Source organism: Cydia amplana, chromosome 2 (genome assembly GCF_948474715.1).
Source record: "Cydia amplana chromosome 2, ilCydAmpl1.1, whole genome shotgun sequence".
NCBI classification, from domain to species: Eukaryota; Metazoa; Arthropoda; class Insecta; order Lepidoptera; family Tortricidae; genus Cydia; species Cydia amplana.
In genome coordinates, this window is record NC_086070.1 from 22,127,834 (window position 1) to 22,230,765 (window position 102,932).

At 39.8% G+C, this 102,932-nt stretch overlaps 6 protein-coding genes across 7 annotated transcripts; 5 read left to right on the forward strand and 1 right to left on the reverse strand.

The window, feature by feature from the left end:
- The first annotated feature begins 697 nt into the window (after positions 1-697).
- LOC134661340 (trichohyalin-like) lies at positions 698-19,666 on the forward strand. Its single transcript, XM_063517379.1, has 9 exons — positions 698-754; positions 1,369-1,463; positions 1,815-2,006; positions 2,915-3,065; positions 4,131-4,314; positions 4,933-5,111; positions 12,931-13,107; positions 17,292-17,435; positions 19,575-19,666. The coding sequence occupies exons 1-9, from the start codon at positions 698-700 to the stop codon at positions 19,650-19,652; spliced, it is 1,257 nt and encodes a 418-aa protein (XP_063373449.1). The 3' UTR covers positions 19,653-19,666.
- A 1,299-nt stretch (positions 19,667-20,965) lies between these two features.
- Positions 20,966-42,000, forward strand: LOC134661349 (uncharacterized). The gene is made up of 16 exons (XM_063517391.1): positions 20,966-21,314; positions 21,982-22,119; positions 23,984-24,108; positions 24,437-24,638; positions 24,732-24,851; positions 25,407-25,570; positions 25,948-26,040; positions 27,305-27,411; positions 30,291-30,408; positions 32,280-32,389; positions 32,954-33,107; positions 36,369-36,481; positions 37,844-37,956; positions 38,311-38,406; positions 38,864-39,034; positions 41,667-42,000. The coding sequence occupies exons 1-16, from the start codon at positions 21,210-21,212 to the stop codon at positions 41,952-41,954; spliced, it is 2,217 nt and encodes a 738-aa protein (XP_063373461.1). The 5' UTR covers positions 20,966-21,209; the 3' UTR covers positions 41,955-42,000.
- Positions 42,001-45,604: 3,604 nt separating this feature from the next.
- LOC134661360 (calponin homology domain-containing protein DDB_G0272472-like) lies at positions 45,605-57,152 on the forward strand. Its single transcript, XM_063517401.1, has 11 exons — positions 45,605-45,726; positions 46,114-46,265; positions 46,809-46,889; positions 47,558-47,722; positions 48,242-48,404; positions 49,522-49,702; positions 49,892-50,079; positions 50,458-50,622; positions 51,052-51,264; positions 54,639-54,730; positions 57,023-57,152. The coding sequence occupies exons 1-11, from the start codon at positions 45,658-45,660 to the stop codon at positions 57,150-57,152; spliced, it is 1,599 nt and encodes a 532-aa protein (XP_063373471.1). The 5' UTR covers positions 45,605-45,657.
- Positions 57,153-61,161: 4,009 nt separating this feature from the next.
- LOC134661369 (hybrid signal transduction histidine kinase B-like) lies at positions 61,162-62,114 on the forward strand. The gene has a single exon (XM_063517413.1). The coding sequence runs from the start codon at positions 61,332-61,334 to the stop codon at positions 62,112-62,114; it is 783 nt and encodes a 260-aa protein (XP_063373483.1). The 5' UTR covers positions 61,162-61,331.
- A 1,129-nt stretch (positions 62,115-63,243) lies between these two features.
- On the reverse strand, positions 63,244-64,698 carry LOC134660795 (adenine phosphoribosyltransferase). The gene is made up of 3 exons (XM_063516593.1): positions 64,387-64,698; positions 63,916-64,153; positions 63,244-63,546 (listed from the first exon to the last, which is right to left on the reverse strand). The coding sequence occupies exons 1-3, from the start codon at positions 64,473-64,475 to the stop codon at positions 63,322-63,324; spliced, it is 552 nt and encodes a 183-aa protein (XP_063372663.1). The 5' UTR covers positions 64,476-64,698; the 3' UTR covers positions 63,244-63,321.
- A 4,572-nt stretch (positions 64,699-69,270) lies between these two features.
- LOC134660821 (trichohyalin-like) lies at positions 69,271-101,749 on the forward strand. 2 transcript variants are annotated; one of them, XM_063516647.1, is made up of 10 exons: positions 69,271-69,480; positions 71,832-71,975; positions 92,666-92,839; positions 93,592-93,782; positions 94,425-94,509; positions 96,037-96,133; positions 98,346-98,443; positions 99,538-99,632; positions 100,267-100,369; positions 100,998-101,749. In XM_063516647.1, the coding sequence occupies exons 1-10, from the start codon at positions 69,385-69,387 to the stop codon at positions 101,709-101,711; spliced, it is 1,797 nt and encodes a 598-aa protein (XP_063372717.1). In that variant the 5' UTR covers positions 69,271-69,384; the 3' UTR covers positions 101,712-101,749. The 2 variants fall into 2 exon arrangements, 1 of the variants encoding a protein (XP_063372717.1); XR_010097903.1 differs by lacking the exons at positions 69,271-69,480; positions 71,832-71,975; positions 92,666-92,839; ... (4 more) ...; positions 100,267-100,369; positions 100,998-101,749 and adding an exon at positions 93,009-93,139 and having other exon boundaries at positions 93,592-93,726.
- The last annotated feature ends 1,183 nt before the right edge of the window (positions 101,750-102,932 follow it).

Consider the following 102,932-nt stretch of genomic DNA (forward strand, 5'->3'; position numbering starts at 1 on the left):
CATATCGATTATAGCCTCCCTTAACTTTATTTCCTTTTTTTATTAGTACTGTACTAGTTAATAGGTCTTTGTTCACTATGCGCTCGCTTGGTTAATATATTTGTTGTGTTTTGCTCACGTAATAACTCAGAGTAGGTACATACAGGGTGTATTCTGAGTACTGATTAGCCGTTGGAAAGTTTCCAAAATTGCAGAAATTTCCACATGGAACAATTTCGGCAAGTTCTCATAATTGAGTATAGGGACATTAGGGACAGGGACCGAAATTTTCCATTTCCAAAATGCAATTTTTCTTTATTTTCTGTGAATTTTTTCGGTTTTTTTCTAGATATTTTCAATTTTTTTGGAAATTATCCGCAACTTGCATATCTTGCAGAGCCTTTAGGTACTTAATCAGAGCTCCGGACAAAACTTTGTACACGGAGCACTTATGAGATCCCTTCGGTCTTGCAAATCGGTTAAGTAATAATGCGTTTTCCTCATAGACTGTTTCACGTAGATAGCTAAAGTTTGGAACAGTTATAGCAACCCCTACCATTAACACTGTAAAAAAACAAAACTTACATTTTTACCAATGTACTCCAAAAAACAATATCCCCACGCCAACGGCCGCCAAGCAACAGTTGGATCGATGACAGTTCCTAATTACTCAGTATATACTCGGGTGGATCGCTCTGTCGCCTCGCCAGTCAGCATTATGGCTGACATCACCAAGCAATCGGTTTATTTCGGGCATCCTTCTCGGTTTTGGAAGGTACGTGATTAATTGATCCTTTCGCTTGCTGACCTTACTAAATAATGTCTGAAAGTTTGTAATTGGAAAAAAAGATGGCACTTGCTTCGTGTAAGTACCTACGTACAATACACGGCGCATTGCATTTTCCTCTTTTGTTCGTGAAGTATTTATTGTCCAGGAAAAGTGCATATGTGACCTAGGGCATGTGCTAAGCTAAGGTATACATGCGGCGGCGACAGAGTTTACCTATTATAAGTACTTATGTACACTGACACAATACCTATTTTAATAAATACAACTATTTAAACCTATTTGTCGTCGTTGTTGTCGCTAATAATTCAGATAGGTCCAATCCTCTAGACTAAGCATAGTAACACTACCCCCTATGCCACTCATACGGTAGTTTTACTCCATCTTCAAGTCAATCCCGTGCCGTGATTGGTCCGTGTCTTTGAACGGACCAATCACGGCACGGGATTCGCTCACCTCGTCCCCCCGCACCCCCGTATTTTTGGCAGCATCGGTTTCATGAAATAATTGCTCTAAACTCAGTCTAGAGATCACAACGTTTTAAATTCGATATTTATGTACTTACTCGTACATAATTATTTTAAATTTGTCACATTTTTTAGCAAAGGCGAAGGCTCGAAGCAGAGCCCACAATCAACGTGGAGGAAATAAAGACACTGGGTGACATCGTCGACTATGATAAAGTTCATTTGCAAAAGTAAGTTCCAATTTGTTTTGCCCGACCTCAACAAAGCAGTTTGTGTATTTACAGGGGATACTGACCGGACACATTCACATTAGCATTCTCGTTACTGTTAAATTTACAGCCACAACATTTGTACCTAACTACCTATGTATAAGTATTACGCTACTCAACGCATCTTAGTACTCGTGCCCACCTAGTATTAAGGTAGGTACGAGTACTCAGTAGTAGTTCTAGTTTTCTATCAGCTATAATTCCGTTGTGCTCTGCCTATTCTCTACCAACTTCTACTGTTTCCAGAGCGATAGTAAACAGGACAAGCGAAAAAGTACAAGCTCTATTAGACACAGAAGAAATTAACCTCTGACACAGACAACACAAACTCAAGCATCTTCTAGAAAAAGAAGAAGAAACATTAAGAAGAGAACTGGAAGCAAAACAGGCGCAGCAAGAATGTGGTTATTGTAAGGAGAGGCTAAATAAACTGAAGAATTATGAGGAAGAGATTGAAAGAGAGAAGATAAGAGAATGCTTGAAGGCCTTGGAGAGGGAGAAAATGTAAGTTGATTCGTTATTTAACTCATTATCATCATCTGAGGCATTACAGCCACGGGTGGGCTTTAGCCTGGTCAAGCAAGTCTCTCCAGTCCGATCTATTTGTGGCCTTCCTTCTCCAACTTTTCACTCCTAAGGTCCTGATGTCCTGGTATGCGCCGTCCAACCATCTGAGTTTGGTCTTGCCTTTACCTCTGCGGCCCTCCGGTCGGCCTTCTAGAAGGCGTTATTTAACTGGTAGGTAATAAATGTTGTGCCAATAGATCTCAAGTTTTAAGAAGAGTCTAGTGGAGCCCATTGAAAAAAAAAGGTGGTTGTGTCGACGACCTCTTCTTAAGATATCTTAGCATGCCTTGCCCAACTTTTCACTGCTAAGGTCCTGATGTCCTGGTATACGCCGTCCAACCATCTGAGCTTGGGCTTGCCTTTACGTCTGCGGCCCTCCGGTCGGCCTTCTAGAAGGCGTTATTTAACTGGTAGGTAATACATGTTGTGCCAATAGATCTCTAGTTTTAAGAAGAGGCTAGTGGAGCCCATTGAAAAAAAAACAGGTGGTTGTGTCGACGACCTCTTCTTAATAACGGCTGATCGGTGATCACGTGGTGCTTTCCATAGAAAACGAAGCACCGGAAGCTCCGGCCCGGCCCAGGGTCCGATCTAGCTGAGTCATCCTTAATGTATTACGTATATAATTTTTAATATGTTAACCGTGTTTGAATTTAAACGTCTGTACGGCTTAGCCACGACATTGAGCGACTCGCGACGGCGGCAGCGATAACCATAGGTTGGAGGGAGACACAGCGATCGGACCTTTCGTTCCCACCTATGGTTGTCGCTGCCGCCGTCGCCAGTCGCGTAAAGTCGTGGCAGTCGTTTACCTCTAACTATTTACTTAACTACTACTGTTTCAGTGCCAAAGGAATGCAGTGCACGAAGGCCGACGAATATCATCTCAGAGCGCAACAGAAGGCGCAGATGGAGGAAAAAGTACACATGGAGATAGAACAAGCTGACATTGATAGGATGTGGCATCAGGTGTTATTAGATGACGTCAGAAGAAAGGTATTTATAACACTACGATGACTAGTGGTTCTGTGAGCTGTAAACGTCGTGATAAGCTTAAAATAAATAAAAAATACCTATGAACTTCGTCAAGACTATCATATCATAGCGCACAATCGTCTTAAATGCCGGCGTTTACTGGCGCTTAAGTCTTTTATGACAATTTCTGCCATAATCGAACTTAATCTGTGAGACATGCTAAAAACACGTGAGTTTATAAAACCGTAAAATTGTTTAAATTCTTTAATTTTGTGCTTTTTCCAAAAAATGAAATGTTTGAAAAATTCTATCTAACTACCTAACGGTCACAAAATTTCACGAGAATCAGCTCAGAAATGCGACATGCAGAGGAGAACTTCTGGACATACGAAAGCATTTTTGCCCAAGCTAAAACGAGGACCTTTGCTAACGCTCAGTCAAAAAGAGGGTTAACAACTCATCGGTTTATTTATACTTTTTTTGCGAAAATTGTCGATCGCAACTTGCTTTATCTTTTTTGATTAGGTAAGTAACTCAAAGTGATGTGTGCAGGGTGCACCAAAGAGTAAAGTGCCTATATGGGATACACTCAAGCCGCTCGCATACGTTTGCATTTGTTTAACATGAACACCGCATGCCTCAGTGCGTTTTTACATTGTCGGGTCCGATTTAGAATGTTGGCAACCACAAAGAAATAAACATTTAATTAAAAATCGGCTTTATTTATTTATTTATTCATTAAGTTTTGAATTATTCGCGGTACAATACAAAAGGTAATCACGGTTCATATCCCCGTCAATATAAGTCTATTTATTCATTGTTTTAAAATTTTTGATCAAAAGATAGACAACCAAAAAAGAAGGACTTGATGCCATACGGCACTCTCTAGCAGTCGCTTTTTTCCACGGATCATCCGACAACCGACCGAATCGGACAGTTTGAAAACGCTCTCACTCTGCTACACTGGCTGGCCTTACACTTACATACATAAGTAGTCAAAATTCGCAACGAAACTCAGAACCTGGATTCTGTTGCTTTGTCTCACACATGTCTTAAATAGCAATCCACGAAGTATTATTTCTTTAGGAACAGTATGAAAAGTACCAAGAGCACAGAAGGCAGCAAGAGATGCGCGAACGCCGGCTGGCCTACGACGAGCAGATCGCTAGCGCCAGCAGAAAGAGACGGGAGATGCTGAGCGAGGAGAGGGAGCGAGAGAACAGGAGGCTCGAACGAATGAGGAAGAAGATGGAACAGGACCATTACGAAGGTAAGTTCACTTTATGTATATCACTCCAGCTAGTAAGGCTGTTTTCACAGTGTGCATTGGATGCAGATCACCCACGCCGCTCCGGTGTGCGCGCAGGACAACTCTATGTACATGTGTAGGTACATAGCGCTGCCTCGCTCTCACATCGGAGCGGAGCGTGTGGCTTCGGATTATCACCCGAGTGGTAGTCGCCAGTGCAAACATTCGAACTTTGTGCAACATTGCGGCAACAAAAATTGAAGGCGATTGATATATTTTAAGTTTAACCTGGTTTAACTTAAACCTCTGGCCCTGACAACAATAGCTAATATAAAACGCCTCGCCTGGTATTCGAGATAGATGACTAATTTAGTAACTTTAACATCATATCAAACCTAGAAATCCATAAAGTGCACACACACCTTCAATAGTGAGTTTAGAACCCCTTTGCTGGCCTGCCATTCTGACCTCAACCGATAAACATAAGGTGCCCGGATCATTCAATCGTATGGGTTTTTACCTACGACGATGAGTATCGAGTATTTGTAACTGATGTATATTTTCAAAGAGAACCAAGAATGCCTCTAAAATAACCTTACGTAAGATAATCCACCTTTTAAAACTTCAAACGCGTTTCAGCTTTAAAACGCAAGAAAGAACAACAGATGAAAAATAGAATTAACTTCATAGAGGGCCATGAAATGAAGTTACTGGGGCTCGCTTCAGAGAAGTCGCGGGCGAGGCAAATGGACGATAATGCCATAAGGAGAGCCCTCCTGGAAACCGAGCGGGAGACAAGGAGAAAGAGGGATCAGATGGTATTATTATATATATCACGTTTCATTATAAAGTTTTTTCAGGGTTCAATAGTCATAAATTTATCTTAAGGCGCGGAGCAGGGTGAAGTTACGGGTACCGAAATAAGAAGCGGTAAAGTAAACATCGTACTTATTTATAGGTATGTACAAATATCTACGTAACTTCGATCAACGTACGTACCTACGTAGCATGCGTAAGTAGTTGTAATAATATACTATGACAAGCCAGCAAATATGTATGTAGAATAAGGCGGAAATTTGTAAAAATTTAATTTCCCATAGAAATTTTGAATTTCATGCCTTTTTCTACTGAAAAAGCTGGCTTCCCAGAATATATTTCGGGGAATATGTGAGTACTTTTTGTTTCTATAAAAAATAATCAAACTGCCTGGCGGTATTGAGTGTGATTGACCTCCTCGAGTCCTTACTGCAATATGGCATTTCAAAATGAAGCAACTCTTAGTTTAATATTTTTATATTATAGCAATTTTAATTTTATATGGACTTATTGTCTGAAATATAGCTGATCAACCAAATCTTGTCAGTAAATAATTTTTAAGAAAAAAAAACCGACTTCTATGCGGCCCGGTGAAAGATTATTGTAGATGGTGCGCTATGTAGAAAAGGAAGCATTTCGTTTCTGTAAGGCTCGCAGTTCTAAACTAACCTAACCCACTTTTGTTCGGTTCTGTGAGGATAGCAGTTCAAACCTAACCTAACCCACTTAACGGCGCATGCGGTGCGGTGTACGGGGGTTTGAGCGGGAGGGGTTTGGCCTCATCATACTTTATACCTACATTTTATGGTAATTATGGTAATCATAGTGGTTTATTTAGTTTAGGTATCATAGTGGTTTTCCGGGTCAAGGTCCGGGTCTGTGTCCGAGTCCGGGTCCGAGTCCGGGTCTAGTCCAGGTCCGAGTCCGAGTCCAGGTCCGGGTCCGGGTCCGAACCGGATCCGGGTACGAGTCCGGATCTGGATCCGAGTCCGGGTCCCAGTCCAAGTCAAAGTCGAAATTCGAAATCACCAAACATGTAACTATGCGTCGTTGAAGAGTTCTGTTCTGATCATCATCAGCAGTTCCAGTTCATCAAATGCGACAGTTTTTAATGTTAATGTATTATTTTATGATGAAAATACAGAAAATTCTATACGTGTGCCTTTAAGATTTGAGGAGTTCCCTCGATTTCTCATGGATCCCATGTTCAGAACTTGAGCTTGACATAAATATGGCTTAAAAACCTAACTTGCTTAACAAACATAACCAGTCCGGTGCGCGCACTCGTTAAGTTCGCACATGTGCAGCAACAATATTGCTTCTTAATTCTTACTCATAGTTTTCCAGTGATTCTCAAACTTGTAGTTACTCAAGTCTTTTCTGCCTAATTACACAATGCAGTGTGGTATTTGCAACAGCCAAATTAGCGAAGGTGCTCGATGTGCAACGTGTAAAAAAGACGTAGGGCTCTGCTGTGCTAAATTGGCAGAAACCAGTTTTAAAAAGATTAGATCTGAACGCAGATCCACCTGGAAGTGTGATTTATGTACAAGAGATGTTTCTCCGGGCCCCGCAAAGCCGGCGGATTTGGACACCGTAATGGCTACACTGCGAGATATCCAGAAGCAGCTTATTGGCCTGCCTACACTAATACGGGATGTTGCAGAGATGAAGACGGAATTGTCTGAAGTGAGTGAATCGTGTAGATTTAACAGTGCAAAGCTCGATGAATACTCCTCTCGTCTAACAGAAGTGGAGCGATTAGTTCCCGAATTGGATTCATTACAGGGGAAAGTACTCGCCCAGGCTAATGAAATAATGTTTCTTAAGGGTGAACTTGCCAGCAGTGACCAAAAGCAGCGGTTAAATAACATTGAAATCAAAGGAGTCCCAACTACGAAGAACGAAAACTTGTTTACAATACTGGAAAATGTCAGTAATGCAGTCGGATATCCAGTGGACGGGAATAAAATAAATCACATTGCTCGAGTTCCGATTCACAATTCTAAAGAGAAACTGATTATCGTGAGCTTCATTAACCGTTACGTAAAGGAAGACTTTGTAGCCTCAGCGCGATTGAAGAAATCACTATCCGCTGGAGAAATTGGTTTCCCGGGCAGCGAGCAGAGAGTGTTTATTAATGACCACCTGACTCCGGAAAATAAGAGACTTTTGACACTAACTAAAAGTACGCTCAAGCAAAAAGGTTACTTATATATTTGGGTGAAGCACTGCAAAATTCATGCCCGGAAAGATGATAATTCAAGAGTAATTGTAATAAACAATGAGCGTGATTTAAACAAATTGCATTAGTTTGGTACATATACAATAATTCGTGCTCAATTGTAATGTACTTTGTGCTTTTGTCAATATTGTCTAATATTTGCACTAAGCAACAAATCCAAGGTTTGAATATCGCTGGCCGGACCACCCAGGCAGCTGCCTTTTGTTTAGCGCCCGGGCTTATCGCTACCTATGCAACTAGTTGTCTTGTACTTTGTAAACACTTATTAACCCATATTTATCTCTTTTTTTCGCACTCGCTGATTGATGTCAGCTGTTACTTGCTCTTTCGCACTCATTATAATATTTCTATGCTTCGTTATGGATCATACTTATGTAGTTATTTGTCATGCGGCATTAAGTTATTGTTATTTTTACGCCTATTTACACTTGTTTGTATATTGGATGAAGTGAAATTGTATATGATTAAATTCTGCTCGGTTTTTGATATATTTTCTTATTATAACGGATTATAGTAGGAAGACTAATTATCCTAGTATTTATTACCAAAATGTACGGGGGCTGCGCTCTAAAACCCTGACATTCTATCGTAACCTTAGTCTAGCTACCTATGATATCATTTTGCTGACTGAGACGTGGTTGGTGGATGGCATTCAAGACTCGGAGTTATTTGATAACCGGTACGTCGTATGGCGTCGCGATCGCGATCTGTCTGTAACCGGACAAACCCGCGGGGGCGGCGTCATTATTGCTACTCGTAGGGAACTAACGGTAACCCCGCAACCATCCCATCACTCTACAGCTGAGGATCTATGGCTCGTTTTGGAACTCAAGGACGGTAACAGTAGACCGATTAAAGTTCACCTATGCGTATTATACTTATGTAAACAAGGTCAAGGGTATACTTTTTCTCAGCAGCTGGAAAATTTCTTAAATAAATTAAATTACATAGTTTTAAATAATCCTACAGATAAAATTTTAGTGGTTGGTGACTTTAATATGAGCAACATTATGTGGACAGCCCAAAGTGACATATTGATTCCATCTAATTACATAAGTAGTGACGAGTGTAACTTGGTCGACGAGTTATTCACGCACGGTCTCTGCCAATATAATGGAATTCTAAATATTTACGGTAAGTTATTGGATCTCGTGTTGTCAAACGACATTGTTTGTGTGAGTGAGTGTTTGAATGCATTGGTGCCTATCGATCCTTATCATAAAGCGCTAATTATACATATTAAGTACCTATCTATCGACTATATGAAGCCGTCACCTGTATTAAAGTATTTTTATAACCGGGGGGACTACGCAGCTATAAATAATGAACTATTAACTATTAATTGGGAAAAAGAATTTTCTAAGCGTACACTCGACGGTTCCCTCGACTTCTTCTACGAGACTTATAAAAATATAAGGAATAAATTTATACCTTGCCGTAAAATTTCTGCTGACACGTACCCAGCTTGGTTTTCGTTGCCACTAAAAAAAGCTATTAAAGAAAAACATAAATACTTTCGTAAATATAAAATCTATAAAAATATATCCGACTTAACTTCTTTTAACTTGTTAAAAAATAGGGTACGGCGTCTTGAGCAGGAATGCTTCGATTCGTACATTAACCGGATGGAAAACAACATAGCTAAAAATCCTAAGCAATTCTGGTCGTTTATTAAGTCGCGGACCGGCACTCATGGTATACCCAGTACTCTAAAATATGGCGATAAGTTGGTAAATACTGGTACTGACATATGTAATGCGTTTTCGGATTATTTTCTAGCCAGTTTCTCTGCATCGAGTGGTAGAAATCCAGATGCCATTTCCAGTCAATCTGACGATCCCTCTACCGGGTTGTTTAGCATCGAAGTAAAGCCGGATGAGCTAATTAACATTTTGTTAAAGCTTGATCCTTCTAAGTCTGCTGGTCCTGATGATTTACCTGCCCAGTTCCTAATCAATTGCGCTACTAGTTTGGTGATACCCATTACACTTCTATTTCGACGCTCCTTTTCGGAATGCACTGTACCATCACTATGGAAACGCGCCTATATTACTCCAGTCCACAAAAAGGGACCTAAAACAGAAATAATAAATTATCGGCCTATTTCAAAATTATGTATTTTGTCCAAAGTTATGGAAAAATTAGTTTTTAATCAAGTTTACAATGCTTTTAAGAACTCATTTAGCCCAAACCAGCATGGCTTCCTTCAACGCCGATCCACAGTATCCAATCTTATTATGTTAAATGATTATGTGACTCAGGCGATGGATAGCGGGTACCAGGTAGACGTAATTTATACGGATTATAGTAAGGCATTTGATAGAATCGATCACGCAATATTATTATCGAAGTTGAGTAGCATGGGTATCAGTGGGGACCTGCTCAGGTGGTTTAAATCCTATATAGACAATAGATCTCAGGCTGTTGTCGTGAACAACTACATATCTGGCTGGGTAACAGTGCCAAGTGGTGTCCCGCAGGGATCTTTACTGGGACCATTGTTATTTAACATATTTGTAAACGACATAGACAAATGTATCGTTCACTCTGACTTACTATGTTTTGCCGACGATATGAAAATCTTCCGAAGATTAAAGTCTGTTGAAGACTCTCGTCTGATCCAATCTGATCTCACGCGGCTGGATGAATATTGTCAAGTAAACAAGTTAGATCTGAATCCATCTAAATGTTATTCAATCACGTTCTCACGTCAACGTAAACTGATTTCTACCACTTATATGATTAAGGGCCAACTCTTGAATAAAATTAATTCTACTAGGGATTTGGGTGTTATACATGATACTAAACTTCTGTTTGATATACATATCGATAGCATTATAAGAAATGCCTTGAAAACCTTAGGGTTTATTCTTCGTAACTCTGTTTATTTTACTCAAGCAAAGACGCTTAAAATTCTGTACTGCTCATTAGTCAGGAGTAGACTTGAATACGCGTCTCAAATTTGGAATCCATGTTATGCCACTTATATTGATAGGATTGAAAGAATCCAGAAAAAATTCCTGAAACACCTAAGCTTTAAGCTGAAGCAGCCCTATGCCTCCTCTAATTACCTAAACATATGCAGGAAGCACCATCTTATTCCACTAAATAAACGGCGAGAGATTGCCGACATTGCCTATATCCTAAGCATCACCAGTGGGTGTATTGATTGCCCTGAACTGCTATTTAAACTTTCATTTAATACGCCCGCCCGATCTAAACGTTACGCTCCCCCCATTTCGCTCAAACGCACTTCATCCAATTACAGACAAAATAGTTTTTTGTGTCGTGCTAGTCGAAATTTAAATATTCTATCCAGAAATTTGGACATTGATGTATTTAATTGTTCCATTCCTTCGGTGAAGCGAAAATTAGCGAATCTATTTTTTAATCCACTTTGATCCCGATTGTTTTGTTTTCATAAGTAATAAGTTTGCGATTTGTCCGAGTGCTTAAGTATTTACGTGCCCTGTATTTTTACTGTCAGTATTGTTAACAGTTCTATATCCTTGATAATGATAAGTTCTGAGTTGCATACAATTATTATTGTTCTTTTGGAAAATATTGTTTTTTTCTTTTTTTTGAAATGTATAATACGTGATAGCATTGTGTGAAATTGCGCGCAAAGTTTGATATATTGTTTATTCCATTTCTATCTGTGAGTACCTGTAATTGGCTTTGTATTGTTACCTAAATCTGTATAATGTTTTTGTAGCTGTTGGTACTCCTGAAAAATAAAAATAAAAATAAATAAAAAATAACGAAAAGAAAAAATCGCCAAACGCGAGCTATGCGTCGTTAAAGAGTTTCGTTCTGGTCATCATCAGCAGTTACACTTCCTCAAATGTTACTTTTTAAATGTATATGCTTGATTTGTTGATTAAAACACAACAATCACTATACAGGGTGTCCCAGGAAGTAGTGATATACTGAAGCTGGGAGGTAGAGGACCTAGAGGGCTATCTGAATCACCCCCATGTATGTTCCGCGATTTTTCGTATTTTCGGAGTTATGATTTTTTTTAATTTTTCACCTATCGCCGAGTACGATGAGATTTTTATTTATGGTGACGTGAATTATTGCGGTAGATGCTTGATTTTTTTTGTGTGCTAAGCTGATAGATAGGCCAATTCAGTATGGTAATACTATCGTTAGATCTCTGAATGGACTTAAAAAAAAATTTAATGCCAAGAAAGATAAAATTACCCAGTATGTTTTATTTTTCTAAGCGCCCTTGAAGTTGTGAACATACTGGGTAATTTTATCTTTCTTGGCATTAATTTTTTTTAATTCCATTCAAAGATCTAACGATAGTAAATGTTACCATACTGAATTGGCCTATCTATCAGCGTAGCACACAAAAAAAAATCAAGCATCTACCGCAATAATTCACGTCACCATAAATAAAAATCTCATCGTACTCGGCGATAGGTGAAAAATTAAAAAAAATCATAACTCCGAAAATACGAAAAATCGCGGAACATACATGGGGGTGATTCAGATAGCCCTCTAGGTCCTCTACCTCCCAGCTTCAGTATATCACTACTTCTTGGGACACCCTGTATGTATGCCTTTAAGATTTGAGGAGTTCCCTCGATTCCTTATGGATCTCATCATCAGAACTCGAGCTTGACAGAAATGTGGCTTAAAAACTAAACTTGCTTAACAAACATAACGAAGAGGACAAATCGCCAAACGTGAACTATGGGTCGTTGAAGAGTTCTGTTCTGATATCATCAGCAGTTCCACTTCATCAAATGCGACAGTTTTTAATAAAAATGATTGATTTTCTGATGAAAATACAAAAATCTCTATACGCACACCTTTAAGATTTGAGGAGTTCCCTCGATTCCTCATGGATCCCATCATCAGAACTCGAGCTTGACAAAAATGTGACTTAAAAACTTAACTTGCTTAACAAACATAACGAAGAGGACAAATCGCCAAACGTGAACTATGCGTCGTTGAAGAGTTCTGTTCTGATCATCATCAGCAGTTCCACTTCATCAAATGTCACGTTTCTGAATGTATATGCTTGATTTGTTGATAAAAACACAAAAATCACTATATGTATACCTTTAAGATTTGAGGAGTTCCCTCGATTCCTCATGGATCCCATCATCAGAACTGGGTTTTGACAAAAACGGGATCAATCTGTATGCATATACATACAATCAAAAAAAGAATTTTCAAAATCGGTCCAGTAATGACGGAGATATGGAGTAACAAACATAAAAAAAAATAAAAAAAATAAAATAAAACATACAACCGAATTGATAACCTCCTCCTTTTAAATTTGGAAGTCGGTTAAAAAAGGCGCGAAATTCAAATTTTCTATGAAACACAGACACGTCATTGTCATTGCTTACGCATGAAACACAGACATGTCATTGTCATCGCTTCTATGCTATGAAACGATATCCCTTCGCGCCTACATTTTTCAAATTTGCCGCTTTTTTCTACTGTCAAGATCTGGTTGACCAAGTATAAAGTGTTTTTTTTTTTTAATTTAAAACTTCAATGGCTGGCAAATTAAGACCCCTTGTATCAAAGTCTTCTACTTATTTTATTTCTAGACGCAACTACAAATAGAAAAGCAACAGTTCATGGCCTACCACAACCGCGAGAGGAGGATGGCGCAGGCGTTAGAGCAGGACAGGGATAACGTCATCGACCAGTGGATGAGAGAGAAAGAGAATAACGCAGATGAGGGAATGAGACAAGCGGAAGAAGAAAAACGGACGCAGAAACAGGTAACTATACTTGGTCAAGCAGTGGCGTAACTAGGGGGGTGCTGGGGGGGGCACGTGCCCCGGGCGCCGTCCAAGGGGGGGCGCCAAAATGGGCAAAAGACCTCCCATAGAAAATGGACCAGCCAAAATGTAGGAAACAGTCAAATTTTTTTTTCGCGACTCATGGGTTGGTCTCATAGTAAAAATTGCTCAGCATAATCCCAAAACCTCCCTGGCAACGGAAATGCAGCTATTTTTTAGCCATCCTGTGGCCTGTATACAGGATGGTCCAAACCTTGACGTCCAAAAATTTTTTTTAGAATCCTCGTCGTTGGTTATCTGCAGAATATACCCCATGTATGTTAGCCGATTTTTCGTAGTTTTCGAGTTTAACTTTTAACTTTTGTTAAGAAATTCCGGGGTGAAGCTTTGCGTTGCTTTTATGCCTTCTAATAATTGTTCGTGGTACCTATTTGCACTGATAACATGAAATAGCGATGGGGAAGTGACCCCATAAAATAATAGTAGAAATAACAAGAGGATTTTTGTAATGAATTACTAATTTGGAAGCTTTCCACCTCAGTTCCTTTGACCGGCGACTCTGACAAATTATGACTATTAAGTATCACTTTTTGACCTTTTAAAAAAACGTAGGGTCTAGCAGTTTCTAAAATAACCAAAAGTCCTTGAAATCGCTTGTATTTTTTATTTATTTAGGTAAGGGCAACATCTAAGCTTGACATGCTTGAACGTAAAAGTTTGTCTTTTTTTCCCAACTCAGCCAAGTGAGGATGCTGATTTGTTTTATCAACTGCGCCGTTTGTGAAGGATTATGTTACAAAAAGAAATATTCAAAAAAGTTCAATAGTTTTTTTTAATAAATAATTGCTTCTCCCCGGAATTTCTCAACAAAAGTTAAAAGTAATAAAAATAAAAATCATAATTCGAAAACTACGAAAAGTCGGCTAACATACATATTCTGATAGCCCACAGCGTGAGGAATCTTAAAAAATTTTTTTGGACGGCATGGTTTGGACCAACCTGTATAACACATGCCGTGCCAACATCGCTCGTTCTGTGATACTAGAATGCCGTGAAAAACCTGTGTCAGGTATTGAGAGCATTCTATCCAGAGTTTCGGTGTGGGATCGGGAGAATTTAGTCCAATTCAATCCCACCAAGGCTCAATTTTACGTGTTTACCGCTAAGAAAACCTCATTTTTCAAGGCACAAGTGGCACAACCCTTCCCATGTCAGAGAGTATTGGGAGCCTCGGTGTTGACATCTCCATCAGTGACGTCCAATAATTTCGTAGCCACCTTGCTGGGTAGGCTGCGCTCGTATCCAAAAAACTCGGTGTGCTCAATAAAGGGAGGCGATACTTTACTCTGGGGCAGACAGATCCATAGGCGTACCCACGGTGGGGCAAGGTGGGGCAGTTGTCCCACCCTGGTATCTGACCATAAGCTAAGAATCTCTGTTTTAACCGTACCCTGTTACAACGTCCCAAGCCTCCCCTACTTCTGCCCCACCCGTTAAAAAATGCTGCGTATTTACGACCACGGACAGATCCCATATAATGAGTACCTTCGTCACCTTTGGGAAGGAGCACCTAGATGCCACCTTGGTCCCTTCAAATCAGTCCAAAGGCGCGCTATGAATAGTCTACGATCCCAAACTTACAAGCGATATTGAATCTTCAAGTCTAAGGAGATCTCCAAAAAAGAAGTGTATAAGTTTTAAAATGGTCGGCAACGCGCATGTAACGCCCCTGGAGTGTTGACGTCCATAGGATGCGGTGACCGCTTACCATCAGGTGAGTCGTAAGCTTGTTAGCCACCGATGGACTAAAAAAAACACATGTCTAAATCAAAAGTAAACTTATAATAAGTAAAAAGTAACCCTTTCGTTCATTTCGTTTGGGGGAGGGGGGGGGGGCGCAAATTTGGTGCCTGCCCCGGGCGCCGTATCCTCTAGCTACGCCACTGTGGTCAAGCAGATCTGGACAGTAGAAAAAGGGGGCAAATTTGAAAAATGTAGGCGCTAAGGGATATCGTCCCATAGAAAATTGGAATTTCGCGCCTTTTTTTACTGTCAAGATTTGATACTTGCCATACCGCGAAAAACGAAATTCGAAATGTTTTTATCTGCCTCTCTATTGATCAAATAGGTATGCTAGAGCAATAGAGAGGTAGGCAGTAGCGTAACTAGGGGGGGGGCTGGGGGGGGCACGTGCCCCGGGCGCCGTCCAAGGGGGGGGGGGGGGGGCGCCAAAATGGGCAAAAGACCTCCCATAGAAAATGGACCAGCCAAAATATAGGAAACAGTCAAATTTTTTTTTCGCGACAGGGGTTGGTCTCATAGTAAAAATTGCTCAGTATAATCCCAAAACCTCCCTGGCAACGGAAATGCAGTTATTTTTTAGCCACCCTGTATATAGGGTGGTCCAAACCTTGACGTCCTAAAATTTTTTTAGAATCCTAGTCGTTGGTTATCAGAATATACCCCATGTATGTTAGCCGATTTTTCGTAGTTTTCCAGTTTAACTTTTAACTTTTGTTAAGAAATTCCGGGGTGAAGCTTTGCGTTGCTTTTATGCCTTCTAATAATTGTTCGTGGTATTTGCACTGATGACATGAAATAGCGACGGGGAAGTGACCCCATAAAATAATAGTAGAAATAACAAAAGAGGATTTTAGTAATGAATTACTAATTTGGAAGCTTTCCACCTCAGTTCCTTTGACCGGCGACTCTAACAAATTATGACTATTAAGTATCACTTTTTTGACCTTTTAAAAAAACGTAGGGTCTAGCAGTTTCTAAAATAACCAAAAGTCCTTGAAATCGCTTGTATTTTTTTTATTTATTTAGGTAAGGGCAACATTTAGGCTTGACATGCTTGAACGTAAAAGTTTGTCTTTTTTTCCCAACTCAACCAAGTGAGGATGCTGATTTTTTTTAGCAACTGCGCCGTTTGTGAAGGATTATGTTACAAAAAGAAATATTCAAAAAAGTTCTATACTTTTTTTAATAAATAATTGCTTCACCCCGGAATTTCTCAACAAAAGTTAAAAGTAATAAAAATAAAAATCATAATTCGAAAAATACGAAAAGTCGGCTAACATACATATTCTGATAGCCCACAGCGTGAAGAATTTAAAAAAAAATTTTTGGACGGCAAGGTTTGGACCAACCTGTATAACACATGCCGTGCCAACATCGCTCGTTGTGATAGGTACTAGAATGCCGTGAAAAACCTGTGTCAGGTATTGAGAGCATACTATCCAGAGTTTCGGTGTGGGATCGGGAGAATTTAGTCCAATTCAATCCCATCAAGGCTCAATTTTGCGCGTTTACCACTAAGAAAACCTCATTTTCAAGGCACAAGTGGCACAACCCTTCCCATGTCAGGGAGTATTGGGAGCCTCGGTGTTGACATCTCCATCAGTGACGTCCAATAATTTCGTAGCCACCTTGCTGGGTAGGCTGCGCTCGTATCCAAGAAACTCGGTGTGCTCAATAAAGGGAGGCGATACTTTACTCTGGGGCAGACAGATCCATAGGCGTACCCACGGTGGAGCAAGGTGGGGCAGTTGTCCCACCCTGGTCTCTGACCATAAGCTAAGAATCTCTGTTTCAACCGTACCCTGTTACAACGTCCCCACTTCTGCCCCACCCCTTAAAAAATGCTGCGTACGACCATGGACAGATCCCATATAATGAGTTGTCACCTTTGGGCAGGAGCACCTAGATGCCACCTTGGTCCCTTCAAATCAGTCCAAAAGGCCGCTATGAATAGTCTACGATCTCAAACTTACAAGCGATATTGAATCGTCAAGTCTAAGGAGATCTCCAAAAAAGAAGTGTATAAGTTTTAAAATGGTCGGCAACGCGCATGTAACGCCCCTGGAGTGTAGACGTCCATAGGATTAGGTGACCGCTTACCATCAGGTGAGTCGTAAGCTTGTTAGCCACCGATGGACTAAAAAAACACTTATTTGTCTAAATCAAAAGTAAACTTTAATAAGTAAAAAGTAACCCTTTCGTTAGTTCATTTCGTTTCGGGGGGGGGGGGGCGCAAATTTGGTGCCTGCCCCGGGCGCCATATCATCTAGCTACGCCACTGGAGGTAGGTAACGTTTTTCGGTTTTTCTCACTCGCAGGATATACAGTCTTACTTACTTGAACCTGTGTCTATTTCCTAGAAACTAGGTGAAGAATACAGGGCACACATAGCTAAGAGATATCACGAGTTGGAAAGAGAACGATGCGAAAGGGACATCAAGATGCAAGCCGTGAGGAACGAGGCAGTGAGAGATCTACAGAACAAATTGGATAGTGCCAACCAGGTAAGTAGGGTCATTACCCTAGTTTTCGTCCACGCTATAGTTTTCGTCCACTTGACGGATTAGCAAATAATGTAAAGTGTCATTCAATAGAACTTGCTAACTATGTAAACAAAAGTTACTAGTAAATTGACATTTAGTGTCAATTTTAGTATGGCGGTTTGTTTACATAGTTAGCAAGTTCTATTGAATGACATTTTATTTCATTTTTAATTTGCTTCTTGCGAAATATCACTTTTATGTAGGTAGATAGATATATGTATTGTTTAGACATTAAGGATTACAATAAGTCCAAATTTGTGCAGCAATGTAGGTTCATATTCAAAGTTCGTCAAGTGGACGAAAACTAGAGCTGGACGAAAACTAGCGCATTCACCCTATAGTCTGACAAGACAGTTTTGACAGTAGAATTTTTCAAATTTGCCGCCTTTTTCTACTGTCAAGATCTGGTTGACCAAGTATAACAAAAATTCCGAGTTTTATTTTAGAGGACAAATGGCAAACTCGAACTTGAGCTTTCGATATACCGGTCCAGAGGGGCTACCGGGAAAACCAAAATTCGCAAATTGCGGGGATCCTTCTCTTTTACTCCAAAGAAGGCGTAATAAGAGTGACAGAGAAAAATGCCCGCAATTTGCGAACTTCGATTTTCGCGGTTATAGCCCAGGTGCTCTAAACTATAAAGTCCGTCAACCAAATCTTGTCAGTAGTAAAAGGCGGCAAATTTGAAAAATCGCGGGTTAGCAACACTGTGTTCGAATAATTCCAAAATGCGTGTCATCTGTGTTTTATCTGTGGAATGTGGATCGTGAACGACAGCCGTCACCTTATTTGTTTTCATTTGGTTTTCATTCTGAATCGTTTCTGTTTCAAGAGATATTTCTGCTGTCACCATTAAATACCAATACATTAAATAAGAATAAGCAAAGCTAAGGGACCTACAATGTACAATCATGCTCGTTGAAGGTAAACATTACTAAAAATTGAGGTTATGACAAGTACATACTGGAAGAACTCTTTCGAACTTTTAAGATTATGTTCAGTTTTTTGTTTTAGGGTTAAAAGGCATAAATAAAATTAAAACGTATGCCTAAATCTATCCAACAAGACCATAATATGTGTCCTGGAAACCGTCCATAGGCCCACATGTCTAATATTTTCAGCAATCAGTTGTGACTATTTGCAAAGATGCAATAGAATACTACAGAGTATTATGCTTGGTTGAAGTGACCCGGTAACATTGGTAACTTCATTATATTTTTTCAATTTATAACCTGAATTATAGTGTAAGCTAAAGTGACCCTTATCTTATTTAACTTTAAATTAAATAAACGCCCAAATATCAGTTGTTTTATTTTTAATATGTAATCCTATTGTACAATATATACCAATCAAAAAATTACACAGGTATGTCATATTCATCGAGAATAGTACACTAATTTACATTAACTAGTGGCATATTATATTGTAAATAACAAATATATGCACTATCTAAATGCATTTTGATATGATTTTATTTTAGTAAACTTAGAAGACATAGATAGGGAACAAAGAGAATATAAGCACTACGAAAGGGAGTTGTTTTTGATATCTTCAAATTTGTTCATCATTTTGATTAACATTGTTTTAACATCGCTTTTAAATTGTCCGTCCGTTTCAAATTTTTTCAATAAACCGCGAGTGACAATTTGAATTGACGTACGCAGGGCGCGCTCAGCGGAAAAAAAAATCTTTTGGTTCGATGTACATTGCTTCTTTTCTTAGCGCAATACTGCTCTTTGAGTGTTGCCCTACTTTAGTTTGCTTTACATTGCTACTGACAAGATTTGGTTGACGGACTATATAAAGGAAACCATAATGGCTCCTCTACACGATGGGCCAACGCCGGCCACTCCAAGGGACGCATTTATGCGTTAGAGGGAGGAAGTGATATTGCTATCTCATTCTACCGCATGGCTGCGTCCCTCGGAGTGGCCGGCGTTGGCCCATCGTGTAGAGAAGCCATAATACATAGGATAAACCCATTCGCAAAATGGCTCGACTTTTACACTAGGACTAGGAGTATTCTATCAAAGCTCGTTCAAATTCTGAATTTGCTATATTCGGGACTCTAGCTATTTTTATTTTATTTCTCATTTACAGGTGCTGAAACGGCAGCTAGAATATCGACAAAACCTAGCCACACAAATAAGGGATACACAGAAAGTTAAGGCACGTTGATATTGTTTTATTTAGTTGATTTTAGGTTACTTGCCACAAAGTAGGTAACTAATTATTTTGTGATACTAATTGCAGTTAACAGAGTGTATCCAAGAAGCAAGGAAGTTACAACCTTTTACTAAGAAGGCAGCTATGTTCAAGCAGGCGATGGAGCGCGTCGACACAGACCCAAAGCGACAGAGGTGAGACTACCCACAAACCCCACATTCCACAACCAAAGCTAGTGGCAAGAATCGCACAAAAAGATTTTCTTTTTAAATTACAATTTTGCTTTGTCTTGCAGCACGAATCCTGTTCACCCATTCAGAAGAATTATGAAGTCTGAAAAAATCAAGACCCTACCTTCAATATAAAATATATACTTGGTCAACCAGATCTTGACAGTAGAAAAAGGCGGCAAATATGAAAAATGTAGGCGCGAAGGGATATCGTCCCATAGAAAATTAGAATTTCGCGCCTTTTTTTACTGACAAGATTTGGTTGACCAGCTATACTTGGTCAACCAGACCTTGACAGTAGAAAAAGGCGGCAAATTTGAAAAAAGTAGGCGCGATGGGATATCGTCCCATAAAAAATTTGAATTTCGCGCCTTTTTTTACTGACAAGATTTGGTTGACCAGCATAAATGGAATAGGATATTATAGTGTGTCAAAGGTGTGTTTGATTTCAAACATAGACAGAGAGAATCATACTATCTTTGTCTTACACTAGTACTAGCACCCAAAAGAAAAGGATGAGTATAGTTTTTTTTGTTCCTATTTACTGACAAGATTTGGTTGACCCAGTATATCTACCAAGAATACGTTTTTGGCAAAAATTACATTTTTGGTACAAGCTTTTATCGCTGACTGTACTTTTCTTTCCACAGACAAATAATACTCATGAAAAACTGTCGGCTTCCGGTCAATTGCTCAATGTGTAGGCACCTTTATATGTAGCCTGTGATTATTAGTGCCCCAAGACACGAGCGCTTTTTCAACGCGCGTTTAAAAAGCGCTTGAATCTGTCTGCACGCTAAATTCAATTTAACGACCAATCCAATTTAAAAAGTGCCAACGCCATCGTGTGAATAAATACACATGTATCCATTTGTGTCATTCAAACGCTTTTTTAACGCGCGTTGGAAAAGCACACGTGCGTATGGTGCCTTAATATTTATATTGTGAAAAGTAAAATATAGAACTTATTGGAAAATAAAGTTTCGTTTTATTATTTCGTCGTGCTGAAATATCCTACATTCATATTTAAACATTTCCCATTCAAATATTTGAATGGTTTTACAATTTGCTCGAACAGTTCCGGCGTACCACTTGTCAAAAAAAAAGTTTACGAAACTTATTTTTCTTTGAGGGCCGAAGTTTAAAAAGTGATAATATGAAATGTTTTCACACATCGTAGGGTTATATCACAAAAGTTTGAATTACTTTTATTAAGTAGGGTATTTTACCGGTAAGTAAAGCACTATTACATCATCCTAGCTGAATGGTTACACGCACGTGCTTTGTGCCGGCAAGTTGCTGAGAAAACTCGCGAAACTTCTTCCAGGGGTTTGGGCTGATGATGGAGAATAAATCGCACTATTCTACGAGCCAGTTGGAACTTTGCTCGTACAGGCAGTTGCAGAAACTTGCTAAATCCATGAAACTGCCGTCCAACGTGAAAGTGAGTATTTTTATTATTTTCAATAACTGTGTGAAAAATGTTTCTTTTCATATATTTTTCTCTCTCGAGTAATGAAAAGTAACTGTAATAAATCAAAATCTAGTATGTTACTAACAGTTATAATATGATTGTGGCTATATAAATGTAACCAAAGACTTATAAAATGTATTCTTTTATTAAATTTCTGTTTGGCTGGCTGTTTTTAATTTGTATTTTAATATTATACAGCCGTATTTTATTTATTTTATGTTGTAGGAGTAGATTGGGTTATATCACATGTATGGATGATAATTACTATGACTGTTATTATTTGTCTGTAACTTTCAACAGATTTCACTATTGATATTACATGCACTCCTACTACCCACCTAAATTGCATAATATTACATAACTAAAAAATACTTGAAAATACATTCTCATGGCCATTATTCATAAGTCTGCCAAATCTAAGAATCTGTTGGTTTATTCAACATTTTTGTATTTGTATTTGCTAGAAAGAGACAAAGTTTTACAGCGGTTTACAAAATTTTATGGATAAGGTGCTTAGTAGGTATCTAGCACAAGTTATCTATATACCCATAAAGTATGCAAATAAATTAAAATTCATCCTATTTTTTCAATTTACTATATTCATTCTGAAAAATATAGTTTGTATATCTATTTACAGAAAGTGCATCTAGTGGAAATGATAAATGCTAAGAGGTGTTCCCCGGAGTCAGAGGTGCAGCGGATCATCCGCCGAGTGAAGAACGAGCGGAAATACCTCACAAAAGTCAAGAAGAGCAGCCGGCAGACTGTAATAACTGTAATATTGTTTCTTTAATTTTTTAGGCTGGCAACTCATTTGGTTGTTAAAACATGTTTTAAAAAAAAAGAACAATCAAATAAGTTGTCAGGGTTCCAGTTATTTGTAGATGTGCATTGAGACTTTTACATATTTTTCCATACTTGAAATTGACAAAATGTATGTATATAGTGAAACATAAAATAGAAATTAAATAAGAGCTTAGCTATAATGTCCCACTGCTGGGCAAAGGCCCCACTTATTCCACAAATGAAATCAAATAGAACAAAAAAAAAACCCATACTATAGGTGAACCAGGATCTATTGAGGGTGCGCCATGTTACGGAAATTTGTTGGTACTAATTTCTAGCAATGGCAACAATTTTAATAATAGACAACATCTACCCTCTATGAGAGTTGTCAATATTGACAATGTAAACATTGCTTTGTCTAGTTTCGTGTGAATTATTATTAGACTGCAATAATCATGCCGAAAGTTTTAGATTTTACAAAGAAAAAAGTTGAAAAAAGTGAATAAGTATAGTTATTTATTGGAAAAAAAAACGTGCGGGAGAGAAATTTCTTCCATTAGAAAACATAACGAAATTAGCATCTGAATTGACGGGTAAGTTTCAAACTTATAGACAAATGTCACTATAGTCAAGTCGTCACGATTTGGTTGATGTCTTAATGACTGAAGAATATTTAGATCCCGATTTTGAGTATAATGTTGAGAACGAGTCAAATTCCTTGATGACTGAAGAATATTTAGATCCCGATTTCAACCATGCTGAATAGAACATATTTGGTACGTTAAATAATTTTATTTGTAAAATTATCTATATAAATTCTTACTTATAACTCTTGAGTTACTTATTGACTTTACGCTATTCATTTTATCTAAATCGAGTCAGCCATTAAAGCGTAAAAACCGAAGAAATATCCAATCATCAAACTTCGCACTTATTAAAGTTGTCGGAATAAAACAAAAATCATCTGCCAATTTCCATTGTCCCCACTATACAAATTGTTGCTATATAAAATTCAAAACGAGCGCCCTCTTGACAATACTCCCAAAGTTCTGGTTTACCTATAAATTGTTGCCATGTTTAAGCATTTTACGTCAAAAATATGACAGTTAGGTAGAAAGTGGCGCCCTCAATAATTTCTACAATTTCTTGTCAGCCTGTAATTGATGCCCTTTTATTTACTGCCATATCTTGCCACTTTTGGTACCGCAGTAGGTACAGGTTTTGTCTTTAAACAATTTTTTCAAAATATTCGCTGTAAGGCAGGCCCACACAGAACGAGCCGCCTCGCGAGGACATTGCCGCCCGAAGCAGTTTCGACGGTCAATCAATCATGAATCTTAATATATACCTAATTAAAATAACAAATTGAAACACTTAAAAACAAATAAGTAGCCTGATATTTCTTAAAAAACATTTTATATTTTATTGATTGGTTCTCCTTTTTTTATTTAAACTAGATAAGATTTTTAGTTGCATGATTGTTGTTGACAGCGCCATCTATGGAAGTATCAGGCATAGAAACATTTGGTACAGATGTTGGTTGGCATAGGTTTAGTGGTAACTGGATTTTCCAATATTAGCATTTGACATTGCATGATGTTTTTGTTTAGGTACAATGCCAGACAGCCCCATCTTCTTCAGTTTTAAAATTTCAGGTTACAATGATAACATTTTTCTTTAGTTTATGTATTTTTAAATAGCATTGTCTATGAATATATTGCTTTTAACCACGGTATGTGGGAGCAGTAATAGAATTTGAAATATGATAGGCTGAGCTTACACTACTTGGGAGTCTTGGGACCATTGTTGTCTTAATTAAATAAATAAATTTACATATAGCTCTTGAATTCCAGATAGACTCATCAAGCAGCGAGTCATTATCTCCCGCAATAAGTGACACACCGAAACGCCCACCATGCATGCTGCGGTGCTCGGAGCTACGCCACCAGATGATGCGGTGTCAGAACAGCGTAGTCAGGTAAGTCCAGGTAGCAGGGAATCAGTGTCTCCCACCGTACGCGATGCGATACAATCGCCGGTCATGCTGCGGTGCTCGGAGCTACGCCACCAGACGATGCGGTCTCAGAACAGCATAGTCTTTACCGTTTAAACAACTTGCGGTACTATAGAACGAAGTAGGTACTTCAAGTACAGTTGCCATCAGATTTTTCGGAGCGGCCAAGGTGCTCACAATTTATTTAACACGCCTCTATTGTCAAGGCGTTAAGAGTGCGTGTACAGATTTTGTGTGCTTGCCCGCTCCGATATATTATGTACCAACTGATTCACCATAGCTATACTTACAGCACCTCACACCCCGCAAGCGACCGCGTCCTCCGCAGCTGCAACGTTAAACTCAAGCCCTTCATGAACAAGTTCGTTGAAGTGAACCAGCGCCACGCCGACATGGTCGACCAAGCCACGCAAATGAACGTGCGGGTCATTAACAAGTTCAAACCCAACATACTGTCCAATAAGGAGAGACAGATTGTGCCGGTTACACAGATTGTAAGTTTTTTTAATTAAAATTTTGGCATACAACAAAAAGGGAATGTCTTGTGACTAGGATTTGGTTTTGCACAGGGCATTTCAGGAGTGAAGTCAATCAATGACATAGACGTGGTCGACCGAGCCACGCAGATGAACCTACGCGTCATAAAGAAGTACAAACCCAACATACTGTCGAGTAAGGAGAGACAGATTGTGCCGGTTACACAGATAGTGTTTTCCTTTTTTATCATGAGAATAAGGGAATTTTAAGTTAAATGTCAACCAATGTAACATCATGCAAACGTAAATATAGATATGGCCGACCAAGCCACCCAAATGAACATTCGGGTCATTTAGAAATACAAGCCTAACTAACTAACTAACCTAACTGTCTTCAAATAAGGAGAGGCAGAATGGTATTTTTTTTTTTAATTTTTGCGTATAGTCTGTACGGAAAGAGAAGAGTCGTGGAATGTAAGGGAGCCCACACATTTCACGACTCTTCTCTTTCCGCACAGACTCTAGCATAGCCTTCTAAGGCCCGGCCATACAAACGAAATATCCAAAATTTGCCACTGAAATTTGAACCTGAATTGTAGGCAATAGAGTTGATTTTGCGTTGATTGAAAATTGAACGAAACAAAGCAAAAGCTACTGTTCCAATTGAACATGGTTTAAATTACATCAAACTGAATAGGTACTATAGGTAGCACCGTGGGCCTTAGGAGGATATCTAGATCTCGAGACTAGGATCAACTTCAATTTCATAAGTTATTTGTTCTCCAGGGCTCAACACAAATCCTCGTAAAGCGTCAGAGGCTGCTGAGCGGTATCTACCCCATCGCCAAGGAGCTGGTGCCCGTGGGGGGAGTGGGCGTCCGCAACAGCGAGGGCAAGATGTCCGCGCTCGCCGCCTTCATACACAAGCCGCAGAATGATAGCCGTGCCAGGTAACCACAGCGTAACCTTCAAACACAAGCCGCCGGTAGATAGCTATACCAGGTAAGGGAGCGTTCAAGTATTACGTAACGAATTTGGGGGTGGGGGGGGGGGGGTCTTGTAAAACGTTACGATGCGTTACAGGGGTGGGAGGGGGGGTTTGAACTACGCGTTTTATAACCCATCAGAACTTTTCGCCACTTTACGGTACTTTACACCACATAATTGTGGCTTTTAGGTAAAAAAATGGTCACTTGGTGGTTACGTAACGTTTTACTGGGGGGGGGGGGGGTACAGAAAAACGTTACCGCGCGTTACATGGGGGGAGGGGGGGTCAAAAATTTCCGAAAATTGCGTTACGTAATACTTGAACGCTTCCTAACTACAGCGTAACTGGGGAGAGTGGGCGTTGGCGGAGCGATGGCAAGATGTCCACGCCAACCACCTTCAGACACAAGCCGCCGGTAGATAGCTATACCAGGTAACTACAGCGTAACAGGGGAGAGTGGGCGTTGGCGGGGCGATGGCAAGATGTCCACACCAACCACCTTCAAACACAAGCCGCCGGTAGATAGCTATACCAGGTAAACACGGCATAACAGGGGAGAGTGGGCGTTGGCGGGGCGATGGCAAGATGTCCACACCAACCACCTTCAAACACAAGCCGCCGGTAGATAGCTATACCAGGTAAACACAGCATAACAGGGGAGAGTGGGCGTTGGCGGGGCGATGGCAAGATGTCCACACCAACCACCTTCAAACACAAGCCGCCGGTAGATAGCTATACCAGGTAAACACGGCATAACAGGGGAGAGTGGGCGTTGGCGGGGCGATGGCAAGATGTCCACACCAACCACCTTCAAACACAAGCCGCCGGTAGATAGCTATACCAGGTAACTACAGCGTAACAGGGGAGAGTGGGCGTTGGCGGAGCGATGGCAAGATGTCCACACCAACCACCTTCAAACACAAGCCGCCGGTAGATAGCTATACCAGGTAACTACAGCGTAACAGGGGAGTGTGGGCGTTGGTGGCACTATGGGCAAGATGGTCTTCATACACAAGCTATCTTCTCGGACACTACCGAGTAACCTCACGTCAGGTAGATTTTAGTCTACATACCTAAATTATAATTATCACCAGAAATTAGGAGTGTCTTTAACGTGCCTTAAGGCATTAAGTCCACCATTTGTTCTTATTTTTATATTGTGCAAAAAACCGGATAAGCGTGAGTCGGACTCGCCCACCTAGGGTTCCATACAAATTAACTTATTTTGTTTTTATTTTTGACAAATTTATAGTTTTCAGATTTTCCTTTTATTTGTAGTGTAAGACGATATTACTTGCCAATTTTTACAGTTCTAGGTCGGGACGGGACCCTATAAGTTTTGATTCTTTTGAGAATGTCGAAATTCAATTCAATTTTTTTTTAAAGACAACATTGGCCCATAATGGCCAATATACGTAAATATAGTAAATGTACGTTTTTTCGATTTAAACGACCCTATCTTTTTTTAAAGAAGTTTTATTTTTTCTCAGCTTCAAGGGACTCTAGACCTAAGTATATGGATTTAATTTCAACTCGAGCGTGGAGGTACGCCTTTCCCATATAAATGGTCTTGACAGACAGACGGACGGACGGACAACAAAATGATCCTATAAGGGTTCCGTTTTTTCCTTTTGAGGTACGGAACCCTAAAAATGGAAAAGTTTTAAATGTGGATTGTTGTATTGTGTTGTTCTAGCACGCGCAGTAACAGCATCCTGAAGCGCAACATCGAGCTGACGCTGCAGGACATCATCAACGGAGACGTAGAACAAGATACCAGCCTCAAATACCCTAACACCAGTGGTAACTTATCTTACCTTCCATTTTGTATAGAACCTAGAACACACTTCAGAGGCGTTTTTAGGGTTCCGTAGCCAAATACCCTAACACCAGTGGTAACTTATCTTACCTTCCATTTTGTATAGAACCTAGAACACACTTCAGAGGCGTTTTTAGGGTTCCGTAGCCAAATACCCTAACACCAGTGGTAACTTATCTTACCTTCCATTTTGTATAGAACCTAGAACACACTTCAGAGGCGTTTTTAGGGTTCCGTAGCCAAATGGCAAAAAACGGAACCCTTATAGATTCGTCATGTCTGTCTGTCTGTCCGTCTGTCCGTCTGTCTGTCCGTCCGTATGTCACAGCCACTTTTCTCCGAAACTATAAGAACTATACTGTTGAAACTTGGTAAGTAGATGTATTCTGTGAACCGCATTAAGAATTTCACACAAAAATAGAAAAAAAACAATAAATTTTTGGGGTTCCCCATACTTCGAACTGAAACTCAAAAAAATTTTTTTCATCAAACCCATAGGTGTGGGGTATATAGATAGGTAGGATAGGGCTATGGATAGGTCTTCAAAAATGATATTGAGGTTTCTAATATCATTTTTTTCTAAACTGAATAGTTTGTGCGAGAGACACTTCCAAAGTGGTAAAATGTGTGTCCCCCCCCTGTAACTTCTAAAATAAGAGAATGATAAAACTAAAAAAAATATATGATGTACATTACCATGTAAACTTCCACCGAAAATTGGTTTGAACGAGATCTAGTAAGTAGTTTTTTTTTATACGCCATAAATCGCCTAAATACGGAATCCTTCATGGGCGAGTCCGACTCGCACTTGGCCGCTTTTTTCGGACAGCTATATGGCTGATGCTACAGGACATCAATGGGAACGTAGAACAAGCTATCGGCCTCAAGTCCTCAACTAATGACTACCCTAACACCAATGGTAACTTATCTTACCTTCCATTTTGTCTAGAACCTAGAACAGCTAGAACACACTTCAGGGGCGCTTTTTCGAAAGGGTCTGAAGGAACGTACGCGTTGGTTGAACTGCCACTTTGTGGCTTGAATTGGAAACTTAAACTTGAAATATATATGTGTATACTTGGCACCAGGGATGTTACAGAGCTCCGTTTCCGTTAAGTCGGAACTTCCGTTTGGTATTACACATCCGTTTCTGTTCCGGTTCCGTTACTTTTGAAACGGAAGTTATATCGGATGTCAATGATTAGCGCGGCAGCGGGACATGAGCGGTGTACATCAAAAACAATAGTTATTTGTACAACAAGAGATCAAAGTTTGATATTTCTTCGAGTGCTTATTTTGAGTCCCGTGCAAGCGAAAGATTCTATAGTATTTAGAATCTTGAGCGTAGTAAGGGACTCAAAAGCGCACGAGATGTAAATAACTTTGATCTCGTGTAGTTCATAAAACTTTTCACCTCAGCAGTAAGAACATTTAGACAACCCGAAAAATGTAGGTAATCCTTCTTCATCACTTACCTATTTAGTCATGTTTCTTAAGATATACTAACAATTAAGTATAATTACCACAATCAAACACAAAAACAAACAAACAAACGTAGTAAATTTCAGTAAAATAGGTAATATATGAAAACAACGACCATCAATTGATTGACATTTGAATCGGCAACTTTTTTTTTTTGTAAAAAAAAAACATTGTAAGATACGGTCCGAATTACGGATACTTACTATTTGTAAACTATTGTAGAGATTCTTAAAAGTATAATTATTTATTTTACGTGATATACTGTGTATTTTTTGAGTTCATTATTTTAATCGTACAATAAATTACGTAAAATATAGTGTTTTTATCAGTTTTTATCAAATCTGAAACTTTATTTTCATTAATTACATATTAAGAATTCATACTTGTATGTGTTTTGGAACGATGCGTTCTGACGGTTTTCGGGGGTCTATTATAAACCGTCAATATACCGTTGAATGTCGTTTGAAATTTTTTTGTCTCTTTCTTTTTGCTAACGACGTGAAAGGGACAGAGATAATAAAATCCAAGTATTTCGAACTTGTATTAGACCCCGCATGTTGAAATGACATTTGAATATTAAGGTCGCTTGAATGTCATTTTGTCTCACTCAGTGAGCAAAATGCGATTTTGCTCACTGTTTTTAAGTAGCAAAGTACCCTTGTTCGAGCTGCTGAGGTGAAAACAGGTTTATACCAGTCATTCGCTCATAGCCCCGCTTGCCACGTGCTGCAGTAATTAGATGTTCGGGTATATCCGTGTTTTTGAATTTAAAGTACCTATTCGTATGTGTTGTGTTGTGTAATGTATACCTACTGATAGTACTGACTCAGGCTCCGGTTCTGGTTCCGGTTCCGTTTTCGGTTCCGATTCCGTTTCTGGTTCCGATAAACTAAATTTAAAACATCTGGTTCCGCTTTCGGTTCCGATAAAACCACATCCGTCACATCCCTGCTTTGCACCAATACACATGGAGGTTCCATGCTGCCCCATTTAGTTCACACACGCTCCCTTGCCCTCCTGCAAGTACCATAGAGAAAAAAATACATAGAGTGCTCACTTCATACATCAGTTTTAGTACCAAAAAGACTATTAGCATCTAGCATCGAGTAGCGGAACTATCAGTACTGCTACTTGACAATAGATGTCGCCACCGACCGGAAAGTCTTATGCTGTTGAGATAAGACTTTCCGGTCAGTGCTACATCTATTGTCAAGTAGCAGCACTGATAGTTCCGCTACTCGATGCTAGATGTAGACACTGAAATTAATAGTCTGAACTGATGTATGGAGTGAGCACTCTATGTATTTTTTTCTCTATGCTCGTACACACCCCTATATAGTTACTACTAAATAGTCTAATTATTTGCTACATTTATTTGTAGTAGTGGAAGATGTGCCGGACTTCACAGAAGTGACCCCGGACAGTACAAGCTCCGTGTACTACCACAAGAAAATTCGCGCAGAGCAAGTTAGAGAGCGGCGAAGCACTCTAAATACCAGGTTAGTATGCCCATGTACAGTCACGCTCCGTGATTGTTACGCCATTTAGGGTTCTAGCTAAATTGGACATTCCATAGCGTAAGTATGGAACAACCAATTTAGCTAGGACCCTAAATGGCGTAACAATCCCGTGTGGTGACTGTACAGTGAGCTGCGAAATTGCATGGAGAAATTTTGAATTAATTCATTGATAAAGTCGCCATGCAATTTTGCGGCTGATGGTACTTTCCCGGTTCTTCAGTTTCTCCATACCGTAATACACCGTAATACACCGTTTACACTTTACCTTACCCTGACGGGCAAGGTAGTGAGCAGGGATGTTGCGAATATCCGCATCCGCATCCGCAACCGCGGAACTTCCGCATTATTTTCAACATCCGCATCTGCAAAATCGATGCGGAGCTTATGCGGATGCGGATGTCGAACAAGTCGGTACAGGAACGTCTTAGCGGCGGCGTAAGTGCTAGGTAATTTCGTCATTACCTATAACGAAATCGTCTAGATCCAGAAAAGTCGACTAAGTTACTGTTTATCAAATATAACGCACCTATATTCTTGCTGAAATACTAAACGTTTCGTTTTTTTTTATTAAAAACATACTAAAAATGTAATATTTGACGTTTTCTAAGCACCTAATCTTGACATCCGCATCCGCATCCGCGGATGTGAGCCTTTAAATATCCGCATCCGCATCCGCGGATGTCAAAAAAATCTGCATCCGCAACATCTCTGGTAGTGAGTATGGCTGGGAATAGGAACATAATGTAAACTCCTGCTTATTCCGCGAGAATTTGCAGTCAAAAGTACAGTAACATCGAGAGAGATCATGCCATGAGTTCCAAGTCATATTGGAAATTCACCAGTAACGATGCGCTACCCCATACATAATTACATACTAAATGTGACGTTACGCGGGCAAAGGTACCTTATGGCGGTTGGCGCTTACGTCGCGTAGCGCCACATTAGCCTCCTAAGGCCCAAGTTCCTACCTATAGTACCTACCTATTCAGTTCGATGTAATTTAAACCATGTTCATTTGGAACAGAGTCGCTTTTGCTTTGTTTCGTTCAACGCGAAATCAACTCTATTTCCTACAATTTTGGTTCAAAATTCAGTGGCAAATTTTGGATGTTTCGTTTGTACGGCTGGGCCTTAGGAGGTTAGTATTGGAGCGTCGTTAATAACAGCGTAAGGCCCTTCTCTCACGAGGCTACTCTCAAGCGATTTGTGTTTTGTACGCGTATCCTACGCGTCGCTTGTGAGTACCCGCCATATTTATTTCCTACTTTTCGCACGACGACGAGGCGCGTCGACGACGCGTTTGATATCAGTCGCACGCTACTGTCTTGCTGGTCGCACGCGACTCGAGTCGTATACGCGTTGTATACTCAAGATGGCGGCGGAACAAGTTTTTAATATAAATTTCATTCAAGAGGTGGAAAATAACCATGTTTATATAATTATAAGCTGCCTGATTATGTAAGAAAAGTTGTGACAGAAAAGGCGTGGCTTGAGATTGGAAAAAAAATCAATTTGACAGGTCAGGAATTCTATTTTTATTTCAATTAAATGTATACACAATAATTGGACGAATAAAGAATTGAGAATAGAGAAGAAGATTGTCTTCATCGCTGGAGTCACTAGACATTGTCGTACGAATGTTGTTCCGCAAATGATACAAAATAGTCTCATTTGCGTAGCACCGTGTGCGGAAACGAGTAGCATACCAGTAGGCGATCATGGTTTGCATCTCAGTCGCGTAGCTTTTGAATAGTCTCGTGAGAGAAGGGCCTAAGCGTCGACCGCCATAAGGTACTTTACCCGTCACAAATATTTTATTTGTATAATTAATGTTTTTTTTTTTTTCACAGATGTGAACTGCCGCGCATCAACGAGGCATTCGGCCAGTTCCGAGGCAACCACATCCGGCATGACGTCACGCAGCCGCTGTACGTGCAGGTCAGCGAGGAGTCCGAGCGGAGTGAGTGCTTCTTGTTGAGTTGATACAAGTTACCTCGCGAGGCATTTGGCCAGTTCCGAGGCAACCGTATCCTGCATGACGTCACTCAGTCACTGTAGGTGCATGTCAGCGAAGAGTCCGAGCGGAGTGAGTGCTTCCTGTTGAGTTTATGTCAGTTGCCTCGCGAGGCATTCCGCCAACTGCGAGGCAACTACATCCGACACGACGTCACGCAGCCGCTGTACGTGCAGGTCAGCTTAGAACCGGAGCACAGTGAGTGCTTCTTGATGAAGATGTTTGTAACACAAATCAGAAAATAAAAGTAGTAACAATTGGCTTTTAAGCAATAAGTTAGACTGATGATTACTAGTGAAGTGATATGACTATACAAACTTTGAACTATATAACACTGGACACTGTGTGACATAGGCTCATCAGCTCAATAGCTGCTCGCCTATAATTATATAATAATATCGATGTGGTTCGTCCAATCTGAACAATTGCGTTGTTTCACACTATTCAGAGCACCATGTTTTCCAAAATGTTATGAAATGTACTTAAATACATATTTTATTATTTTCACAGTACTGAACTACCCCCAATTCACCAAACGCAACACAAATCTTCTGGAAACAGTGTACAACTTCAAGAGCCACTTGTTGACCAACCAGCCACTTCTACAACTAGCCACCACCACCAACACCAAATGCGTGTACTCCACACCCACAGTGGCCACCGCGTATGTATAGTCATTTACATTAAAACTAGTTTTAAAAACAGGGTTCGAATTTATCCAGATAATTATAGTCTTTGATAAGTATCCGATAAATATCGGATAATTATCCCAGATATGGATGGTGCTATATTTATTTTCTTTGAATTCTTTGATAGTAAAAATTAATTAATTGGGCGTTTTTTATATTTTAGGCTTTAAATTATAGGTTATTATCAAATCGATAATTATCAGGCATAAAAATCACGATAATTATCAAGATAACTCTCATTGATAATTATCCTTTCGAACCCTTATTAAAAACGGGGTAAATATATTTATTTGCTTTTGTGAGTTCCCAATATTTAGGCACATTTTGCACATGCCATCTTCTCGGAGTAACTGACATGCTACCACTTTGCTTAATCAGGGAGGAGTAAATTAATAGGGTTCACACGGATATAAACGCATGTGCAGTCACGACGCCTCTTGCGAGGCATGTCTGCACAGACAGCTGCTTTCCGCGGCATTTGCCTCGCGAGGCTTGTTCTCTTTATACAGTCAGCAGCAAGCTAAGCGGGCGAGGTGTTCAAAAAGATCTTGACGCGACGCACGTCAAGGTAATTTTGAACACCTCGCCCGCTTAGCAACTATTGCTGTTGACTATACCTGAACTACGTTGAAACTACATAGGTTACTGAACTGAATTACGCTGGTATTAATTTTCTTCTCCCTCTATCTAGCTTAGTTTCATCCTATTTGTTGTTATTTAATAATTTGTGTTACTACTGGATTTGCAGTTTGCACCAGATATATCAGATATATCGGAGCGGCCGAGGAGGTGTTCACAATATCTGAACACGCACTCTAACGCCTTGACAATAGATGCGTGTTCAGATATTTGTGAGTGCCTTGGTCGCTCCGATATATCTGATGGCGACTGTACATACATTTTTAAACTGCAATAGTTTTGCTGGCATTGCAAGGGCTCTTTTCTTGCTTACTAATTATAATTGCACTGAATGGTCACCACATGCTGAACTTCTAACATTTTGAACGCCTTCAACACTAAGTAAGCAGACGTTTCTAGAGTTAGGTCAAGATAACTCTGCAGCGATTTTGATGGCACAGACTGTGCAAGCGTTATTTTAACACATTAATTGCCACCCAGCCAAACAAGACCACCGCGCCAGGCCGCAAAAAATCTTCATATATAGCTGTAGTACCACGATCCCGACTATCGGGTCGTCCGGCCTGGGAACGAAATCATAAAATACTTACCCGATAGTTGGGTTTTCGGCACTGAATGTGTTAAACGTGTTAAACGCCAAACTTCTATGAAATTATGAAAAAAGAGTTAATTTAGCCTGACTACCTAGCAGTAGGTACTAGTAGCAAGTACAACAACTACTCGTACCCTTGAAACTGGCATGACACTTGCTTGTATGGCGTTCAAAAGGTTACGCAACTTTTCACCTTATTCCCTGTGTGCTATGGGTTGTGTTCGCTTGTGGTCTTGCATGTCGGCTTGCAGGGCACCTCAGAAGCCTGCCACAGCATACACGGACCCATACATGGCATGTAAGTAACGCTTATCTTGCACTGAGGGCCTACCACGAAAATCTAAATTTTGTTACATGCCATGATGCCATACCACAGACAAGACATCCTCTAGACTGAGCATAGTAACGCTACCCCCTCTGCCACGTATACGGTAGTTTTACTCCATCTTCGAGTCAAGCGAATCCCGTGCCGTGATTGGTCCGTGTCTTTGAACGGACCAATCACGGCACGGGATTCGCTCACCTCGTCCCCCCGCACCCCCGTATTTTTGGCAGCATCGGTTTCATGAAATAATTGCTCTAAACTCAGTCTAGAGGATTCCTAGTCTATGTGCCATACAGAGGCATACTTCCATATTCGTGCGCTAGAGAGGCATATAACGAAATTTAGGTTTATCGCGGTAGGCCCTCTGTTTAGTCTGTTTTATAATAAAATGGTGGACTGCTTGAGTTTTTATTTCTTACTGCTCTCTTTTTATTGTCACTATTCTCTTAAAAGGTAAAAGCGCCGTAGAAAGTAAGATAACGCAGAGTATAAGTTTGTAGCTTTCTAATAGACCCCGAAGGCTAATCCTATTGTCTATTGTTAAGAAAAACCGCTCGTGCCACGTGCCACAACCACCTGCATAAAAAATCGGTACTTCGGTTACTGAGTGCCGGCGAGTCGGACGCTACAGAACCAGTCTAAAATGTGTCATCGAGATGCGTAACAAAGGCGCGTTATCGGAGAGCGCACCTACACTGGTTTTTTGAGCGTTGGACTAGCCCGCGCTCAGGTGCCAAATAGAATAATTAGGACCCTTTTTTGCAGGTAAGTAGCATATGCGGTTTTACTGAACTATAGACAATAGGATAAGCCTTCGGGGTCTACTAGAAAGCTACAAACTATACGTCGCTATGTGATGCCATTTTAACACTTTAAACTCTCGCGTTTTGTACACATATTTAATTACACAAACGGGTCTACGGGTCTGGGTCTGGGTTGGCTGGTGCAACCCAGCTGAAACGTCGGAATTTAAGGCAAAAACAATGAAACTATTACGCGGTAAACCCGTTTGTGTAATTAAATATGATGCCATTTTATTTTTATTCTAAAAATATTTTATTTGACTATTTTAGGATAAACTCAACTAATACCCTCGTTTCGCCTAAACGACCGATTCCATTTCTAACCAATCATTCATGTATTCTTGTTTCATTTTGAATTTGTTTTTTGTTTTTGTGCCTGCTGTAATACCTAATTTTTCACTTAGCACTTAATTCCTAAGATTTTATTTCTAGTTACCTACATACAATAAGAATAATATTATGTAATAGATACTCTACATATTGTAGTACTCGACTGACATGTAATTTTATATTATTATTAATTATGATTATTAATACATTGTTTCTTGTTTGCTGTTTTCGTTAAATATTAGGTAAACTAACTTTTTAGGTTTCTAATGTTTCTATAAACGTACGGTACTTTAATACGGTCGGTCCTTACGGTCATACACTGACAATCCAACCTCTAGACTGAGCTTATGCTGCCATAAATACGGGGGTGCGGGGGGACGAGGTGAGCGAATCCCGTGCCGTGATTGGTCCGTTCAAAGACACGGACCAATCACGGCACGGGATTGACTCGAAGATGGAGTAACGCTACCGTATGTGTGGCAGAGGGGGTAGCGCGACTATGCTATGTCTAGAGGTTGGATTGTCTTAAGTTTTATTCTAATTTAAGTAAAATGTGTGTAGCGTACGAACGAGACCAGTACTACGGCAACATGGATAACTCGCGATTGAACGACTGCCTGAGGTTCGTCGAGCACGATTACGACTTCCGGTGCTACGAAGGTTAGTACTTATTATTTGTTCTTTTAGGTATCAGTAAACGTCCGGCCTGGGGGTCCCAGATACCGCTGGTGTAACCAAGCCCTAAAAGACCTGGCCGCCTTCGGAGTACCCACAGACAATCCAACCTCTAGACATAGCATAGTCGCGCTACCCCCTCTGCCACACATACGGTAGCGTTACTCCATCTTCGAGTCAATCCCGTGCCGTGATTGGTCCGTGTCTTTGAACGGACCAATCACGACACGGGATTCGCTCACCTCGTCCCCCCGCACCCCCGTATTTTTGGCAGCATCGGTTTCATGAAAGAATTGGCCTAAGCTCAGTCTAGAGGTTGGATTGTCAGTGGGAGTACCCAACCGGCGTGAAGTGGCGCAGAATAGGGCTCTTGGTATTATTTAAAACAATAAACAAGGTATTTTTTCTATTATTGTTTAATTTTTAAGTCGTTTTATTTTAATGTTAGTTAAGTTTTAATTTGTTTAGTTTATAGATAGTTTTAATGTTTTCCAAGTATAAATAAAAGTGAGATATGCAACTACAATTCACGAGGCTCTTATATAGGATAAAACATATTTCTTATCACAGATTCAGAAAACAGGTGCTCAGAATATAGGTACATTAAAAGGAAAATATAACTGAATTCCACCCACGATTCGCTCACGAATCATTTGACTGAGAAACCCACTTAGCTAGCCAGCTAAGGCCTGGGCACACCGGGTGCGTGCACGTTGACGTGCGTGTTGTGATATACAGAATCTGATGAGAGACGGCACACTGCTTGCGTGACGTGTGCGTGCGCGGCTCTTAACATTTTAGCGCTTGCGCACGTGCACGTCAACGCAAAGTTAGCCGGTCTCTGGCCTTTAAACGTACGAGTATGTGTATGTTAAATAAAGATAAGATAAGATAAAAGATAGTTTATTCAAGTAGGCATAATTACAATGCGCTTATGAACGTCAAATAAAGCTAGGTAGACCGGCTCCAACCCTACACCTCTGCCCCGAGAAGATTTAAATCCCCCCTCAATTGGAGGAGGGTATCCCAATATGGGACCGGCAACAAACTTGGCGGGACACATCTTTTAAAAAAAAATCTTATAATTAACATGCATTACGAGAAAATAAGGAAAAAGAAATACAATTTAAATTACTATAGAATTCATGCAATTATACACATAAGGTGTAATAGCAATTTGATTTAGAAAATATACATATGTACATGGAATCATACAAATTCGTAGCTCTTTCAGAAAACATATCAAATTCTTACAAAAGGAAAAGAAAATAAAGTTATTAAAAGAAATGTACTTTAAACGTACGAGTATATGTATGTTACATTTTCAACATCAACAGTGTTTTACAGACCCGAACAGATCGAGTTCGTCCATTGGAACAGTGCAGTCTCAGGATCTAGGCGCCAACGTCACCATTTCTGACATGGTCGAAGACGCCTTGGAACTCATCAGCCAAGATGGAGTGAGTACTATTTAAGGGGTCCATATTGGGTCGCATAATAATTGATTGTCCTAATGTAATGTTACGCATAAAACTCATTTCGCATAATTGTTATTGTGCTGAAACTATTAACTTTTCTGAAAAATTATAAAAGAAACCTAACCTAACCTACCCTGTTCTACACAACCTACGCAAAATATTTTCGAAAATACTTTCTGTTTCAGCTGGAGAAAAATTATGCGAAGAGTTTCATGCGTAACATTACATTATGACAATCAATTATTTTGCGACGAGATACGACCCCCTATTTAAGCGAGCCGACTTTTATGATAAACAACTTTTTATTTTTAATGATAAAGATTTTGTTATGACCAGGACTACATGGAGCGTATGGGTATGGACGTCAGAATGCAGTGCGTTCTGTGCAACTGGGCTGGACCCAAAATCATACTCGAATACCACATTAGAAAGGTAAGAATTATTAATGTGTATATTTCTGTCTCCTTCCTTGGTCCTTTCTCTTTACGTGGTCAATTTTGTATACATTACCTGAGCTGAAAGCACAGAATAGATAATAGTAAACAAATATCAGTTTTGTTAGACAGTGTGAATTCTGGCACGAATGGAATGAACGAAACTTTTTATGAGTGACGACTGTATCAGTATACAGTCAGTGCCATCATTTTATTGGTTAATGTGATACACACATAGACATTTCATTCACTCATTCATTCCATTCGTGCCAGCTCTTGTGAATCGACATGTAACCGATGACACGTTTAGTTTCCCGTTCGCTGGACTGTGCCTTTAACGGGTTATTCCTATCTGTCCTCGGCTCATATTTATTTTGGCGGTGGTCAAGTGGGACGAGGACAAGTGGGAATACGCCGGAAATACAGACTATAATTTAATTCTGTATCTTTTTCAGGAGCATTCCAATGACATAGACAAGCAAGAGAAGCGGGAGTGGAACATCACGTACTCGCTGGGCAGCGTGCACCAGCAGCTGTGGAAGTCTCGGGTTATAGAGCACGAGTCCGCGCTGTACGTGCTCAGCGTCAAGTGCGAGCCGCCGGGGTGCTTGCTGGCCACGTTGGCGGTGAGTTGTCTGTGATGGCACTCGTGCTATATGCAGGAGAAGCGGGAGTGGAACATCACGTACTCGCTGGGCAGCGTGCACCAGCAGCTGTGGAAGTCTCGGGTTATAGAGCACGAGTCCGCGCTGTACGTGCTCAGCGTCAAGTGCGAGCCGCCGGGGTGCTTGCTGGCCACGTTGGCGGTGAGTTGTCTGTGATGGCACTCGTGCTATATGCAGGAGAAGCGGGAGTGGAACATCACGTACTCGCTGGGCAGCGTGCACCAGCAGCTGTGGAAGTCTCGGGTTATAGAGCACGAGTCCGCGCTGTACGTGCTCAGCGTCAAGTGCGAGCCGCCGGGGTGCTTGCTGGCCACGTTGGCGGTGAGTTGTCTGTGATGGCACTCGTGCTATATGCAGGAGAAGCGGGAGTGGAACATCACGTACTCGCTGGGCAGCGTGCACCAGCAGCTGTGGAAGTCTCGGGTTATAGAGCACGAGTCCGCGCTGTACGTGCTCAGCGTCAAGTGCGAGCCGCCGGGGTGCTTGCTGGCCACGTTGGCGGTGAGTTGTCTGTGATGGCACTCGTGCTATATGCAGGAGAAGCGGGAGTGGAACATCACGTACTCGCTGGGCAGCGTGCACCAGCAGCTGTGGAAGTCTCGGGTTATAGAGCACGAGTCCGCGCTGTACGTGCTCAGCGTCAAGTGCGAGCCGCCGGGGTGCTTGCTGGCCACGTTGGCGGTGAGTTGTCTGTGATGGCACTCGTGCTATATGCAGGAGAAGCGGGAGTGGAACATCACGTACTCGCTGGGCAGCGTGCACCAGCAGCTGTGGAAGTCTCGGGTTATAGAGCACGAGTCCGCGCTGTACGTGCTCAGCGTCAAGTGCGAGCCGCCGGGGTGCTTGCTGGCCACGTTGGCGGTGAGTTGTCTGTGATGGCACTCGTGCTATATGCAGGAGAAGCGGGAGTGGAACATCACGTACTCGCTGGGCAGCGTGCACCAGCAGCTGTGGAAGTCTCGGGTTATAGAGCACGAGTCCGCGCTGTACGTGCTCAGCGTCAAGTGCGAGCCGCCGGGGTGCTTGCTGGCCACGTTGGCGGTGAGTTGTCTGTGATGGCACTCGTGCTATATGCAGGAGAAGCGGGAGTGGAACATCACGTACTCGCTGGGCAGCGTGCACCAGCAGCTGTGGAAGTCTCGGGTTATAGAGCACGAGTCCGCGCTGTACGTGCTCAGCGTCAAGTGCGAGCCGCCGGGGTGCTTGCTGGCCACGTTGGCGGTGAGTTGTCTGTGATGGCACTCGTGCTATATGCAGGAGAAGCGGGAGTGGAACATCACGTACTCGCTGGGCAGCGTGCACCAGCAGCTGTGGAAGTCTCGGGTTATAGAGCACGAGTCCGCGCTGTACGTGCTCAGCGTCAAGTGCGAGCCGCCGGGGTGCTTGCTGGCCACGTTGGCGGTGAGTTGTCTGTGATGGCACTCGTGCTATATGCAGGAGAAGCGGGAGTGGAACATCACGTACTCGCTGGGCAGCGTGCACCAGCAGCTGTGGAAGTCTCGGGTTATAGAGCACGAGTCCGCGCTGTACGTGCTCAGCGTCAAGTGCGAGCCGCCGGGGTGCTTGCTGGCCACGTTGGCGGTGAGTTGTCTGTATAGAAACACTAGCGCCTGCCTGCGACTTCGTCTGCGTTGAACTAGTATTTCCATAAACCACTTCCATAGATTTACTATACTGAAGATACATTTGTATCTTCATACCGAATGCATTAAATATATTTAACTGTTTAAGCGTACAGACGTAACAGACAAACAAATAGAACTAGAGACTGACAGCCAGACTGATAGACAAATAGATAGGACAGGCAGACAGGGAGACTTGACGTTTATAATGTTATTAACCCTTAAATGCGTGATTTTTTCTTTTTGCCCGAAATTAATATATGTGTTACGTAATTGTTTGCTGATTATGGGAAAAATGGTAAAAAAATTATAACATCGATTTTCACTGCGAAATCAGTGTTTGAAGTTGCATAGGCTAAATCATATTTATGTAAATATATAATTTTCAGTAAAAGATATATGATAAATCCTACTATCATCAGAAAGGTACACTATTTGTGATATACCTATGATAGAGTTTTTAAATATAAAATAATTACAAAACCCAAAAAAACATCCAATAATATCACATACTAAAAATCATCAAATTCTGGATTTTTTCAAATTTTCTGACATTTTGTCTTAAAACGAATGTAATTTTTATAAATTAAAATATTGCGTAAATTTATATAAAAAATCGGAAAGCGGATTAGTTTTTCTTATGATATCACTCTTAATATCATTATAAATAGTCCCAATTTTTAATAAATCTGTAATTCTTTGTAATGTACGCTGCATCGTACACCATGCATTTAAGGGTTAACAGACAGAGAGAGACTGACATTTATGTGTCAAACGACATCGACAGGCAAATCGAGTGTATAATTATGTCGCTCGGAATTATGACATCAGTCATGCGGTTTTACTTCTCTTAGCGTTTTACAACCTAAAAGACTTGAATGCATTTTGGCACCCTAGACCTGAGAAATAATTAAGTATATGTATGGTAGACGCGTCTCAATAAATTCCTTAATTTCGCATGTTTTTTACAGACCCTCACAACAGACCCAGAGCATACCACAGGCAGCATAACAGTCTTCAACACGGTAACTGGCGAGCCCCACACGTGGATCGGTGAAATACAAGAGCTGCCCCCCGGCTTGCCTTACGACAACCAACCTGGCTTACAGCTAGATTTAGCGAGCCTAGACTTGATGCCTAACAGTGCCAACTTGAAGTTGATGAATGGGGAATTGGTCCTGCAATCTCCGAGCAAGGTGGTGTTTGGACAGATAGAGTTGAATGATATACATATTATTCTTTTTGTTAAGATATCTTAACAAACATGTTAAACGATATGGTTCTTTATCGGTAGAATTTGAACCTAGTGTTGTAGAAATGCTTGGTTTTCTTTTGTTTTTAAAGTATATAAAGAAACTTTTGATTTATTTGATTTCGAATTTTGGGAAATATTCAACCTGGCTTACAAATAGATTTAGCGAGCCTTGACTTGATACCAAATAGTGCCAACTTGAAATTGATGAATGGGGAATTGGTCTTGCATTCTCGGACTAAAGTGCTATTTGGGCGGATAGAGTTGAACGATATACATATTATTATTTTTTTCAAGATATCTTGGTCCATAAACCTCGTTACGCTATGATATTAAATACTGCCATTTTTCAGTAGAATTTGAACCTATTTAGTTGTGAAAATATTTGGATTTGTTTTGTTTTAAATTATATAAAGGTTTTTTTTTGCTTTGAAGCCCGTTAGGATATACATAGTATATTATCCTAGTTACCTGGCTTACAACTAGATCTGGCAACTAGAACTTGCAATCTCCGACCAAGGTGGTATTTGGACAGATAAGAGTTGAATGAGATACATATGCATATAATACTGTGTTTGTTACGATATCGTAACATGAATGCTATTTTGTTACAAAATATGGCGTGTGATTAGCATGGTAGGTTTTATTTTGTGTTTAAGTTGTGTGATAAAACAATGTTGAATTTTGTTACGAAATTTCATGCGGTTTGGCGATAAATAGGTAGTTTATGCTGGAGGAAGATAAAATAACTTCGCATGTGCCTTAAATATGTTAAACCAAATTCTACAAAAATGTTCCTATGTTGAATGTATTTGCAGTGGTGCCATATTAGTAAAGGTTGTAAGGGTCAGAACACACTACGATTAATTTCTTGTGGTTTCAGTCTTGCGTGCGCTTATGAGTTATGACTTATGAAGCATGCCATATGTTACAATTTTTGCAAGAAATTGTCAAGAAATTAATCGCAGTTTGTTCTAAGCCTAAGACTTGTAAGCTTTTAGATAGGTACGTTTATCAGTATAATAAATAAAAGCATTTATATAGTACGCCTTAAAAAGGTTTAAACCTTGTACTCTTTTACAACTTATAGCTCTTTATTGTAAATCATGACAGTTTTGTGATACTTAGGGTAAAGTCACCTACTTATCGTTTTCATATAGGTTACTTTAAGTTTATTAATTATTAAGGTAAGGCAGATTATCAATCGTGTTGATTTTTATAGGTCTGTATATTTTGTTTGATTTGGAGTTTTTTTTTGTTGATTAGTTTTGTAACTGTGTGTGTTTTGATTTAAGTCAAGCCAAAAAACATGTCAAAACTTGCTTTTGATTTGCGTTAAGAATCAGTTACATATAACTGATTATTAGTAAACAAATTCAGATTAATACACCATAGTGTATTAATCTCATTTTGTTTACTAATATTTATTTTACAATGATAGCATAACATTAACTAATTTTAATATCATTCTTCTTGCGTACTTTAAGGGCCGATACAGACGGACTGCAATTTGTATGGGAACTGCAAGCCGACTGCACGCCAACTGCAACGTCGACGTGCAGTTCGAGTACAGGTTGCAGTCCGTCTGTATCGGCCCTAAGTGTTATAGGTATCGACTCCTATACAAATCTGTTCTAATTTATAGGTAGACTCCGGTATTACAGTTACAAAATAAGGAATGCCACTATGACTTAAATTTTGTAAATGATTTTGTCCTATACAGTTGCAACTATGACTAAGTTGTTCGAAGAGCTTGAACACAAAACATTTTCTATTCGCATGTTTCATTTCATAATTCAGTATTAAAAACTACACCCTTTACCGCATACGAAGCCATATATGGCGGATATGATATTGAACTCTATTGAGAGCTATTAGAGTTCAAATTTAAACAAATATTTTTTATTACATGCAGTAAAGGTTTAAATCATTTATAAATGTACTGCTGGCTTGGTTATATTGGGTTACCTTATAACATAACTAGTTGAGTTCGCGACTATGCCCGTGTGGGATCAGTTGTTTCCCTTCGCTCCTCCAGGAAAAGATTTCCATAAATAAATTAGGTAGATGTGGAGTCTAGATCCATCACAAAGACCTAACATTTCTACATGCCAGTTTCCACAAAAATAGTTCAGCCTGAGACGGTAAAAAACAGCAGAGGCCCTACCGTGAAAAACTAAATTAGAGTCTGGCTAATGAAAGTTGAGCCTGAGATGTGTTTAAAACTTTTTATATGGCAACTTTTTTTCCTATCAAATAAGCTGTCAGTTTCAAGCTGTCATTTAATTTCATAGTAATTTTATTGCCAGGTGCGGTTTTTATTGAAATTCCCGCGTTATCTCAGGCTCAACTTTGATTAGCCAGACTCTACAAACTCCTTTATCTGGATCTCGAATATGCAAGAGCGATAGAGAGGCAGATAAAGTTAGACCAAGCTAAGTTGGCAGCGATTTTGATAGCCCAGACGGTGCAAGTGTTATTTAAACGTCGTAATTTTATAGAATTTTGACATTTAAAATAACGCACAGCCTGGGCTATCAAAATCGCTACCATCTTAGCTTGGTCTAACGTTTTTCGATGTTGGCGGTAGGTAGGCCCTCTGATTTCCTTATTATAATAATTATTACTAAAGTTAGTAGTCGTCATGATCATTCGTAAACTTTATTATTGTAAACGGGGGAAATCTATTATGGTCACGTACAAGTGGTAATTTTGCAAGACAGTTCTAGTTCCTTAAGTTTTATGTTGATTTTTGTTTCTGATCTCAATTGTTATTTTATAAAAAGTTGATTAAAGAGATGAGGCTTTAAATAGTGTTTAATTTTGTTAATAATTATCAAATTATTAAACGTCTATCTTGCACGGCGCGCCATTGTGAACCTTGTCGGGATGCACGAAGGTTGATAATGCGCTGTAACCGCGCGCCTCAGTTGACGCGCCGCCAATGACGGTCAAAGGGTTAATTTTATGTATATTATAACCTACCCTTACCTATGTATACCAGATTAATCCATAGTTGCGTACAGCCCAAAGAGTATAAATGTACAGCCTGACCAGGAATATATGATCACGCGCCATGTTGCGGAATTTCACTGGAACAAAGTTTTTCATACTATGCTAAATAACAGCGCCCTCTTGACAATGATCACATATTACTGATCAGGCTTTATATACAGGATGCTTCCTGTAACAGGAGCAATAAATTAAACTGTAGGCTGTACTCCTCAAACTGACCAACATTTGTTCAGCAACTTTTGAAAATAACTCGTGTTTTGATTTTTATTACACTTTAAAGTTTATTCTAAGACGCAATGTATTGCAAATTTTGTTATGTTTAAAGCGTGACAAGCAACGTCAAACACACTAATGTCAGCGTACATTGAAGGCAATATTTATTTTGTATGAAAAAGAGGAAGTCTAAAGGATTTATAATTTTTAAGTTGCTGAACATATGTTGGTCAGTTTGAGGAGTACAGCCTTTAGTTTAATTTATTGCTCCTGTTACAGGAAGCACCCTGTATATAGCAAAACTGAAACGAATGAAGCAGCAGGAGGCCAACTTTAACAAAAAGGCCCACCATAAAAATTGGTTGTAACAAATACTGGCTATAATTGTCAAAATAAACGATAGTTGTCACATAAGTCATGTCATGATTCATGTCTTATGTCAATTTGTAGTGTATACACGAATCACAAGATAATAATTTACTATGGAATCACGGCGGGAAAAAGTCCCACTGGATGGGCCTGGGCCCCACGGCGCGCCTGAATGTTATTACGTAAGTTATATGGCTCCTATACACGATGGGCCATCAATGCCATCATACTGGCGCAATAACATGGGCTAGCGTGCAGAATGGGCAGTGGTGTCGGATGGCTTATGGCGATGGAATGGCCACGGTGTCGGTTTTTCATCCGCACATAGGTACGAGGCAGTGTTTGATCTCAAGACCTACCGTTTTCGAAACCTTTTAGGTACCTACCGCTCAGCTACCAGCACTTTTTATCTGGCCTAAAAACAACTATGTAAATAAATATCCTTGTTTAAGTTGTTTAGAGAAAACTCTTCGCATTGCTTTGCATAGAAATCACGCCTTCCTTTGTGAACGAGGTACCTAAATGTGCCTATTAACTTGAATTGAAACTGATTTTGAAATGATATACAGACGTCCCGCGTGCTAGACTCGACGTTCCGATATGCGAAGTTCGTGCGAAAGCTGAGGGCTCAGGAGGAAGAGGAACGCAAGGGCAGAGAGAACAAGCTTAAGGAGTTCAAAGACAAGCAGTACAGCGATTTCTTCATCAGCTGTGATCGCAAGCAAGTCTATTGGCGTTATTCTTTTCACATATTTGTTACGCATTTACGTATATTTGTTAGAAAAAGACAAAATTGAAGGTTCACTCTTAGCAACTGCATGGCTAGCGAATCGTGTCACTAGCAATTTTTTTTTTAAATCTTTAATTTGTCTTTAGAAAAAGGCAGCAGATTTGAAAAATGTAGGCGCCAAGGTTCGGTCTCCCAAAGCAGGTAGAGTCTGTGCGGAAAGATGGCGTCCAATATATTCCACGACTCTTCTCTTTCCGCACACTCTAAGTTGGAATTTCGTGTTTTTTTTCTTTAGATAAATTGTTTTAATGAAGGGAGTGTAACTTGAGGTGCCATTATAATTCGTAGGTACTAAATTCATTACCAATTTACCAGTTAGGGTTTTCTTAACCTCCACTTCGTGACACGACTCGATGGCCAAAATCTATTGTAGCTCCATCTACTTCAGCTGTTCAAATGGCGGCTAAAATATTTTGCATTACTTTAAGTGTATTATAAGTATTATGACCAATTTTAAATTAATATTTTAATTAGGTCTCTACTTAACAATGTGGTTCGCCGTGTTGAGTTATGCATGGAATCCTACGAGGCTGATCTGGCAAAGAAAAGACAAAGGTGACTAAACCTACCTACTCATTTTATAATCATTTTATTGTTTCGCTTCGCACGGGTTAACAAATTACACATAAACCTTCCTCTTGAATCTATTTAAAAAAAACCGCGTCAAAATCTGTTGCGTAGTTTTAAACATCTAAGCATAGATAGGGACAGACAGACAGCGGGAAGCGGCTTTGTTTTATACTATGTGATGTATCGAAGTATATTTCGAAACTGCATGTTAACGTTTTTATAGAACAATATTTTTTCTCAAGACTATATTACGAAAGGGAAATTGGGGACCGATCTTTCGGTCCGTAGCCAGTGGCGGATTAGCCCTAAGGCCCACTAGGCCCGGGCCTACGTAAGCCCTCCTCGAGTAGAGCGACCAGATATTAAATGGGGCATTATCTATTAAAAGGGACCTTATTGTAGATGGCGCTTACGCCGCACAACGTCGCGCGGCATTGTATTTATATCGGAGCATTGTTAATAATGGCGTAAGCGCCATCGACAATAAGGTCCCTGTTCATAGATAACGTCACAACGGCAGTCTAATAATGTCTATATGATGGGTGCTGGGAAAGGGGTGACTAGTAGGTACTAGGTACTAAAGACCCTGTCGCCTAATAGGGCTTGCTGCAACTAGCCTCATTAGCTGTTTATCTTCCATGACCACCATCAAGTCTAAAAGAGCTGTACGCCCGCGAAGAGGAAGAAAACATCCGCAAGTTCGTGGCGCAAGTGCAGGCGGGAAGAGAAGCAGCGTGGCAGGCGAAGAAAGAGCGATTAGCGTATCTCATCGAGAAGCGGAAGAAGGAACATCAGGAGAAGTTCAAGGACACGCCTTTGTAAGTCACCTTTAAATATATGTATAACTATATATAGCTTTTGCCCGCGACTTCGTATGCGTGGAATAGTTCCAGCAGGGAGCGTACGGTGAGCGCCTTGATAAAATCGAATAGCAATAATTTTGAGCTCAAATATATGCTTAATTGCTTACACCAAAATTAACAGGCAAATCGTTAATTTTCTCATATCCACCCTCTTTAGGGATCACTTCCGACATAAAAACTATCCTATGTCCTTTCCCGGGACTCAAACATCTCTATGCCAAATTTAAACTAAATCCGTTCAGCGGTTTAAGCGTGAAGACCGCTCCACCGCTTATATACTTGTACCTACTTAAGTAACTATAGCACCTCTGTACATACATATATATACATTCTCGTAATAAGTGTCTAAGCATTTCTGTACTACTCTGTTATTGCCCTACCTACCTACATTACATATCATCATCGATCTAAATTTTAGATGATGCAACAAGTCTCACATAACCTAAGTACTTAATTACTCTAAACTTTCCGTAGATCTAAATGTGCCCACGTGATGCATTGCATCGTAAAACTTAGAGCGATGGAAGCTCAGGACTTCCAGTTGTACCAGATGAAGGAAAATGCGGCGAAACGCGAGGCCGAGAAAGAACTTGACAAGATGTGGTACAACGTCGCTATGAAGGAGGCCGATGCTTTGGTACGCACTACCCTGTAACTTAACTTGACTCGTGATGCCTTGTGGGAGTACAGTCAGCAGCAGAAGTTGCTAAGCGGGCGAGGTGTTCAAAATGATCTTGACGCGACGTTATTGACGTTATTGTTAAGAGAATAAGAGCGTGTCAAGGTCATTTTGAACACCTCGCCCGCTTAGCAACTTCTGCTGCTGACTGTACCCTGTCCGTGCAATCAGCTAGGGAAGCCCAGGTCATCCGGCTGTACCAGATGACAGAGAAGGCAGCGCGGCGCGAGGCCGAGAAGGAGGCCGACGCTTTGGTTAGCTTAGCACCCGTGGTTAGCACATTCCCTGTGTTAACATTATTTTACAGTACAGTCACCACATGGGATTCTTACGCCATAGGATAGGGATAGGGTCCTAGCTAAATTGGTTGTTCCATACTTACGCTATGGAATGTCCAATGTACAGTGACTGTACAGTACAAGCCTAAGACGTTGGAAGAGCCTAATATAATTATCTGTTCGAGTGGATAACCTGCAGGCCAAAAAATAACACGCCCAGCAGAAGAGCGCGCAGGATCTCTGGAGATAAAACAATGTAAGTATGAAGGTTGATGGTCGATACTATTAGCATCAAAAAGTCCAACAGCTAAAGTAGATGGCGGTGTTACATACGTTGCTGTATACGTTTTGTGGTAAGATTATTAAGAAATTCTGCTTCACAACATGTAGTTATTTATTAATTTATCGTATGGCATTAAAGTTACTGGATTTAATTTAAATATTATCCTAGAGATTGATGTTTGCACTCTTCAGATACTCGATGGCCCTTTCAACATGTAGTTACCAGATAATTAACAGAGGGCCTACCGCAAAAATCTAAATTCGCAAATTCCGGGGATCTTTCTCTTTTACTCCAATGAAGTCGTAATTTAGAGTGACAGAGAAAGATGCCCGCAATTTGCGAACTTCTATTTTCGCGGTTATACCCCAGGGCTTACAGCGTCATCTCTTTCTGCGTACCTACTCTATTAGGTACTCTCTACACAACGGTTATCGCTTACCATTACCATCAGGCAATTCGTCCGCTCGTTTGCCTCATAACTTTCATAAAAGAAACATTAATGAATGGTTTACAGGCAGCTCGCATGGAATACGAAGCCATACAGCGCGCGCGCCGTGACATGGACTGCCACCGTTACTCCATGTTCCAGATAGAACAGAATAAAATCAAACAGGCACAGGAAAAGGAGAGGCTTAAGCAGGAGACCCTGTACTTCAGGGGGCTGTGGGACAAGGCTATTAAGGACGAGGAGGAAGGTACGACTGGGCGTTTTTTGTAGCTTACAACTTTCAACCCTGAGGGGAAACTAATAAAGCTGATTTTAAATAGGCTTTGTTAAGGGAGTGGACTTGACTGGACCTCTATATCAAGTTTTATTATGTCTGTCGGTCTACCATTTTTTTAGCGAAGGTGTCGTGCTATATAGGAATTATTCTCGATTTCAGCGGAACGCCGTCGCGCAGAAGCGCGTCATAAGACCGGCCACGACCGCGCAGTAGCCCTCGAAGAGCGAAAACTGACCCTGGAGAAACAAGCCCATGAACAGCAGATCATACAGGACGCGTGGGCGACCTTGGGAGAACAGGGAATGGCGCAAGAAAAAGCTAAAGCGGAGCTTAGGAAACGCAAGGAGGTAACAACAGAATATAGTGTGTCAAAGGTCTGTTCGATTTCAAACATAGACAGAGAGAATCATACTATCTTTGTCTAACACTAGTACTAGAACCTAAAAGAAAAGGATAAGTATAGTTTTTTTTGTTCCTATTTACTGACAAGATTTGGTTGACCCAGTATATATACCTACATTATCACCATTAAACTTCATGCTGTTGACGCAAAAATGTCTGAGCTACACAACTGAGCCTATCGACTTGTATGGGAGTCTATCAGCCTGACGATGCTGCATCTTCCAGTCCTAGTTGCTAGACAAAAACAAAGAATGAACTAAGCTACTTAATGGCAGAATATAAACTTAATCTTCAAGACAATACATTATATCTCTCTTCTACAGCGTGAACAAGTCGAATGCAACCGCAAGATGATCGAGCTCCGTGAAGACTTGCGCGCCTCCGAATCAGCCAACGAGGACTTCATACGCGACGTGGCGGCGCAGTACCAGAAGGTGACCGACGAGAGGCGCTGCCAGTACCTCAGCTGGTCGCAGAAGACCAACAGAGTGAGTTCATGATTACTCTAGGTACTATAGTATTCTAAGTAGCTCAACGAAAGCCTCTGCCTCCTGCTCTCGAGAAAGTTGAAGTAAGTATAGCAGTGACCAGTAAGTAAGTAGAGAGAGTTAGTCTTTAGGATAACGAATAAGTACCTAAGTACTTACATTAAATAATAACCGCAATATAAATTAGTCCGCCATCCTCCTCCTCCAAAACAGTCTGCCGATTTTTGATTTTTGTAACGTACAAAAGGTAAACGTACATATAGCGATGTCAGATTTGAGATAAACGTCAGCCCATACAAAAGTTGCACAATTGAGCAAAGTTTTCGGCAGAGGGGTAAGCTCTTAAAGCTGACTCCGGTTATCAAATGCTCTTAGGTGTGAATGTGTTCGACAAAATGCCCTAATAAGTATCGCCAATTTGTCCGACAGGAAGTGCGCAAAGCCATGATAGACCAGATCCACGACCGCAAGGAAGCTAAAGAAGAATTGAAGAAGAAACTCCTGGAACAAGACGAGTACCACCGCCAGCTGTTCAACCAGCTGTCGCAACTCGCGGCACACAAGGACCTCACTGACGCTCAGCAGAGGAAGAAGCATCAAGAAAATCTGTTGAAGCAGATCGAGTACAATAAACTTCTCAAGGTAAACCTCTATTTATGTGAACTTATCGAGCAAGAGAGGACCCGCAGAAGAAACTCCTGGAACAAGACGAGTACCACCGCCAGCTGTTCAACCAGCTGTCGCAACTCGCGGCGCACAAGGACCTCACTGACGCTCAGCAGAGGAAGAAGCATCAAGAAAATCTGTTGAAGCAGATCGAGTACAATAAACTTCTCAAGGTAAACCTCTATTTATGTGAACTTATCGAGCAAGAGAGGACCCGCAGAAGAAACTCCTGGAACAAGACGAGTACCACCGCCAGCTGTTCAACCAGCTGTCGCAACTCGCGGCGCACAAGGACCTCACTGACGCTCAGCAGAGGAAGAAGCATCAAGAAAATCTGTTGAAGCAGATCGAGTACAATAAACTTCTCAAGGTAAACCTCTATTTACGTGAACTTATAAGGCAAGAGAAGACCCGCAGAAGAAACTCCTGGAATAAGACGAGTACCACCGCCAGCTGTTCAACCAGCTGTCGCAACTCGCGGCACACAAGGACCTCACTGACGCTCAGCAGAGGAAGAAGCATCAAGAAAATTTGTTAAAGCAGATCGAGTACAATAAACTTCTCAAGGTAAACCTCTATTTACGTGAACTTATAAGGCAAGAGAGGACCCGCAGAAGAAACTCCTGGAACAAGACGAGTACCACCGCCAGCTGTTCAACCAGCTGTCGCAACTCGCGGCGCACAAGGACCTCACTGACGCTCAGCAGAGGAAGAAGCATCAAGAAAATCTGTTGAAGCAGATCGAGTACAATAAACTTCTCAAGGTAAACCTCTATTTACGTGAACTTATAAGGCAAGAGAAGACCCGCAGAAGAAACTCCTGGAATAAGACGAGTACCACCGCCAGCTGTTCAACCAGCTGTCGCAACTCGCGGCACACAAGGACCTCACTGACGCTCAGCAGAGGAAGAAGCATCAAGAAAATTTGTTAAAGCAGATCGAGTACAATAAACTTCTCAAGGTAAACCTCTATTTACGTGAACTTATAAGGCAAGAGAGGACCCGCAGAAGAAACTCCTGGAACAAGACGAGTACCACCGCCAGCTGTTCAACCAGCTGTCGCAACTCGCGGCACACAAGGACCTCACTGACGCTCAGCAGAGGAAGAAGCATCAAGAAAATTTGTTAAAGCAGATCGAGTACAATAAACTTCTCAAGGTAAACCTCTATTTACGTGAACTTATAAGGCAAGAGAGGACCCGCAGAAGAAACTCCTGGAACAAGACAAGTACCAACGTCAGCTGTTCAACCAGCTGTCGCAACTCGCGGCACACAAGGACCTCACTGACGCTCAGCAGAGGAAGAAGCATCAAGAAAATCTGTTGAAGCAGATCGAGTACAATAAACTTCTCAAGGTAAACCTCTATTTATGTGAACTTATCGAGCAAGAGAGGACCCGCAGAAGAAACTCCTGGAACAAGACGAGTACCACCGCCAGCTGTTCAACCAGCTGTCGCAACTCGCGGCGCACAAGGACCTCACTGACGCTCAGCAGAGGAAGAAGCATCAAGAAAATCTGTTGAAGCAGATCGAGTACAATAAACTTCTCAAGGTAAACCTCTATTTATGTGAACTTATCGAGCAAGAGAGGACCCGCAGAAGAAACTCCTGGAACAAGACGAGTACCACCGCCAGCTGTTCAACCAGCTGTCGCAACTCGCGGCGCACAAGGACCTCACTGACGCTCAGCAGAGGAAGAAGCATCAAGAAAATCTGTTGAAGCAGATCGAGTACAATAAACTTCTCAAGGTAAACCTCTATTTATGTGAACTTATAAGGCAAGAGAGGACCCGCAGGAGAAACTCCTGGAACAAGACAAGTACCAACGTCAGCTGTTCAACCAGCTGTCGCAACTCGCGGCACACAAGGACCTCACTGACGCTCAGCAGAGGAAGAAACATCAAGAAAATCTGTTGAAGCAGATCGAGTACAATAAACTTCTCAAGGTAAACCTCTATTTATGTGAACTTATAAGGCAAGAGAGGACCCGCAGAAGAAACTCCTGGAACAAGACGAGTACCACCGCCAGCTGTTCAACCAGCTGTCGCAACTCGCGGCACACAAGGACCTCACTGACGCTCAGCAGAGGAAGAAGCATCAAGAAAATTTGTTGAAGCAGATCGAGTACAATAAACTTCTCAAGGTAAACCTCTATTTACGTGAACTTATAAGGCAAGAGAGGACCCGCAGAAGAAACTCCTGGAACAAGACGAGTACCACCGCCAGCTGTTCAACCAGCTGTCGCAACTCGCGGCACACAAGGACCTCACTGACGCTCAGCAGAGGAAGAAACATCAAGAAAATCTGTTGAAGCAGATCGAGTACAATAAACTTCTCAAGGTAATGTCAAGAACCAGCTGTTGTTCAGTTGATAAAAATGGCAGTGCACAAGGGCTTTATGCTATGGGTCTCTTGTCTGGATGACGATGACGTATATCAGGGGCCTCGTTATCTACAAACGTTCACGCGGGCCACCATCGGTTTTATTTTTGCGCTGGAAAAATCTGTAAGATTAGGTGGGTGTGGGCTTCCGAGTTAGCTGTCCGCGGGCCGGATTGAAACGCCTCGCGGGCCGGGGTTTGGAGACCCCTGACGTATATGAATATGTATAGGTACTTAATTACCGCTTAGGCACAGCGTCACGTTATTAGCTAGGAAAACCGCAATTTGTTTTTGTAAAATGGTACGACACGACAACGTAACGCAAAGGCCGGGATATTATTTAACACTTAGGTAGAATAAGATAAGGTACTGTTGTACCTTACGTACGAGCATTTAACTGTTATTACGATTTCGGCGTTCCGGCGCGGCTTTCGCTGGTCGTGGTAGCAGAAAATTCATTACTACATGTTATAAAAAAAAGTTCCCCGCCGCGTCTGTCTGTTTGTATGTTCGCGATAAACTCGAAAACTACGGAATGAATTTTCCTGCAGTTTTCACTTATCAATAGAGTGATTCTTGAGGAAGGTTTAGCAATAAAATTTGTTAAGGTTGTTATGTTGTCGTTTTGATTCCGGGGATAGAACCTCGGCCCTTCAACTTACAAGTCGAGCCCGCGTGCCACTGGACCATCATGACACATGGCTTAACGGCCGTAAATAGGTGACCAGTTACAGCGCCTATGAACCATTGTACCTTATTGCTCAGACAGAAGGTCTATTGTTGATTAACATGATTAATCTTAAGCTGGCTTAACAACATAACAAGGTTTTGTGTAACCCGTGCGAAGACGGGGCGGGTCGCTAGTTTAGCGATAGATCCAGTAGTAAGATACCATTTTTAATAAATTGGCATATGCTTGTAAGTAGGTAGATATATTTAATTGTTAATAGTATAATACCAACTTTCAGGAGCGAGCTTTGCAAGAGGAGCAAGAACAGTTAAAGAAATGTCAGCGCGCGACCGAGGAGTACAATGAGGAAATTAGAAACATGCTGTGCCGGTCAGTGATTATCCGTCAACCTTATTGCGAAGACTGGCCGGAAACAGTGATGTCCTTATTGCGATTCTGTTTAGGACCTAAACTGAATTGCTAAAGGACGGAGCTATATAAGTCGCATAGCTCCGTCCTTAGCGATTCAGTTTAGGTCCTAAACAGAATCGCAATAAGGACATCATGGTAAGGCCCCTGGACCGACGGTTAGCGTTGACGTCGCTCGACTGTAGCTATATCAATGAAAATGTATGAGGATGTAGGTATAGTTTGTAGCTTTCTAGTAGATTGTTCAGTAAAACCGCACGTGCTACTTACGTGCAAAAAAGGGTCCTAATTATTCTATTTAGCACCTGAGCGCGGACTAGTCCAACGCTCAAAAAACCAGTGTAGGTGCGCTCTCCGATAACGCGCCTTTGATACGCATCTCGATGACACATTTTAGACTGGTTCTGTAGCGTTCGACTCGCCGGCACTCAGTAACCGAAGTACCGATTTTTTATGCAGGTGGTTGTGGCACGTGGCACGAGCGGTTTTTCTTAACAATAGACATTGATATAGTATAAAGAACTGGATACCCAATCAGCCGCCAAAAATGGCCCCACAAAAGTGATGTCAAAACAGATCATGCATTACTTTTTCGTTTAGTCTTGTTTGAAACGCTCAAATGTGAAGTTGTCAACAATTACGAAATGTGCCGTTAAAATATGTAAAAATAACAATGATAAAACAAGGAAAAAGGATGGAATGTATTTCTTTCGGTTAGTTCTTTGGATAGCATTACATAATTTATGTAATCTGGTGGTAATTTTATGGTTTTGAATAAATTAATTTGTTAGTACCAAAGAAGGGATGTTAAGGAACAAAAATCTAATGAGTCGATGTGAGGTCAATATTTTTTTATATTTTTATATGGAATTCATAAGAAATAATATTATGTTTAAATTCAAGATTTCCAAGAAAACCTATGCGACGTGCAAAGTGGACTGCTATTTAATTATAGCAAGAGATAGGGGTGATGCAGTTTTAAACAAGGCAAAACGGCACTTGTGTGTTCGGCCCATTTCCCTGTTTCCGACATATACACCACCAATAAGGGCTTATATCGACTAACTGTAAATGCCAAACCTGTCGGAACACAGTGACAACCACAGGATTTTTTTTATAAAGTATAGGTAGACTTTATAAAAAAAATCCAATCAGTATCTAAATGTCCCCGTGCACCCGCGCTATGAGTAAATGTAGATCTTAAATACACAGTTATTTAATAAGTAGAATTTATTTCAAGGAAATTAGTATTTAAAGACGTATACTTACGAATTAAAAATTTAATTTGTTTGAATTTGAACCACGAATTAATTTTATTTGAGCTCCCGATTAAATTAAATTTGTTTTATTTATTACTTCAATTGGTTTTCCTGTACAGTAATACATATTAAAGTGTACCAAAGTGACTCCATTCGTTCATTATTCTCGTTTGACGTAAATACGTTACGTTTAGTGCCATCGGACTAAAATTTTTAACAGTGTTGGTATTTATGTTTGCAAATTTGACACTTAATGCTTACGACATTAAGCTCTTTTCTGTACGAAACATTTATCTTGACTCAAAATTTACGTAAGCGTTTTTATCATCAATGCAAATGGTGCGAAACGTCATTGGGATCCACATTTCTTGACGTTTTTGTTCTGCTTTGTGTGTCTATTTCTTTTATATTAAGTCAGTGACAATAGACAATAGGATTAGCCTTCGGGGTCTATTAGAAAGCTACAAACTATACTTACAGTGCAGCGCTGACATACTGCTAAGCGCGTATGGCTACGTCGCACGTACGCCGGCCGTCGGTCGACCGACGCGCGTTTTGATTTAGGTATACATGCGTTCAGTGTGACGCTGATCGAAGCAATGGACCGATCCTATGATCGGTCCATCGCTTCGATCATCGCTCATCGATCATCGCTTGGTTCTATAACCAGCGTACGTAAGCGCGTACCGCGTGCAACGTACGGTACGCGCCGATCGTGGGTCGAGTATGACCACCGGTCGAGCACTGTTTCCTAGCCTTTATAGCGTTAGGTATTTTATCACAAACATCTGTCAAATTTACAAAACCTTTGATCACCGTTTGTCTCCAACATTTGAGTTTGTTAGTAAGAGACAACACTTAGCAAAGGTTTGATATGTAGGTGCCTACGCGTCCCGGATGTCTAAACACTAAAATTACCGTTCTATTGGCCAATCTACTACTCAATCTGCCCATTTAAGTGTCAAACCGTTGCTTACGTGACATTGTTTTCCAGGCCGTTCTTTAGCGATATGCAGCACCCGTTCCTGAGACAGATGGCGGGCGGGGGCGGGCTGAAGATGCGAGAAAAGTGCCCCTGCTCCAAACCGGACTATTGCGCTGTTCCGGATAAAAAGCCCAACTAACCCTTTGAACGCCATGTTTATCGTGCGCGGCGCGTCTTCCTGATAGTCGATTTAGACTCTCGCGCGAGCCACGAGACGAGCCGCGAGCCGAGCCACGAGACGCGAGTGTAAGCGGTGGGCTCGCGGCTCGTCTCGTGGCTCGCAAGCTCGTCGAGCTAATATAATTTAAACACTAACGGCACGGCATAAGGTTTATAACCGAATGACAAGCCGAACGCGAGATTTGGAACTAATCGTGCAGTCTAACGCAACTAGTTGCGTTCAATCGCGCGCGTGATGCGAACTCATCAACCAATGGCGTTGTAGCGGTGTCACACCGCTGTACTGGCCCCATTCATGCACCATTCTTATTGCCCGTGGCTAGTCCTGAGATATACGTAATGATTGTCGTGATGCACGATGATATTGGGCTGTAGCCGTGCGCGTCAGTTGACGTCTTTGGCGGTCAAAGGGTTAAGGAAGGCCTGAGATACACTTGTAAGTTTTACTTAAGGGACAAAGCTATTCGTCAGAAAGAAATAACGATATTCATCTCTCATTCTGTAGTATAGCTGTGTATACTTACGTAAGTAAAATTTACAAGTGTATCTTGCGCCGAAGAGTTGTGTGTGTCTATACAGGGTGGCCCATTTAGATCGGTCAGTATGGGAAAATCTGAAACTATAAGACATACGACGATCTCTTCTTAGGAACCATGTCATCGATTTTAATAACAAGAAAAACTGCATTCATACATTAAAAAAAAATGTGTACTCAGCTCGGGAATCGAACCCGGACGTTTTGAAAAAAAATATCTAAAATTATTTCTATTTAGATATCGATTGTGTAGGTCTTAAGCAGTAAATGTTACTATGAAACATGATGTCTGAAATGAATAAAATACATTGTATTCATATCCTTTAATTTATTTTAGTATGTTTTCGAAATGGCCACCATTTTTTTCAATACATTTTACATAAAAAAAAATTTAATGTATGAATGCAGTTTTTCTTGTTACTAAAATCGATGACATGGTTCCTAAGAAGAGATCGTCGTATGTCTTATAGTTTCAGATTTTCCCATACTGACCGATCTAAATGGGCCACCCTGTATAGACGCCACGATAAGACACATGATTGAATGGTCTGAATACTCTGAATGTCACTCGTGGCTCGTGGCTAACGACTAGTAAAAGTGAAAATCTGTCCAATATTTGATCAAATATGCATTGCGTCTCACCTTCATGTGAGACGCAAATATACAAATTTGGTCAAATATTGGACAGGTGGAATACCACCTTAAAGCCTCTTTTGTATGTTGTCATCCTACTAAAGTATGTTAATATGATTTATTTAAAGCGTTTTTGTCTACATGTATGCAAGAGGGGCTTTAGCTTAGTATTTGACTGTCCTTATTGTCTTTGATATGTGATTAATTTTTATAAAAAAATATTAGAAACAATATAATAATTTCTGCTCAATAGGTAAAAAATATAAATTAAATGCTCATTCGGAAAACATTATAATCAGTTTTTATTTAATGGACGGTTCAGCATAGAATATTAATTTTAAAATCGATATTTTTTCCGAAATCATTAATTAAGTCCGCCATTTGTACTTAATATATTTTTACTGTGCAATAAAGTTTAAATAGGTAGGACCTAATTATGTTTCACTGAACATACCTACAAGGGGATCAATTCGGTAGGTAGTCCCCTCTGTCATTGAATTTCGTTAGATTACTCCTACGATACTCCTTACTCCAAAATAAATTTAAACGCGCTTTACGCGCTAAGTATTTAAATGTGACGGTCCACGGATAAAGGTACTTACCTTATGGCGGATGGCGCAACTTACGTCGCATAGCACCGGAATAGTATTGGATCGTCGTTGATAATGGCGTAAGCGCCAACCGGCATAACGTAGCTTTACCCGTAGAAGTCGTAGAACATCACAAAAGTCTTTAACCTGACAAACCATTGTCATGGATTCATGGCCACAATACAACCTCACAAGTTGTCATACCGGATATAAAAAGCGAGTTTTCCTATCTAAATCTGGATCATTCGCTAATAAAAATAACACATTTCTATGAACGACTATCCTTAAAAGACAACAAAGTTACGCACCACCAAAAAGCGCTGTCTGCTATAAAAAATGTATGAAGATGATGTTAGTTCTTGATTTGACCACCGACATTCATAACTTGGTAAAATTGCAGCTTCCTTCCCGTGACACAAAATTACTTATGCGTGCCACAGTGTCGCTGTAATCGCGCATTATAATACAATCTGCTAAGTGGTTGCATTCGCTTTAGATTTCGCCACACGCACATATAAGTTTGTAAAGTTAGCTTCCTTAAATTGCTTCTGAGTTTGTCTCCGTCGTAATAACAGTGATGAATGAGATAAAAAATGGAAGTTCACGTGGATATTATCTAATTTGAATGCAAGTAACGTATTTAGATGTGTCACGTACACCACGTAGTAATATGATCAAAACGTGTACGTACAGTTGAATGGAAAAGCCATAACGCCAAGAGTTAGCCATAACCATATGTAGATAATTCGATAAATATGCAAAATTTATACAATTTCCAAATAAATGATCTCGGTCGGTATGTTATTACTAGGCGCTAGGCTGCGCTGGGTATTAGGTATCTTAGGTATTTCCCTTAAAGCGATAAGTTCGCCTTTGAACTTAGCTTTTCCTAATTGTAAGTTTCTTTTATTAAAACCAAGTCCTCGTTTGAGCAGATTACGTACTTCACCCGATAAATTGGGTCTGGACTGAACTACATACAATTATTTATAATGGAGTCAACGTCAAAAATACCAAGCATTTTCAACCATACTGACTGTGCCGACCTAAACAAAAACTTAGTAACTAGTTAATGCAAATTGGTAGGTATTTAAAAACAAAGTTCGGTTAGATCAGAGCAAGTACCTAAGTTCCTATGTGTTTTCCTCAAATTATATACCAGTTTCTGCGTAGCATACCTACTTTTAGTCATTGTAAATGAGACATAATTAAAAGGGATTTACGACAAAAATAATGTGATTCATTAATAATCATAATTATGACGACCGATGGAAAATCTAAAAAAAACACATTAAGTACCTACATACCTACAAAGAAATGGTCTGCGCGTCTTACCTATTCACTTTCAATTTAATTCCTTTTACCTACTAACGAATAGATAGGATTAAGAACAAGAATACTTGACTAGTCTAGGAAATGTTTACAACAGGTTCTTTACTGATTCACCCGTGAGACATGAACGCTCATTGTTACAACATGGTTAACAACTAATTAGAACATCTGTACTAGTTGTACTATCTACATAGCTATATTTAGAAGCCTACCACCTACCTGATAATATAGAAGCTAACACGCCATAGTATGGAAATCGTTTTAGTGTCTATTTGCGCACGACATGTCTGTAGTCTGTAGGTAAGGTAAAGACTTAGTAGATTTTGCCATTTGAAAACCGCCATAAATATCACACACACCCCAACATCCAATTTCATCCAATGATGTAGGTACATTGAGTACCATGTACAAATTGTACAAGCCAGCAAATTAACACTTTAAATTAAAAATTAAGTCAGGCATCTGCTTCTAATCTTCACTTTTACAGCGTGGGTAAATAAGTACGCGTTTATTGACTACAACTACCTCGTGTCTACTTTAAGCGTCTTGCCGTTCAAAAATTAACCTTGCATGATAGACGGACTTCGTTTTCGACTTTCAAAAATGTATGATTTTAACATACTGACGTTACAAACAGATACATACAGTATAGGTAGGTACATACAGTTCTACTAATACGTTTCCTGCGGAAAGTAAATATCCTGATGACTGTCTTTTCCGATACGTCGTTGTAGGATTCCCTAGGTATGAATTAATATTCCCCAGCTCAATTCAGTGGTCAAATTCCTATAGATTAAAAATTCCCTAACAAATACATGACTCAATCATAGTGCAACGGGATGCAATGAATAACAACAAATGAAAAAAGCATTATTCACACTTGTGTCACCGACTGTACGCGGGGTATTTTCCTGATGGAGCGTTATGACTAAGATGACCATCGTCACAGACAAAGAAACAAGTGATATCATGCCTCAAATTTTCCTTAAACGCTGTATAAAAGGCTCATGTAAAGTGGATCAGCGTCAGTTCATTCCCGACATCCAGAATGTATTCCAAAGTGTTCGCTGTGCTCGCAGTAGTGGCGTCGGCTAGCGCCAACGACCTACACGAAGGTTACAATGGCACCGCGAGCCACAAACCAATCTTCCAAGGTCACTACGCAGGTGACTGGAAGACTGCTGTAAGGCCTGGGATGGATATCTTCGTCAACACCAGCGGCCTTATAACTGGGATCAACGTCACTGATCTCCGGGAAGGCAAGGACGGCGTGGCGAACATTGCCAGCGGCGGAATCGGACACGAGAACGTCACTATTTCTCTCAAGAGCCCTAACATTCTCAGAGGATACGATTTCCTGGTTGAAGTTTTTGCTGACGAAGAGACGTCCAAGACAAATGAGAGGGGCAACCGTGACGTCCAAGAATCTGTGAATCCTGAACAGAAGCCGTCCCAAACTGTCTCTACTAGCACCACTGGCAAGCCTACAGACCAACAGCAACAGCAAGTAACTGGCAAGCCTACAAGTCAGCAGGAACACCAAGTATCTTTCTCTACAACTGGCAAGCCAAGTGATCAGCAACAGCAAGGAACTGTCCCTGCAGGCAAGCCTCCAGGCCAGCAGGAAGACCAAGTAACTGTCCCTACTACTGGCAGGCCCACAGGCCAGCAAAAACAGCATCAGCAAGGAACTGTCCCTACTACAGGCAAGCCTAGCCAGCAGCAACATCAAACTGGACACCCTATTACTACAGCAGTGCCTGAGGAGGTTGAAATTCCGGAGGAAGTTAAACAGCCGAAGATTGGCTTCCAAATTGAGGAACAAAATTAAAAATTTAGATATTTTGTGACTTATTGAAATATTTAAAATGTAATGTGATGATGCTCGAAACGGATCGAATATAATTCGATCTTAATTAAATTACGTAAGTGACCAGTTTTAAGTATTTCAATCTGTCTGATTTTAGTACCCTGTGATTAAATTAATTACGTTTGGTGCAGGCCAATGTTCTAGGGTTTCATTACACGGCCATGACATCCATCTTATATGACACGCCGCATAAATTATTACATATACATAGTAGGAATATTTTATTAACATAACCCATTTTGTTTGTCTTCTTTACGCCAGTTAGACGTTCAAAATTACCTTTATTTATTACAATTTTAGTTTATAGTTTAATTCGCTTAAAATGCTTGGAGTACCTAGTAGATTTTAGATCATTTCTAATAAACCAAGTGTGTACGTTTAAAGGAAAAATAATAATTTGCTTGCACTATTGATTGATCCAAGTATTGATTTATTTAGCATCAGTCAAACAATGTTTTCCATATTTTTGGATGTATTTTAATTATTCTACTGTGTTATTAGCTTTAATAGAATTATAATAAAACAATGACTTAAAACAATACAAATATTTTATTTAATAAATAGTCTTCCTTGTAGGTACATCATGTACCTACCTACTTAAATTATTATTTATTAGGTAGCAATAGGAATGATGAGATTTTTAAATCACAATTGAACCTATTATACTTAAAAAACGGACCGACATGCACAGAATGAAGCTGTAGCTGGTTCTGTACAATTGTACAAGATTTAAATTTAATTGTTAGTTGTATTTGTACTTAAAACTTTGCTTATTTTAAATAAGCATCCCTAACATGAGTACATTTTTTTTATCAAGACACGGCAGTGCGTCAGATCTGACCAAGTTCGAAACTGAAGTGTGTATATTTATCTACATAATACGAGTATTACTTATAATTAGTAAATCAAAAAACCCACATTATGGGGAAATCTTATCTCTATAAGTTACATATTTTAAAAATATTTTGAAATGTTTTTGTACTTTATTTAATGAGCCTAGTCAATTTAAACCCCATATGGAATAGTTGGGATGGTATACCTACATATTTGATTTACAATCATAACAACATCAGATGTACATATAATGTACATAATAAAAATCCTGATAGCTACACTTAAGCGTATCTAGCTGATCTTATTAACAGTTTAAATGCTCCCTTATTAAATGCTAATCATACTTGACCAAAGAATGCACAGGTATACCTTGAGGAATGTTTTTGCGACCATTTAGTGACACCAACTCCAGAACTGCCAAGCATCCGGAGACCTCGGCGCCTGTGGTCTTGAGGAGGCTCACGGCAGCAGACAGGGAGCCACCGGTAGCAATGAGGTCGTCTACAATGAGGCACTTAAGGCCGGAACGGATTGAGTCTTTCTGGATCTCCAAGATATCCTGTAATTCGAATTTTGTATTTAGGAACGGTGACATTTCTAATTTCTACTATTTAAATCTTCTTGAGGCAGAGGAGTAGGTTTAGAGCCGGGGGGCCATCCGAGGAAGTTTTCAAAAAGCGTCCGGGGCAAACCCTGACCCTTTTAAAATGAAAAATAAAGTGATTTTTTTTTAATAATATTATTTTTGAACACGTCCGTCGAAAAAAATGCGATTTACAAATGTCCGGGTTTTTAAGTGTTTGTGGGTTCTGCGAATTTAAACATGGCAGCCCTAACCTAGGCTGTGTGACTGTCTTCTAAATGTAATAAAAATGGATATCATTACAAGCCTACTAGTGCAGCATAAAATCAAATATCTATATCTCACCGATCCATACTCCAGATCATATTTATACGACACCACCTCCCCCGGCAGCTTGCCCTTCTTCCGCACAGGCAGACACCCCACCCCAAGCTCCGCAGCCAGCGAGAACGCGAACAAGAAGCCCCGGGACTCCAGCCCCACTACTGCCTCAACATCTGGAAACTTGCTGCGGACTGTTTCGGCTAGCAGGCCCTGGAGTAACCGGCATGTGGGGCCGTCGGATATGGCTGAGAATATGTCCCTGAAAACACAGTTTATTTTATTTTTTTAGGCCATAATGTCATCTTTTAAAGTATTGTTACAAAGTTCTATCAAACTTGAGTACTTGCAGTGTTATATCATTTATAAAGTATATTCAACCGTACCGTTTTAACCGTATGCTTAATACTTTAAAACTAAATAAGATCTTATACACACAAAAGTAATCAGTAACATGCTTTTGCATATTCCCTTTTAACTTCATGCAAAACTTACCAGAACAGGATACCCTTCTTAGGGAAGTCGGGATAGCTCTTGATCTTACTCTTGAGCTCTGCGATTCTTTTATCATAATCAGCATCCATTGTAAACGGGGTTTTAATTTAGCTTTAGTTCAAACTATTCGAAACACCTTAACATTTAGGTTAACTGATCTATCTACGCCTGCCAATGCGTTGATTAGTGAATGAACGAGTATATTACAAGATAAGCTATTATGTAATTTTAGACGTTAAGTGTTTAAAGATGTACAAGTTACAAATAATAAAATTATTTAATTGAAAATACCAGTTTAATGCGGCTAACCTATAATAATTTGTCAATGTCACTGTCACAATGGCATCTGTAGCTTTTTCAAGGTCGAATTGTTTCAAAAGATTTTAAAAACGCAGGCATTCACTTCTTTATTTAAAAAAAATTCCAAACTTCCTCAATTAAAATTAAAGTTGCGATAAAAAATTAAAAATCCCTTCTTGCGATAAAAGACGTGTTAAAATATACATCGTAAAATACGAACTAGGTTGGAACCATAAGAAAACGGAACCATGACGGACCCCTTTAGGCCAAATTTATAGCTGGTCAACCAAATCTTGTCAGTAAAAAAAAAGCGGCCAAGTGCGAGTCGGAGTCGCCCATGAAGGGTTCCGTATTTAGGCGATTTATGACGTAAAGTCCGTCAACCAAATCTTGTCAGTAGTAAAAGGCGGCAAATTTGAAAAATCGCGGGTTAGCAACACTGTGTTCGAATAATTCCAAAATGCGTGTCATCTGTGTTTTATCTGTGGAATGTGGATCGTGAACGACAGCCGTCACCTTATTTGTTTTCATTTGGTTTTCATTCTGAATCGTTTCTGTTTCAAGAGATATTTCTGCTGTCACCATTAAATACCAATACATTAAATAAGAATAAGCAAAGCTAAGGGGCCTACAATGTACAATCATGCTCGTTGATGGTAAACATTACTAAAAATTGAGGTTATGACAAGTACATACTGGAAGAACTCTTTCGAAGTTTTAAGATTATGTTCAGTTTTTTTGTTTTAGGGTTAAAAGGCATAAATAAAATTAAAACGTATGCCTAAATCTATCCAACAAGACCATAAATTGTGTCCTGGAAACCGTCCATAGGCCCACATGTCTAATATTTTCAGCAATCAGTTGTGACTATTTACAAAGGTAAACCTTTTAAACAGTATTAAGAGCCTTGATTATATCGCCGTTCTTTCGCAATATCTACCTAATCCATACATGTTTGTTGCAGGATTAAATCTTGCCCAATATAAGGCGTTCGTAGTAGAAAGTATCTCTTCAGACAATACTTACCTATGGCGGTTTATATACGTGTACAACGCAACCAAGTCGAAAAGTGCCCCTTATCTTATTTACCTTTAAATTAAATAAACACCCAAATATCAGTTGTTTTATTTTTAATATGTATATTGTACAATATATACCAATCAAAAAAATTACACAGGTATGTCATATTCATTCAGAACAGTACACTAATTTACATTAACAAGTGGCATATTATATTGTAAATAACAAATATATGCACTATCTAATTATCTGCATTTTGATATGATTTTATTTTAGTAAACTTAGAAGACATAGGGAACAAAGAGAATATAAGCACTACGATAGAGAGTTGTTTTTGATATCTTTAAATTTGTTCATCATTTTGATTAACATTGTTTTAACATCGCTTTTAAATTGTCCGTCCATGTTTCAATTTTTTTCAATAAACCGCGAGTGACAATTTGAATTGACGTACGCAGGGCGCGCTCAGCGGAAAAAAAATCTTATGGTTCGATGTACATTGCTGCTTTTCTTAGCGCAATACTGCTCTTTGAGTGTTGCCCTACTTTAGTTTGCTTTACATTGCTACTGACAAGATTTGGTTGACGGACTATATAAAAAAAACTACTTACTAGATCTCGTTCAAACCAATTTTCGGTGGAAGTTTACATAGTAATGTACATCATATATTTTTTTTAGTTTTATCATTCTCTTATTTTAGAAGTTACAGGGGGGGGGGGGGGACACACATTTTACCACTTTGGAAGTGTCTCTCGCGCAAACTATTCAGTTTAGAAAAAAATTATATTAGAAACCTCAATATCATTTTTGAAGACCTATCCATAGATACCCCACACGTATGGGTTTGATGAAAAAAAAATTTTTGAGTTTCAGTTCGAAGTATGGGGAACCCCAAAAATTTATTGTTTTTTTTTTCTATTTTTGTGTGAAAATCTTAATGCGGTTCACAGAATACATCTACTTACCAAGTTTCAACAGTATAGTTCTTATAGTTTTCGGAGAAAAGTGGCTGTGACATACGGACGGACAGACAGACGGACAGACGGACAGATAGACAGACATGACGAATCTATAAGGGTTCCGTTTTTTGCCATTTGGCTACGGAACCCTAAAAAAGGCGCGAAATTCAAATTTTCTAAGGGACGATATCCATTCGCGCCTACATTTTTCAAATTTGCCGCCTTTTTCTACTGTCAAGATCTGGTTGACCAAGTATAATTGGCACGAGCGCGTTTTCAACGCGCGTTAAAAAAGCGCTAGAATACATATTCTAGCGCTTTTTTAACGCGCACACCCTCCTCCTCCTCCACACCTCTTGCACACTAAATTCGATTTAATCACCAAGGTTTAGAGTCAAAAATCCAACAACGCTTGATAAAATGTGCCACCGCCATTGCCAAGCCCGCAGACTTACAATTTACTCTTTGGCCCGAAGCCGCGATTTGCGCACGAGTTTGTAGGGGGCTTTATAATAATTCTGCTGTCAAAACTGCATGAATCTAGTATTTTAACTGGATAGGGCATGAGTGGTGGGGATAACTGACAGAACGGGATAGTCTTATGTATCTTTCAGTAGGAGTAGCAGCGAAAGCGCTATTATTGTTTGTCCTTGTCACAGTCTCACATTTTTTTTATTCCGCACCGTAAATTAGTCATGAAGTTATATTTTTTAAACTGGAGCGAGTTGTCACTTTTTTTGCCATACTAATTTGAACCTTATCACCGAGACAGAAAGTTGTTCGTACCAGACTAGAGAAAACGGTCCACTTGAGAAAGAAAAACCCGAGCCCTGTGTCTCACTCGCACATGTTGCCAATGTTAAAAAGATACCATAGTGGTAGAAATTATATCAATAAACTACTGAATTTAATTACCTTCTTATACAATTTTAGTGCTTTATTCAGATTACAGTTCTGATATCTTTTAAGTAATTTGTAAATAATTATGATGCCAATATTATTAACTGATTAAACCAAGCGCATACACAGCAAAAAAAACCTAAATTTTAGTATGGTAGAATTTGTAGTAACTTTAAATATTAATTGGTATCCCCAACTTGATAACATTTCTTCAAAACACGTGAATGCGAAATTTCTTAAAAATTGTGAAGAAATGTTGTGTTAAAGGTTGTTGGAGTGAAATAATTGCTAATTGTGGAATATTGTTTCACAAGAAAGCCACAATTATTACATTTTACTATAAAAATACAAGACAACATTGTCAAACTCATTAGGGTGACTATGATGTCGGCACGTTGTGAATCGGTCTCACAGAATTCTTATTATTAACGTAGGTAATGTAAAAGTAAGTTTAACTTAATAGGTATTATGTCTTTATTTCGGCATGTTTAATTTAAGATTTGTTATAGAATAAATTGCCAAAATTTAAAACCAAAGTGCATAACTCCTTAAATATTACAGACTCTCATTTATACATAATATTTTGTTACGGAAAAGGTGTGTCAAATTGTTTATATAATTAATATAATATATGCAATCGATTCTTTATAGATAGGATACATTTCCGTCAATAGAAAAAAGGCACCAACTTTAAAAAAACGTCATATTTGCTAAACAGATCTTCAATGACGCTTACACTTAAAACAAGCAACAACGGTTGCACTCCGGGAGTGCCGATAGAAATGAAAACTCACCTCACTATGTTACCGACGCCCGGTAAAACGATACATACGTTTAGCGGAGGTATTCTATTTATTTATTATATATTATTATCATTCTCAAATAAGATCACACTTTTTCATTGACATGTTTATTTACATACTGCCATGACAACGTCAAATTATTTGAACATAGGTAAAGAGTCTTGAAAAGGAGTCCGCAACATAAATGTCAAATAACATTGAGTTTTTCTTTATTGATTTAAATGCAATTTAAATTATGAGTGGCCACCTTACGGGGCTTCCGGTCACGTGATCGCCTTACGCCCCTTACGGTCACGTGATCGCCGTACGCTGTCTCGAGTTTATCATTTTTTCCTCACCTCAAAAGGTGCCCAGTGCCGCTAAAGAAGTTTTCACTTCAAAAAGCTGAAGTGGACAAAAGGGAAGCCTACCTTTATGAACATACCATGAGTGAGTGCGAAAGAGGCCGACTACAAATGAAAAAAAACCCTGACTACTTAAAATTTCACTTTATTTACAAAATGACACACCCTACTGATATATTCCATGTTATGTTATCCTAATATCCCACATACAGATGTCTTATGGTCACCCTAATTAGAACGAGATGCAGGGCTCTAGTTTGACTTCTCATGTGGACACACTTTTTGGTCAATGTACTCGATCCAGTTTATTAACTCTAAATCCGTGAAATTAGTATGCATTATGGCGGGCAACAAATAAATTCGACCAATCATAGTGTCGCATTGCCTATGTTTTGTCCCTCACGGAGGCACGCGTATACCACTTCTATAGGATCCTACCTTCTATGCAAAACTGTGACTGTCAATGTCAACGATGTCAACATTTTTTAAACATTCCGTCTGTGTAACGACTTTATTGTTATCATCTAATTATTTATTTATATTTTGTAATGCTGAAGCTTAACATCATCTATCTGATTATATACATGAATAAATAGTGTGTGATCTTTATTGTTATTGGATAATACCCCACTTTTGCATGTGAAACTTGGGACTTTCGCGTTAAGCGACACAATGCTATCTACTTCGGATTTAGAAAGGCTAATTGCAGTGAAAAGGCGTGAGATAGAGACTGAAAAGACGCGACTGGGGCTGCCGACGCGACCAGACGTGAGTTAGACTCTACTTTATAAAGTTAGCGCGAAACGGTAACCACTAACCACCTGTTGTTTTTGTTTCGTCTAGCATATCGCACTATCGATTTTCCAGCCAGTAAGTGCCGGTGCCGCATCGACGTTGCTGCATTCGCCGGCTAATTTCTCGAATCACTGCAATTTACGTTAATTTAGTGTTTTTTATGTAAATTAGAGTGCCTGGTGGAACTTTTTGTAAACAAGTTAGCTTAGAAAGTGGTGGATATTTTATGGTGCTTTGATTGGTTAGCATAGTGTTTTAATTGTATTATAGTTGGTAAACTATTTGTATAAATTAGTCAGCTGCTGGTTTTCAACAGCAATTTCGCTATAATACTGGAAGGTTTTTAAAGGTAGGTCTATTTATGTGAGTGATATTATTAAAGCAACAAGGTGGGTATTTTTTTCATATCTCTTCAGGTCGCATGCATGATTTTAGAGTTGTAGGAATTTTACTTTTCTGTCAATTACATAAATTCATTTCAAATAGACATCCAGCTATGGATTATTTGGCCATTTTCAATGAAAATTGTTTTTTTTTTATTTCATTGAAACTAAAGATAGACAAATTTAATACAGTAATTGAGAAAAGCGCACATTGTTGGTTGAGACAGTCAATCCCCCAAAAGCATCTGAGGACCTCAAAATTTAGGTCCCTACCTAAACCAACTCTCATTCGGTTCTCTCTCTCTCTCTAACCCTTTTTTTACCCTTTGGGTGTAGGCCTCCTTCATTTTTTGCCATTCGTCATTCGGTTCAAGCATACATAAACATACCTACAGTATTTTTTATCAATAAAATATAATACCTGTGCATTTTATGCAATCACACTAAATCTGAAGTCTGAACTTACATCACTACATAGTATAAAACAAAGTTGCTTCCCTCTGTCTGTCCCTATGTATGCTTCGATCTTTAAAACCACGCAACGAAATTTGATGTTGTTTTTTTTAATACATAGATGGAGTGATTCACAAGGAAGGTTTATGTATAATTTGTTAACCCGTGCAAAGCCGGGGCTGGTCGCTAGTTATCAATAAAATCATTTCATTTATATGGGAAAATGAAAACTCAAAGTTCAACCAACTTGAAGACTGAAAGTTGAAAATTACTTAATACAAAGTCAACACACGATAAAGTGCAGGCAGGGGTCGGCAAACTGCGGATCGCCGTACGCAGCTCTTTCGAGGTGCAATAGCGGCTATTCTAGTTCTATGAAAATGTACCTACACTTGACCATCAGCTGTTCGACTGATAAGCGAGAAACTTGTGGGCATACGATTTCCATTTTCTTTCATTTTAGTCTCTTCTATCATACTCTTAGAAACACTTTCCGCCGGTAGTAAGAATCGTCAGCGATTACTTAATCTCTTTTATTTACACAGCATTTACTTTACTACATAACTACACAAACTCGCTTATTGCCTAAGCCATATACTTATAAGAAAGAAAATCGAAAACAGAAATTTCCTTATCTGCCTCTATCCCTCAATTATGCAACAGCGAAATTTTGATTTTCGTTTTTCGCGATAGGTGTGAGTTTCTTTTGACACCCTTCCTTGGAGGAGGATGTGAGGGGTCTCTTCCGCATCCCTACTGTGGAGACTGTGTCTATTCTCGCCCCACCGTGTGGGGCAGTTAAACGCCGTCATTTTGGGGACGGTTGTGCGTCAGGCTTCAGGTTTCGGACAACCCCCGTTTTAAAAGACGCGACTACTAGTACTACAACCCCTGGATTGAAAGTTGTGCGACTGAACCACTAGGATTCAATAATACGTGTAATTATCATAACTAATAAGTACAATGAAATTGCTCGGTTGAACAATGTTCATTTCCAACCCTCCTCACTGAAATATTGAGCAGGCACGGCTGAGTGGGCTGATGTGTTCGTTCCCTGTTTCTTAACCCCGTAAATGCCAAGACGTATCGATTAGACATTAATAGTTCGTTGGTCTTTTTTTGCTGTTGACATGCTCAGGTGATGGGTTATATTTTGATCGTAGGCGTAGGTAACTAACTGAATATATACCTAACCATTGACATAAAAGAACCAACTCCACAAAATACTGCTATATTTTTTATCAGCAGTGGCACTTCCGAGAGGAAATGCACGAGTTACCTTCTATATGCTAAAATTAGAAATGTTCTGTCGATTTCTGCAGGGCCCTATTATCCTCAGATCATGGGACCAAACACTGAAGAAAAAAAAAAGGAGTCTGGGCTAGTCCGGAGAACATACATAAAAATCCCGACGAATTGAAAACCTCTCTGAATCACCGAATATCCTTTTTTTTTAAACCCTTTTAAAAACTTTTTTACTGTCCACAGGAGAGCAACAATAAAGAAAATGCCGCACCAAAGTCATCGAGCGGGGAAGTGAGCGAAGAAAGAGTAGAGCAGAATGAGCAGGACAAGAAGGAGGGAGAGAGAGAGACTGAAGAGATTCCGCCCGACCTAGAGAGATATATATGGGTAAGTCAATTTGCATGGTCCTTCTGACCGATTTCAGGCCTCGACACAAGTCACGTACATCTCGACTCTCTAATCTTCCTGCTAAAGATAGGGTATTAGGTACGAGCGCATTTTGGGTATGTCAGCAAAGCACACCGTCTAAATAGTCGTAGAAAATGGATGTTGGTGGCCGAGCCAGCGAGCATTATAGCTATAGTACCTATACCTAGGGAGGCTAGGGAGGTGAATTCGTAAATGCTCCAGATCGCAGGTGTTTGGCCATAAATATGCGATCTGGGGCTTTACGAATTACCGCCCGTGGTTTGTCTAAAGTTTTACGTCTTGCCTTGGCCAGGAAGTGAGATTTTCTTCTCGCGTAGCGGGAACTTAAGGGTGACGTAAAATCTATTTTGCACTTGCCAAATAGATCTATGCAATTATTCTAATTGTTTATGTAAACATGATTGTATTGCAACGGACAAAACACCGCGATTACGCTTCCTGCGCTGCGCACGCGATCGCACCATTACATCGTCGACACAATTCACTAATCATAGATCGACCGTATCGCAAAGCGATAAGGTATATTATTGATTAGTGTATTGTTGGTACAATTTGTAGGGAAAGGAAAAATTCGCGCAGGCTGAGCAGTTAGATAGTGCATGATTGGTGTAGCATTTGAATTTGTAGATTAGTCTTAATTCGTGGAATCTAATATGAAAGTCGCCAAAATGTCAGATCCCGAAGATAGATTGTGTTGGGAGTAAGGGACAGGGACATTCGCAGATGTCCCAATGAGTCTGCACACTTACAGAGAAAGTAGCAGTATAGTATGCCTTTGATATTCAGTATACCCAGTTAATTTTTGACTAGAATCTATATCAGGGGTCGGGAATTAGTTTCTTCACGGGTCCGGTTTTTAAAATAAAATGACCATCGCGGTCTGGTCCGGTGCTTGAGTTTAATAATAAGTTAAAAATTATTTAGGTCTGCGGTCCGGATCCGGACCGCGGTCTGCCATTTAGTGACCCCTGATCTAGGTTCACGTTAGGACAGCTTCATATTCGAGGGAAATAACGTTCCGCCATGCCGTGCCTCTCTTTTAGTAATTATAGCATCCTGAACTTATATAAATTAACGTCTCTCTCTCTGTTACTTCATCAACCTCGACGCGTTTCTGGTTACCCGGTACCTATATTAATTGGGCAGGTTTAAGATAAGATAATTTATTCCATATCAATTTTACAATCATGTCGGAAATATAACTTACCTCCTGTAGGTAACCATTTGTTGTACCTATACTACAAAGTTTTAAATTAATGACAGTAATTAAGCAAAAGATACGAAGTTTTCGACAAAGTTGCTATACTTTAATTGCCCTTTACAACGAAACGTACAATTGTATACCCCGGGTGTGGCCCGTAAGTAATAAGAGCAAAAAATCAAACAGGTTTCTTGGAGTATCCAATGTTACCACCAAGTGGTCCCGATAACCACAATTCTACGCAATTATTACAATTGACTCGGAATAAATACCCCAATAGCATGTTGCGATCGCGATAGTACGCGATGAAAATTGAATACCTGAATGGGGTTTGATCTCGGAATAATAAACCAACAGGAACCGCCATTAACAGGCGTTCCCCTCTGCCAAAAGTCGGCGGCCACCGGTCAAGGAGGTTATATAAAACTAGTTGCCATACGTCATACGCCATTCAGCAAACGTCAGTCTAAGCGGAATGTTAGGAGCAGAAAATGCCGAATTGTAGCGTTTTCTCCTGTAAAAACCGATCGGACACATCTAGCGTACTTAAAGAACACGTTTCTTTTCATATGTAAGTACTATTACATGTAAATATTATCAAATAGTGCACTAATTTAGCAAAAAACTAAGAAACATTGTCAATCTGAAAGTGATACCACTTCATGGTACTAGATCTAATTTAGGGTAAAATTTAAAGAAGACTTTCTAAATATTCATTAGGTATACCTAACTTCCAATTTGCGTTGCTTATTGTTATATAATTTATATAACACATTATTTTTCTATAACACCTTATTTTTATATCAACATAATCCATTCAATGAAATAAATAGTATAAATCATAAATAACGTGATATTACCGATATAGGGTCATTGTACTAATTTCCGTCCATGCTCTAGTCTCTAGTTTTCGTCCACATGACAGATTAGCAAATAACATATTTGATATTTAATTTGCTACTTGCCAAATACATTTTTTATGTAGATAGATATATTGTCTCGACATTAAGGATTGCATTAAGTCCAAATTTGTGCAGCAATGTAGATTTATATTCAATTTCGTCAAGTGGACGAAAACAAGAGCTGGACGAAAACTAACGCACCTACCCTACTACTGTTTGAAAATTCATTTTTCTCTTAGTTTCTATCGTATATTTTTTATTTGACATGTCCAATGTTTGTATTGTAATTTATTTATTTTAAGGTATTTTACTGCCGTCATTTTCCATAAATAGGCACTTTTAATTTATTACTCTGGTATCACTCTACCATAGTTAGTGATGGGACACCATAAAAACCAATATCGATAAAATCTATATGAACATTATAAATATATTGTTATTTTGATTTATTTTTTTAGATTTCCAAAAGATGCAATAAATTTTAAACATAAGTAGTTTTCAGCTTATCAAGCCATCGAAAACCTAAAAATATTGCAATATCAGTCACGTTTTAAATATCTAAGAACTGCATAAGTAAGTTTGTAATTCCATATAAATATATGCTATTACAAAGTTACTGTTGCAGTTCTTATAAATAGTAGGTAAAGTAAAGGTACACTACGATGTATGTACGATGTGAGTATGAATAAAGATGTGTTTAGTTATGATATGTGTATACATAGTATGGGTGTGAGTACCCGAAAGAAGGACTGTCTACAAAAAGAGATGAGATCCCATCAAAAACATTACATGTAAAAAGGTGCAAGTCTCGCAACGCTTCTACTACAAAAAAGTTTTGAGATGTAATGCTAATGTGAAACCAAGTCGGTTATTTTAATCAGTGCCACCCCGGTGTTAAAACCGTATCAATAAGATATCTTTAATTTGTAATACATATAATGACTTGGCAATCGCAAATAATGCTTTACTCTTACCGTACTCGTAAATATATGTAATGCTCAAACTGCAATTAGCGCTAGCGTTATGTTCAATTAGAATTATTTTTAATAGGTGACGATGATCCTTATGTCATTATGCAGCCGTGCGATGGCCAAGTCATTATACGTAGGTTAAAGATATCTTATTGATACGATTTTAACACCCCCTGGCACTGATTAAAATAACCGACTTGGTTTCACATTAGCATTACATCTCAAAACTTTTTTGTAGTAGAAGCGTTGCGGGACTTGCACCTTTTTACATGTAATGTTTTTGATGGTTATAATTGACTAAAGCAGACAGTTAAAATTCAGTCAATAAAATATCGACAATATTATCGACAAGTCCCTCGCACTTCTACGTTTACTTAGAACTGACATCATCTCGTTCACGGACAGGGTTGTCTGTGTTTGTTCTTGTATTTGTGTGAATATAGTTTATGCTAGTGTTTGATAATTTTGTCGTGTGCGTGTGTAGCGACGCATGCAAAAAATGCATTAGTGTTTACATTATTTGTGTGCGTTCCTCGCCCCCCGCGCCGAAAACGGCAGAATTTTTCACATAGAAAATAGTGCGTGTCACCACTCCATATTGGATTATTACTCCGAGGCCCACGCTATTTTAGTCATCCGTCACATCTTGATCAGCACTTGGGAGAGCAGTACCCAAGATAGAGCTGATGCTGAACCCTGGCTGTACCTAGTGGAACTCAGGTTTGGTGCAACATAGGCCCACGCTACTTTGGTCATCCGTCACATCTTGATGAGCACTTGGGAGAGCAGTACCCAAGATAGAGCTGATGCTGAACCCTGGTTGTACCTAGTAGAACTCGGGTTTGGTGCCACATAGGCCCACGCTACTTTGGTCATCCGTCACATCTTGATGAGCACTTGGGAGAGCAGTACCCAAGTTAGAGCTGATGCTGAACCCTGGCTGTACCTAGTGGAACTCAGGTTTGGTGCAACATAGGCCCACGCTATTTTGGTCATCCGTCACATCTTAATGAGCACTTGGGAGAGCAGTACCCAAGATAAAGCTGATGCTGAACCCTGGCTCACCTAATGGAACTCAGGGTTGGTGCAACATAGGCCCACGCTATTTAGGTCATCCGTCACATCTAGAAAACCAAACCAAATTAACTTAATACTAAATTACACTAAAACTAAATGGAGAGCCTAACAAACTAGTATATTTTAGCCCAAAACCTAAAATAAATGAAGTACCTACCTATCACTAAAAAGTAAAAAATAAAATAAAATAAATAAAAAAAGAATTAAAAATTTAAAAATAAACAAAAATAAAACCAAAATATTATAACTTAATATAATATCTTTTTTTTTTAAAAGGGAACCGCCTTCAAAAAACCAACCCACTGAAAAGCACAAAATAATTTTTATATGGCACCCCTATACGTCTCCAGTCCCTATCCCGTCGTAAAGCAAATTTCTGCCAAAAAGTAATTAATACCTAATAATAAGAAAGTTAATAATCATCCGGGTAATTACTTAGTTTTTGAAGGCGGTGCCAAACCAACAAAAACATTCTTTACTACCATTCAGCAAAAAAATACGAGTAAGTAGTACCTACAAGAACTAAATTAATGAGTAAACTAAGTATGTCTTTATAATGCAAGTAAGTGCAGTTCTTCGTTGTCTAAAATATCGGTTCTCAAACATTTTGGTTTGGCACCGACTGCAAAAACTAAGTAATTACCCGGATGATTATTAATTTTCTTATTATTAGGTATTAATTACTTTTTGGCAGAAATTTGCTTTACGACGGGATAGGGACTGGAGACGTATAGGGGCTCGGAATAATAAACCAACAGGAACCGCCATTAACAGGCGTTCCCCTCTGCCAAAAGTCGGCGGCCGCCGGTCAAGGAGGTTATATAAAACTAGTTGCCATACGTCATACGCCATTCAGCAAACGTCAGTCTAAGCGGAATGTTAGGAGCAGAAAATGCCGAATTGTAGCGTTTTCTCCTGTAAAAACCGATCGGACACATCTAGCGTACTTAAAGAACACGTTTCTTTTCATATGTAAGTACTATTACATGTAAATATTATCAAATAGTGCACTAATTTAGCAAAAAACTAAAAAACATTGTCAGTCTGAAAGTGATACCACTTCATGGTACTAAATCTAATTTAGGGTAATATTTAAAGAAGACTTTCTAAATATTCATTAGGTATACCTAACTTCTAATTTGCGTTGCTTATTATTATATAATTTATATAACACATTATTTTTCTATAACACCTTATTTTTATATCAACATAATCCATTCAAAGAAATAAATAGTATAAATCATAAGTAACGTGATATTACCGATCTGGTCATTGTGCTAGTTTCCGTCCATGCTCTAGTCTCTAGTTTTCGTCCACATGACAAAATAAATAAAAAATAGCAAATTAAATATCAAATATGTTATTTGCTAATCAGCAAATAACATATTTGATATTTAATTTGCTACTTGCCAAATACATTTTTTATGTAGATAGATACTCGTATATTGTCTCTACATTAAGGATTGCTTTAAGTCCAAATTTTTGCAGCAATGTAGATTTATATTCAATTTCTTCAAGTGGACTAAAACTAACGCACCTACCCTACTACTGTTTGAAAATTCATTTTTCTCTTAGTTTCTATCGTATATTTTTTATTCTACATGTCCAATATTTGTATTGTATTTTATTTATTTTAAGGTATTTACTGCCGTCATTTTCCATAAATAGGCACTTTTAATTTATTACTCTGGTATCACTCTACCATAGTTAGCGATGGGACACCATAAAAACCAATATCGATAAAATCTATATGAACATTATAAATATATTGTTATTTTGATTTATTTTTTTAGATTTCCGAAAGATGCGATAAATTTTAAACATAAGTAGTTTTCAGCTTACCAAGCCATCGAAAACCTAAAAATATTGCAATATCAGTCACGTTTTAAAGTTCTAAGAACTGCATAAGTAAGTTTGTAATTCCATATAAATATATGCTATTACAAAGTTACTGTTGCAGTTCCTACAAATAGTACCTAGGTAAAGTAAAGGTACACTACGATGATAACCGACTTGGTTTCACATTAGCATTACATCTCAAAACTTTTTTGTAGTAGAAGCGTTGCGAGACTTGCACCTTTTTAGGGTTCCGTACCAAAAGGGTAAAAACGGGACCCTATTACTAAGACTCCGCTGTCCGTCCGTCCGTCCGTCCGTCTGTCACCAGGCTGTATCTCACGAACCGTGATAGCTAGACAGTTGAAATTTTCACAGATGATGTATTTCTGTTGCCGCTATAACAACAAATACTAAAAGCAGAATAAAATAAAGATTTAAGTGGGGCTCCCATACAACAAACGTGATTTTTGACCGAAGTTAAGCAACGTCGGGCGGGGTCAGTACTTGGATGGGTGACCGTTTTTTTGCTTGTTTTGCTCTATTTTTTGTTGATGGTGCGGAACCCTCCGTGCGCGAGTCCGACTCGCACTTGGCCGGTTTTCACATGTAATGTTTTTGATGGTTATAATTGACTAAAGCAGACAGTTAAAATTCAGTCAATAAAATATCGACAATATTATCGACAAGTCCCTCGCACTTTTACGTTTACTTAAAACTGACATCATCTCGTTCACGGACAGGGTTGTCTGTGTTTGTTCTTGTATTTGTGTGAATATAGTTTATGCTAGTGTTTGATAATTTTGTCGTGTGCGTGTGTAGCGACGCATGCAAAAAATGCATTAGTGTTTACATTATTTGTGTGCGTTCCTCGCCCCCCGCGCCGAAAACGGCAGAATTTTTCACATAGAAATTAGTGCGTGTCACCACTCCATATTGGATTATTCCTCCGAGGGTTTGATAGAATGATTGATTGACTGTAAAGTACTTTCGTAACGGCCTCTTTTCAAAGGAAAATATCATTGTTTTGACTATGAGTCTTTACAATACGCCAAGCGTTGTACAACTATAATACTTAAGTGTACTTTTTACCCGAAAGAATGGGCTAATATAGTTTGTTAAAGGACTGTCTCATTTCAAACATAGACAGAGATAATCATACACTAGCCTTTGTCTTACACTAGTACTATAGCACCTAAAAGAAAAGGATGAGTATAGTTTTTATGTTCTTATTTACTGACAATTTGGTTTGACCAACTATAGCGAGATATATTATGTCAGATCTGCCTGGATGTGTCTGGCAGACAAATCAGTCAATGTATGGCGGGAATTAGAGTCTATCTAAGCTAACTATGCACGACTTGAACATAACAATGTAAACGTCATATTCTCATAGAAAATCTCACGGATTTATGAATACTCTGTTCCAGTGGAGGATTTTCCTTAAGGCCCAGTAGGCTCGGGTCTAGGGTGGCAAGACAGGGGCGGCAGCAAGACGGTAGTCCATATGATGGGTGCTGAGAAAGGGGCGGCTAGCAGCTACCTAATAGCTACTACAAGGGCCCGGAGCCTAGCGGTGGTCAAGACTGCAAATCCGCCACTGCCTTGTTCGTTCCAATTACAGTCAGGATCCATAATAACGTATGAAACAACGCGCCAAAAGTACCTGTCACCATCATAGACTAGGAATCCTCTAGACTGAGTTTAGAGCAATTATTTCATGAAACCGATGCTGCCAAAAATACGGGGGTGCGGGGGGACGAGGTGAGCGAATCCCGTGCCGTGATTGGTCCGTTCAAAGACACGGACCAATCACGGCACGGGATTGACTCGAAGATGGAGTAAAACTACCGTATAAGTGGCAGAGGGGGTAGCGTTACTATGCTGTCTAGAGGATTCCTAGTCTATGGTCACCATGAATACTTTTCCAATTAGAGATTTGGACAGGTCCCGTTCAAAAGTACTATCTGCAATGGTTTAATTTGTTCTGTATAACATAGACATATCTCTTTTTGGTAAGCTATGAGAATATATATCTAGGTACCTACCCTAGATACTTTTCTCGCATAGTTTGATACGCTACTTTTGATGGTGTACGTACAAGTAGATACATAATAGTGTATATCTATAGGTACTACTTAAGTACTTACTTCTGTAGACGATACAAACTTGTGTATTATTAATCCGTTCAGTGATATCATTGGCAATGTCGAATCACTGAGCGATATAAATTAGGTATATCTCGTCGCCCACGCGCTTAGGTTTAAAATATAATAATAATGCCTACATGTTTGTTACTGGACTCACTGAGATTGGTCCCTCGCGTACAAGATAAGTATAGATCTCGTTTGTGTTTACTTAGGTGGTTATCATCATCCTCATCACAGCTTCCAAGGATAATATTTTAAATCTGATATGTACCCATCTAGGTCCATGTACATATGTACCTTGTCTTCGAAAAAGGGTATTGACGGACCGACAGACGGACAAAGAAAGAAAGGTGATTGCTAGTACAGTAACAGAATCACTTCTTTCTTCTTATAACTGTTCTTTTTTTACTTTTGTCGCACGGAACTCTAAAAATATTATTAGTTTTAAAAACTTATATAACTTGTACATAGGTACGACTATTGCTTTTACCCAAACTATGGCAGAAAAGCGCCATTAGCCAAGGTTCAACGCGTCATTTATCTTCCTAATAGCTTGGAGTCCTTGGGACCGGGCCCGAATTATCGGTTTGACATTGGAAACTTTGGATTGTTGCCAAAACGATGCGCCAATCTGCCAAGCCTGGAGGCTGCCTCATTGATCTGAACGATGCAGTTGCATTAAGAGCCAGCCCCGAAAAGGCCTACAGTAATGAGGACTATGAAACTCTTCGGGTTACTTTGCCATACAGCGACTGGCAGCTGTTTATCGGTGGAGGCCGTGGCTAAAAACTCTGCGTCTATCAGCTAGCCGAAGTGAAATGCAAGTCGCAGTATAGACATTAGTGTGCAAGTACCGTAATACAAAATTAACGTTAATTGTTAATTTAAGCGAAAAATAAATCTGGTCTACGATTTGTTCATACTCCTAAGGCAAAATTTTAATTTAATAAGTACAATATATTTTTAAGGGCAGAGTTTTACCCATCTTTTAAGTGATACGACACTTATTTAATCCAGCCCCTTTTATCAGCAGGTGCAGTACAAGTAAACAGTCTGCCATATCTAAAGCACATGAGCCTTTGTGCCAATATTATAGTAGTGGCGTCATACAAGTACAAGATGCTGTCACCCACACACATCAAAATTAACGTTCGCATTCGCACGGATGGATACCTACCCGGCGCGCATCAATGCGAAGTGACCTCCGCCACACACTGTACGCTGTACGCAACTTACAGCAGGTCTGATTTCCTGATTACAAGTAGAGCTTACGATTTTTTACAATCAAAAGTGACACCCTGTGGGGAAAATTGATGTCCACGGATTTCCATTTATAGTTAGAAGTTTAGAACGAAGATAAGCGATCTTGACGTGTCTTTTAATTGAAAAACGCTTTATAAAATCAGTAACTATTACTTATGAAAGCAAAGGAATGTAAATAATCGTATATGATTCATAATTGTTACATATTTTAAGTGTTTTTCAATAAAAATACACGTCAAGATTGTTTACATTTTTTCTATTGCTAAAAAAACGAACTATAAAGCGCGCGGTTGTTTTAGGTACCTATGCGATAAACGCAGCGTTAAACGCAATGCGTTTGCCCCACACCCATTTTACATCAGATAATCTAATGACACTACATGACTACATTGTTTTATGCGGTAAACGCAGCGGTAAGCGCATTGTCAAATCGCGCGCTTAAGGGTTAACATCATTTTGCATTTTGAATGCAATGATTTTATCTCAGCTAAACATAATCAGACTCAATTCATCAGAATACCTTATGCACATTGTAAATTGTTCTAAAGGGGGGCTAGTTGTTCTCGCGTACGGTTAGACTCGCATTCAGACATGAGAGCCTGCTAAAACTGGGAGTCATTAACTTAAACAAAAATAACGTCTGCGTAGTTCAGCAGACCTACTGTTAGTTTGTGGTTTCGCTGTGCACGAACAATACAGCCAGAAACAATGTAGCCGCCGCGTCAGGAGCTCGTTTTGGACCGAAACGGAGCTAACTGGCCGATCAGACATACCCAACTTACGTTTACCGCCCATCACGCTATATTAGACTCTAATGTTAACGAAATAAGTACGGTAATAAGTGATTGTTCAGTTTGACTGTTCAGTCAAACACTAACTTACTTTTACCTTTTAATTACATCATATTAGACTCTAATATCAACGCGATAAGGTGTTGTGTGCGACGGATAAGTTCGCGTGTGTTTTGAATTTGGAATCGAATCGGAAATTCAAAATGTTTGACACAAATGTTTTGTTTTTAATTTCCGTGAGTGGTTTAAATTGATGCTTAGGTATATGATTAAAGAGGTAAGTTTAAACTTAAACTTCATAGTTCTAAATTGTTATAAAAACAAATAACCCGACTGCTTAAAAATAATTGATACATATATTTTTGAAATGGTATGTTCACTAGCTTTCATTTGATACCCATATTGCTATGCTAATAATAATACAACCCCCCCCCCTTTATTTGTAGGCGCCAGTTTCAAATTTATTATACAGTGTGGAAAGATAAGTCGGGCCCTGGAGGGAAACTACCTTAAATCCTTAAGCTGGCTCATTTTACTTAAAGGAGACAAAGATGTTCTAAAACTCACTTGCCTCGCTCGGGACTCGAACCAACTAAAATTAAAAAAAAACAATCACTCCCTATTTTATTATACTAATCGATAGTATTATTATTCAGGATAAAATTTCTCTAACAAACATTTGGTCTTAAAAATAAAAATGATCGTTAAATATAACATTAACTTTATTTTAAACTTAATTAATTAATTAGATGGCCTGCAAGAAGTCCAGACCTGACGCCCATGGACTTCTTTTTATGGGGTCATGTAAAAAATGTTATTTATAAAACTTGCTATGAATCCGTTCAAGAGCTAAGGGTTGCGGTAGAAAATATTATTAGGGGCATACACCACAACACTTTTTTTTTTTTTTTTTTTTAATACCACATAGGTGGCAAACAAGCATACGGGCCGCCTGATGGTAAGCAGTCACCGTAGCCTATGGACGCCTGCAACTCCAGAGGTGTTACATGCGCGTTGCCGACCTTTTTTTAAAAACCTGTACACTCCTTTTTTGAAAAACCCCATATCGTAGACCCTCGGGAAAACCTCGGAAGGGAGCTCATTCCACAGCCGGAGCGTCCGCGGGAGGAAATTCCTCTTAAACCGCACAGTACGCGACCATTTAGGTTCTAGGGTGTGTGGATGAACACCCTGCCGATGGCGAGCGGTGCGGTGATAGAAAGCTGCCGTTGGCATCATGTCAAACAATTCTTCAGAGCACAGCCCATTGTACAAGCGGTAGAACACACATAAGGAGGCAAGGTCTCTCCTCAGACTTAAAGGTTCAATACCGCTTGTGAGTTTGGGATCATCGACGATTCGTACAGCGCGCCTTTGGATTGAATCGAAGGGTCCAAGCTGGCATCCAGGTGCTCCTGCCCAAAGGTTCACTTTGCTGAAGGCTACAAAAAATGAATTTCAACGGCGACTAATTTTGTGTAGCCGGAACGAGGGGGCTCATTTCGAACAATTTATCAGTTAAATAATTTAAGTGTAACAAATTGATAGTAAAATAAAGTTAAATGTTAGATTTAATGATCATTTTTATTTTTAAGACCAAATGTTTGTTAGAGAAATTTTATCCTGAATAATAATACTATCGATTAGTATTATAAAATAGGGAGTGTTTGTTTTTTTTTTTTAATTTTAGTTGGTTCGAGTCCCGGGCGAGGCAAGCGAGTTTTAGAAAATCTTTGAATGCAGTTTTGTTTCTTTTTAAAAATAAAGGAATGTCTCCTTTAAGTAAAATGAGCCAGCTTAAGGATTTAAGGTAGTTTCCCTCCAGGGCCCGACTTATCTTTCCACACTGTATATAGCCTATGTCACAACCACAATAGGGTATTTGACTTTGAGAAACGTAGACAACAGTTATTTTTAGACACAATTTCTATTTTAAAACCGGTATTAAACTATAAAAAGTAGGTACATAATATGATTGTGACGTCACATGCTAGTGTTTTATATAAATTCCATAGTAGCAATCGTTTTGATAGTTCGAAAAAAGAAATTGATTTGACTAGTAGTCAAATACCTACCCTATTCTGACGAATTCAAAGACACCTCAACTGTCAAAAACCGTTCAGGCGTTTGGGCTGGAGGTCGTGCCAAAGAAATGGACATACCTAACATGGGAACACCCAAATATTCCGAAATATGTTTTTCCGACTTTCATAACCTCGATTTTCATAATCCCGATTTTTTATATGTCCGAAATATCGAAATTACGACTTTGAAACCCACGAAAGAAGAAAATCACGACTGTGTTATTTCCGAATACTTAAAATCCGATTTTCATATGGACGAAAGCTTTAAGTTCCGATTTAGAAAAAATCCGAAAATATTTTTTCCGAATTTGTCTATTCCGAAAAATCATTGACCGATCGGAAATAAAGTAATTCGGTATTCAGAAATTCGATCTTTTGTAAACTCGGAATAATGAAATTCGTGATTTCAAAATAAGACTTAAACGCACTTTTTTAAGTCTAACTAACCAAAATCCGAATCGGAGCACTCCACTATCCACGTGGTCTTGTCTGTCCTACCCCTAGAGTGTATGTAAAAAGCCGGAGGCGCAGAGGGGAAGCAGCCCTCGCCCGCCGTAGCAAAGCGCAGAGCACAATGTGAGCCGAAGCGGCTGAGGCTGGTCGCCGAAGGCGAAGCTGCGGAGGCGAGCATTAGTGCCTGCGCTTTGCTACGCAAGGGCGAAGAGGCTGCTATGCCCGTAGCGCCGGAGCAGATGCTCCGTAGATGCCCGTACCGCCCAACAAAAAAACTGTTGCCAGAAAAGTGGGTTAGGTTAGGTTAGAACTGCAACCCCACGAAAACAAACTGTTGCCAGAAAAGTGGGTTAGGTTAGAACTGCGACCCCACGAAAACAAACTGTTGCCTGAAAGGTGGGTTAGGTTAGGTTAGAACTGCGACCCCCAAGAAAACGAACTGTTGCCAGAAAAGTGGGTTAGGTTAGGTTAGAACTGCGACCTCACGAAAACAAACTGTTGCCAGAAAAGTGGGTTAGGTTAAGTTAAAACTGCGTCCCCCAAGAAAACGAACTGTTGTCTGAAAAGTGGGTTAGGTTAGAACTGCAACCCCCAAGAAAACGAACTGTTGCCAGAAAAGTGGGTTAGGTTAGGTTAGAACTGCGACCCCACGAAAACAAACTGTTGCCTGAAAGGTGGGTTAGGTTAGGTTAGAACTGCGACCCCCAAGAAAACGAACTTTTGCCAGAAAAGTGGGTTAGGTTAGGTTAGAACTGCGACCCCTCGAAAACAAACTGTTGGTCGCCGAAGGCAACCAGCAAGCCGAAGCTGCGGAGGCGAGCATTTATTGTGCCTGCGCTTTGATACGCAAGGGCGAAGGGGCTGCTTTGCCCGTAGCGCCGGAGCAGATGCGGAGCACGAATCGATAAATTCGGAATTTAAAAAATGGGGATATTTAAAATAGGAGTCACGTGGAATCGGAATTCAAATTTTCGGAATAATGGCATTTCGGAATTCGTGATTTCAAAAATCGTAAATGTTAAATTCGGTGTTTATCACTATCGGAATTTTTATATTCGGAATTATGTAGTTCGGAATTTAAAAAAATCGTCTTTCTTGCTATTCGGAAATATACACTTTCGTGATTTTCGTCGTTCGTAATTACGACAGTCGGAATTTTGATGGGTCGAGCATTTAAAAAACGGAATAATAAAATTCGATATTCTAAAATTCGGCATAAAATATTTCGGAATTATGTAGTGTACCCACCTAACATGGGAACACCCAAATATTCCGAAATATGTTTTTCCGACTTTCATAACCTCGATTTTCATAATCCCGATTTTTTATATGTCCGAAATATCGAAATTACGACTTTGAAAACCACGAAAGAAGAAAATCACGACTGTGTTATTTCCGAATACTTAAAATCCGATTTTCATATGGACGAAAGCTTAAAGTTCCAATTTAGAAAAAATCCGAAAATATTTTTTCCGAATTTGTCTATTCCGAAAAATCATTGACCGATCGGAAATAAAGTAATTCGGTATTCAGAAATTCGATCTTTTGTAGACTCAGAATAATGAAATTCGTGGTTTTCAAAATAAGACTTAAACGCAATTTTTTAAGTCTAACTAACCAAAATCCGAATCGGAGCACCCCACTATCCACGTGGTCTTGTCTATCCTACCCCTAGAATGTATGTAAAAAGCCGGAGGCGCGGAGGGGAAGCAGCCCTCGCCTGCCGTACGGCACTAATGCTCTGCGCTTTGCTACGCAAGGGCGAAGAGGCTGCTATGCCCGTAGCGCCGGAGCAGATGCTCTGTAGATGCCCGTAGCGCCCAACAAAAAAACTGTTGCCAGAAAAGTGGCTAAGGTTAGGTTAGAACTGCAACCCCACGAAAACAAACTGTTGCCAGAAAAGTGGGTTAGGTTAGGTTAGAACTGCGACCCCACGAAAACAAACTGTTGCCTGAAAGGTGGGTTAGGTTAGGTTAGAAGTGCGACCCCCAAGAAAACGAACTGTTGTCAGAAAAGTGGGTTAGGTTAGGTTAAAACTGCGTCCCCCAAGAAAACGAACTGTTGTCTGAAAAGTGGGTTAGGTTAGGTTAGAACTGCGACCCCACGAAAACAAACTGTTGCCTGAAAGGTGGGTTAGGTTAGGTTAGAACTGCGACCCCCAAGAAAACGAACTGTTGCCAGAAAAGTGGGTTAGGTTAGGTTAGAACTGCGACCCCCCGAAAACAAACTGGCGACCAGCAAGCCGAAGCTGCGGAGGCGAGCATTTATTGTGCCTGCGCTTTGATACGCAAGGGCGAAGGGGCTGCTTTGCCCGTAGCGCCGGAGCAGATGCGGAGCACGAATCGATAAATTCGGCATTTAAAAAATGGGGTTATTTAAAATAGGAGTCACGTGGAATCGGAATTCAAATTTTCGGAATAATGGCATTTCGGAATTCGTGATTTCAAAAATAGTAAATGTTAAATTCGGTGTTTATCACTATCGGAATTTTTATATTCGGAATTATGTGGTTCGGAATTTTAAAAAATCGTCTTTTTTGCTATTCGGAAATATACACTTTCGTGATTTTCATCGTTCGTAATTACGACAGTCGGAATTTTGATGGGTATAGCATTTAAAAAACGGAATAATAAAATTCGATATTCTAAAATTCGGCATAAAATATTTCGGAATTATGTAGTGTACCCTATAACATACATATACGCCCGACAAAACAGACGCAGTCAGGTAATAAATTCGCGATATACCTACGATAAAATTAGGTTTTATATTTTATATGTGTCCAAAGCGCGAAAGTTTTAAATATAACTTTTTCCGGCCATGAACAAGTAGCATGTTATTCTGAAACCGTTTTCTCACAAAATTTTCAGTCCATAAAATGACATTTAGATAAAATTATCCTAAAAGCCTAGTTTTGCAGCCAAATAAAAATAATGGGCAAGTTCTGCTAAATATTTCAAAGCGTTTATTATTTCCTTATTATTTAGGACTTCTTGATTAAATAATGGTTTGTGACTTATTATAGTAATTATGGGAAAAAATGTTAGCTGCTAAACTACAGTAAACGTCGCCCAGCTATAACTTTTCTGCTGTACTATATTGTCTATATTACTTATAGCCATAGATAAGGGAATTAATTTGTCTAATGTTCTGTTATCGCCGCGCCCGCCCGGCCTCGCCCGCCATTGTTTTCAGCTGTTTTCAGGGTGTTAATTCGCTTCACTTACCGAGCTATTATAGGTAATAGGTATACCTACCTATACGCACAGGCAGACCTTTGTGAGGCATTTTATAAAGCTACCAAATTATCACAGCTACTGACATAAATCTATAGTTAGAAACTGAGATCTTAAAAACCGGAGTAAAGTACGACTCGGACGCGCCCACCGAGGGTTCCGTACTTTTTAGTATTTGTTGTTATAGCGGCAACAGAAATACATCATCTGTGAAAATTTCAACTATCGAGCTACCACGGTTCATGAGTTACAGCCTGGTGACAGTGGTGACAGACAGACGGACGGACAGACGGACAGCGAGCGGAGTCTTAGTAATAGGGTCCCGTTTATACCCTTTCCGTACCCAAAGGTAACCGTAACCCTAATAAAAACGAACTAGTTTCATCTCACTCAGAACGGAAGCTGTCCTTTCACTATATGATATGTTTCTCTACATAATTGCGAGTGTGCCTCTTTCTAACAGATAGTTGCATCCCTATCGCTCAGGATAATTTGAGTAGGTTTTCGTCTAATAGACATCATAACTTACAAACTGGATGGCTACAGCGCTCGGTTTGTACGGTACCTAAGCAAATGGAATAACTCAATGTCATGATAGGTGCGGCCGAGGTTTGGCAAAAATATACATTAATATACACGCCACGTCTGTATTCACATGATATATTTGTGTCACAAGCTGTAGGTAGGTAGTAGGTACTGGCAGCAACACACCTAAAACTCTGTTTGCTTAAAAAAAATAGATCTACAAGTCTCTATCATTAGACGCTATTGAAAAGGGTTGTTATTCTTGAGCTTGTAAAATGCCTATCCTTTTGTTCAACAAATGGAAATAACTTCACAAATTCACATAATCGTTGTCTTCGTTGTTTTAGAATAACAAATACTAACTAGTACATGTACATACCTACTATTTGTCCAGTCTGCATTCGGAGTCAACTGGGTGTAGGGTTATATTGGGTCACCATAGCATAACCATTGTTGTACATACCAATTACCTTATGGGCCATTTTTCACCCCGGAAATTATAAAACTTCACCACATAACCTCTTACGCTAATAGCAGTATTAAGTGGTTCCTTTCAGGAAATTTCCCCATTACGGCCATAAGTCATGCGTGTTTATAACCTATATGAAATATGGCAGGTACGTCCTTGACCGAAATGAATCGACTGAATAAATTACTGCGTAACCATCCCTTTCTCCACCCTAAACGAATAGTATAGGAGCTTACCTGATATATTGTCTGTAGTTATACGAGATATGAGAATTGCGTGGGGTAGGTACCCGATGCGAGCGCACGTCGGTCGCCTAACAAAAATAAATGCGTAAATGTTTGTAATGGGTATGGGAAAAAAGGTAATGTTTGTTTACCGACAATCAACCAAATCAGCCCTTTTAAAGATTTATATGCACTTCTCCATTTTATTTTACTTCTGAAATGCATAATAATATTAATAATCTGATGAAATATCATCTTGTCTTACGTGTCAGACCAAGTTAAAACACGAACTATTGTTCACTTCTTCTGACTCTATTATACTTTTTCTGGTTCTGATTTTGTATGGCGATAACCAGGAATTTCCAGTTACTGATGTTTTTGTATTTATAATTATAATAATACAATAACAATATCGGTAATGGGAGTATAGCATACCCTGGGTAGTTTTGTACCAACTACAACCAATTACCACCAAAAGCTTAAAGACCAAAGGAATTACATATTCAGTCCTTAAAAAACACGAATCCCGTCCTAATTTCGACACTAACTCTTAGCCCTACCCCGTTGCAAACTCATGGTGGCGTGCAGAGCTCACTTACAGTTTGGTGTACAGATGGCCTGATACCAACTGAAAACCTTGGAACTTGTTGTAATCACTGACAACCGTGCGAAGGAAATAGCAAATAGCTCGCGTTTTGAGAATCTAAGCTCGACGATAAGTTTGGTAATTAAAGGTGTACCTAATCATTTCAACTGGCGTATTATGGATGGAGTTATTTACATACATATTTTTAACACTGCGCGATGGAAAGTGGTGCATTAATATCTGTTCTGTACAGTTCGAATATCCTAATTCCTGGATTATTTTAAAAGTTGCTGCGTATGTTACGGTTCTCACATAATTATTAATAACTAGGTACTGATGCAACGAATAATACGAATGCCAGAAGCACTTTTTTAATTTTACGAGTATTTGAAAAAACAGCGAGACGTTGAAGAATGTGCTGTTAAGTATAAGTACGTTTTAATAAGCGCATAAAATTATCTACGTTATGTCTGCACGCCAAAAACGACAGTGAAAGAAATGTTTGTACATATAACAAATACTGGTATAGTTTGTAGCTTTCTAATAGAGCCCGAAGGCTAATCCTGTTGTCTATTGTTCAGTAAAACCGCTCGTGCCACGTGCCACAACCACCTGCATAAAAAATCGGTACTTCGGTTACTGAGTGCCGGCGAGTCGAACGCTACAGAACCAGTCTAAAATGTGTCATCGAGATGCGTAACAAAGGCGCGTTATCGGAGAGCGCACCTACACTGGTTTTTTGAGCGTTAGACTAGCCCGCGCTCAGGTGCCAAATAGAATAATTAGGACCCTTTTTTGCAGGTAAGTAGCACGTGCGGTTTTACTGAACAATAGACAATAGGATAAGCCTTCGGGTTCTACTAGAAAGCTACAAACTATACTTACCTTTGTATTTTGTCAAAATGTATTGAAATTAAATTTAATAAAAATTTTAGGATCCAAATTTATTTCTTTTTTGAATTGCTCAATGATTTTGGGGTAATTATTTTTTTCAGTGCACGTCAAGTATGGCCTTACATTATCACTGTCAAGTCAATGCAAACTTAGAGCAGACGGACTAACCCTTTTGCGAAATAGGGCGTAGCGTGCAATGGTCGCGGTGGCAATCGGCGATGACAGGCCATCCGAGCCGAGCCGAGAATGGGGTCAGGGCTAAGTCAGGGAGGTTCAGAGGAGGAGGATGAAAGAAATGATGATTTAGCAGAAAATCTATATTAAAATTTCCCTGCATTTATGATTCTCTTCTAATTAGTCGTGCACTTTTGACAGAGTGGTCGTGGTCATATCACAGTCTTATTCTGCGCCACCGCAGCTCTTGTGATCCGTCACCATGTGGCTCTGTTTTTGGTGGAGTGGGAGCAATCGTTGACTGTATTTCCTGTGATGGACTTAGGGCCAGTTGCACCAACCACATTTGACAGACTGATCAACGTCAGCCGGCGCGCCCCGGCGCCTTGCTATGAAACTTTCCATACATAAAAATTTAGCGAACTCTTTAACGATACGAACAGTTTGGTGCAACCGACCCCTCTCCATCGTGTTGGGGAGCGGCCACGAGATCTATTGCCCTTTTCCTTGCACCACCAAGCGTTCCATGGAGTCCTCGTTTATGATTAGATATGCATATTTGTTATATAAACCTACATATTAGGTAAAGCGTGTGAATGTAAACTGTCCGTCAATATTCGCAGCACGCTACGTACGGCTAATTGATCAATTACGAAGTCGCGCGCGATTTCACACGCGCTTGTGTCGGCGATCACCTGAAGGGTTCTGATTCAAGCAAACATCTTTAAAATTGCGATTGTAATTATTTAAGGATGACTCACGCCACATCTACAACCCGGGCCCCGACACTTCATTTTCTATAGAAAGCATCACATGATCACCGATCATTTGTCATAGAAAAAGTAGTGTCGGAAGTCTTTATGTAGTACTAGCGACCCGCCCCGGCTTCGCACGTGTTAACAAATTATACATAAACCTTCCTCTGGACTCACTCTATCTATTAAAAAAAAACTGCATCAAAATCCGTTGCGTAGTTTTAAAGATATACAGACAGACAGTGGGAAGCGACTGCATAAACTTTTGAGGCAGTGTGCCCGATCGAGGGTTGACAATTCTCCACCACCAATCGTTAAACCCTAAGTGTGTTGGTCTCTAATTATGAATGAGCGGTAACGAGCGACACCTAATAGAGCCGTCAGTCTCGCTGCGGCTCGCTGCTTCAGGAATTTCATTAGCAATTACTGCTCAAACACGAGCCATCGCGCACGAGTAACCAGTGGGTTATGCAGATCACTGTTAAACCGCAACGCAACGTGGACGAATAAGTCAGTCCGGAATGAAGTACCTACTTAGTTTGTCAACGGACCGTTTGAAGCTCTCGTATGCTCTTGGCAGAGTAGTGCTATGGTAATCATGGGCATCCTTCATCATCCTTGCACCGGCCCTTGGACTGTCTCCGGCCATCTCTCTCTTTTCTCATCACATGATCAAATTAATTGTTACAGGAACACGCTAATAAAAATTGGTTTTTTCCTTTTTGATTGGGTCCTTAATAAGGAACTCTAGCAACACCTAACATGATCGGTTGAACAATTTGATTGCAATCAATGCTTAGAAATAAAGGAGAAGTGGAAAAACTCAGTGCCTCAATCGAGACAATATGAAATAATATTGTGGTTTTTCCTGTTTCATGTTTCTTTTTTGTACAATAAAGTTCCTTACTACAATGTGGGATTGGAAGCTTTGTTTCCACTTTCCCTTCATTTCTAAATATTGTTGCATCTTTTGCAGACTGCTTAATACTTAAGATTTTCTTTGCATTTTTTAATAACCTGCTGTCATAGAAGTAACAAAAATCGTATCTTGTTACAGCGCTACCTAGGCCTCCCCGTAATGCTAAAAGCGGGTGAATACTCCCCCAACAACCCCCTCATACGGGCTGAGAGGCCGGCCGGCGACGCGTTACTCGGACTCGGGGAGTATGAACGAAGAAGGAACACCCTCAGGAAGCTGCGCCAGCAGCAGTACAGGGAATACCTCGACCAGGTGAGCCTCCTGTAATACTCCCCCAACAACCCCCTCATACGGGCCGAGAGGCCGGCCGGCGACGCGTTACTCGGACTCGGGGAGTATGAACGAAGAAGGAACACCCTCAGGAAGCTGCGCCAGCAGCAGTACAGGGAATACCTCGACCAGGTGAGCCTCCTGTAATACTCCCCCAACAACCCCCTCATACGGGGCGAGAGGCCGGCCGGCGACGCGTTACTCGGACTCGGGGAGTATGAACGAAGAAGGAACACCCTCAGGAAGCTGCGCCAGCAGCAGTAGAGGGAATATCTCGACCAGGTGAGATGGCTCATGATGAGATGTCACTTATAGCAGAGAGGTCGATAAACCGCGGCTCGCGAGTCACATGCGGCTTTTTGAACATGCAATGGCGGCTTTTCGACAAAGTCAAACAATTAACACTTACAGATGATTCTATTGCAATGTTCTGCCGCCAGAGTGCAGCACTATTAGCACCTATCGTAAACCATAGAGTAACTTGACAAGTTTTCACAGATAATAAATATATATTGATACATCAAGGCGGTTTGTTTACAAAGGGCCTACCGGGAAACGTGAAAATCGAAATTCGTCTGCATTCTTTATCACTCGAATATGCAAGACTGATAGAAAGAGGGGTTAGATACCGAAATTTAAATTTTCGTGTTTCGCGGTAGACCCATAGAATGTGATGGATTGTGGTAGTGGCTCCCCCGACGCAGAGTTTCACGTAATATTCTTTTAATTTCCAGCAAGCGAAAAAGAAGCAAGAAGAGAAGGAACAAGCGGAGCGAGAGAGAAGAGAGCGCGAGCAACGTGAGCGGGAGCGAGAAGAACGCGAACGAGAGAGGGAGATAGAGCGACTAGAGCGGGACAGAGTCAATCCGGAGCGGCCGCGAGCGTTCGTCAACACTGTGTTCAGTGCTACGCAGACTTTTACTAGGTGAGTTTTAGCCGAATATGCCGTTAAAATATAATATCGTAATGTTTGTCTGTTCTTATGTCACTTTACTCGAAAACTAGGTATAAACTTATATTTTATTGTATATTAAAAGGCCGTGGCAGGATAAGGGACCATCTTGTGCCTTAACAGCTATTCGGCCTGATTTTTTTTCTGATGATGGGTCACGCCATTATTAAGTGTTATACTAAATTTCAGCATTCGCCTCGTCTTATTTTTGAACAAAAAAATAAATAAATAAGATAAAATATTTTTCATGAATTTCCGTTTAAATGCAACGAATTACTTCGTGCTTTGCACATGTAGTACACTTAGTTAATACCCGCAAACCGGATGTCCCTATAAACCGGATAACACTCCATATAAAAAAAAAACAAAAATTTATGCGTCATCAATCATCATTTTTCAATTTTTTTTTCTAACTTGTGAAACAGAGACTCCTCCAATTTTTTTACTTATAATAGGCTTTTTAATGAGTTATAACATATATTTAATTCAAGCTCCTAACAATGGGGCATCACAATGAAAGCGCATCGCGTCCGCAAGCGTCTATTCAGTCTAGTGTTACATAGTTCCCTGCTGAGTTGCGTTAAACCTTTTTGACGTGTTATATTACATTTTCAGCAAAGTAGACACCGGTGTGCAGACAACTGCGGCGGGCAGACCTCTGTCGGTGGCCGTACAGACGGACGACGCTGAATTCTACAGGGTAAGCTTATAGGTTCTGCAAAGCGATTATTATTTGACAAATTGTCTTGATTGGGAACACAAGTGCCAAAGACGTCATATCACGTCAATACGAGTTATCTTGACATCAGCAGTATTCGGGCAAACTCGGCTTAGGATTGCTCCGAGCAATAGGGTTGACACAACTTGACGTCCCTTTGCGTGCACGACCACAGATAAGATAATGACTTGAATTTTGACAACCCTAAAAAGACGAAAGGGATAGCCATAAGTTAGAAAGCGATATCATGGTTCGACCTTGAATCGCTGTCAAACTTTTTTTTATAGGAAGTGTCCTCTCTATACGGTAGTACTATTACTTATTCTGTGACATAATAAGTCGCGCATAGATGGTAGGATCCTAATAGATGTGGTATACGCGTGCGTTCGTGAGGGACAAAACATACGCAATGCAACACTATGATTGGTCGAATCTATTTGTTGCCCACCATAATCCATACTAATTTATGGTGGGGAATAAAAAAAATGTGAGACTGTGACAAGGACAAACAATAATAGCGCTTTCGCTGCTACTCCTACTGAAAGATACATAAGACTATCCCGTTCGGTCATTTCCCCCCTGCATGAGGGGTATGCAGTTAAAATACTAGATTCATGAAGTCGCACGACTTCATACATCAAGCGCAACATGACGTAAGGAGTCACTAGGTATGTTAGAATAGTATCGGTATTAGTTTTTTTCTACTCCCGTACCTTTATTTGTCATTTAAAAGGTCGTACACACACCTTTAAACTACTATGTTATAGTTGTCAAGACAAGTCTTTAGTCTATTCCCCAAAAAAGTATTTGTGCATACACGCAGTATCTTTTTGTTACTTTTACGATACTTCGTGTAATCACCATTTAAAAAATATTGTATGAAATACATTGTTGCCAACCTAATTTTAATTGTCATCTCTGACAGATGAGTACTAAGTGCATTGCTGCCAATTTACAAAATATTCATTAGGTTCTATAGTAGAAACAATAAAATTGCTTCAGAAGTCAAAAACGCGCATGTGACACCCGTGATATAGCAAGATCCATAGACTACGAACACCGCTTAGCGTTGCTTGTTAGTCTCCATAGGCTACTGTGGCCAAAATCGAGAAAAAAAACTATCCAAAATTGTAATTTAACTAAGAGCAAGTACCAGGGCCTCATGAGTTACAAGAAGGTGTCGCTGACCAACCGGCCGTGGGGCGCGGGGCGCGGTGGCCGGGTTTGGTTTGTTTACCTACATATATGTCCTATATGATTCCACTTGTTTAAAGTATTATTTTTGTTGAATGAAAAATATTTGTTTTACAATTTTTTTTTTCAAAGTAAGTGCTTGGTCGTAGAAAAAGTATTGTATACAACGTTGTTTAACTGAGTCAAAAAATACTCGTGGCGTCTTTATTAACACTCACGCCACTCGCCTTTTTTGACCCCTCTTAAACAACGGTTGCAAAAAATACTATTACCTATTTTTTGGCTAGTGTAAAACAAGTTTAATTATAATTGCAGTTATCGTCTCCGCCGTTATGTCCGCTGACGCAGGCCGAGCGCGAGCTGTCGCCGCGCACGGTGGCGCCCGAGCGCCGCAGCCTGCCCGACCTCGAGCGTGAGTTGTTACCCACAGCGCCACTCGCACCATTCCACTAACCCGAGGTTAACTGGTTAAACCTGGAGTTATCAGTACAAAGACTGAGTTAACGGTTTAACCGCTTAGCGCCACTTGCTCCCACTAACTCGGGGTTAAGCGGTAAACCGTTAACCCAGTGTCAAATTGTACTGGTAACCATGGTAACTCCAGGTTTAACCGGTTATCCCCGGGTTAGGGGAATGGTGCAAGTGACGCTTACAAAACTTTTTACTTTTAATCAGAGTTGTGTATATTCGGTTTTTGAAGAGAGTCTCAATTAGTCAAGATCGTTGGATTTTATTTGGTTTGGCCGATTTGGGAAATTCTTTTGTTACCTGAAATGAAAACCATTAATTTCCACTGACATGGGGACAAATCGGTAGGTTCGTTGGCCTCCGTTTGATCCGTACTAAACGCTACCCTGTTCGTATGTCGTTTATTCTAAAAGGACCTTTGATGCGTTCCATCGCGCGTAGAGTACAACGTTAACTGGAGACCTCGGACTTATAAATGAGATAAAGTATAACCGTTAGGTGTCCCTTATATTGCGATTTTTAGGGTTCCGTAGCCAAATGGCAAAAAACGGAACCCTTATAGATTCGTCATGTCTGTCTGTCTGTCTGTCTGTCCGTCTGTCTGTCCGTCCGTATGTCACAGCCACTTTTCTCCGAAACTATAAGAACTATACTGTTGAAACTTGGTAAGTAGATGTATTCTGTGAACCGCATTAAGATTTTCACACAAAAATTGAAAAAAAAAAACAATAAATTTTTGGGGTTCCCCATACTTCGAACTGAAACTCAAAAATTTTTTTTTCATCAAACCCATACGTGTGGGGTATCTATGGATAGGTCTTCAAAAATTATATTGAGGTTTCTAATATCATTTTTTTCTAAACTGAATAGTTTGCGCGAGAGACACTTCCAAAGTGGTAAAATGTGTGTCCCCCCCCCCCTGTAACTTCTAAAATAAGAGAATGATAAAACTAAAAAAAATATATGATGTACATTACCATGTAAACTTCCACCGAAAATTGGTTTGAACGAGATCTAGTAAGTAGTTTTTTTTTATACGTCATAAATCGCCTAAATACGGAACCCTTCATGGGCGAGTCCGACTCGCACTTGGCCGCTTTTTAAAGTTAACAACGCATATCCCCTGAATATAACAATACTACTCCAACACACCCTGATTTTTTTTTCAGGATATTCCAGTAACAAGAACCCGTGCCGACTTACAACTGAAATTTCCATACAAATTACTATAGATAAATTTGACCTGACACTAATTTGATAATTTTTCATTGGTTTTGTGTTCGCATCGAGATTTTTTTGTTAAATAAAGTTTATAAATATGGCAATATTATACAAAACCGACATGAAAAAAAAAGAAAAAAAAAACATTTTCATACATAAAAAATAGTTTATTCAGAGACCATACTTTTATATCCGCAACGCAGGCTTCGTCAGGTAAACACAAACTTACAATCAGCTACAGGCATCGTCACAAAAAACTACAGCGATAAAATCCGCAACAGGCTTCGTCAACTCACTCTAAAAATACACATTAATAACAAAAAAAAAAAAAAGAAAAAAAAAAAAAAACCTACAAATAAAATACACCCTCCAACTCACCGCCAGCAGGCAGTGTACCCAGCAGGCTGGCCGCATTTCCCCGTTGAATAGCTATACTAATTCTCTGGGCAAAATACTGGCCTGCCCTCTGGTCACCCGAGGCATCGACCAAACGCGACGCCAAATCCTTAAATAAGCGCCGGGCGCTGGGCCCCCACGACCCTAACGTTTCGACCCCAAAAGGCTCAAATATGTAGCCACTGCCGAGAGTGCTGTACTTGCGCCGTTTGTTATCCTCGGCCGTCGTGGCCGCATGACCAGCACCAGAGCTAGTGTCCGGTAAGTGGGACACGGCAAAAGTGTCTACACACGTTGCATCCCAAACCAGAGGCCTCCCCATACTCCAGGGCACCAGCGTCATACCGTCGGGGGGTTTCATACATTGTATGGGAAAATCTCATGAAAGTCGGCACGGGTTACAGTTACAGGAATGACCTGAAATATTTGTACAGTGTTTTGGGATAAAAGAAACTGATTTAGGGGGTATGCGTTATTTATTTCTGAAATTGTAAAATAAGGGCCACCCTAATAACGGTGTATATGTCATGGTGTTACAGAGCCGGTATGCCGTGCAGCGCGCGCGGGCGGGCCGCGCTACAAGCCGTCCTTCTTCGACGCTGACGCTGTGCAGCAGCGGAACGACATGGCCGAGAAGGTACGTAATTTCGTAAAGTGGACGAAAACTAGCGCAATGACCCTTTAACGCAGGAAGTCGAAGCAGGGCGACTTCCTGCGTTATAGGGTCATTGCGCTAGTTTTCGTCCACTTTACAAAATTTGAATCTAAACCTACATTGCTGCACAAATTTGCACTTATTGCAATCCTTAATGTCTATTCTATCTACATAATAACAATATTTCGCAAGTAGCAAATTATACATAAAATATATTATGTGCTAAAATGACACTGTCTTTCCGTGAAATGGACGAAAAATAGAGCATGGACGGAAACTAGCGCAATGACCCTATATCCCTTGCGTTGCGTACTACGGTACTACGAATACTATATACTACGAGATTAGTGCTGCATCACATTGAAGTTGACGCATGATATTGACGCTTGGCCTTAACCTTTTCGACGCCGTGTCAAACATAAAAGCTGTCACTCAGACGCCACTTCACCGAAGTGTCAAAACTAAAATTGAACTTTATGCATATGCATGTAGGTCTATGTTGCTCTGTGGTCTGTGACGGATTAATCCGTCGTTGGCGTCGGACCTGCGGTTCGGATATATCCGTCGTTAGCGTCTAAAAGGTTCAATCCTTGATCTCCAACATAGAGAAAAAAATACATAGAGTGCTCACTCCATACATCAGTTTTAGTACCAAAAAGACTATTAGCATCTAGCATCGAGTAGCGGAACTATCAGTACTGCTACTTGACAATAGATGTAGCACCGACCGGAAAGTCTTATCTCAACAGCATAAGACTTTCCGGTCGGTGCTACATCTATTGTCAAGTAGCAGTACTGATAGTTCCGCTACTCGATGCTAGATGTTGACACTGAAATTAATAGTCTGAACTGATGTATGGAGTGAGCACTCTTGTCTTACTATATTTCTCTATGTCTCCAATATATCATACATAATTATGAATTTCGCCCCACCACACGTAACAGTGTCATTAGGAAACGAATTTGAAGAAATTTCCATAGATCTTACATATTTCTACTATGAATGACTCTGACATTGTGGTGCCATTTAACTGTTGGTTTACAAAGTTTACATTGCTTACTGTTGTTTGTTTCAGGAAGCTGCGGCTAAGCGTCAGTATTACCAGCAAGAGCTCAAGAACCAGATACTTGAGCAGCAGCGTATTCGGGAGGAGAGGAAGGCGAGAGAAAAGTAAGTTTTCATTGTGAAAAGTGTCCCTCCCTAGCCTCAGCTGGCGACGCCCTTGCCAGTACTATCAGCCTGTCAGTAGGGTTGTTGAATTTATAACTAAATCTAGTTAAATAGATATTAAATGAGCAATTTATCACAGTACATTGAAAACTTAAAAATGTATATGGGAATAATAAAAAAATACAAATCATTAAAATTAAAAAAAAATTAACTTCCAAATAGGAAAAACAGAATGGTGCCATTCGATTCCTTACATTTTATTTAAAAAATATTGTATAGCAACAATATACATAAACGCAATATTTCACATACAATATCGCAATTTTCTTATTTTCCATACATCGAAACGGCTTCTAACGTTACATGGTGACGTCACGATGTATTGCCATTTTCTTAGAAGCGTTTCGTCAGTAAAGTGCGGGTTCCAAACTTTAACCGACATTTTATGGGTCCCATAAAGACATTTGATCCTCAAAACAAACATGATCGACTGATACCATTAATAAAAAAGATGTCATATAAGCTGTTGTTCGGAACTGTCAGCTTTTGCGTTTAACTGTCAGGCCGATATCGTCCGGCGGCCTGGTAATCAGTGGGCCCCTGAACGGAGGTTAACTTGTGAACTGTGTCGCAGGCTGTTGGAGGCGGCGGAGATGCGGCGGCTGGAGGCGCAGCTCCGCATGCTGCGCGGCGCTCAGGAGCTAGAGCTCAACAAGCACAACGCACAACAACACCAGGTAATTCATTTAATTTAAATAAGGTCCCAGATACCGCTGGAGCAAAGAGAATTTGAAATAGAGGCGGATTGTCAAAGTAAATTATGTAGCCACAGTAAATTCACTGCCATCTTTTGACAAAAGATTAAAACTGTTAGATCGCCATTTGACTTTGACCCTTATTCTTTCACTGATATGTGGTAATTTGTTAAATATTGAAATTAACGCCATCTACCCGAGCGTAGGCCAAAGGTATGGTGCAATATTTTCGAGCGATGGCGCCATAACCTTTGGCCTACACTACACTCTATCCTAAATGCGTCACAATTGTCACAAAACTGTCAATTTTTTTCGGACACTTTTTTTTCTTTTTAATACGATAATCCTGATTCTGAGTAGAAATAACCCAAAACTAAATGGCATTTCGCTAAAAAGTAAATGATACACTTTTCTCTGAAAATGCTCATACATAGGTAATACAAAGGAACACTTAGGTCCGGTTGAGGTTGGAATCATCGGATTGATTAACCTAACAGCTGAGAACTTTAAGCATAAATTAATCTAATTATATACATTGTATCCATTTATTAATTCGTGCCAGCTTTGCGCAATCAATCTGTATGATAAAACATGCTATTCTATCTTTCAGATGAAAGAAAACGCAACAGACTACGAAAAGAAGCGAACGGCGCTACAAAAAGAGATAGATTTAGAGCAACAGACGCTATTACGCGCGCGCGCACACACGCACACCTCGCACAGCGACGGCCTGCCTTCCAAACCCTCCAAGATACCCTTTTACTACCCCTCGGTTCACAAGTCCAAGGAGAAAAAACACTTCTCAACCAATATCCCTGACAATTCAATTTTTTCACCGAACTACGATGTCGACAGCTATCTGCGAAAAAACCTTAATCCTTCCAAAGAAATGCTCAGCCCTCGCCTAGACACCGCTAGCTCAGAATGCCTCGCTTCCAAATACCTCGGCCGGTACGACAGGGAATCTAGGTTAACAGACAAAAACAGTGAAGAGGCTAGGTTAAGTAAAGGTAAGATAGTAGTGGAAGCGCTAGTCCACGACCGTCCGAAATACGAGCGTAAAGAAAACGATAATCCCATACCAGTGTTAAGGCATTCGCCGGTCAATGTGAATACTGTGCAGAAAAACACAGATTTAAGTAAAGCGATGCAAGTAGTAGACGATAAGTGGAAAGTGCCTGTGGTTCAGAAGAACATTCTGAAGAGTTTGCCAAATGAGGAAGGTAAGAGTGTGAGTATACTCACGCAGTTGGGGTCCATTAGGAGGCAACTGCAACTAGAACAGTTGAAATTGGATAAAATGCTGACGAAAGACAGCGCTTGAGGTGCTAAATTATGTTTACCAAGTGCAGATTTTACTAAACTGCCGTCCTCAGAAAATATGCTTGCGTCTAAATACTGGGAGATTTTGGGGTCGTGATCCTGAATATGTCAAAAATATTTTAAGATGGTTATACTAAACGAATTTCCGCATGGGACTATAGCCACCAAATTAAGGAAATAAATATATGTTGAGGGCCGAAGTAGACGAAACGTATGGGCCCAGGTGTATATTTATATTCACAATTTTCATATCGGCCCCTTGGGAAGCCTTGTTCAGAATTACCATCTTAATACATTTTTGACAGGGTACACGACCCCAAAATAACCCAGTATCAAGCAGATTATTTGAAGCAAACCACAGACTGAGGTTGCAAATTAGATACCTAATGTTACCCGCATGTCTAACATGCTTTACTAAAAATAGCTGCTGGTGCATATAATGGCCTATAACCTAATTATAAAAGAATCCATAATGGTGTACCTATATTAGTCGCATTAATGTCTCAACAATATGTGTTTATTGTATATTTTTGCATTTAAATAGTTCTCCCAGGCTATGTTCTACAAGATCTCAATTATTATGAGACACGTATCTAATCTATCTAATACCTTTAAACGAGCAATTCTTGTTTATTTATTTATTTATATATATATATTTCGGGGATCTCGGAAACGGCTCTAACGATTTCGATGAAATTTGCTATACGGGGGTTTTCGGGGGCGAAAAATCGATCTAGCTAGGTCTTATCTTTGGGAAAACGCGCATTTTCGAGTTTTTATATGTTTTCCGAGCGAAGCTCGGTCACCCAGATATTACTACGTTTATGTACCATCAAATATTTCTCCAACCAAACTATGAGAGATAATATTTTGTGGAATCCTAACACACATTAGATATAAAATATAATTTAAATTATTTGTATTAATTGAAAATAATAATACGTGTCCGTAGATTAATAATGTGTATTAAGTTCAAATGGTTAATTTTATAAGTTTACTAGAACAATGAATACAGATTTAAATATTAATTAAATAATGCCAAAGTTAATCTGCATGTCAATTATTTTTTTATATTAAGTTTTAGCATGTCTAATTCCAGTTAAATGTTAAGTTTTAACTATTAGTCAATAAGCAAGTTTTAAATACGAATATATTTGTCATTTTAAATTTTAATCATTTTAAGCTTGTATTTATTTAATTATTTTATCTTGGTTTACATATT

Excerpts from the sequence above, each read along its gene's own strand:
- LOC134660795 (XM_063516593.1), bottom strand. The coding sequence starts at position 64,475 with ATGGATGCTGATTATGATAAAAGAATCGCAGAGCTCAAGAGTAAGATC. Across the intron at positions 64,154-64,386 it reads AAGAAGGGTATCCTGTTCTG|GGACATATTCTCAGCCATAT; the intron begins GTAAGTTTTGCA and ends CTGTGTTTTCAG. Across the intron at positions 63,547-63,915 it reads ATGATCTGGAGTATGGATCG|GATATCTTGGAGATCCAGAA; the intron begins GTGAGATATAGA and ends TTCGAATTACAG.
- LOC134660821 (XM_063516647.1), top strand. The coding sequence starts at position 69,385 with ATGCTATCTACTTCGGATTTAGAAAGGCTAATTGCAGTGAAAAGGCGT. Across the intron at positions 69,481-71,831 it reads GGCTGCCGACGCGACCAGAC|GAGAGCAACAATAAAGAAAA; the intron begins GTGAGTTAGACT and ends TACTGTCCACAG. Across the intron at positions 71,976-92,665 it reads ACCTAGAGAGATATATATGG|CGCTACCTAGGCCTCCCCGT; the intron begins GTAAGTCAATTT and ends ATCTTGTTACAG.
- LOC134661340 (XM_063517379.1), top strand. The coding sequence starts at position 698 with ATGGCTGACATCACCAAGCAATCGGTTTATTTCGGGCATCCTTCTCGG. Across the intron at positions 755-1,368 it reads ATCCTTCTCGGTTTTGGAAG|CAAAGGCGAAGGCTCGAAGC; the intron begins GTACGTGATTAA and ends CACATTTTTTAG. Across the intron at positions 13,108-17,291 it reads AAAAACGGACGCAGAAACAG|AAACTAGGTGAAGAATACAG; the intron begins GTAACTATACTT and ends TCTATTTCCTAG.
- LOC134661369 (XM_063517413.1), top strand. The coding sequence starts at position 61,332 with ATGTATTCCAAAGTGTTCGCTGTGCTCGCAGTAGTGGCGTCGGCTAGC.
- LOC134661349 (XM_063517391.1), top strand. The coding sequence starts at position 21,210 with ATGATGGAGAATAAATCGCACTATTCTACGAGCCAGTTGGAACTTTGC. Across the intron at positions 22,120-23,983 it reads GCCGGCAGACTGTAATAACT|ATAGACTCATCAAGCAGCGA; the intron begins GTAATATTGTTT and ends CTTGAATTCCAG. Across the intron at positions 38,407-38,863 it reads TCGAATACCACATTAGAAAG|GAGCATTCCAATGACATAGA; the intron begins GTAAGAATTATT and ends TATCTTTTTCAG.
- LOC134661360 (XM_063517401.1), top strand. The coding sequence starts at position 45,658 with ATGGAATCACGGCGGGAAAAAGTCCCACTGGATGGGCCTGGGCCCCAC. Across the intron at positions 45,727-46,113 it reads GCGCGCCTGAATGTTATTAC|ACGTCCCGCGTGCTAGACTC; the intron begins GTAAGTTATATG and ends AATGATATACAG. Across the intron at positions 46,890-47,557 it reads CTGGCAAAGAAAAGACAAAG|TCTAAAAGAGCTGTACGCCC; the intron begins GTGACTAAACCT and ends ACCACCATCAAG.